This window comes from Schistocerca piceifrons, chromosome 2 (genome assembly GCF_021461385.2).
Source record: "Schistocerca piceifrons isolate TAMUIC-IGC-003096 chromosome 2, iqSchPice1.1, whole genome shotgun sequence".
Lineage (NCBI taxonomy): Eukaryota > Metazoa > Arthropoda > Insecta > Orthoptera > Acrididae > Schistocerca > Schistocerca piceifrons.
The window spans coordinates 1,117,590,328-1,117,734,506 of NC_060139.1; positions in this window are offsets into that span (position 1 = coordinate 1,117,590,328).

A 144,179-nucleotide genomic window follows, 5' to 3' on the forward strand; every position below is an offset into this window, starting at 1 on the left:
TTCATCGTCAATGTGAAGGAGCAAGGGATGGAGTAAGGCTGCAGTAGTGCATCGGAATCTAATACTGATCCCCCAGAAAACGCTCTAAGCAAACCGCAAACAATGGGATGATTTGCTCCTCTGGTACTTGAGTCGGCATTGTGCGTTTTGTGTTTAATCCCGATGCAATTTCTGTGTTTCATCGTCAATGTGAAGGTCCAAGGGATAGAGTTAAGCTGCAGTAGTGCATCGGAATCTCATACTCATCTCCCAGGACACGCTCAAATCAAACCAAGAACAATGAGAAGATCTACGCTTCTTGTACGTAAGTCGGCATTGTGCCTTTTGTATTAAATCCCGACGCAATTTCTTTGTTTCGTCGTCAAAGTGAAGGTCCAAGGGATGGAGCAAAGCTGCAGTAGTGCATCGGAATCTAATACTGTTCTCCCAGGAAACGCTCAAGGCAAACCACAAGCAATGAGAATTTCTACTCTCCTTGTACTTTAGTCGGCATTGTGCCTTTTGTATTAAATCCAGACGCAATATCTGTGTTTCATCGTCAATGTGTAGGTCCAAGGAATAGTGTTAGGCTGTAGTAGTACATCGGAATCTAATACTGATCTACCAGGAAACGCTCAAAGCAAACCACAAACAATGAGAAGATTCTCCCTCCTTGTACTTAAGTTGGCATTGTGCCTTTTGTACTAAATCCTGACGCAATTACTGTGTTTCATCGTCAATGTGAAGGTCCAAGGGATAGAGTAAAGCTGCAGTAGTGCATCGGAATCTAATACTGATCTCCCAGGTAACGCTAAAAGCTAACCACATACGAAGAGAAGATTTACTCTTCTTGTACTTAAGTCATCATCGTGTCTTTTGTATTAAATCCCGACGCTATTTCTGTGTTTCATCGTCAATGTGAAGATCCAACGGATGGAGTAAAGCTGCAGAAATGCATCGGAATTTAAGACTGATCTCGCAGGAAACGCTCAAAGCAAACCGCAAACAATGAGAAGATTTACTCTTCTTGTACTTAAGTCAGCATTGTGCCTTTTGTATTAAATCCCGACGCAATTTCTGTGAGTCTTCGTCAATGTGAACGTCCAAGGAATAGAGTAAAGCTGCGGTAGTGCATCGGAATCTAATACTGATCTCCCAGGAGACGCTAAAACCAAACCACAAACAAAGAGAATATTTACTCCTCTTTTACTTAAGTCGCCATTGTGCATTTTGCATTATATCCCGACGCAATTTCTGTGTTTCATCGTCGATGTTAAGGTCCAAGGGATAGATTAAAGCTACAGTAGTGCATTCGAATCCAGTACTTATCTCCCAGGAAACACTCAAATCAAAGCTCAAACAATGAGAAGTTTTACTCTTCTTGTACTTAGGAAGGCATTGTGCCTTTTGTATTAAATCCCGACACAATTTCTATGTTTCAACGTCAATGGGAGGGTCCAAGGGATAGAGTAAAACTGCAGTAGTGCATGGGAATCTAATATTGATCTCCCAGGAAACGCTCAAAGCAAACTACAAACAATGAGAAGATTTTCTCTCCTCGCACTTTAGTCGGCATTGTGCCATTTGCATTAAATACAGACGCAATTTCTGTGTTTCGTCGTCAATGTGGAGGTCCAAGGTAGAGTGAAGCTGCTGTAGTGCATCGGAATCTAATACTGATCTCCGAGGAAACGCTTAAAGCATACCACAAACAAAAAGTATATTTTCTACTCTTGTACTTAAGTCGGCATTGTGCCTTTTCTATTAAATCCCGACGCGTTTTCTGTGTTTCATCGTCAATGTGAAGCTCCAAAGGTTTGAGTAAATCTGCAGTAGTACATCGGGATCTAGTACTGATCCCCCAGGAGACGCTCAAAATATACCACAAACAATAAGAACATTTCCTTTTCTGGTACTTAAGTCATCATTGTGCCTTTTGTATTAAATCCCGACGCAATTTCTGTGTTTCATCGTCAATGTGTGGGACCAAGCGGTAAAGTTGCAGTAGTGCATCGGAATCTAATACTGATCTCCCAGGAAACGCTCAAACCAAACCTCAAAGAGAATATTTACTCCTCTTGTACTTAAGTCGGCATTGTGCCTTTTGTATTAAATCCCGACGCAATTTCTGTCTTTCATCGACAATGTTAAGGTCCAAGGGATAGATTAAAGCTACAGTAGTGCATTCGAATCCAGTACTGATCTCCCAGGAAACGCTCAAATCAAACCACAAAAAATGAAAGGATTTACTCTTCTTGCACTTAAGTCCCCATTGTGCCTTTTGTATTGAATTCCGACGCAATTTCTGTGTTTCAACGTCAATGTGAAAGTCCAGGGGATAGAGTAAAGTAGCAGTAGTGCATCGAAATCTAATACTGATCTCCCAGGAAACGCTCAAAGCAAACCACAAACAATGAAAAGATTTACTCATCTTGTACTTAAGTCGGCATTGTGGCTTTTGTATTGAAACCCGACGCAATTTCTGGGTTTCATCGTCAATGTGAAGGTCCAAAGGATGAAGTAAAACTGCATTTGTGCTTCGGAACTATTACTGATCTCCCAGGAAACGTACAAAGCAAACCACAAACAATGAGAAGATTTAATCCTCCTGCACTTAAGTCGGCATTGTGCCTTTTGTATTAAATCCCGTCACATTTTCTGTGTTTCATCGAAAATGTAAAGGTCCTAAGGATAGAGTAAAGCTGCAGTAGTGCATCGGAATCTAGTACTGATCCCCCAGGCACCGCTCAAATCTTCTATTACTTAAGTCGGCATTGTGCCTTTTGTATTATATCGCGGCGATATTTCTGTGTTTAATCGTCAATGTGAAGGTCCAAGGGATAGAGTAAAGCAGTAGTAGTGCATCGGAATCTAATTCTGATCTCCCAGGAAACGCTCAAAGCAATCCACAAACAATCAGAAGATTTACCCTTCTTGAACTTATGTCGGCATTGTGCATTTTGTATTAAATCCCGACGCAATTTCTGTGATTAATCGTCAATGAGAAGGTCCAAGGGGTGGAGTACAGCTGCAGAAGTGCATCGGAATCTAATACTGATCTCCCAGGAAATGCTCACAGCAAACCTCAAACACTGAGAAGAATTACTCTTCATGTGCTTAAGTCGGCATTGTGCCTTTTATGTTAAATCCCGACGCAATTTCTGGGTTTCATCGTCAATGTGAAGGTCCAAAGGATGGAGTAAATCTGCATTTGTGATTCGGAACTAATACTGATCATCCAGGAAACGCGCAAAGCAAACCACAAACAATGAGAAGATCTACTCTTCTAGTATTTACGTCGGCAATGTACATTTTTTATTTAATCTCGACGCAATTTCTGTGTTTCATCGTCATTGTGAAGGTCCAAAAGATAGAGTAAAGCTGCAGTAGTGCATCGGAATCTAATACTGATCTCCCAGGAAACGCTCAAAATAAATCACATACAATGAGAAGTTTTACTGTCCTTGTACTTTAGACGGCATTGTGCCATTTGTATTAAATCCTGACACTATTACTGTGTCTCATCGTCAATGAGAAGGTCCAAGGTATAAAGTAAACCTGCAGTAGTGCAATGGAATCTAATACTGATCACCCAGGAATCGCACAAAGCAAACAACAAACAAAGAGGATATTTACTCCTCCTGTACTTAACATGGCATTGTGCCTTTAGTATTAAATCCCGACGCATTTAATGTGTTTCATCGTCATGTGAAGGTCCAAGGCATAGAGTGAAGCTGCTGTAGTGCATCGGAATGTAGTATTGATCTCCCAGGAAATGCTCAAAGCAAACCACAAACAATGAGAAGAGTTACTCTTCTTGTGCTTAAGTCGGCATTGTGCCTTTTGTATTAAATCCCGACGCAATTTCTTGGTTTCATCGATGATGTGAAGGTCCAAAGGATGGAGTAAAACTGCAGTTGCGCTTCGGAACTAATACTGATCTCCCAGGAAACGCACAAAGCAAACCACAAACAATGAGAAGATTTACTCTTCTTGTACTTACGTCGGCAATGTGCCTTTTCTATTTAATCCCGACGCAATTTCTGTGTTTCATCGTCATTGTGAAGGTACTTAGGGATAGAGTAAAGCTGCAGTAGGGCATCGGAATCTAATACTCATATCCCAGGAAACGCTCAATGCAAACCACAAACATTGAGAAGATTTACTCTTAATGTACTTACGTCGGCAATGTGCTTTTTGTATTTAATCCCGACGCAATTTCTGTGTTTCATCGTCAATGAGAGGGTCCAAGGGATAGAGAAAAACTGCAGTAGTGCATCGAAATTTAATACTGATCTCCCAGGAATCTCTCAAAGCAAACCACAAACAATGAGAAGATTTACTCTTCTTGTACTTAAGTTGGCAATGTGCCTCTTGTATTAAATCCCGACGCAATTTCTATCTTTTATCATCAATGTGAAGGTCCTAGGGTTAGATTAAAGCTGCAGTAGTGCATCGGAATCTAATACCGATCTCCCAGGAAACGCTCATAGCAAACCACAAACAATGAGATGATTTACTCATATAGTACTTATGTCGGCATTGTGCCTTTTGTATTATATCGCGGCGATATTTCTGTGTTTCATCGTCAAAGTAAAGGTTCAAGGGATAGAGTACAGCAGCAGTAGTGCATCGGAATCAAATTCAGATCTCCCAGGAAACGCTCAAAGCAATCCACAATCAATGAGAAGAAATACCCTTCTTGAACTTAAGTCCGAATTGTGCATTTTGTAATAATTCCCGACGCAATGTCTGTGATTAATCGTCAATGTGAAAGTCCGAGGGGTAGAGTAAAGCTGCAGAAGTGCATCGGAATCTAATACTCATCTCCCAGGAAACGCTCAAAGCAGACCTGAAACATTAGGAAGATTTACTCTTCTTGTACTTAAGTCGGCATTGTGACTTTTGTATTATATCCCGACGCTATTTCTGCGTTCCATCGTCAATGTGCAGGTCCAAGGGATAGAGTAAAGCTGCAGTAGTGCAACGGAATCTAATACTGATCTCCCCGGAAACGCTCAAACTAACCACGATCAATGAGTAGATTTACCGGTGTTCCACTTAAGATGGCGTTGCACCTTTTGTATTAAATCAGATCGTAATTTCTGTGTTTCATCGTCAATGGGAAGCTCCAAGGAATAGAGTAAAGCTGCAGTGGTGCATCGGAATCTAATACTGATCTCCCCGGAAACGCTCAAAGCAAACCACAAACAATGAGAATATTTACTCTTCTTGTACTTAAGTCGGAATTGTGCCTTTTGAATTACATCCCGACGCAATATCTGGGTTTCATCGTCAATGTGAAGGTCCAAAGGATGGTGTAAAACTGCAGTTGTGCTTCGTAACTAATACTGATCACCGAGGAAATGCACAAAGCAAACCACAAACAATGAGAAGATTTACTCTTCTTGTACTTACGTCGGCAATGTGCCTTTTCTATTTAATCCCAACGCAATTTCTGTGTTTCATCGTCATTGTGAAGGTACTTAGGGATAGAGTAAAGCTGCAATAGGGCATCGGAATCTAATACTCATATCCCAGGAAAGGCTCAAAGCAAACCAGAAACATTGAGAAGATTTTCGCTTCTTGTACTTAAGTCGGCATCGTGCTTTTTGTATTAAATCCCGTCGCAATTTCTGGGTTTCATCGTCAATGTGAAGGTCCAAGTGGTAGCGTAAAGCTGCAGGAGTGTTTCGAAACTAATACTGATCTCCAAGGAAACTCTCAAAGCAAACCACAAACAGTAAGAAGATTTACTCTCCTTGCACTTGAGTCGTCATTGTGCCTTTTGTATTAAATCCGGACACTATTTCTGTGTTTCATCGGAAATGTGAAGGTCCAAGAGATTGAGTAACGCTGCAGTAGTGCATCGGAATCTAATAGTGGTCCCCCAGGTAACGCTCAAAGCAAACCACAAACAGTGAGAAGAATTACTCTTCTTGTACTTAAGTCGGTATTGTGCCTTTTGTATTACTTCCCGACGAAATTTCTGTGTTTCATGGTCACTGTGAAGGACCAATGGATGGAGTTAGGCTGCAGTAGTGCATCGGAACCTAATACTGATCTCCCAGGATACGCACAAAGCAAACCACAAACAATGATAAGATTTATTCTTCTTGTATTTAAGACGGCACTTTGCTTTTTGTATTTTTTCTCGGCGATATTTCTGTGTTTCATCGTCAATGTGGTCCACGGGATAGAGTAAAGCTGCAGTAGTGCATCGGAATCTAATACTCATCTCCCAGGAAATGCTCAAGCAAACCAGAAACATTGAGAAGATTTACTCTTCTTGTACTTAAGTCGGCATTGTGCTTTTTGTATTAAATCCCGACGCAATTTCTGGGTTTCATCGTCAATTTGAAGTTCCATGTGGTAGAGTAATGCTGCAGTAGTGTTTCGAAACTAATACTGATCTCCCAGGAAACTCTCAAAGCATACCACAAACAATAAGATGATTTACTCTCCTTGCACTTGAGTCGTCATTGTGCCTTTTGTTATAAATCTCGACACTATTTCTATGTTTCATCGTAAATGTGAAGGTCCAAGGGATAGAGTAACGCTGCAGTAGTCCATCGGAATCTAATAGTGATCTCCCAGGAAACGCTCAAAGCAAAAGACAAACAGTGAGAAGATTTACTCTTCTTGTACTTAAGCCGGCAATATGATTTTTGTATTAAATCCCGACGCAATTTCTGTGTTTCATCGTCTATGTGAAGGTCCAAGTGGCAGAGTAAAGCTGCAGTTGTGTTTCGGAACTAATACTGATCTCCCAGGAAACTCTCAAAGCAAACCACAAACACTGAGTAGATAACCTCTTCCTGTACTTAAGTCGGCATTGTGCCTTTTGTATTAAAACCCGACGCAATTTCTGTGTTTCATTGTCGATGTGAAGGTCCAAGGGACAGAGTAAAGCTGCAGTAGTGCATCGGAATCTAATACTGATCTCCCAGGAAACGCTCAAAGCAAACCACAAACAATGAGAGGATTTACACTTCCTGTACTGAGGTCGGCATTGTGCCTTTTGTAAAAAATCCCGACGTAATTTCTGTGTTTCATCGTCAATGTGAATGTCCAACCGATGGGGTAAAGCTGCATTACTGGATCGGAATATAATACTGATCCCCCAAGAAACGCTCAATGCAAAACACAAACAATGAGAAGATTTACTCTTTTTGTACTTAAGTCGGCATTGACACTTTTGTATTAAAACCCGACGCAATTTCTGTGTTTCGTCGTCAACGTGAAGGTACAAGGGATAGAGTAAAGCTGCAGTAGTGCTTCGAAATCTAATAGTGATATCCCTGGAAACGCTCAAAGCAACCACAAAAAATTAAAAAATTTAATTTTCTTGTACTTATGTCGGCATTGTGTCTTTGCATTAAATCCCGACGCAATTTCTGTGTATCATCTTCAATGTGAAGTTCCAAGGGATACAGTAACGCTGCAGTAGTGCATCGGAATCCAATACTGATCTCCCAAGAAACGCTCAAAGCAAACCACAAACACTATAAAGATTTACTCTTCTTGCACTTGAGTCGTCATTGTGCATTTTGTATTAAATCCCGACACTATTTCTGAGTTTCATTGCAAATGTGAAGGTCCAAAGGATAGAGTAACGCTGCAGTAGTGCATCGGAATCAAATACTGATCTCTCAGGAAACGCTCAAAGCAAACCACAAACAATGAGAAGATTTACCCTTCTTGTACTTAAGTCGGAATGTGCCTTTTGTATTAAATCCCGACGCAATTTCTGTGTTTCATCGTCAATGTGAAGGTCCAAGGAATAGAGTAAAGCTGCAGTAGAGCATTGGCATCGAATACCGATCTCCCAGGAAACGCTCAAAGCAAACCACATACAATGAGAAGATTTACTCTTCTTGTATTGATGTCGGCATTGTGCCTTTTGTATTATTTCGCGGCGATATTTCTGTGTTTCATCGTCAATGTAAAGGTCCAAGGGATAGAGTAAAGCTGCAGTAGCGCATCGGAATCAAATACTCATCTCCCTGGAAACGCTCAAAACAAAGCAGAAACATTGCGAAGATTTACTCTTCTTGTACTTAAGTCGGCATTGTGCATTTTGTGTTAAATCCCGTCGCAATTTCTGGGTTTCGTCGTCAATGTGAAGGTCCAAGGTGTAGAGTAAACCTGCAATTATGTTTCGGAACTAATACTGATCTCCCAGGAAACTCTCAAAACAAACCACATACACAGAGAAGATTAACTCTTCTTATACTAAGTCGGAATTGTGCCTTTTGTATTAAATCCCGACGCTATTTCTGTGTTTCATCGTCAATGTGAAGGACCAAGGGATAGAGGAAAGCTGCAGTTGTGTGTCGGAATCTAATACTGATCTCCCAGGAAACGCTCAAAGCAAACCACAGTGAATGAGAAGAATTGTTCTTCTTGCACTTAAGTCGGCATTGTGCCCTTTGTAGTAAACCCGCGCAATTTCTGTGTTTCAATGTCGATGTGAAGGACCAAGGGATATGGTAAAGCTGCATTAGTGCATCGGAATCTAATACTGATCTCCCAGGAAACGCTCATAGCAAACCACAAACAATGAGAAGTTCTACTTTTCTTGTACTTAAGTCGGCAGTGTGATTTTTGTATTAAATCCCGACGCGATTTCTGTGTTTTGTCGTCAATGAGATTGTCCAAGGGATAGAGTAAGGCTGCTGTAGTGCAACGGAATCAAATACTGTTCTCCCAGGAAACGCTCAAGACTAACCAAAAGAAATGAGAAGATTTACTCTTCCTGTACTTAAGTCGGCATTGTGCCTTTTGTATTAAATCCCGATGTAATTTCTGTGTTTCATTGTCAATGTCAATGTCCAACAGATAGAGTAAAGCTGCATTAGTGGATCGGTATCTAATACTGATCTCCCAGGAAATGCCTAAAGCAAACCACAAACAATGAGGAGATTTACTCTTCTTGTACTTAAGTCGGCAGTGTGCCTTTTGTATTAAATCCCGACGCAATTTCTGTGTTTTGTCGTCAATGTGAAGGTCCAAGGGATAGAGTAAAGCTGCAGTAGTGCAACGGAATCAAATACTGCTCTCCCAGGAAACGCTCAAAGCTCACCAAAAACAATGAGAAGCTTTCCTCTTCTTGTACTTAAGTCAGCATTGTGCCTTTTGTATTATTTCGCGGCGATATTTCTGTGTTTCATCGTCAATGTGAAGGTCCAAGGGATAGAGTAAAGCTGCAGTAGTGCATCAGAATCTAATACTCATCTCCCAGGAAACGCTCAAAACAAACCAGAAACATTGAGAAGACTTACTCTTCTTGTACTTAAGTCGGCATTGTGCTTTTTGTGTTAAATCCCGACGTAATTTCTGGGTTTCATCGTCAATGTGAAGGTCGAAGTGGTAGGGTAAAGCTGCAGTTGTGTTTCGGAACTAATACTGATCTACCAGGAAACTCTCAAAGCAAACCACAAACACTGAGAAGATTAACTCTTCTTGTTCTTAAGTCGGCATTGTGCCTTTTGTATTATATCCCGACGCTATTTCTGTGTTTCTTCGTCAATGTGAAGGACCAAGGGATAGAGGAAAGCTGCAGTTGTGCGTCGGAATCTAATACTAATCTCCCAGGAAGCGCTCAAAGCAAACCACAATGAATGAGAAGAATTACTCTTCTTGTCCATATGTCGGCATTGTGACTTTTTATTAAAACCCGACGCAATTTCAGTGTTTCATTGTTGATGTGAAGCTCCAAGAGATAGAGTAAAGCTGCAGTAGTGCATCGGAATCTAATACTGATCTCCCAGCAAACGCTCAAAGCAAACCACAAACAATGAGAATATTTGCTCTTCTTGTACTTAAGTCGGCATTGTGCCTTTTGTATTAAATCCCGGCGATATTTCTGTGTTTCATCGTCAATGTGAAGGTCCAAGGATGGAGTAAAGCTGCAGTAGTGCATCGGAATCTAATACTGATCTCCCAGGAAATGCACAAAGCAAACCACAAACAATGAGAAGATTTACTCTTCTTGTACTTACGTCGGCAATGTGCCTTTTCTATTTAATCCCGACGCAATTTCTGTGTTTCATCATCATTGTGAAGGTACTTAGGGATAGAGTAAAGCTGCAGTAGTGCATCGGAATCTAATACTCATATCGCAGGAAACGCTCAAAGCAAACCAGAAACATTGAGAAGATTTACGCTTCTTGTACTTAAGTCGGCATCGTGCTTTTTGTATTAAATCCCGTCGCAATTTCTGGGTTTCATCGTCAATGTGAAGGTCCAAGTGGTGGAGAAAAGCTGCAGTAGTGTTCCGAAACTAATACTGATCTCCCAGGGAACTCTCAAAGCAAACCACAAACAATAAGAAGATTTACTCTCCTTGCACTTGAGTTGTCATTGTGCCTATTGTATTAAATCCCGACACTATTTCTGTGTTTCATCGGAAATGTGAAGGTCCAAGGGATTGAGTAACGCTGCATTAGTGCATCGGAATCTAATAGTGGTCCCCCACGTAACGCTCAAAGCAAACCACAAAGAGTGAGTAGAATTACTCGTCTTGTACGTAAGTCGGCATTGTGCCTTTTGTATTACTTCCCGACGAAATTTCTGTTTTTCATGGTCACTGTGAAGGACCAAGGGATGGAGTTAGGCTGCAGTAGTGCATCGGAACCTAATACTGATCTCCCAGGAAACTCTCAAAGCAAACCACAAACAATAAGAAGATTTACTCTCCTTGCACTTGAGTTGTCATTGTGCCTATTGTATTAAATCACGACACTATTTCTGTGTTTCATCGTCAATGTGGTCCAAGGGGTAGAGTAAAGCTGCAGTAGTGCATCGGAATCTAATACTCATCTCCCAGAAAACGCTCAAGCATACCAGAAACATTGAGAAGATCTACTCTTCTTGTACTTAAGTCGGCATTGTGCCTTTTGTATTAAATCCCGACGGTATATCTGTGTTTCATCGTCAAAGTGAAGGACCAAGGGATAGAGGAAACGTGCAGTTGTGCGTCGGAATCTAATACTGATGTCCCAGGATACGCTCAAGGAAAACCACAAACAATGACAAGATTTACTCTTCTTGTACTTAAGTCGGCAATATGATTTTTGTATTAAATCCCGACGCAATTTCTGTGTTTCATCGCCTATGTGAAGCTCCAATTGGCAGAGTAAAGCTGCAGTAGTGTTTCGGAACTAATACTGATCTCCCAGGAAACTCTCAAAGCAAACCACAAACACTGAGTAGATTAACTCTTCTTGTACTTAAGTCGGCATTGTGCCTTTTGTATTGAAACCCGACGCAATTTCTGTGTTTCATTGTCGATGTGGAGGTCCAAGGGACAGAGTAAAGCTGCAGTAGTGCATCGGAATCTAATACTGATCTCCCAGGAAACGCTCAAAGCAAACCACCAACAATGAGAGGATTTACACTTCCTGTACTGAGGTCGGCATTGTGCCTTTTGTAAAAAATCCCGACGTAATTTCTGTGTTTCATCGTCAATGTGAATGTCCAATGGATGGGTTAAAGCTGCATTAGTGGATCGGAATCTAATACTGATCCCCCAGGAAACGCTCAATGCAAAACACAAACAATGAGAAGATTTACTCTTTTTGTACTTAAGTCGTCATTGAGCCTTTTTTATTAAACCCGACGCAATTTCTATGTTTCATCGTCAACGTGAAAGTACAAGGGATGGAGTAAGGCTGCAGTAGAGCATCGGAATCTAATACTGATCCCCCAGGAAACACTCAAAACAAGTCACAAACAATGAGAAGATTTAACCTTCTTGTACTTAAGTCGGCACGGTGCTTTCCGTATTAAATCCCGACGCAATTTCTGTGGTTCATCGTTAATGTGAAGGTCTAAGGTATACAGTGAGGCTGCAGTAGTGCATCGGAATCTAATACTGATCTCCCAGGAAACGCTCAAAGCAAATTACAAACAATGAGAAGATTTAACCTTCTTGAACTTTAGTCGTGCATCGAAATCTAATAGTGATATCCCAGGAAACGCTCAAAGCAACCACAAAAAAATTAAAAAATTCACTTTTCTTGTACTTATGTCGGCATTGTGTCTTTGCATTAAATCCCGACGCAATTTCTGTGTATTATCTTCAATGTGAAGTTCCAAGGGATACAGTAACGCTGCAGTAGTGCATCGGAATCCAATACTGATCTCCCAAGAAACGCTCAAAGCAAACCACAAACAATATAAAGATTTACTCTTCTTGCACTTGAGTCGTCATTGTGCCTTTTGTATTAAATCCCGAAACTATTTCTGAGTTTCATTGCAAATGTGAAGGTCCAAAGGATAGAGTAACGCTGCAGTAGTGCATCGGTATCTAATAGTGATCTCCAAGGAAGCGCTCAAAGCAAACCACAAACAGTGAGAAGATTAACTCTTCTTGTACTTAAGTCGGCATTGTGCCTTTTGTATTAAATCCCGACGGTATTTCTGTGTTTCATCGTCAAAGTGAAGGACCGAGGGATAGAGGAAACCTGCAGTTGTGCGTCGGAATCTAATACTGATATCCCAGGAAACGCTCAAAGCAAGCCACAAACAATGAGAAGAATTACTCTTCTTGTACTTAAGTCGGCATTGTGCCTTTTGTAATACTTCCCGACGCAATTTCTGTGTTTCGTCGTCAATGTTAAGGATCAGGGGATGGAGTAAGGCTGCAGCTGTGCATCGGAATCTAATACTGATCCCCCAGGAAACGTTCAAAGCAAACCACTAACAATGAGAACATTTACTCTTCTTGTACTTAAGTCGGCATTGTGCCTTTTGTATTAAACCCCGAAGCAATATCTGTTTTTCGTCGTCAATGTGATGGTCCAACGGATAGAGTAAAGCTGCACTAGTGCATCGGAATCTAATACTGATCTCCCAGGAAACGCTCAAAGCAAACCACAGTCAATGAGAAGAATTATTCTTCTTGTACTTAAGTTGGCGTTGTGCCCTTTGTAGTAAACCCGACGCAATTTCTGTGTTTCATTGTCGATGTGAAGGTCCAAGGGATATAGTAAAGCTGCAGTAGTGCATCGGAATCTAATAGTGATCTCCCAGGAAACGCTCAAAGCAAACCACAAACAATGAGAAGTTCTACTTTTCTTGTACTTAAGTCGGCAGTGTGCCTTTTGTATTAAATCCCGACGCGATTTCTGTGTTTTGTCGTCAATGAGAAGGTCCAAGGGATAGAGTAAAGCTGCAGTAGTGCAACGGAATCAAATACTGTTCTCCCAGGAAACGCTCAAAGCTAACCAAAAACAATGACAAGCTCTACTCTTCTACTTAAGTCGGCAATGTGCCTTTTGCATTAAATCCCGACGCAATTTCTGTGTTACATCGTCAATGTGAAGGTCTAAGGGACAGAGTAAAGCTGCAGTAGTGCATCGGAATCTAATAGTGATATCCCAGGAAACGCTCAAAGCAACCACAAACAATTAAAATAATTACTCATCTTGTACTTTAGTCGGCATTGTGTCATTTGCATTAAATCCCCACGCAATTTCTGTGTATCATCGTCAATGTGAAGTTCCAAGAGATACAGTAACACTGCGGTAGTGCATCGGAATCTAATTCTGAACTCCCAAGAAACGCTCAAAGCAAACCACAAACAATAAGAAGATGTACTCTTCTTGCACATGAGTCGTCATTGTGCCTTTTGTATTAAATCCCGACACTATTTCTGTGTTTCATTGTAAATGTGAAGGTCCAAGGGATAGAGTAACGCTGCAGTAGTGCATCGGAATCTTATAATGATCTCCCAGGTAACGCTCAAAGTAAACCGCAAACTGTGAAAAGAATTACTCATCTTGTACTTAAGTCGGCACTGTGCCTTTTGAATTACTTCCCGACGCAATTTCTGTGTTTCATCGTCAGTGTGAAGGTCCAAGGGGTAGAGTAATGATGGGGTAGTGCATCGGAATCTAATACTGATCTCCCAGGAAACGCTCAAAGCAAACCACAAGCAATGAGAAGATTTACTCTTATTGAACTTAGGTCGGCATTGTTCCTTTTGTATTAAATCACGTTGCAATTTCTGTGTTGCGTCGTCAATGTGAAGGTCGAACGGATAGAGTATAGCTGCACTAGCGCATCGGAATCTAATACGGATCTCTAAGGAAACGCTCATAGCATACCACAAACAATGAGAGGATTTGCCCTTCTTGTACTTAAGTCGGCATTGGGCGTTTTGTATTAAATCGCGACGCAAGTTCTGTGTTTTATCGTCAATGTGAAGGTCCGAGGGATAGAGTAAAGCTTCAGTTGTGCATCGGAATCTAATACTCATCTCCCAGGAAACGCTCAAAGCAAACAAGAAACATTGAGAAGATTTACTCTTCTTGTACTAAAGTCGGCATTATGCCTTTTCTATTACATGCCGACGCAATTTCTTTCTTTGTTCGTCAATGTGAAGGACCAAGGGATGGAGTAAGGCTGCAGTAGAGCATCGGAATTTAATACTGATCCCCCAGGAAACGCTCAAAACAAGCCACAAACAATGAGAAGATTTAACCTTCTTGTACTTAAGTCGGCACTGTGCTTTCCGTATTAAATCCCGACGCAATTTCTGTGGTTCATCGTTAATGTGAATGTCTAAGGTATACAGTGAGGCTGCAGTAGAGCATCGGAATTTAATACTGATCTCCCAGGAGTCGCTCAAAGCAAATTACAAACAATGAGAAGATTTAACCTTCTTGTACTTTAGTTGGCATTGTGTCTTCCGTATTAAATCCCAACGCAATTTCTGTGGTTCCTCGTTAATGTGAAGTTCGAAGGGATAGAGTAAAGTGGCAGTAGTGCATCGGAATCTAATACTGATCTCCCAGAATACGCTCACCACAAACCAACAAACAATCAGAAGATTTACTCTTCTTGTACTTAAGTCGGCATTGTGCTTTTTGTATTAAATCCCGACGCCATTTCTGAGTTCCATCGTCAATTTTAAGGTCCAATTGATAGAGTAAATCTGCAGTAGTGCATCGTAACCTAATACTGATCTCGCAGGAAACGCTCTAAGGAAACCAGAAACAATGAGAACATTTACTCTTCTTGCACTTAAGTCAGCATTGTGCCTTTTGTATTAAGTCCCGACACAATATCTGTGTTTCATTATCAATGCGAATGTCAAAGGGATAGAGTAAAGCTGCACTAGTGCCTCGGAATGTAATACTGATCTCACAGGAAACGCTCAAAGCAAACCACAAACAATGAGAAGATTAATTCTTCTTGTACTTAAGTCAGCTTTGTGTCTTTTGCATTAAACCCCGACGCTATTTCTGTGTTTCATCGTAAATGAGAAGGTCCAAGGGATAGAGTAAGGCTGCAGTAGTGCATCGGAATCTAGTACAGATCTCTCAGGATACGCCCAAAGCAAAACACAAACAGTGAGAAGAATTACTCTTCTTGTACTTAATCGGCATTGTGCCATTTGTATTACATCCCGACGCAATTTCTGTGTTTCATCGTCAATGTGAAGGACCAAGGGATGGAGTAAAGCTGCAGTAGTGCATCGGGATCTAATACTGATCCCCCAAGAAACGCTCAAAGCAAACCACAAACAATGCGAAGATATACTCTTCTTATACTTAATTCGGCATTGTGCCTTTTGTATTAAACCCCGACGCAATTTCTGTGTTTCATCGTCAAAGTGATGGTCCTACGGATAGAGTAACGACGCAGTAGTGGATCGTTATCTAATACTGATCGCCCAGGAAACGCTCAAAGCTAACCACAAACAATTAGAAGATTTACACTTCCTTTTCTGAAGTCGGCATTGTGCCTTTTGTATTAAATCCCGACCCAATTTTTGTGTTTCACCATCAATGTGAAGGTCCATGGCATAGAATAAAGCTGCAGTAGTGCATCGGAATCTAATAGCGATAACCCATGAGACGCTCAAACCAAACCAAAAACAATTAGAAGATTTACTCTTCTTGTACTTAAGTCGGAATTGTGTTTTTCGCATTAAATCCCGACGCAATTTCTGTGTTTCATCGTCAAAGTGAAGGTCCAAAGGATTCAGTAACGTTGCAGTATTGCATCGGAATCTAATACTGATCTCCCAGGAAGCGCTCAAAGGAAACCACAAACCATGAGAAGGTTTGATCTTCTTGTACTTAAGGCGGCTTTGTGCCTTTTGTGTTAAATACCGACACTATTTGTGTGTTTCATCGTTAATGTGAAGGTCCAAGGTATAGAGTAAAGCTGCAGAAGTGCTTCGGAATCTAATACTGATCTCACAGGAAACGCTAAAAGCAAACCCCAAACAATGAGAAGATTTAATCTTCTTGTACTTAAGTCGGCTTTGTGCCTTTTGTATTAAATCCCAAAGCAATTTCTGTGTTTTATCGTAAATGTGAAGGCCCAATCGATAGAGTAAAGCTGCAGTAGTGCATCCGAATCTATTACTGATCTCCCAGTAACCAATCAAAACAAACCACAAATAGTGGGAAGAATTACTCTTCTTGTACTTAAGTCGGCATTGTGCCGTTTGTATTACATCCCGACGCAGTTTCTGTGTTTCACCGTCAATGTAAAGACCAATGGATGGAGTAAAGCTGCAGTAGCGAATCGGAATCTAATAGTGATCCCCCAGGAAACGCTCTAAGCAAACCACAAGCAATAAGAATATATACTCCTTTTGTACTTAAGTCGGCATTGTGCCTTTTGTGTTTAATCCCGACGCAATTTATGTGTTTCATCGTCGATGTGGAGGTCCAAGGGATAGATTAAATCTGCAGTAGTGCATCGGAATCTAATACTGATCTCCCAGGAAACGCTCAAAGCAAAGCACAAACAATGCGAAGATATACTCTTTTTGTACTTAATTCGGCATTGTGTCTTTTGTATTAAAACCCGACGATATATCTGTGTTTTATTGTTGATGTGAAAGTACAAGGGATAGAGTAAAGCTGCAGTGGTGGATCGGAATCTGATACTGATCGCAAAGGAAACGCTCGATGCAAACCACAAACAATGAGAAGATTTACACTTCCTGTACTGAAGTCGGCATTGTACCTTTTGTATTATATCCCGACGCCATTTCTGTGTTTCTTCGTCAATGTAAAGGTCCAACGGATAGAGTAAAGCAGCTGTAGTGGATCGTTATCCAAAACTGATCGCCCAGGAAACGCTCAAAGCAAACCACAAACAACGAGAAGATTTACTCTTCTTGAACTTAAGTCTGCATAGATCCTTTTGTATTAAATCCCGTTGCAATTTCTGTGTTTCGTCATCAATGAGAAGGTCGAACGGATAGAGTAAACCTGCAGTAGTGCACCGGAAGCTAATACGGATCACCCAGGAAACGCTCAAAGCAAACAACAAACAATGAGGAGTTTTACTCTTCTTATACTTAAGGCGGCATTGAGCCTTTTGTATTAAGCCCGACGCAAATTCTGTGTTTCATCGACAATTTGAAGATCCAAGGTATAGAGTAATGCTGCAGGAGTGCATCGGAATCTAAATTTGGTATCTGAGGAAACGCTCAAGGCAAACCACAAACAATTAGAAGATTTACTTTTCCTGTACTTAAGTCGGCATTGTGTCTTTTGCATTAAATCCCGACGCAATTTCTGTGTTTCATCGTCAATGTTAAGGTCCAAGGGATAGAGTAAAGCTGCAGTAGTGAATCGGAATGTAATGCTGATCTCCCAGGAATCGCTCAAAGGAAACCATAAACAATGAGAAGATTCTCCCTTCTTGTACTTAAGTCGGCATTGGGAGTTTTGTATTAAATCCCGACGCAAATTCTGTGTTTTATCGTCAATGTGAAGGTCCACGGGATAGAGTAAAGCTGCAGTTGTGCATCGGAATCTAATACTCATCACCCAGGAAACGCTCAAAGCAAACCAGAAACATTGAGAAGATTTACTCTTCTTGTACTTAAGTCGGCATTGTGTCTATCGTATTAAAACCCGACGTAATTTCTGTGTTTTATTGTTGATGTGAAGGTAAAAGGGAAAGAGTAAAGCCGCAATAGTTCATCGGAATCTAATACTGATCATAAAGGAAACGCTCAAAACAAACCACAAACCATGAGAAGATTTACACTTCCTGTACCGAAGTCGGCATCGTGCGTTTTGTAATAAATCCCGACGCAATTTTTGTGTTTCACCATCAATGTGAAGGTCCAACGGATAGAGTAAAGCTGCAGTAGTGGATCGTTATCTAATACTGATCACGCAGGAAACGCTCAAAACAAACCTCAAACAATGAGAAGATTTACACTTCCTGTACTGAAGTCGGCTTTGTGCCTTTTGTATTACATCCCGGTGCAATTTCTGTGATTCTTCGTCAATGTGAAAGACCAACGGATGGAGTAAGGCTGCAGTAGTGCATCGGAATCTAATTCTGATCCACCAGGAAACGCTCAAAGCCAACCACCAACAAATAGAAGTTCTACTCCTCTTGTACTTAAGTCTGCATTGTGCCTTTTTTATATAATCCCGACGCAATTTATGTGTTTCATCTTCAGTGTGAATGTCTAAGGGATAGGGTTAAGCTGCAGTAGTGCATCGGAATCTAATAGTGATCTCCCAGGATACGCCCAAAGCAAACCACAAACAATGAGAAGATTTACTCTTCTTGTACTTAAGTCGGCATTGTGCCTTTTGTATTTAATCCCGACGCAATTTCTGTGTTTCATCGTCAATGTGAAGGTGCAAGGAATAGAGTAAAGCTGCAGTAGAGCATCGGAATCTAATACTGATCTCCCAGAAACGCTCAAAGCAAACCACAAACTATGAGAAGCTTTAATCTTCTTGTACTTAAGTCGGCTTTGTGCCTTTTGTATTAAATCCCGACGCTATTTCTGTGTTTCTTCGTCAATGTGCTGTTCCAAGGGATAGAGTAATGCTGGAGTAGTGCATCGTAATCTAATACTGATCTCCCAGGAAGCGCTCAATGCAAACCACAAACAATGAGAAGGTTTAACCTTCATGTTCTTAAGTCGGCTTTGTACCTTTTGTGTTAAATCCCTGCGCTATTTCTGTGTTTCATCGTAAATGTGTAGGGCCAAGGGATAGAGTAAAGCTGCAGTAGTGCTTCGGAATCTAATACAGATCTCTCAGGAAACGCTCAAAGCAAACCACAAACAGTGAGAAGAATTACTCTTCTTATACTTAAGGCGTCATTGTGCCTCTTATATTAAATCCCAACGCTACATCTGTGTTTCATCGTAAATGTGAAGGTCCAAGGGATAGAGTAAAGCTGCAGTAGTGCATCGGAATCTAATACAGAAATCTCAGGAATCGCTCAAAGCAAACCACAAACAGTGAGAAGAATTACTCTTCCTGTACTTGAGGCAGCATTGTGCATTTGTGTTACATCCCGACGCAATTTCTGTGTTTCTTCGTCAATGTGAAGGACCGAGGGATGGAGTAAGGCGGCAGCAGTGCATCGGAATCTAATTCTGATCCCCCAGGAAACGCTCAAAGCATACCAAAAACAACTACAAGATTTACTCTTCTTGTACTTAAGTCGGCATTGTGTCTTCTGCATTTAATCCCGACGCAATATCTGGGTTTCATCATCAATGTTAAGGGCCAAGGGATACAGTAACGCTGCAGTCGTGCATCGGAATCTAAAACTGATCTCCCAGGAAACGCTCATAGCAAACCACAAACAACAAGAAGATTTACTCTTCGTGCACTTAAGTCGTCACTGTGCCTTTCGTATTATATCCCGGCGATATTTCTGTGTCTCATCGTCAATGTGCAGTTCCAAGGGTTAGAGTAAAGCTGGAGTAGTGCATCGGAATCTAATTCTGATCTCCCAGGAAACGCTCAAACCAAACCACAAACAGTGAGAAGAATGACTCTTCTTGTACTTTAGTCGGCATTATGCCTTTTGGATTACATCCACACGCAGTTTCTGTGTTGCTTCGTCAATGTGAAGGACCAAGGGACGGAGTAAGGCCGAAGTAGTGCATCGGAATCTAATACTGATCCCGCAGGAAACGCTCAAACCTAACCACAAATAATTAGAAGATTTACTCTTCTTGTACTTAAGACGACATTGTGCATTTTGTATTAAATCCCGAGGCAATTTCTGCGTTTCATCGTCAATGTGAAGGTCCAAGGGATAGAGTAAAGCTGCAGTAGTGCATCGGAATCTAATACTGAACTCCCAGAAAACGCTCTAAGCAAACCACAAACAATGAGAATATATACCCTTTTTGTACTTAAGTCGGCATTGTGCTTTTTGTATTTAGTCCCGACTCAATTTATGTGTTTCATCGTCAATGTGGAGGTCCAAGGGATAGATTAAATCTGCAGTAGTGGATCGGAATCTAATACTGATCTCCCAGGAAACGCTCAAAGCAAACCACAAACAATGCGAAGATATACTCTTCTTGTACTTAATTCTTCATTGTGTCTTTTGTATTAAAACCCGACGCAATATCTGTGTTTTATTGTTGGTGTGAATGTACAAGGGATGCAGTAAAGCTGCAGTAGTGCATCGGAATCTAATACGGGTCGCAAAGGAAACGCTCAAACCAAACCACAAACAATGAGAGTATTTACATTCCTGTACTGAAGTCAGCATTGTGCCTTTTGTATTAAATCCCGACCCAATTTCTGTGTTTCATCGTCATCGTGAAGGCTTAATGGATAGAATAAAGCTGCAGTAGTGCATCGGAATCTAATAGCGATAACCCATGAAACGCTCCAAGCAAACCACAAACAATTAGAAGATTTACTCTTCTTGTACTTAAGACGGCATTGTGCCTTTAGTATTAAATCCCGACGCAATTTCTGTGTTTCATCGTCAATGAGACCGTCCAAGGGATATATTAAAGCAGCAGTAGTGCATCCGCTACTAGTACAGATCTCCCACGAAACGCTCAAAGCAAACCACAAACAGTGAGATGATTTACCCTTCTTGTACTTAAGTCGGCATTGTGCCTTTTGTATTAAATCCCAACGCAATTTATCTGTTTCATCCACTATGTGAAAGACCAAATGATAGAGGGGGCTGCAGTAGTGCATCGGAATCTAATAGCGATCTCCCAGGAAACAGTCAAAGACAACCAAAAACAATGAGAAGATTTACTCTCCTTGTAATTAAATCGGCATTGTGCATTATTAATAAATCCCGACACAATTTTTGTGTTTTATCGTCAATGTGAGGGTGAAAGGGATAGAGCAAAGCTGCAGTAATGCAACGGAATCTAATACTGATCTCCTAGGAAACGCTCAAAGCAAACCACAAACAATCAGAAGATTTACCCTTCTTGTACTAAATTCGGCATTGTGCCTTTTGTATTAAATCCCGACACAATTTCTGTGGTTCGTCGATAATGTGAAGTTCCAAAGGATTGAGTAAAGCTGCAGTAGTGCACCGGAATCTAATACTGATCTCTATGGAAACGCTCAAAGCAAACCAGAAACAATGAGAAGGTTTCCCTAGCTTGTACTTAAGTCGGCATTGTGCCTTTTCTATTAAATCCCGACGCAATGTCTGTGTTTCATCGTTAATGTGATGGTCCAAGTGATAGAGTAAAGCTGCAGTAGTGCATCTGAATCTAATACTGATCTCCCAGGAAACGCTCAAACAAACAACAAACAATGAGAAGATTTACACTTCTTGTACTTAAGTCGGTATTGTGCTTTTTGTATTGAATCCCGGCGCAATTTCTGTGTTTCATCGTCAATGTGAAGGTCCAAGGGATAGAGTATAGCTGCAGTAGTGGATCGGAATCTGATACTGATCTCCCAGGAAACCCCCAAAGCAAACCACAAACAATGAGAAGATTTACTAACCTTGTACTTAAGTAGGCATTGTGCCTTTTGTTTAAAATCCCTACGCAATTACTGTGTTCCATCGTCAATTTGAAGTTTAAAGGGATGGAGTAAAGTTGCAGTAGTGCATTGGAATCTAATACGGATCTCCCAGGAAACGCTCAAACAAATCACAAACAATGAGAAGATTGAACCTTCTTGTACTTAAGTCGACATTGTGCCCTTTGTCTTAAATCCCGACGCCATTTCGGTGTTTCATCGACAATGTGAACGTCCAAGAGCTAGAGTAAACTTGCAGTAGTGCATCGGAATCGAACACTGATCTCCAAGGAAACGATCAAAGCAAACAACAGGCAATGAGAAGATTTAGTCTTCTTGTACTTAAGTCGGCATTGTGCCATTAGTATTAAATCCAGACGCAATTTCTGTGTTTCATCGACAATGTGAAGGTCCAAGGAAAGGGTAAAGCTGCAGTAGTGCATCGAAATCTAATACTGATCTCACAGGAAACGCTTAAATGAAACCACAAAGAAAGAGATTTTTTTCTCCTCGTGTGCTTAAGTCGGCATTGTGCCTTCTGTATTAATTCCCGACGCATTTTCTGTGTTTCATCGTCAATGTGAAGGTCCAAGTGATAGAGTAAGCCTGCAGTAGTGCATAGGAAACTAATACTGAACTCCCAGGAAACACTCAAATCATACCACACCCAATGAGAAAATTTACTCTACTTGTACTTAAGTCAGCATTGTGCCTTTTGTATTAAATGCCAACGCAATTTCTGTGTTTCTTCGTCAATGTGAGGGTCCAAGGGACAGAGTGAAGATGCAGTAGTGCACCGGAATCTAATAATTATCACCCAGGAAACGCTCAAACAAACCACAAACAGTGAGAAGATTTAACCATCTTGTACTTAAGTCGGCATTGTGCCTTTTGATTTAAATCCAGACGCAATTTCTGTGTTTCATCGTTAATGTGAACGTCCAAGGGATGGAGTAAAGCTGCAGTAGTGCATCGGATCTGGTACTGATCCCCCCGGAAACGCACAAAGCAAACCACAAACAAAAGGAACATTTACTCTTCTTGTACTTAAGTCTGCATTGTGCCTTTTGTATCAAATCCCGACGCAATTTCTGTGGTTTATCGTCAATGTGAAGGTGAAAGGGATAGAGTATAACTGCAGTAGTGCATCGATATCTAGTAGTGATCCCTAAGGAAACGAACAAAGCAAACCACAAACAACGAGAAGATTTACTCTTCTTCTACTTAAGTCGGCATTGTGCGTTTTGTATTAAATCCCGACGCTATTTCAGTGTTTCATCGTCAATGTGAAGGTCCAAGGGATAGAGTAAAGCTGTGGTAGTGCATCGGAATCTAATACTGATCCCCCAGGAGACGCTCAAAGCAAACCACAAACAATGAGAAGATGTACTCTTCTAGTACTTATGTCGGCATTGTGCCTCTTGTATTAAATCCCGACGCCATTTCTGTGTTTCATCATAAATGTGAAGGTCCAAGTGATGGAGTAAAGCAGCGGTAGTGCATCTGAATCTAAGACTGATCTCCCAGGAAACGCTCAAATCAAACCACAAACGGTGAGAGGATTTACTCTTCTTGTACTTAAGTTGGCATTGTGCCTTTTGTATCAAATCCCGACGCAATTTCAGTGTTTGATCGTCAATGTGAATGTCCAAGGGATGGAGTAAAGCTGCAGTAGTGCATCGGAATCGAATACTGATCTCCCAGGAAACGCTCCAAGCAAACCACAAACAAAGAGAATATTTACTCTTCTTGTACATAAGTCGGCATTGTGCCTTTTGTATTGTATCCCGACACAATTTCTGTTTTTCATCGTCAATGTTAAGATCCTAGGGATAGGGCAAAGCTGCAGTATTGCAACGGAATCAAATACTGATCACACAGGAAACGCTCCAAGATAACCAAAAACAATGAGAAGATTTACTCTTCTTGTACTTAAGTCGGCGTTGTGCCTTTCGTATTATATCCTGGCGATATTTCTGTGTTTCATCGTGAATGTGAAGGTCCGAGGGATAGAGTAAGGCTGCAGTAGTGCATCGGAATCAAATACTGATCTCCCAGGAAACGCCCAAAGCAAACCACAAACAATGAGAAGATTTACTCTTCTTGTACGTAAGTCCGCATAGTGCCTTTTGTATTAAATCCCAATGCAATATCTGTGTCTCCTCGTAAATGTGAAGGTCCAAGGGATGGAGTAACGCTGCAGCAGTGCTTCGGGATCTCATACTAATTTCCCAGGAAACGCTCAAAGCAAACCGCAAACAATGAGAAGATTTCTTGTACTTAAGTCGGCATTATGCCATCTGTATTAAATCCCGACGCACTTTTAGTGTTTTATCGCCAATGTGAAGGTGAAAGGGATATAGTAAAGCTGCAGTAGTGCATCGGCATCTAATACTGATCTCCCACGAAACGCTCAAGGCAAACCACAAACAAGGAGAAGATTTACTCTTCTAGTACTTAAGTCGGCATTTTGCCTTTTGTTTTAAACCCCGACGCTATTTCTGTGTTTCATCGTCAATGTGAAGGTCCAAGAGATAGAGTAAAGCTGCAGTAGTGCATCGGAATCTAATACTGTTCTCCCAGGAAAAGCTCTAATAAACCACGAACAATGAGAAGGTTTAACCTTCTTGTACTTAAGTCGGCATTGTGCCTTTTGTATTAAATCCAGACGCAATTTCAGTGTTTTATCGTCAATGTGAAGGTGAAAGGGATAGAGTATAACTGCAGTACTGCATCGGGATCTAGTAGTGATCCGCCAGGAAACGCTCAAAGCAAACCACTAACAGTGAGAAGATTTACTCTTCTTGTACTCATGTCGGCATTGTGCCTTTTGCATTAAATCCCGACGCAATTTATGTGTATCATCGTCAATGTGAAGGTCCAAGGGATAGAGTAAAGCTGCAGTAGTGCATCGGAATCTAATACTGATCTCCCAGGACACGCTCAAAGCAAACCACAAACAATGAGAAGATTTACTCTTCTTGTACTTAAGTTGGCATTGTGCCTTTCCTATTAAATCCCGATGCAATTTCTGTGGTTCATCGTTAATGTGAAGTTCCAAGGGATAGAGTAAAGCTGCAGTAGGGCATCGGAATGAAGTACTGATATCAAAGGAAACGCTCAAAGCAAACCACAAACAATGAGAAGATTTAACCTTCTTGTACTTAAGTTCGCATTGGGCCTTTTGTATTAAATCCCGACGTCATTTCTGTGTTCCAACGTCAATGTGAAGGTCCAAGGGAAAGAGTAAAGCTGCAGTAGTGCATCGGAATGTTATACTGATATTCCAGGAACGCACAAAGCAAACAACAAACAATGAGAAGAATTACTCTTCTTGTACTTAAGTAGGCATTATGCCTTTAGTATTAAATCCCGACGCCATTTCTGCGTTCCATCGCCAATGTGAAGCTCCAAGGGATTGAGTAAAGCAGCGTTAGTGCATCGGAATGTAACACAGATCTCCCAGGAAACGCTCAAAGCAAACCAGTAACAAAGAGAATATTTACTCTTCTTGTACGTATGTCGGTATTGTGCTTTTTCTACTAAATCCCGACGCATTTTCTGTGTTTCACCGTCAATGTAACGGTCCAAGGGATAGAGGAAAGCTGCAGTAGTGGATCGGACTCTACTACTGTTTACCCAGGAACGCTCAAAGCAAACCACACACAATGAGAAGATTTAATCTTCTTGTACTTAAGTCGGCATTGTGCCTTTTGTATTGAATCGCAACGTCATTTCTGTGTTTCATCGTCAATGTGAAGGTCCAAGAGATAGAGTAAAGCTGCAGTAGTGCATCGGAATCTAATACTGTTCTCCCAGGAAAAGCTCAAATAAACCACAAACAATGAGAAGATTTAACCTTCTTGTACTTAAGTCGGCATTGTGCCTTTTGTATTAATTCCCGACGCAATTTCTGTGTTTTATCGTCAATGTGAAGGTGAAAGGGATAGGGTATAACTACAGTAGTGCATCGGGATCAAGTAGTGATACCCCAGGAAACGCTCAAAGCAAACCACAAACAATGAGAAGATTTACTCTTCTTGTACTTAGGTCGGCATTGTGCCTTTTGTATTAAATCCCAATGCAATTTCTGTGTTTCATCGTCATTGTGAAGGTCCAATGAATAGAGTAAAGCTGCAGTAGTGCATCGGAATTTAATACTGATCTCCCAGGATAAGCTCAAAGCAAACCACAAGCGATGAGAAGATTTTCTCTTTTTTTACTTTAGTCGGCATTGTGCCTTTTGTATTAAATCCCGACGCTATTTCTGTGTTTCATTGTCAGTGTCAAAGTCCAAGGTATAGAGTTAAGCTGGAGTAGTGCATCGGAACCTAAGACTTATATCCCAGGAAACGCCCAAAGAACCTCAAGCAGTGAGAAGACTTACTCTTCTTGTACTTATGTCGGTATTGTGCCTTTTGTATTAAATCCCGACGCAATATCTGTGTTTCATCGTCAATGTTAAGGCCCAAGGGATTCAGTAAAGCTGCAGTAGTGCATCGGAATCTAGTACTGATTCCCCAGGAAAGCTCAAAGCAAACAACAAACAATGAGATGATTAACTCTTCTTCTATTTAAGTCGGCATTGTGCCTTTTGTATTATATCACAACGCAATTTATGCGTTTCATCCTCAATGTGAGGGTCCAAGGGATAGAGTAAAGCTGCAGTAGTGCATCGGAATCTAATACTGATCTCCCAGGAAACGCTCAAAGCAAACCACAAACAATGAGAAGATTTACTCTTCTTGTACTCAAGTTGGCAATGTGCCTTTTGTATTAAATCCCGAGGCAATATCTGTGTTTCATCGACAATGTGAAAGTCCAAGGTATAGAGTAAACTTTCAGTAGTGCATCGGAATCTGATACAGATCTATCAGGAAACGCTCAAAGCAAACCACAAACAATCTGAAGATTTACCCTTCTTGTACCTAATTTGGCATTGTGCCTTTCGTATTAAATCTCGACAAAATTTCTGTGGTTCATCGTTAATGTGAAGTTCCAAGGGATAGAGTGAAGCTGCAGTAGTGCATCGGAATCTAATACTCATCTCCCTAGAAACGCTCAAAGCAAACCTCAAACAATGAGAAATTTCCCCTGCTTGTACTTAAGTCGGCATTGTGCCTTTTGTATTAAATCCCGACGCAATGTCTGTGTTTCATCGTCAATGAAAAGGTCCAAGGGATAGAGTAAAGCTGCAGTAGTGCATCGGAATCTACACTGATGTCCCAGAAAACGCTCAAAGCAAACAACAAATAATGTGATGGTTTACTCATCTCGTACTTAAGTCGGCATTGGGCTTTTTGTATTGAATCCCGGCGCAATTTCTGTGTTTCATCGTCAATGTGAAGGTCCAAAGGATAGAGTAAAGCTGCAGTGGTGACTTTTAATCTAATGCTGATCCCTCAGGAAACTCCCAAAGCAAACCACAAACAATGAGAAATTTATCCTTCTTGTACTTAAGTCGGCATTGTGCCCTTTGTCTTAAATCCCGACGCTATTTCGGTATTTTATCGACAACGTGAAAGTCCAAGGGATAGAGTAAACTTGCAGTAGTGCATCGGAATCGAACACTGATCTCCAAGGAAACGCTCAAAGCAAACCACAGACACTGAGAAGATTTAGTCTTCTTGTACTTAAGTCGGCTTTGTGAAATTAGTATTAAATCCCGACGCAATTTCTGTGTGTCATCGTCAATGAGAAGGTCCAATGGATAGATTAAAGCAGCAGTGGTGCACCCGAATCTAGTACTGTTCTCTCACGAAACGCCCAAAGCAAATCACAAACAATGAGAAGATGTACTCTCCTTGTCCTTATGTCGGCATTGTGCCTTTTGTATTAAATCCAGACGCAATTTCTGTCTTTCATCGTCAATGTGAAGGTCCAAGGAAAGGGTAAAGCTGCAGTAGTGCATCGAAATCTAATACTGATCTCCCAAGAAACGCTCAAATCAAACCACAAGGAAAGAGATTTTTTTCTCCTCGTGTACTTAAGTCGGCATTGTGTCTTCTGTATTAAATCCCGACGCATTTTCTGTGTTTCATCGTCAATGTGAAGGTCCAAGGGATAGAGTAAACCTGCAGTTGTGCATCGGAATCTAGTACTGAGCCCCCTGGAAACGCTCAAAGCAAACCAAATACATTGAGAACATTTACTCCTCTTGTACTTAAGTCGGCATTGTGCCTTTTGTATTAAATCCCGACGCAATTTCAGTGTTCTTCGTCAATGTGAAGGTCCAAGGGATAGAGTAAAGCTGCATTAGTGGATCGGACTCTAATACTGATATCCCAAGAAATGCTCAAAGCAAACCTCAAACAACGAGAATATTTACTCTCCTTGTACTTAAGGTGGCATTGGGCGTTTTGTGTTAAATCCCGACGCAATTTCTGTGTTTCATCGTCTATATCAAGTTCCAAGGGATAGAGTAAAGCTGCAGCATTGCATCGGAATCTAATACGGATCTCCCAGGAATAGCACAAAGCAAACCACAATGATGCAGAATATTTACTCCTCTTGTACTTAGGTCAGCATTGTGCATTTTGTATTAAATCCCGACGCATTAACTGTGTTTCATCATCAATGCGAAGGTCCAAGGGATAGCGTAAAGCTGCAGTAGTGCATAGGAAACTAATACTGAACTCCCAGGAAACACTCAAAGCAAACCAGAAACAATGAGAAGATTTACTCTTCTTGTACACAAGTCGGCATTGTGCCTTTTGTATTAAATCGCGACGCATTTTCTGTGATTCATCGACAGTGTGAATGTCCAAGGGATCGAGTAAAGCTGCAGTAGTGCATCGGAATCTAACGCTGATCTCCCTGGAAACGCTCAAAGCGAACCACAAACAATGAGAGGATTGTCACTTCTTGTACTAAAGTCGGCATTGTGCTTTTGTATTAAATCGTGACGCAATTTCTGTGTTTCATCGTCAATGTGAAGATCAAAGGGATAGAGTAAAGCTGCAGTAGTGCATCGGAATCTAATACTGATCTTCCAGGAAACGCTCAAAGCAAACCAGAAACAATGAGAAGATCTACTCTTCTTGTACTTAAGTCGGCTTTGTGCCTTTTGTATTAAATCCCGATGCCATTTGTGTTCCATCGTCAATGTTAAGGTCCAAGGGATAGAGTAAAGCTGCAGTAGTGCATCGGAATCTAATACTGATCTCCCAGGAAACGCTTAAAGCAAACAACAAACAGTGAGAAGATTTACACGTCTTGCACTTATGTCGGCATTGTGTCTTTTGTATTGAATCCAGACGTAATATCTGTGTTTCATCGACTATGTGAGACCCCAAGAGTTAGAGTCAAGCTGCAGTAGTTCATCGAAATCAAATAGTGATCTCCCAGGAAACGCTCAAAGGAAATCACAAACAATGAGAATAGTTACTCTTCTTGTACTGAAGCCGGAATTGGGCCTTTTGTATTAAATACCGACTCTATTTCTGAGTTCCATCGTCAATGTGAAGGTGCAAGGGATAGAGTAAAGCTGCAGTAGTGCATCAGAATCTAATACGTATCTCCCAGGAAACGCTCAAAGCAAACCTCAAACAATGTGAAGATTTACTAAATTTGTTATTAAGTTGGCATTGTGCTTTTGCTTTATATCCCGACGCTATTTCTGAGTTTCATCGACAATGTGAAGAGCCAAGGGATAGAGTAAAGCTGCAGTAGTGCATCTTAATCTAAGACTGATCTCCCAGGAAACGCTCAAAGCAAACCACAAACGTTGAGTAGAATTAACCTTCTTGTACTTAAGTCGGCATTGTGCTTTTCGTATAAAATCCCGACGCAATTTCTGTGTATCATCGTCAATGTGAAGGTCCAAGGGATAGAGTAAAGCTGCAGTAGTGCATCGGAATCAAATAGTGATCTCCCAGGAAACGCTCAAAGGAAATCACAAACAATGAGAATAGTTACTCTTCTTGTACTGAAGCCGGAATTGGGCTTTTGTATTAAATACCGACTCTATTTCTGAATTCCATCGTCAATGTGAAGGTGCAAGGGATAGAGTAAAGCTGCAGTAGTGCATCAGAATCTAATACGGATCTCCCAGGAAACGCTCAAAGCAAACCTCAAACAATGTGAAGATTTACTAAATTTGTTATTAAGTTGGCAATGTGCTTTTGCTTTATATCCCGACGCTATTTCTGAGTTTCATCGACAATGTGAAGAGCCAAGGGATAGAGTAAAGCTGCAGTAGTGCATCTTTGATCTCCCAGGAAACGCTCAAAGCAAACCACAAACGTTGAGTAGAATTAACCTTCTTGTACTTAAGTCGGCATTGTACCTTTCGTATAAAATCCCGACGCAATTTCTGTGTTTCATCGTCAATGTGAAGGTCCAAGGGATAGAGTAAAGCTGCAGTAGTGCATCGGAATCTAATACCGATCTCCCATGAAATGCTCAAAGCAAGCCACAAACAATGAGAAGATTTAACCTCCTTGTACTTAAGTCGGCATTGTGCCTTATGTATTTAATCCCGACGCAATTTCTGTGTTTCATCGACAATGTGAAAGTCCAAGGGATAAAGTTGCAGTAGTGCATCGGAATCTAACACTGATCTCCCAGGAAACGGTCAAAGAAAACCACAGACAATGAGAAGATTTATCCTCCCGTACTTAAGTCGGCATTGTGGCTTTAGTATTAAATCCCGACGCAATTTCTGTGTGTCATCGTCAATGAGAAGGTCCAAGGGATAGATTAAAGCAGTAGTAGTGCACCCGAATCTAGTACTGATCTCCCACGAAACGCTCAAAGCAAACCACAAACAATGAGAAGATTTACTCTCCTTGTACATAAGTTGGCATTGTGCCTTTCGTATTAAATCCCGACGCAGGTTCTGTGTTTCATCGTCAATGTGAAAGTCCAAGGAAAGGGTAAAGCTGCTGTAGTGCATCGAAATCTAATACTGATCTCCCAGGAAACGCTCAAATCAAACGACAAACAATGAGAAGATTTACTCTTCTTGTAGTAAAGTCGGCATTGTGCTTTTTGTATTATATCCCGACTCAATTTATGTCATTTTTCGTCAATGTGAAGGTCCAAGGGATGGAGTAAAGCTGCAGTAGTGCATCGGAATCTAGTACTGAGCCCCCTGGAAACGCTCAAAGCAAACCACATACAATGAGACGATTTTCTCTTCTTGTAGTAAAGTCGGCATTGTGCTTTTTGTATTATATCCCGACGCAATTTATGTCATTTTTCGTCAATGTGAAGGTCCAAGGGATGGAGTAAAGCTGCAGTAGTGCATCGGAATCTAATACTGATTTCCCAGGAAACGCTCAAAGCAAACCACAAGCAATGAGATGATTTATTCTGTTTATACTTAAGGTGGCATTATGCCTTTTGTATTAAATCGGGACGCAATTTCTGTGTTTCATCGTCAATGTGAAGGTCCGAGCGATAGAGTAAAGCTGCAGTAGTGCATCGGAATCTAATACTGATCTCCCACGACATGCTCAAAGCAAACCACAAACGATGAGAAGATTTACTCTCCTTGTTCTTAAGTCGGCATTGTGTATTTTGTATTAGATCCCGACGCAATTTCTGTGTTTTATCGTCAATGTGAAGGTGAAAGGGATAGAAGAAAGCTGCAGTAGTGCTTCAGAATATAATACCTATCTCCCAGGAAACGCTCAAAGCAAACCACAAACAATGAGATGATTTAACCTTCTTGTACTTAATTTGGCATTGTGCCTTTCGTATTAAATCCCGACGCAATTTCTGTGGTTCATCGTTAATGTGAAGCTCCAAGGGATAGAGAAAACCGGCAGTACTGCATTAGAATCTAATACTGATCTCCCTGCACACGCTCAAAGCAAACCACAAACAATGAAAAGATTTCCCCTGCCTGTACTTAAGTCGGCATAATGCCGACGCAATGTCTGTGTTTCATCGTCAATGTGAAGGTCCAAGGGATACCGTAAAGCTGCAGTAGTGCATCGGAATGTAATACTGATATCCCAGGAATCGCACAAAGCAAACCACAAACAATGAGAAGATTTACTCTTCTTGTACTCAAGTTGGCATTGTGCCTTTTGTATTACATCCCGACGCAATTTCTGTGTTTCATCGTCAATGAGAAGATCCAAGGGATAGATTAAAGCAGTAGTAGTGCATCTGAATCTAGTACTGATCTCCAACGAAACGCTCAATGCAAACTACAAACAATGTGAAGATATACTCATCTTGTACTTAAGACGGCATTATGCGTTTTGTATTAAATCCCGATTCAATTTCAGTGATTCAGTGTCAATGTGAAGGTCCAAGGGATGGAGTAAAGCTGAAGTAGTGCTTCGGAATCTAATACTGATCCCAAAGGAAACACTCATGGCAAACCACAAACAAAGAAATTATTTTCTCCTCTTGTACTTAAGTCGGCATTCTGCCTTCTGCATTACATCCCGACGCTTTTTCTGTGTTTCGTCGTCAATGTGAAGGTCCAAAGGATAGAGTAAACCTGCAGTTGTGCATCGGAATCTAGTACTGAACCCCCAGGAAACGGTCAAAGGAAACCACAAACAATGAGAACATTTACTCTTCTTGTACTTAACTAGCATTGTGCCTTTTGTATTAAATCCCGACGCAATTTCTGTGTTTCTTCGTCATCGTGAAGGTCCAAGGAATAGAGTAAAGCTGCATTAGTGGATCGGAATCTAATACTGATCTCCCAAGAAACGCTTAAAACAAACCACAAACAATGAGAAGATTTACTCTCCTTGTACTTAAGTTGGCATTGAGCCTTTTCTATTAAATTCCGACGCATTTTCTGTGTTTCATCGTCAATGTGAAGGTCCAAGGGATAGAGTAAACCTGAAGTTGTGCATCGGAATCTAGTACTGAGCCACCTGGAAACGCTCAAAGCAAACCACATACAATGAGAACATTTACTCCTCTTGTACTTAAGTCGGCATTGTGCCTTTTGTATTAAATGCAGACGCAATATCTGTGTTTCATCGTCTATGTGAAGGTCCGAGGGATAGCGGAAAGCTGCAGTACTGCATAGGTAACTAATACTGAACTCCCAGGAAACACTCAAAGCAAACCACAAGCAATGAGAAGATTTACACTTCTTGTACACAAGTCCGCATTGTGCCTTTGAATTAAATCAAGACGCAATTTCTGTCATTCATCAACAATGTGAAAGACCAAGGGATAGAGTCAAGCTGCAGTGTTGCATCGGAATCTAACACTGATCTCCCTGGAAACGCTCAAAGCAAACCACAAACAATGAGAAGATTGACACTTCTCGTACTAAAGTCGGCAATGTGCATTTGTATTAAATCGTGACGCAATTTCTGTGTTTCATCGTCAATGTGAAGATCAAAGGGATAGAGTAAAGCTGCAGTAGTGCATCGGAATCAAATAGTGATCTCTAAGGAAACTCTCAAAGAAAATCACAAACAATGAGAATAGTTACTCTTCTTGTACTTAAGCCGGAATTGGGCCTTTTGTATTAAATACCGACTCTATTTCTGAGTTCCATCGTCAATGTGAAGGTGCAAGGAATACAGTAAAGCTGCAGTAGTGCATCAGAATCTAATACGGATCTCCCAGGAAACGCTCAAAGCAAACCACAAACAGTGAGAAGATTTAACCTTCTTGTACTTAAGTCGGCATTGTGCTTTTTGTATTAAATCCCGACGCCATTTCTGTGTTTCATCGCCAATGTGAGGGTCCAAGTGATAGAGTAATGCTGCAGTAGTGCATCGGAATGTAATATTGATATCCCAGGAATCGCACAAAGCAAACCACAAACAATGAGAGGATTTACTCTTCTTGTACTCATGTTGGCATTGTGCCTTTTGTATTTAATCCCGACGCAATTTCTGTGTTTCATCGACAATGTGAAAGTCCAAGGGATAGATTAAAGTTGCAGTACTACATCGGAATCTAACACTGATCTCCCAGGAAACGCTCAAAGCAAACCACAGACAATGAGAAGATTGACTCCTCCTGTACTTAAGTCGGCATTGTGGCATTAGTATTAAATCCCGACGCAATTTCTGAGTGTCATCGTCAATGAGAAGGTATAAGGGATAGATTAAAGCAGTAGTAGTGCATCCGAATCTAGTACTGATCTCCCACGAAACGCTCAAAGCAAACCACAAACAATGAGAAGATGTACTCTTCTTGTACTTAAGACGGCATTGGGCGTTTTGTACTAAATCCCGACGCAATTTCTGTGTTTCATTGTCAATGTTTAGGTCCAAGGGATAGAGTAAAGCTGCAGTAGTTCATCGGAATCTAATACTGATCTCCGAGGAAACGCTCAAAGCAAACCAAAAGGAAAGAGAATTTTTACTCCTCTTGTACTTATGTCGGCATTGTGCATATAGTATTAAATCCCGACGCATTATCTGTGTTTCATCACCACCGTGAAGGTCCAAGTGATAGAGTAAAGCTGCAGTAGTGCATCGAAACCTAATACTGATACCCAGGAAACGCTCAAAGCAAACCACAAACGATGAGATGATTTACTCTTCTTGTACTTAATTCGGCATTTTGCCTTTTGTGTTAACTCCCGACACTATTTCTGTGTTTCATCGACAATGTGAAGGTCCAAGGGATAGAGTAAAGCTGCAGTAGTGCATCTTAATCTAAGACTGATCACCCAGGAAATGCTCAAAGCAAACCACAAACAGTGAGAAGATTTACTCCTCTTGAACTTAAGTCGCCATTGTGCATTTTGTATGAAATCCCGACGCAATTTCTATGTTTCATCGTCAATGTGAAGTTCCAAGGGATAGCGTAATGCTGCAGTAGTGCATCAGAATCTAGTACTGATCTCCCAGCAAACGCTCAAAGCAAACCACAAACGTTGAGTAGAGATAACCTTCTTGTACTTAAGTCGGCATTGTGCCTTTCGTATTAAATCCCGACGCAATATCTGTGTTTCATCGTCAATGTGAAGGTCCAAGGGATAGAGTAAAGCTGCAGTAGTGCATCGGAATCTAGTACTAATCTCACAGGGAACGCTCAAAGCAAACCACAAACAGTGAGAAGATTTACTCTTCTTGTACATATGTCGGCATTGTGTCTTTTGTATTAAATCCCGACGCAATTTCTGTGGATCATCGACTATGTGAGACTCCAATGGATAGAGCTAAGCTGCAGTAGTGCATCAGAGCCAATACTGAACTCCCAGGGAACGTTCAAACAAACCACAAACAATTAGAAGATTTAACCTTCTTCTACTTAAGTCGGCTTTGTGCAATTTGTATTAAATCCCGACGCAATTTCTGTGTTTCATCGTCAATGTGAAGATCCAAGGGATAGCGTAATGCTGCAGTAGTGCATCAGAATCTAGTACTGATCTCCCAGGAAACGCTCAAAGCAAACCACAAACGTTGAGTAGAATTAACCTTCTTGTACTTAAGTCGGCATTGTGCCTTTCGCATTAAATCCCGACGCAATTTCCGTGTTTCATCGTCAATGTGAAGGTCCAAGGGATAGAGTAAACCTGCAGTTGTACATCGGAATGTAGTACTGATCCCCCAGGAAACGCTCAAAGGAAACCACAAACAATGAGAACATTCACTCTTCTTGTACTTAAGTTGCATTGTGCCATTTGTATTAAATCCCGAAGCAATTCTGTGTTTCTTCGTCAATGTGAAGGTCCAAGGGATAGAGTAAAGGTGAATTAGTGGATCGGAATTTAATACTGATCTCCCAAGAAACGCTCAAAATAAACCACAAACAACGAGAAGATTTACTCTTCTTGTACTTAAGTTGGCATTGTGCTATTTGTATTAATTCCCGACGCAATTTCTGTGTTTCTTCGTCAATGTGAAGGTCCAAGGGATAGAGTAAGGCTGCAGTAGTGCATCGGAATCTAATACTGATCTCCCTGGAAACGCTCAAAGCAAACCAAAAGCAATGAGAAGATTCATTCTTCTTGTACTTAAGTTGACATTACGCCTTTTGCAGTAAATCCCGACGCAATTTCTGTGATTCATCGTCAATGTGAAGGTCCAAGGGATAGAGTAAAGCTGCAGTAGTGCATCGGAATCTAGCACTGATCCTCCACTAAACGCTCAAAGCAAACCACAAACAATGAGAAGATTTACTCTTCTTGTACTTAAGTCGGCATTGTGCCTTTTGTATTAAATTCCGACGCAATTTCTGTGTTTCATCGTCAATGTGAAGGTCCAAGGGATAGAGTAAAGCTGCAGTAGTGCTTCGGAATCTAATACTGATCTCCCAGGAAACCCTCAACGCAAACATCAAACGTTGAGATTAATTAACCTTCTTGTACTTAAGTCGGCATTGTGCGTTTCGTATTAAATCCCGAAGCAATTTCTGTGTTTCAACGTCAATGTGAAGGTCCCAGGAATAGAGTAAAGCTGCAGTAGTGGATCGGAATCTACTACTGAACTCTCAGGAAACGCTCAAAGCAAACCTCAAACAATTTGAAGTTTTAGTCTTCTTGTACTCAAGTCGGCATTGTGCCTTTTGTATTAAATCGCGACGCAATTTCTGTGATTCATCAACAGTGTGAAAGTCCAAGGGATAGAGTAAAGCTGCAGTAGTGCATCAGAATCTAAAACTGATCACCCGGGAAACGCTCAAAGCAAACCACAAACAATAAGAAGATTTACACTTCTTGTACTAATGTCGACATTGTGCTATTTGTATTAATTACCGACGCAACTACTGTGTTTCGTCGTCAATGTGAAGGACCAAGGGATAGAGTAAAGCTGCAGTAGAGCATCGGAATCTCATACTGATCTCCCTGGAAACGCTCAAAGCAAACCAAAAGCAATGAGAAGATTTATTCTACTTGTACTTAAGTTGGCACAACGCCTTTTGCCGTAAATCCCGACGCAATTTCTGTGTTTCATCGTCAATGTGAAGGTCCAGGGGATAGAGTAAAGCTGCAGTAGTGCATCGTAACCTAATACTGAGCTCCCAGGAAACGCTCGAATGAAACCACAAACAATGAGAAGATTCACTCTACTTGTACTTTAGCCGGCATTGTGCCTTTTGTATTAAATCCGGACGGAGTTTCTGTGTTTCATCGTCAATGTGAAAATCCAAGGGATAGAGTAAAGCTTCAGTAGTGCATCGAAATCTAGTACTGATCTCCCAGGAGACGCTTAAAGCAAGCCACAAGCAGTGAGAAGATTTACTCTTCTTGTACTTAAGCCGGCATTGTGCATTTTGTATTAAATTTTGACGCAATATCTGTGTTTCAACGTCAATGTGAAGGTCCAAGGGATAGAGTAAACCTGCAGTAGTGCATCGGAATCTAAAACTGATCTCCCAGGAAACGCTCAATGCAAACCATAAAACAAAGAGAATATTTATTCTTCTTGTACTTAAGTCGGGATTGTGCCTTTTCTATTAAACCCCGACGCATTTCCTGTGTTTCATCGTCAATGTAAAGGTCCTAGCGGTAGAGTAAAGCTGCAGTAGTTCATCGGAATATAGTTCTGGTTCCCTAGGAATGCTCAAAGGCAACCACAAGCAATGAGAAGATTTACTCGTACTTAAGTCGGCATTGTGCCTTTTGTATTAAATCCCGACGCAATTTCTGTGTTTCATCTTCTATGTGCAAGTTCAAGGGATAGAGTAAAGCTGCAGTAGTGCATCGGAATCTAATACTGATATCCCAGGAAACGCTCAAACAAACCACAAACAATGAGAAGATTTACCGTCTTGTACTTAAGTCGCCATTGTGCCTTTTGTATTAAATCCCGACGCAATTTCTCTGATTCATCGTCAATGTTAAAGTCCAAGGGATAGAGTAAAGCTGCAGTAGTGCATCGGAATATAATACTGATATCCAAGGAAACGCTCAAAGCAAACCACAAACAATGGGAAGATTTACTCTTCTTGTGCTTATGTCGGCATTGTGACTTTTGTATTAAATCCCGAAGCAAATTCTGTGTTTTATCGTCAATGTGAAGGTGAAAGGGATAGAGTAAATCTGAAGTAGTGCATCGGATTCTAATACTAATCTCCAAGGAAACGCTCAAAGCAAACCACAAACAAAGAGAATTTATACTCTTCTTGTACTTAAGTCGGTATTGTGCAATTTCTATTAAATCCCGAAGCAATTGCTGTGTTTCATCGTCAATTTAAAGGTCCAAGGGATAGAGTAAAGCTGCAGTAGTGCATCGGAATCTAGTACTGATTCCCCGGGAACGCTCAAAGCAAACCACAAAAATGAGAAGATTTACTCTTCTTGTATTTAAGTCGGCATTGTGCCTTTTGTATTAAATTCCAACGCAATATCTGTGTTTCATCGTCAATGTGAAGGTCCAAGGGATAGAGTAAAGCTGCTGTAGTGCATCGGAATCTGCTGCTGATCTCACAGGAAACGCTTAAAGCAAACCACAATCAGTGAGAAGATTTAACCATCTTGTACTTAAGTAGGCATTGTGCATTTTATATTAAAACCCGACGCAATATCAGTGTTTCATCATCAATGTGACGGTCCAAGGGATAGAGTAAAGCTGCAGTAGTGCATCGGAATCTAATACTGATCTCCCAGGAAACGCTCTAAGGAAGCCATAAACAATGAGAAAATTTACTCTTCTTGTACTTAAGTCGGCATTGTGCCTTTTGTATTAAATCCCGACGCAATTTCTGTGTTTTGTCGTCAATATGAAGATCCAAGGGATAAAGCTGCAGTAGTGCAACGGAATCTAATACTGATCTCCCAGGAAACGCTCAAAGGAAACCCTAATCAAAGAGAAGATTTACTCTTCTAGTACTTAAGTCGGCGTTGGGCCTTTTGTACTAAATCCCGACGCCAATTCTGTGTTTTATCGTTAATGTGATGGTGAAAGGGATAGAGTAAAGCTGCAGTAGTGCATCGGAATCTGATACTAATCTCCCAGGAAACGCTCAAAGCAAACCACAAACAACACGATGACTTACTCATCTTGTACTTAGGTCGGCATTGTGCCTTTTGTATTAAATCCCGACGCAATTTCTGTGATTTATCGTCAATGTGAAGGTGAAAGGGGTAATGTAAATCTGCAGTAGTGCTTTGGAATCTAATACTGATTTTCCAGGAAACGCTCAAAGCAAACCACAAACAACATGAAGATTTACCCTTCTTGTACTTAAGTCGGCATTGTGCCTTTTGTATTAAATCCCAGCGCAATTTCTGAGTTTCATCGTCGATGTGAAGTTCCAAGGAATAGAGTGAAGCTGCAGTAGTGCGTCGCAATCTAGTACTGATTCCCCAGGAACGCTCCAAGCCAACCACAAACAATGAGAAGATTAACTCTACTTGTACTTAAGTCGGTATTGTGCCTTTTGTATTAAATCCCGACGCAATTTCAATGTTTCATCGTCAATGTGAAGATAAAAGGGATAGAGTAAAGCTGCAGTAATGCATATGAATCTAATACTGATCATCCAGGAAACGCTCAAAGCAAACCAGAAACAATGAGAAGATCTGCCCTTCTTGTACTTAAGTCAGTTTTGTGCCTTTTGAATTAAATCCTGATGCCATTTCTGTGTTCCATCGTCAATGTGAAGGTCCAAGGGATAGAGTAAAGCGGCAGTAGTGCATCGGAATCTAATACTGATCTCCCAGGAAACGCTTAAAGCAAACCACAATCAGTGAGAAGATTTACTCTTCTTGTACTTAAGTCGGCATTGTGTCTTTCTATTAAATCCCGACGCGATTTCTGTGTTTCATCTACTAGGTGAGCATCCAAGGGATAGAGTAAAGCTGCAGTAGTGCATCGGAAAATTAACAGTGACCTCCCAGGAAGGGCTCATAGCAAACCACAAACAATGAGAGAATTTACTCATCTTGCAGTTAAGTCGGCATTGTGCCTTTGTATTAAACACCGTCGCTATTTCTGAGATCCATCGTCAATGTGAAGGTCCAAGGGATAGAGAAAGCTGCAGTAGTGCATCGAAATCTACTACTGATCTCCCAGGATCGCTCAAAGAAAACCACAAGCAAAGAGAATATTTCCTCTTCTTGTACGTAAGTCGGTATTGTGCCTTTTCTCTTAAATCCCGACGCATTCTCTGTGTTTCATCCTGAATGTAAAGGTCCAAGGGATAGAGTAAAGCTCCAGTAGTGCATCGGAATCAAGTACCGATTCCCCAGCAACGCTCAAAGCCAACCACAAACAATGAGAAGATTTACTCTACTTATACTTAAAATTGCATTGTGCCTTTTGTATTAAATCCTGACGCAATTTCTGTGTTTCATCGTCTATGTGAACGTCCAAGGGATAGAGGAAAGCTGCAGTAGTGGATCGGAATCTAATACTGATCTCCCAGGAAACGCTCAAACAATCCTCAAACAATGAGAAGATTTACCTTCTTGTACTTAAGTCTGCATTGTGCCTTTTGTATTAAATCCCGACGCAATTTCTGTGTTTCATTGTCAATATGAATGTGAAAGGGAAAGAGTACAGCTGCAGTAGTGCATCGGAATCTAATACTATTCTCCCAGGAAACGCTCAAAGCAAACCACAAACAAAGAGAATATTTACTCTTCTTGTAGTTAAGTCGGTATTGTGCCATATCTATTAAATCCCGACGCATTTTCTGTGTTACATCGTCAATGTAAAGGTCCAAGGGATAGAGTAAAGCTGCAGTAGTGCATCGGAATCTAATACCGTTCTCCCAGGAAACGCTCAAAGGAAACCATAATCAATGAGAAGATTTACTCTTCTTGTACTTAAGTTGCCATTGTGCATTTTGTATTAAATCAAAATGCAATATCTCTGTATCATCGTCAATGTGATGGTGAAAGGGATAGAGTAAAGCTGCAGTAGTGCATCGGAATCTGATACTAATCTCCCAGGAAACGCTCAAAGCAAACCACAACCAACATGATGATTTACTCAACTTGTACTTAAGTCGGCATTGTGCATTTTGTATTAAAACCCGACGCTATTTCTGTGGTTCATCGTCAATGTGAAGGTCCAAGAGGTAGAGTAAAGCTGCAATAGTGCATCGGAATCTAATACTGATAAACTAGGAAACGCTCAAAGCAAACCACAAACAATGAGAAAATTTACTCTTCTTGTACTTAAGTCCGTATTGTGCCTTTGGTATTAAATCCCGACGCAATTTCTGTGTTTCATCGTCAATGCGAAGGTCCAAGGTATGGAGTAAAGCTGCAGTAGTGCATCGGTATCTAATACTGATCTCCCAGGAAACGCTCAAAGAAACCATATGTCGGCATTGTGCCTTTTGTTTATATCCCGACGCAGTTTCTGTGTTTTATCGTCAATGTGAAGGTGAAAGGGATAGAGTGAAGCTGCAGTAGTGCATCGGATTCTAATAGTGATCTCCCAGGAAACGCTCAAAACAAACCACAAACAAAGAGAATATTTACTCTTCTTGTACATAAGTCGGTATTGTGCCATTTCTATTAAACCCCGACGCATTTTCTGTGTTTCATCGTCAATGTAATGGTCCAAGGGATAGAGTAAAGCTGCAGTAGTGCATCGGAATCTAGTACTGATTCCACAGGAACGCTCCAAGCAAACCACAAACAATGAGAAGATTTACTCTTCTTGTACTTAAGTCGGCATTGTGCATTTCTTATTAAATCCCAACCCAGTATCTGTGTTTCATCGTCAATGTGAAGGTCCAAACGATAGAGAAAAGCTGCAGTAGTGCATCTGAATCTAGTACTATTCTCCCAGGAAACGCTCAAAGCAATCCACAAACAATGAGAAAATTTAACCCTCTTGTACTTAAGTTGGCATTGTGCCTTTCGTTTTAAATCGCGACGAAATTTCTGTGATTCATCGTCAATGTGGAGGTCCAAGGGATAGAGTAAAGCTGCAGTAGTGCATCGGAATCCAGTACTGATTCCCCAGGAACGCTCAAAGCCAACCACAAACAATCTGAAGATTAACTCTACTTGTACTTAAGTCGCCATTGTGCTTTTGTATTAAATCCCGACGCAGTTTCTGAGTTTCATCGTCGATGTGAAGTTCCAAGGAATGGAGTGAAGCTGCAGCACTGCGTCGCAATCTAGTACTGATTACCCAGGAACGCTCCAAGCCAACCACAAACAATGAGAAGATTTACTCTACTTGTACTTAAGTCGGCATTGTGCTTTTTGTATTAAATCCCGACGCAATTTCTGTGTTTCATCGTCAATGTGAAGATCCAAGGGATAGAGTAAAGCTGCAGTAGTGCATCGGAATCTAATACTGATTTTCCATGAAACGCTCAAAGCAAACCAGAAACAATGAGAAGATATGCCCTTCTTGTACTTAAGTCGGCATTGTGCCTTTTGAATTAAATCCCGATGCCATTTCTGTGTTCCATCGTCAATGTGAAGGTCCAAGGGATAGAGTAAAGCTGCAGTAGCGCATCGGAATCTAATTCTGATCTCCCAGGAAACTCTTTAAGCAAACCACAATCAGTGAGAAGATTTACTCTTCTTGTACTTAAGTCTGCATTGTGTCTTTTGTATTAATTCCCGGGGCAATTTCTGTGTTTCATCTACTATGTGAGACTACAAGGGATAGAGGAAAGCTGCAGTAGTGCATCGGAAAATTAATAGTGACCTCCCAGGAAAGGCTCATAGCAAACCACAAACAATGAGGGAATTTGCTCGTCTTGTAGTTAAGTCGGCATTGTGCCTTTGTATTTAATACCGGCGCTATTTCTGAGATCCATCGTCAATGTGAAGGTCCAAGGAATAGAGTACAGTTGCAGTAGTGCATCGAAATCTAGTACTGATCTCCCAGGAAACGCTCAAAGCAAACCACAAACTATGAGAAGATTTCCTCTTCTTGTATTTAAGTCAGCATTGTGCCTTTTGTATAACGTCCCGACGCAATATCTGTGTTTCATCGTCAATGCGAAGGTCCAAGGGATAGAGTAAAGCTGCAGTAGTGCATCGGAATCTAATGCTGATCTCCCGGAAACGCTCAATGGAAACCATAATGAATGAGAAGTGGTACGCTTGTGAAGGTCCAAGGGATAGAGAAAAGCTGCAGTAGTGCATCTGAATCTAGTACTAATCTCCCAGGAAACGCTCAAAGCAATCCACAAACTATGAGAAAATTTAACCTTCTTGTACTTAAGTTGGCATTGTGCCTTTCGTATTAAATCGCGACGCAATTTCTGTGATTCATCGTCAATGTGAAGGTCCAAGGGATAGAGTAAAGCAGCAGTAGTGCATCGGAATCCAGTACTGATTCCCCAGGAACGCTCAAAGCCAACCACAAAGAATGGGAAGATTAACTCTACTTGAACTTAAGTCGACATTGTGTTTTTGTATTAAATCCCGACGCAGTTTCTGTGATTCATCGTCAATGTGAAGGTCCAAGGGATAGAGTAAAGCAGCAGTAGTGCATCGGAATCCAGTACTGATTCCCCAGGAACGCTCAAAGCCAACCACAAAGAATGGGAAGATTAACTCTACTTGAACTTAAGTCGACATTGTGTTTTTGTATTAAATCCCGACGCAGTTTCTGTGTTTGATCGTCTATGTGAAGGTCCAAGGGATGGAGTAAAACTACAGTAGTGCATCGAAATCTAATACTAATCTCCCGGGAAACGCTCAAAGCAAACCACAAACAAAGAGAATATTTACTCTTCCTGTACTTAATTCAGTATTGTGCCATTTCTATTAAATCCCGACGCATTTTCTGTATAGAGTAAAGCTGCAGTAGTGCATCGGAATCTAGTACTGATTCCCCAAGAACGCTCAAAGCCAACCACAAACAATGAGAAGATTTAATCTACTTGTACTTAAGTCGGCATTGTGCCGTTTGTACTAAATAACGGCTCAATTTCTGTGTTTCATGGCCTATGTGAAGGTCCAAGGGTTAGAGTAAAGCTGCAGTAGTGCATCGGAATCTAATACTGATCTATCAGAAAACGTTCAAACAAACCTCAAACAACGAGAAAAATTACCTTCTTGTACTTAAGTCGGCATTGTGCCTTTTGTATTATATCCCGACGCAATTTCTGTGTTTCATCGACTATGTGAGACTCCAAGAAGTAGAGTAAAGCTGCAGTAGTGCATCGTAATCTAATACTGATTTCCCAGGAAACGCTCAAACAAACCACAAACAATGAGAAGATTTGCCTTCTTGTACTTACGTCGGCATTGTGCTTTTTGTATTAAATCCCGACGCAATTTCTGTGTTTCATCGTCAATGTGGAGGTCAAAGGTATAGAGTAAAGCTGCAGTAGTGCATCGGAATCTAATACTGATATCCCAGGAAACGCTCAAAGCAAACCACAAACAATGAGAAGGTTTACTCCACTTGTACTTAAGTCGGCATTGTGCCTTTTGTATTAAATCGCGACGCAATTTCTGTGTTTTATCGTCAATCTGAAGGTGAAAGGGATAGAGTAAAGCTGCAGTAGTGCACCGGAATCTAATACTAATCTCCCAAGAAACGCTCAAAGCAAACCACAAAAAAGATAATATTTGCCCTTCTTGTACTTAAGTCGGTATTGTGCCATTTATATTAAATGCCGACGCATTTTCTGTGTTTCATTGTCATTGTAAAGGTCCAAGGGATAGAGTGAAACTGCAGTAGTGCATCGGAAACATTACTGACACCCCAGGAACGCTCAAAGCAAACCACAAACAATGAGAAGATTTACTCTTCTTGTACTTAAGTCGGCATTGTGATTTTGTATTAAATCCCAATGCAATATCTGTGTTTCTTCGTCAATGTGAAGGTGCAAGGGATAGAGTAAGGCTGCAGTAGTGAATCGGAACCTACTGCTGATCTACAAGGAAACTCTCAAAACAAACCACAAACAATGAGAAGATTTGACCATCTTGTACTTAAGTAGGCATTGTGCATTTTGTATTAAATCCCGACGCAAATTCTGTGTTTCATCGTCGATGTGAAGTTCGAAGGGATAGAGTAAAGCTGCAGTAGTGCATCGGAATCTAAAACTGATCACACGGGAAACGCCCAAAGCAAACCACAAACAATAAGAAGATTTACACTTCTTGTACTAATGTCGACATTGTGCTATTTGCATTAATTACCGACGCAACTACTGTGTTTCGTCGTCAATGTGAAGGACCAAGGGATAGAGTAAAGCTGCAGTAGAGCATCGGAATCTAATACTGATCTCCCTGGAAACGCTCAAAGCAAACCAAAAGCAATGAGAAGATTTATTCTTCTTGTACTTAAGTCGGCACAACGCCTTTTGCAGTAAATCCCGACGCAATTTCTGTGTTTCATCGTCAATGTGAAGGTCCAGGGGATAGAGTAAAGCTGCAGTAGTGCATCGTAACCTAATACTGAGCTCCCAGGAAACGCTCGAATGAAACCACAAACAATGAGAAGATTCACTCTACTTGTACTTTAGCCGGCATTGTGCCTTTTGTATTAAATCCCGACGGAATTTCTGTGTTTCATCGTCAATGTGAAAATCCAAGGGATAGAGTAAAGCTTCAGTAGTGCATCGAAATCTAGTACTGATCTCCCAGGAGACGCTTAAAGCAAGCCACAAGCAGTGAGAAGATTTACTCTTCTTGTACTGAAGCCGGCATTGTGCATTTTGTATTAAATTTTGACGCAATATCTGTGTTTCAACGTCAATGTGAAGGTCCAAGGGATAGAGTAAACCTGCAGTAGTGCATCGGAATCTAATACTGATCTCCCAGGAAACGCTCAATGCAAACCATAAAACAAAGAGAATATTTATTCTTCTTGTACTTAAGTCGGAATTGTGCCTTTTCGATTATATCCCGACGCATTTTCTGTGTTTCATCGTCAATGTAAAGGTCCTATTGTCAGAGCAAAGCTGCTGTAGTGCATCGGCATATAGTTCTGTTTCCTTAGAAATGCTCAAAGCCAACCACAAACAATGACAAGATTTAGTCGCACTTAAGTCGGCATTGTGCCTTTTGTATTAAATCCCGACGCAATTTCTGTGTTTCATCTTCTATGTGCAGGTCCAAGGGATAGAGTAAAGCTGCAGTAGTGGATCGGAATCTAATACAAATCTCCCAGGAAACGCTCAAAGCAATCCACAAACAACATGAAGATTTACCTTCTTGTACTTAAGTCGGCTTGTGCCTTTTCTATTAAACCCCGACGCATTTCCTGTGTTTCATCGCCAATGTAAAGGTCCTAGCGGTAGAGTAAAGCTGCAGTAGTTCATCGGAATATAGTTCTGGTTCCCTAGGAATGCTCAAAGGCAACCACAAACAATGAGAAGATTTACTCGTACTTAAGTCGGCATTGTGCCTTTTGTATTAAATCCCGACGCAATTTCTGTGTTTCATCTTCTATGTGCAAGTTCAAGGGATAGAGTAAAGCTGCAGTAGTGCATCGGAATCTAATACTGATCTCCCAGGAAACGCTCAAACAAACCACAAACAATGAGAAGATTTACCGTCTTGTACTTAAGTCGCCATTGTGCCTTTTGTATTAAATCCCGACGCAATTTCTCTGATTCTTCGTCAATGTGAAAGTCCAAGGGATAGAGTAAAGCTGCAGTAGTGCAACGGAATCTAATACTGATCTCCCAGGAAACGCTCAAAGGAAACCCTAATCAAAGAGAAGATTTACTCTTCTAGTACTTAAGTCGGCGTTGGGCCTTTTGTACTAAATCCCGACGCCAATTCTGTGTTTTATCGTCAATGTGATGGTGAAAGGGATAGAGTAAAGCTGCAGTAGTGCATCGGAATCTGATACTAATCTCCCAGGAAACGCTCAAAGCAAACCACAAACAACACGATGATTTACTCATCTTGTACTTAGGTTGGCATTGTGCCTTTTGTATTAAATCCCGACGCAATTTCTGTGATTTATCGTCAATGTGAAGGTGAAAGGGGTAATGTAAATCTGCAGTAGTGCTTTGGAATCTAATACTGATTTTCCAGGAAACGCTCAAAGCAAACCACAAACAACATGAAGATTTACCCTTCTTGTACTTAAGTCGGCATTGTGCCTTTTGTATTAAATCCCAGCGCAATTTCTGAGTTTCATCGTCGATGTGAAGTTCCAAGGAATAGAGTGAAGCTGCAGTAGTGCGTCGCAATCTAGTACTGATTCCCCAGGAACGCTCCAAGCCAACCACAAACAATGAGAAGATTAACTCTACTTGTACTTAAGTCGGCATTGTGCCTTTTGTATTAAATCCCGACGCAATTTCAATGTTTCATCGTCAATGTGAAGATAAAAGGGATAGAGTAAAGCTGCAGTAATGCATATGAATCTAATACTGATCTTCCAGGAAACGCTCAAAGCAAACCAGAAACAATGAGAAGATCTGCCCTTCTTGTACTTAAGTCAGTTTTGTGCCTTTTGAATTAAATCCCGATGCCATTTCTGTGTTCCATCGTCAATGTGAAGGTCCAAGGGATAGAGTAAAGCGGCAGTAGTGCATCGGAATCTAATACTGATCTCCCAAGAAACGCTTAAAGCAAACCACAATCAGTGAGAAGATTTACTCTTCTTGTACTTAAGTCGGCATTGTGTCTTTCTATTAAATCCCGACGCGATTTCTGTGTTTCATCTACTATGTGAGCCTCCAAGGGATAGAGTAAAGCTGCAGTAGTGCATCGGAAAATTAACAGTGACCTCCCATGAAAGGCTCATAGCAAACCACAAACAATGACAGAATTTACTCGTCTTGCAGTTAAGTCGGCATTGTGCCTTTGTATTAAACACCGTCGCTATTTCTGAGATCCATCGTCAATGTGAAGGTCCAAGGGATAGAGAAAGCTGCAGTAGTGCATCGAAATCTAGTACTGATCTCCCAGGATCGCTCAAAGAAAACCACAAGCAAAGAGAATATTTCCTCTTCTTGTACATAAGTCGGTATTGTGCCTTTTCTCTTAAATCCCGACGCATTCTCTGTGTTTCATCGTCAATGTAAAGGTCCAAGGGATAGAGTAAAGCTCCAGTAGTGCATCGGAATCAAGTACCGATTCCCCAGCAACGCTCAAAGCCAACCACAAACAATGAGAAGATTTACTCTACTTATACTTAAAATTGCATTGTGCCTTTTGTATTAAATCCTGACGCAATTTCTGTGTTTCGTCGTCTATGTGAAGGTCCAAGGGATAGAGGAAAGCTGCAGTAGTGGATCGGGATCTAATACTGATCTCCCAGGAAACGCTCAAACAATCCTCAAACAATGAGAAGATTTACCTTCTTGTACTTAAGTCTGCATTGTGCCTTTTGTATTAAATCCCGACGCAATTTCTGTGTTTCATTGTCAATATGAATGTGAAAGGGAAAGAGTACAGCTGCAGTAGTGCATCGGAATCTAATACTATTCTCCCAGGAAACGCTCAAAGCAAACCACAAACAAAGAGAATATTTACTCTTCTTGTAGTTAAGTCGGTATTGTGCCATATCTATTAAATCCCGACGCATTTTCTGTGTTACATCGTCAATGTAAAGGTCCAAGGGATAGAGTAAAGCTGCAGTAGTGCATCGGAATCTAATACCGTTCTCCCAGGAAACGCTCAAAGGAAACCATAATCAATGAGAAGATTTACTCTTCTTGTACTTAAGTTGCCATTGTGCATTTTGTATTAAATCAAAACGCAATATCTGTGTATCATCGTCAATGTGATGGTGAAAGGGATACAGTAAAGCTGCAGTAGTGCATCGGAATCTGATACTAATCTCCCAGGAAACGCTCAAAGCAAACCACAACCAACATGATGATTTACTCAACTTGTACTTAAGTCGGCATTGTGCATTTTGTATTAAATCCCGACGCTATTTCTGTGATTCATCGTCAATGTGAAGGTCCAAGAGGTAGAGTAAAGCTGCAATAGTGCATCGGAATCTAATACTGATAAACTAGGAAACGCTCAAAGCAAACCACAAACAATGAGAAAATTTACTCTTCTTGTACTTAAGTCCGTATTGTGCCTTTGGTATTAAATCCCGACGCAATTTCTGTGTTTCATCGTCAATGCGAAGGTCCAAGGTATGGAGTAAAGCTGCAGTAGTGCATCGGTATCTAATACTGATCTCCCAGGAAACGCTCAAAGAAACCATATGTCGGCATTGTGCCTTTTGTTTATATCCCGACGCAGTTTCTGTGTTTTATCGTCAATGTGAAGGTGAAAGGGATAGAGTGAAGCTGCAGTAGTGCATCGGATTCTAATAGTGATCTCCCAGGAAACGCTCAAAACAAACCACAAACAAAGAGAATATTTACTCTTCTTGTACTTAAGTCGGCATTGTGCATTTCTTATTAAATCCCAACCCAGTATCTGTGTTTCATCGTCAATGTGAAGGTCCAAACGATAGAGAAAAGCTGCAGTAGTGCATCTGAATCTAGTACTATTCTCCCAGGAAACGCTCAAAGCAATCCACAAACAATGAGAAAATTTAACCCTCTTGTACTTAAGTTGGCATTGTGCCTTTCGTTTTAAATCGCGACGCAATTTCTGTGATTCATCGTCAATGTGGAGGTCCAAGGGATAGAGTAAAGCTGCAGTAGTGCATCGGAATCCAGTACTGATTCCCCAGGAACGCTCAAAGCCAACCACAAACAATCTGAAGATTAACTCAACTTGTACTTAAGTCGGTATTGTGCTTTTGTATTAAATCCCGATGCAGCTTCTGTGTTTCATCGTCTATGTGAAGGTCCAAGGGATGGAGTAAGCTGCAGTAGTGCATCGGAATCTAGTACGGATCTCCCAGGAAACGATCAAAGGAAACCATAATCAATGAGAAGATTTACTCATCTTGTACTTAGGTCGGCATTGTGCCTTTTGTATTAAATCCCGACGCAAATTCTGTGATTTATCGTCAATGTGAAGGTGAAAGGGGTAATCTAAAGCTGCAGTAGTGCATCGGAATCGAATACTAATCTTCCAGGAAACGCTCAAATCAAATCACAAACAACATGAAGATTTACTCTTCTTGTACTTAAGTCAGCATTGTGTCTTTAGAATTAAATCCCAGCACAATTTCTGAGTTTCATCGTCGATGTGAAGTTCCAAGGAATGGAGTGAAGCTGCAGCAGTGCGTCGCAATCTAGTACTGATTACCCAGGAACACTCCAAGCCAACCACAAACAATGAGAAGATTTACTCTACTTGTACTTAAGTCGGCATTGTGCTTTTTGTATTAAATCCCGACGCAATTTCTGTGTTTCATCGTCAATGTGAAGATCCAAGGGATAGAGTAAAGCTGCAGTAGTGCATCGGAATCTAATACTGATTTTCCATGAAACGCTCAAAGCAAACCAGAAACAATGAGAAGATATGCCCTTCTTGTACTTAAGTCGGCATTGTGCCTTTTGAATTAAATCCCGATGCCATTTCTGTGTTCCATCGTCAATGTGAAGTTCCAAGGGATAGAGTAAAGCTGCAGTAGCGCATCGGAATCTAATTCTGATCTCCCAGGAAACTCTTTAAGCAAACCACAATCAGTGAGAAGATTTACTCTTCTTGTACTTAAGTCTGCATTGTGTCTTTTGTATTAATTCCCGGGGCAATTTCTGTGTTTCATCTACTATGTGAGACTACAAGGGATAGAGGACAGCTGCAGTAGTGCATCGTAAAATTAATAGTGACCTCCCAGGAAAGGCTCATAGCAAACCACAAACAATGAGGGAATTTGCTCGTCTTGTAGTTAAGTCGGCATTGTGCCTTTGTATTAAATACCGGCGCTATTTCTGAGATCCATCGTCAATGTGAAGGTCCAAGGAATAGAGTACAGTTGCAGTAGTGCATCGAAATCTAGTACTGATCTCCCAGGAAACGCTCAAAGCAATCCACAAACTATGAGAAAATTTAACCTTCTTGTACTTAAGTTGGCATTGTGCCTTTCGTATTAAATCGCGACGCAATTTCTGTGATTCATCGTCAATGTGAAGGTCCAAGGGATAGAGTAAAGCAGCAGTAGTGCATCGGAATCCAGTACTGATTCCCCAGGAACGCTCAAAGCCAACCACAAAGAATGGGAAGATTAACTCTACTTGAACTTAAGTCGACATTGTGTTTTTGTATTAAATCCCGACGCAGTTTCTGTGATTTATCGTCAATGTGAAGGTCCAAGGGATAGAGTAAAGCAGCAGTAGTGCATCGGAATCCAGTACTGATTCCCCAGGAACGCTCAAAGCCAACCACAAAGAATGGGAAGATTAACTCTACTTGAACTTAAGTCGACATTGTGTTTTTGTATTAAATCCCGACGCAGTTTCTGTGTTTGATCGTCTATGTGAAGGTCCAAGGGATGGAGTAAAACTACAGTAGTGCATCGAAATCTAATACTAATCTCCCGGGAAACGCTCAAAGCAAACCACAAACAAAGAGAACATTTACTCTTCCTGTACTTAATTCAGTATTGTGCCATTTCTATTAAATCCCGACGCATTTTCTGTGTTTCATCGTCAATTTAAAGGTCCAAGGCATAGAGTAAAGCTGCAGTAGTGCATCGGAATCTAGTACTGATTCCCCAAGAACGCTCAAAGCCAACCACAAACAATGAGAAGATTTAATCTACTTGTACTTAAGTCGGCATTGTGCCGTTTGTACTAAATAACGACTCAATTTCTGTGTTTCATGGCCTATGTGAAGGTCCAAGGGTTAGAGTAAAGCTGCAGTAGTGCATCGGAATCTAATACTGATCTATCAGAAAACGTTCAAACAAACCTCAAACAACGAGAAAGATTACCTTCTTGTACATAAGTCGGCATTGTGCCTTTTGTATTAAATCCCGACGCAATTTCTGTGTTTCATCGACTATGTGAGACTCCAAGAAGTAGAGTAAAGCTGCAGTAGTGCATCGTAATCTAATACTGATTTCCCAGGAAACGCTCAAACAAACCACAAACAATGAGAAGATTTGCCTTCTTGTACTTACGTCGGCATTGTGCTTTTTGTATTAAATCCCGACGCAATTTCTGTGTTTCATCGTCAATGTGAAGGTCAAAGGTATAGAGTAAAGCTGCAGTAGTGCATCGGAATCTAATACTGATATCCCAGGAAACGCTCAAAGCAAACCACAAACAATGAGAAGGTTTACTCCACTTGTACTTAAGTCGGCATTGTGCCTTTTGTATTAAATCGCGACGCAATTTCTGTGTTTTATCGTCAATGTGAAGGTGAAAGGGATAGAGTAAAGCTGCAGTAGTGCACCGGAATCTAATACTAATCTCCCAAGAAACGCTCAAAGCAAACCACAAAAAAGATAATATTTGCCCTTCTTGTACTTAAGTCGGTATTGTGCCATTTATATTAAATGCCGACGCATTTTCTGTGTTTCATTGTCATTGTAACGGTCCAAGGGATAGAGTGAAGCTGCAGTAGTGCATCGGAAACATTACTGACACCCCAGGAACGCTCAAAGCAAACCACAAACAATGAGAAGATTTACTCTTCTTGTACTTAAGTCGGCATTGTGATTTTGTATTAAATCCCAATGCAATATCTGTGTTTCTTCGTCAATGTGAAGGTCCAAGGGATAGAGTAAGGCTGCAGTAGTGAATCGGAACCTACTGCTGATCTACAAGGAAACTCTCAAAACAAACCACAAACAATGAGAAGATTTAACCATCTTGTACTTAAGTAGGCATTGTGCATTTTGTATTAAATCCCGACGCAAATTCTGTGTTTCATCGTCGATGTGAAGTTCGAAGGGATAGAGTAAAGCTGCAGTAGTGCATCGGAATCTAGTACTGATTCCCCAAGAACGCTCAAAGCCAACCACAAACAATGAGAAGATTTACTCTACTTGTACTTAAGTCGGCATAGTGCTTTTTGTATTAAATCCCGACTTAATTACTGTGTTTCATCGCCTATGTGAAGGTCCAAGGGATAGAGCAAATCTGCAGTAGTGCATAGGAATCTAATACTGATCTCCCAGGAAAAGCTCAAACAAACCTCAAAGAATGAGAACATTTACCTTCTTGTACTTAAGTCGGCATTGTGCCCTTTGTAATAAATCCCGATGAAATTTCTTTGTTCCATCGTCAATGTGAAGGTCCAGGGGATTGAGTAAAGCTGCAGTAGTGCATCGGAATCTAATACTGATTCATCAGGAACGCTCAAAGTCAACCACAAAGAATGAGAAGATTTACTCTACTTGTACTTAAGTCGACATTGTGCCTTTTGTATTAAATACCGACGCAATTTCTGTGTTTCATCGTCTATGTGAAGGTCCAAGGGATAGAGTAAAGCTGCAGTAGTAGATCGGAATCTAATACTGATCTCCCAGGAAACGCTCAAACAAACCACAAACAACGAGGAGATTTACCTTCTTGTCCTTAAATCGGCACTGAGCCTTTTGTATTAAATCCCGACGCAATTTCTGTGATTCATCGTCAATGTGAAGGTCAAAGGGATAGTGTAAAACTGCATTGGTGCGTCGGATTCTAATACTGATATCCCAAGAAACGCTCAAAGCAAACCACGAACAATGTGAAGATCTACTCTAGTTGTACTTATGTCGGCATTGTGCCTTTTGTTTTAAATCCCGACGTAAGTTCTGTGTTTTATCGTCAATGCGAAGGTGAAAGGTATAAAGAAAAGCTGCAGTAGTGCATCGGAAACTAATTGTGATCTCCCAGGAAACGCTCAAAGGAAACCACAAACAATGAGAACATTTACCCCACCTGTACCTATGTTGGCATTGTGCCTATTGTATTAAATCCCGACGCAATTTCTGTGGTTCATCGTTAATGTGAATTTTCAAGGTATAGATTAGAGCTACACTAGTGCATCAGATTCTAATACTGATATCCCAGGAAACGCTCGAACAAACCACAAACAGTGAGAAGATTTACCATCTTGTACTTATGTCGGCATTGTGCCTTTTGTGTTTAATCCCGACGGATATTCTGTGTTTCATCGTCAATGCGATGGTCCAAGGGATGCAGTAAAGCTGCAGTAGTGAATCGGAATATAATACTGATATCCCAGGAAAAGCTCAAAGCAAACCACAAACAATGGAAAGATTAACTCTACTTGAACTTAAGTCGACATTGTGTTTTTGTATTAGATCCCAACGCAGTTTCTGTGTTTGATCGTCTATGTGAAGGTGAAAGGAATAGAGTAAAACTACAGTAGTACATCGGAATCTAATACTAATCTCCCGGGAAACGCTCAAAGCAAACCACAAACAAAGAGAATATTTACTCTTCCTGTACTTAAGTCGGAATTGTGCCATTTCTATTAAATCCCGACGCATTTTCTGTGTTTCATCGTCAATGTAAAGGTCCAAGGCATAGAGTAAAGCTGCAGTAGTGCATCGGAATCTCGTTCTGATTCCCCAAGAACGCTCAAAGCCAACCACAAACAATGAGAAGATTTAATCTACTTGTACTTAAGTCGGCATTGTGCCGTTTGTATTAAATAACGACTCAATTTCTGTGTTTCATGGCCTATGTGAAGGTCCAAGGGTTAGAGTAGAGCTGCAGTAGTGCATCGGAATCTAATACTGATCTATCAGGAAACGCTCAAACAAACCTCAAACAATGAGAAAATTTACCTTCTTGTACTTAAGTCGGCATTGTGCCTTTTGTATTAAATCCCGACGCAATTTCTGTGTTTCATCGACTATGTGAGACTCCAAGAAGTAGAGTAAAGCTGCAGTAGTGCATCGGGAACTAATTGTGATCTCCCAGGTAACGCTCAAAGCAAACCACAAACAATGTGAAGATTTACTCCACTTGTACCTATGTCGGCATTGTGCATATTGTATTAAATCCCGACGCAATTTCTGTGTTTCATCGTCTATGTAAAGGACCAAGGGATAGAGTAAACCTGCAGTAGTGCATCGGAATCTAATACTGATTTCCCAGGAAACGCTCAAACAAACCACAAACAATGAGAAGATTTACCTTCTTGTACTTAAGTCGGCATTGTGCATTTTGTATTAAATCCCGACACAAATTGTGTGTTTTATCGTCGATGGGAAGTTCGAAGGGATAGAGTAAAGCTACAGTAGTGCATCGGAATCTAGTACTGATTCCCCAAGAACGCTCAAAGCGAACCACATACAATGAGAAGATTTACTCTACTTGTACTTAAGTCAGCATAGTGCTTTGTGTATTAAATCCCGACTCAATTTCTGTGTTTCATCGCCTATGTGAAGGTCCAAGGAATAGAGCAAATCTGCAGTAGTGCATCGGAATCTAATACTGATCTCCCAGGAAAAGCTCAAACAAACCTCAAAGAATGAGAACATTTACCTTCTTGTACTTAAGTCGGCATTGTGCCCTTTGTAATAAATCCCGATGAAATTTCTTTGTTCCATCGTCAATGTGAAGGTCCAGGGGATTGAGTAAAGCTGCAGTAGTGCATCGGAATCTAATACTGATTCATCAGGAACGCTCAAAGTCAACCACAAAGAATGAGAAGATTTACTCTACTTGTACTTAAGTCGACATTGTGCCTTTTGTATTAAATACCGACGCAATTTCTGTGTTTCATCGTCTATGTGAAGGTCCAAGGGATAGAGTAAAGCTGCAGTAGTAGATCGGAATCTAATACTGATCTCCCAGGAAACGCTCAAACAAACCACAAACAACGAGGAGATTTACCTTCTTGTCCTTAAATCGGCACTGAGCCTTTTGTATTAAATCCCGACGCAATTTCTGTGATTCATCGTCAATGTGAAGGTCAAAGGGATAGTGTAAAACTGCATCGGTGCGTCGGATTCTAATACTGATATCCCAAGAAACGCTCAAAGCAAACCACGAACAATGTGAAGATTTACTCTCCTTGTACTTATGTCGGCATTGTGCCTTTTGTTTTAAATCCCGACGTAAGTTCTGTGTTTTATCGTCAATGCAAAGGTGAAAGGTATAGAGAAAAGCTGCAGTAGTGCATCGGAAACTAATTGTGATCTCCCAGGAAACGCTCAAAGGAAACCACAAACAATGAGAACATTTACCCCACCTGTACCTATGTTGGCATTGTGCCTATTGTATTAAATCCCGACGCAATTTCTGTGGTTCATCGTTAATGTGAATTTTCAAGGTATAGATTAGAGCTACACTAGTGCATCAGATTCTAATACTGATATCCCAGGAAACGCTCGAACAAACCACAAACAGTGAGAAGATTTACCATCTTGTACTTATGTCGGCATTGTGCCTTTTGTGTTTAATCCCGACGGATATTCTGTGTTTCATCGTCAATGCGACGGTCCAAGGGATGCAGTAAAGCTGCAGTAGTGAATCGGAATATAATACTGATATCCCAGGAAAAGCTCACAGCAAACCACAAACAATGGAAAGATTAACTCTACTTGAACTTAAGTCGACATTGTGTTTTTGTATTAGATCCCAACGCAGTTTCTGTGTTTGATCGTCTATGTGAAGGTGAAAGGAATAGAGTAAAACTACAGTAGTACATCGGAATCTAATACTAATCTCCCGGGAAACGCTCAAAGCAAACCACAAACAAAGAGAATATTTACTCTTCCTGTACTTAAGTCGGTATTGTGCCATTTCTATTAAATCCCGACGCATTTTCTGTGTTTCATCGTCAATGTAAAGGTCCAAGGCATAGAGTAAACCTGCAGTAGTGCATCGGAATCTAATACTGATTTCCCAGGAAACGCTCAAACAAACCACAAACAATGAGAAGATTTACCTTCTTGTACTTAAGTCGGCATTGTGCATTTTGTATTAAATCCCGACACAAATTGTGTGTTTTATCGTCGATGGGAAGTTCGAAGGGATAGAGTAAAGCTGCAGTAGTGCATCGGAATCTAGTACTGATTCCCCAAGAACGCTCAAAGCGAACCACATACAATGAGAAGATTTACTCTACTTGTACTTAAGTCAGCATAGTGCTTTGTGTATTAAATCCCGACTCAATTTCTGTGTTTCATCGCCTATGTGAAGGTCCAAGGAATAGAGCAAATCTGCAGTAGTGCATCGGAATCTAATACTGATCTCCCAGGAAAAGCTCAAACAAACCTCAAAGAATGAGAACATTTACCTTCTTGTACATAAGTCGGCATTGTGCCCTTTCTAATGAATCCCGATGCCATTTGTGTGTTCCATCGTCAATGTGAAGGTCCAGGGGGTTGAGTAAAGCTGCAGTAGTGCATCGGAATCTAGTACTGATTCCCCAAGAACACTCAAAGCCAACCACAAACAATGAGAAGATTTCCTCTACTTGTACTTAAGTCGGCATTGTGCCTTTTGTATTAAATACCGACGCAATTTCTGTGTTTCATCGTCTATGTGAAGGGCCAAGGGATAGAGTATAGCTGCAGTAGTGGATCGGAATCTAATACAGATCTCCCAGGAAATGCTCAAACAAACCACAAACAATGAATAGATTTACCTTCTTGTACTTAAGTCGCCATTGTGCCTTTTGTATTAAATCCCGACGCAATTTCTGTGATTCATCGTAAATGTGAAGGTCCAAGGGATAGTGTAAAACTGCATTGGTGCATCGGATTCTAATACTGATATCCCAAGAAACGCTCAAAGCAAACCACGAACAATGAGAAGATTTACTCTCCTTGTACTTATGTCGGCATTGTGCCTTTTGTTTTAAATCCCGACGTAAGTTCTGTGTTTTATCGTCAATGTGAAGGTGAAAGGTATAGAGTAAAGCTGCAGTAGTGCATCGGAAACTAATTGTGATCTCCCAGGAAACGCTCAAAGCAAACCACAAACAATGAGAACATTTACCCTACCTGTACGTATGTTGGCATTGTGCCTATTGTATTAAATCTCGACGCAATTTTTGTGGTTCATCGTTAATGTGAATTTTCAAGGTATAGAGTAGAGCTACACTCGTGCATCAGATTCTAATACTGATCCCCCAGGAAACGCTCAAACAAACCACAAACAATGAGAAGATTTACCATCTTGTACTTATGTCGGCATTGTGCCTTTTGTATTTAATCCCGACGGATATTCTGTGTTTCATCGTCAATGTGAAGGTCCAAGGGATGCAGTAAAGCTGCAGTAGTGAATCGGAATTTAATACTGATATACCAGGAAACGCTCAAAGCAAACCACAAACAATGAGAAGATTTACTCTTCTTGTACTTAAGTCGGCATTGTGCCTTTCGTATTAATTCAAGACGCAATTTTTTTGTGTTTTATCGTCAATGTGAAGGTGAAAGGAATAGAGTAAAACTACAGTAGTGCATCGGTATCTAATACTAATCTCCCAGGATACGCCCAAAGCAAACCACAAACAAAGAGAATATTTACTCTTCCTGCACTTAAGTCGGTATTGTGCCATTTCTATTAAATCCCGACGCATTTTCTGTGTTTCATCGTCGATTTAAAGGTCCAAGGAATGGAGTAAAGCTGCAGTAGTGCATCGGAATCTACTGCTGATGTCCCAGGAAACGCTCAAACAAACCACAAACAATGAGAAGATTTAACCATCCTGTACTTAAGTCGGCATTGTGCCATTTGTATTAAATCCCGGCGCAATTTATGTGTTTCATCGTCGATGTGATGTTCCAAGGGATAAAGAAAAGCTGTAGTAGTGCATCGCAAGCTAATACTGATCTCCCAGGAAACGCTCAAAGCAAACCAAAAACAATGAGAAGATCTACTCTTCTTGTACTTAAGTCGCCATTGTGCCTTTTGTATTAAATCCCGATGCCACTTCTTTGTTCCATCGTCAATGTGAAGGTCCAAGGGTTAGAGTAAAGCTGCAGTAGTGCATCGGAATCTAATACTGATCTCCCAGGAAATGCTCAAACATACCACAAACAATGAGAAGATTTACCTTCTTGTACTTACGCCGGAGTTTTTTGTGCCTTTTGTATTTAATCCCGACGCAATTTCCGTGTTTCATCGTCAATGTGAAGGTACAAGGGATAGAGTAAAGCTGCAGTTGTGCATCGGAATCTAATTCTGATAAACCCAGGAAACGCTCATAGCAAACCACAAACAATGAGAAGATTTACTCTTCTTGTACTTAAGTCGGCATTGTGCCTTTTGTATTAAATCCCGACGCAATTTCTGTGTTTTATCGTCAATGTGAAGGTGAAAGGGATAGAGTAAAGCTGCAGTAGTGCATCGGAATCTAATACTAATCTCCCAGGTAACGCTCAAAGCAAACCACAAATAAAGAGAATATTAACTCCTCTTGTACTTAAGTCGGTATTGTGCCATTTCTATTAAATCCCGACGCATTTTATGTGTTTCATCCTCAATGTTAAGGTCCAAGGGATAGAGTAATGCTGCAGTAGGGCATCGAAATCTAGTACTGTTCCCCAGGAATCCTCAAAGCAAACCACAAACAATGAGAAGATTTACTCTTCTTGCACTTAAGTCGGCATTGTGCCTTTTGTATTAAATCCCAACGCAATATCTGTGTTTCATCGTCAATGTGAAGGTCCAAGGGATAGAGTAAATCTGCAGTAGTGAATCGGAATGTAATGCTGATCTCCCAGGAAACGCTCAAACAAACCATAAGCAATGAGAATATTTACTCTTCTTGTACTTAAGTCGGCATAGTGCCTTTTGTATTAAATTCCGGTGCAATTTCTGTGTTTCATCGTCAATGTGAAGGTCCAAGGGATAGAGTAAAGCTGCAGTAGATCATCGGAATCGAGTACTATTCCCCAGGAACGCTCAAAGGCAACCTCAAACAATGAGAAGATGAAGTCTAATTGTACTTAAGTCAGCATTGTGCCTTTTGTATTAAAGTCCGACGCAATTTCTGTGTTTCATCGTCTATGTGAAGGTCCAAGGGGTGGGGTAAAGCTGCAGTAGGGCATCGGAATATAATACTGATCTCCCAGGAAACGTTCAGACATACCACAAACAATGAGAAGATTCACTCTTCTTGTACTTAAGTCGGCATTGTACCATTCGTATTAATTCCCGACCCAATTTCGTAGTTTCATCGTTAATGTGAAGGTCCAAGGGATAGAGTAAAGCTACAGTAGTGCATCGGAATCTAATACTGATCTCCCAGGAAACGCTCAAATCTGACCAAAAACAATGATTCGATTTACCCTTCTGGCTCTTGGGCCGGCATTGTGCCTTTTGTATTTAATACCGACGCAATTTCTCTGTTTCATCGTCAATTTGAAGGTCCAAGGGATAGTGTAAAGCAGCAGTAGTGCTTTGGATCCTAAGACAGATCTTCCAGGAAATGCTCTAAGAAAACCACATACAATGAGAAGATTTACTCTTCATGTACTTAAGACGGAATTGTGCCTTTTGTATTATATCCCGACGCAATTTCTGTGTCTCATCGTCAATGTGAAGGTCCAAGGGATAGAGTAAAGCTGCAGTAGTGCATCGGAACCTAATACTGGTCTCTCAGGAAACGCTCAAAGCTAATCAAAAACAATGAGGAGATTTACGCTTCTTGTTCTTAAGTCGGCATTGTGCCTTTTGTATGAAATCCCGACGCAATTTCTGTGTTCCATCGTCAATTTGACGGTAGATGGGATAGTGTAAAGCTGCAGTAGTGTATCTAAATATATCACCGATCTCCCAGGAAACGCTCAAAGCAAACCACAAACTATGAGAAGATATGCTCTTCTTGCACTTAAGTCGGCATTGTGCCTTTTGTATTAGATCAGGACAGTATTTCTGTGTCTCATCGTCAATGTGAAGGTCCAAGGGATAGATTAAAGCTAGAGTAGTGTATCGGAATCTAATACTAATCTACCAGGATACGCTCAAAGCAGACCAGAAACATTGAGAAGATTTGCTCTTCTTGTACTTAACTCGGCATTCTGCCTTTTGTATTAAATCCCGACGCAATTTCTGTGTTTCATCGTCAATGTAAAGGTCCAGGGATAGAGTAAAGCTGCAGTAGTGCATCGTAATCCAATACTGATTTCCCAGGAATCACTCAAAGCAAAATGCAAACAATGAGAAGATTTACCCTTCTTGTACTTAAGTCGCCATTGTGCCTTTGTATTAAAGCCCGAGGATATTTCTGTGCTTCATCGTCAATGTGGAGGTCCAAGGGATAGAGTAAAGCTACAGTAGTGCATCGGAATCTAATACTGATCTTCCAGGATACGCTCGAAGTAAACAACAAACAATGAGAAGATTTACTCCTCTTGTACTTAAGGCGGCATTGTGCCTTTTGTATTAAATGCCGACACAATTTCTGTGTTTCATCGTCAATGTGAAGGTCCAAGAGATAGAGTAAAGCTGCAGTAGAACATCGGAATCTAATACAGATCACCCAGGAGACGATCAAAGCAAAATACAAACAATGAGTAGTTTAACTCTTCTTGTACTTATGTCAACATTGTGCCTTTTGAATTAAGTCCAGACACAATATCTGTATTTCGTCGTCAATGTCAAGGACCAAGGGGAACAGTAAAGCCGCAGCAGTGCAACAGAGTGTAATACTTATCTGCCAGGAATCGCTCAAAGCAAAACACAAGCAATGAGAAGATTTACTCTTCTTGTACTTAAGTCGCCATTGTGCCTTTTGTATTATATCCCTGCGATATTTCTGTGTTTCTTCGTCAATGTGAAGGTCCAAGGATAGATTAAAGCTGCAGTAGTGCATCGGAATCTAATACTGATCTCCCAAGAAACGCTCAAATCTGACAAAAACAATGAGAACATTTACTCTTCTGGCTCTAGAGTCGGCATTGTGCCTTTTGTATTAAATACCGACGCAATTTCACTGTTTCATCGTCAATTTGAAGGTCCAAGGTATAGAGTATAGCAGCACTAGTGCTTCGGAACCTAATACCGATCTTCCAGGAAACGCTCTAAGCAAACCACAAACAATGAGAAGATTTACTCTTCATGTACTTAAGACGGAATTGTGCCTTTTGTATTATATCCCGACGCAATTTCTGTGTCTCATCGTCAATGTGAAGGTCCAAGGGATAGAGTAAAGCTGCAGTAGTGGAGCGGATTCTAATACTGAAATCCCAGGAAACGCTCAAAGCAAACCACAAGCAAAGAGAAGATTTACTCTTCTTGTACTTAAGTCGGCATTGTGCCATTAGTAGTAAATCCCGACGCAATATCTGTGTTTCATCGTCATTGTGAATGTCCAAGGTGTAGAGTAAAGCTGCAGTGGTGCTTCGGAATCCAATACTGATCTCCTAGGAAACGCTCAAAGGAAACCACAAACAATGAGAAGATTCACTCTTCTTGTAATTAAGTCGGCATTGTGCCATTCGTATTTTGTCCCGACCCAATTTCGAAGTTTCATCGTTAATGTGAAGGTCCAAGGAAAGAGTAAAGCTGCAGTAGTGCATCGGAATTTAATACTTATCTCCCAGGAAACGCTCAAAGCAAACCACAAACAATGAGAAGATTTACTGTTCTTGTACTTAAGTCGGCATTGTGCCTTTTGTATTAAATCCCGACGCAATTTCTGTGTTCCATCGTCAATTTGACGGTCGATGGGATAGTGTAAAGCTGCAGTAGTGTATCTAAATATATCACTGATCTCCCAGGAAACGCTCAAAGCAAACCACAAACTATGAGAAGATATACTCTTCTTGTACTTAAGTCGGCATTGTGCCTTTTGTATTAAATCCCGACGCAATTTCTGTGTTTCATCGTCAATGTGAAGATCCAAGGGATAGACGAGTGCTGCAGTAGTGCATCGGAATCTAATACTGATCTATCAGGAAACGCTCGAAGCAAACGAAAAACTTAGAGAAGATTTACTCTTCCTGTACTTAACTCGGCATTGTGCATTTTGTATTAAATCGCGACCCAATTTTTGTGTTTCATTGTCATTATGTAGGTCCAAGGGATAGAGTAGAGATGCAGTAGTGCATCAGAATCTAATCGTGATATACCATGAAACGCTCAAAGCAAACCACAAAGAATGAGAACATTTTACTTTACTTGCACTTAAGTCAGCATTGTTCCTTTTGTATTAAATCCCGACAATATTTCTGTGTTTCATCGTCAATGTGAAGGTCCTAGGGATTGAGTAAAGCAGGAGCAGTGCATCGGAATCTGATACTGATCTACCAGGAATCGCTCAAAGCAAACGACAAACAGTGAGAAGAATTAATGTTCTTGTACTTATGTCGGCATTGTGCCTTTTGTATTAAATCCCGACGCTATTTCTGTGTTTCGTCGTCAATGTGAAGGTCCAAGGGATAGAGTAAAGCTGCAGTAGTGCATCGGAATATAATACTGATCTCCCAGGAAACACTCAAAGCAAACCTTTAACAGTGAGAAACATTGCTTTTCTTGTACATAAGTCGGCATTGGTAACTTTCTATTAATTCCCGACGCAATTTCTGTGTTTCATCGGCAATGTGAATGACCAAGGGATGGAGTAAGGTTGCAGTAGTGCTTCGGAATCTAATACTGATCCCCCAGGACAGGCACAAAGAAAGCCACAAACAATGAGAAGAAATACTCCTCTTGTACTTAAGTCGTCTTTGTGCCTTTTGTATTAAATCCCGACGCAATTTCTGTGTTTCATCGTCAATGTGAAGGTCCAAGGGATACAGTAAAGCTGCAGTGGTGCATCGGAAGCTAATACAGATTTTCCAGGAAACGCTCAAAGGAAATTACAATCAATGAGAAGATTTACTCTTCTTGTACTTACGTCGGCTTTATGCCTTTTGTATTAAATCCCGATGCATTTTCTGTGTTTCATTGTCAATGTGTAGGTCCAAGGGATAGGGTAGAGCTGTAGTGGTGCATCAGAATCTAATAGTGATATCCCATGAAACGCTCAAAGACAACCACAAACAATTAGAAGATCTACTCTTCTGGTACTTAAGTCAGCATTGAGTCTTTTGCATTAAATCGCGACACAATTTCTGTGTTTCACCGTCTATGTGAAGGTCCAAGAGATACAGTAACGCTGCAGTAGTGCATCGGAATCTAATACTGATCTCCCAGAAAACGCTCAAAGCAAGCAACACCCAATGAGTATATTTACTTTTCTTGCACTTAAGTCGGCATTGTGCCTTTTGCATTAGATCCCGACAGTATTTCTGTGTCTCATCGTCAATGTGAAGGTCCAAGGGATAGAGTAAAGCTGGAGTAGTGTATCGGAATCTAATTCTAATCTACCAGGATACGCTCAAAGCAAACCACAAACAATGAGAAGATTTACTCTTCTTATACTTAAGTCGGCACTGTGCCTTTGGAATTAAGTCCCGACGCAATTTCTGTGTTTCATTGTCGATGTGAAGGTCCAAGGGATAGAGTAAAGCTGCGGTAGCGCATCGGATTCTAATACTGATCTCCCAGGAAACGCTCAAAGCAAACCACCAACAGTGAGAAGCATTTCTTTTCTTGTACTTATGTCGGCATTGGTACCTTTGTATTAAATCCCGATGCAATTTCTGTGTTTCATCGGCAATGTGAAGGACCAAGGGATGGAGTAAGGTTGCAGTAGTACTACGGAATCTAATACTGATCCCCCAGGACACGCACAAAGAAAACCACAATCAATAAGAGGAAATACTCCTATTGTACTTAAGTCGTCTTTGTGTCATTTGTATTAAATCCCGACGCAATTTCTGTGTTTCATAGACAATGTGAAGGTCCAAGGGATTGGGAAAAGCTGCAGTGGTGCATCGAAAGCTAATACTCATTTTCCAGGATACGCTCAAAGCAAACCACAAACAATAAGAAGATTTACTCCTCTTGTACTTAAATCGGCATTGTGCCTTTTGTATTAAATACCGACACAATTTCTGTGTTTCACCGTCAATTTGACGGTCCAAGGGATAGAGTAAAGCTGCAGTAGTGCATCGGAATGTAATACCGATCTCCCAGGAAACGTTCAAAGCAAACCACAAAAAATGAGAAGATTTGCACTTCTTGCACTTAAGTCGGAATTGTGCTTTTGTATTATATACCGATGCAATTTCTGTGTTTCATTGTCAATGTGAAGGTCCAAGGGATAGAGTATAGTTGCAGTAGTGCATCGGCTTCTAATACTGATATCCCAGGAAACGCTCAAAGCAAACCACAAGCAATGAGATGATTTACTCTTCTTGTACTTAAGTTGGCTTTGTGCCATTTGTAGTAAATCCCGACGCATTATCTATGTTTCATCGTCAATATGAAAGTCCAAGAGATAGGGTAAAGCTGCTGTAGTGCACTGGAATAAAACAAAAGGCACAATGCCGACTTAAGTACAAGAAGAGTAAATCTTCTCATTGTTTGTAGCTTCCTTCGAGCGTTTCCTGATAGATCAGTATTAGATTCCGATGCACTAGTGCAGCTTTCCTCTATTCCTTGGATCTTCACATTGACGATGAAACACAGAAATAGCGTCGCGATTTAATACAAAAGGCACAATGCCGACTTAAGTACAAGAAGAGTAAATCTTCGCACTGTTTGTGGTTTGCTTTGAGCGTTTACTGGGAGTTGAGTATTAGATTCCGATGCATTACTGCAGCTGTACTCTATCAATTGGACCTTCACATTGACAATGGAACACCGAAAATGCGGCGGGATTTAATACAAAAGGCACAATGCCGAATTAGTACAAGAAGAGTAAATCTTCTCACTGTTGTTGGTTAGCTTTGAGCGTTTCCTGGGATTTCAGTATTAGAATCCGATGCACTACTGCAGCTTTACTCTATCCCTTGGACCTTCACATTGACGATGAAACACAGAAATTGCGTCGGGATATAATACAAAAGGCACAATTCCGTTTTAAGTACAATAAGAGTAAATCTTCTCAATGTTTTTGGTTTGCTTTGAGCTTTTCCTGGGAGATCGGGATTAGATTCCGATGCACTTCTGCAGCTTTACTCTATCCCTCGGACCGTAAATTGACGATGAAACACAGAAATTACGTCGGTATTTAATACAAAGAGCACAATGCCGACTTAAGTACAAAAAGAGTAAATCATCTCATTGTTTTTGGTTAGCTTTGAGCGTTTCCTGGGAGATTAGTATCAGATTCCGATGCACTACTACAGCTTTACTCTTTCACTTGGAACTTCACATTGACGATGAAACACAGAAATTGCCACGGGATTTAATACAAAAGGCACAAAGCTGACTTAAGTACAAGAAGAGTAAATCTTCTCATTGTTTGTGGTTTGCTTTGAGCGTTTCCTGTGGGGCCAGTATTAGATTCCGTTGCACTACTGCAGCTTTACTCTATCCCTTGGACATTCACATTGACGATGAAACACAGAAATTGCGTCGGGATATAATACAAAAGGCACAATTCCGTTTTAAGTACAATAAGAGTAAATCTTCTCATTGTTTTTGGTTTGCTTTGATCGTTTTCTGGGAATCAGTATTAGATTCCGATGCACTACAGCAGCTTAACCCTATCCCTTGGACTTTCATATTGACGGTGAAACACAGATATTGCGTCGGGATTTACTACATATGGTACAATGCCAACTTAAGCACAAGAAGAGTAAATCTTCTCAATGCTTATGGTTTGCTTTGAGCGTTTCCTGTCAGTTCAGTATTACATACCGTTGCACTGCTGCAGCTTTACTGTACCCCTTGGACCTTCAAGTTGACGATGAAACACAGATATTGCGTCTGGACTTAATACAGAAGGCGCAATGCCGACATAAGTACAAGAAGATTAAATCTCCTCATTGCTTGTAATTTCCTTTGAGCGTTTTCTGGAAAATCTGTATTAGCTTCCGATGCACCACTGCAGCTTTACACTATCCCTTGGACCTTCACATTGTTTGTGGTTTGCTTAGAGCGTTTCCTGGAAGATCAGTATTGGATTCCGATGCACTACAGCTGCTTTACTTTATTACTCGGACCTCCACATTGACGATGAATCTTTGGAAATTGGGTCGAGAATTAATACAAATAGCCCAATGCCGATTTAAGTACAAGAAGAGTGAATCTTCTCATTGTTTGTAGTTTGCTTTTAGCGTTTCCTGGGAGATCAGTTTTACTTTCCGAAGCACCACTGCAGCTTTACTCTATACCTTGGACCTTCACACTGACGATGAAACACAGATATTGCGTCGAAATTTACTACAAATGGCACAATGCCGTCTTAGGTACAAGAAGAGTAAATCTTCTCATTGCTTGTGGTTTGCTTTGAGCGTTTCCTGGGATTTCAGTATTAGAATCCGATGCACTACTGCAGCTTCACTCTATCCCTTGGATCTTCACATTGATGATGAAACACAGAAATTGTGTCGGGATATAATACAAAAGGCACAATTCCGTTTTAAGTACAAGAAAAGTAAATCTACTCATTGTTTTTGGTTACCTTTGAGCGTTTCCTGGGAGATCAGTATTAGATTCCGATGCACTACTGTAGCTTTACTCTATACCTTGGACCTTCACATTGACGATGAAACACAGAAATTGTCTCGGGATTAAATACAAAAAGGCACAATGCCGACTTAAGTACAACAAGAGTAAATCTTCTCATTGTTTGTGGTTTGCTTTGAGCGTTTCCTGGGGGATCAGTATAACTTTACGATGTACTACTGCAGCTTTATTATATCCCTTGGACATCCACATTGACGGTGAAACACAGATATTGCGTCGGGATCTAATACAAAAGGCACAATGACGACTCAATAACGAGAGGAGTAAATCTTCTCATTGTTTTCCGTCAGATTTGAGCGTTTCCTGGGAAATCAGTAATTGATTCCGATGCACTACTGTAGCTTTACTCTATACCTTGGACCTCCACATTGACGATGAAACACAGAAATTGCCTCGGATTAAATACAAAAAGGCACAATGCCGACTTAAGTACAAGAAGAGAAAATCTTCTCATTGTTGGTGGCTTGCTTTGAGCGTTTCCTGTGGATCAGTATTAGATTCCGATGTACTACAGCAGCTTTACCCTATCGCTTGGACTTTCATATTGACGATGAAACACAGATATTGCGTCGGGATTTACTACAAAAGGTACAATGCCAACTTAAGTACAAGAAGAGTAAATCTTCTCATTGCTTGTGGTTTGCTTTGAGCGTTTCCTGGCAGACGATGAAATTCAGAAAATGCGTCAGCATTTGCCACAAAAGTCACAATGCCGACTTAAGTACAGGAAGAGTGATTCTTCTCATTTTTTGTGGCTTTGCAATTTCTGTGTTTCATCAGCAATGTGAAGGACCAAGGGATGGAGTAAGGTTGCAGTAGTGCTACGGAATCTAACACTGATCCCCCAGGACAAGCACAAAGAAAACCACAATCAATGAGAAGAAATACTCCTATTGTACTTAAGTCGTCTTTGTGCTTTTTGTATTAAATCCCGACGCAATTTCTGTGTTTCATAGACAATGTGAAGGTCCAAGGGATAGGGAAAAGCTGCAGTGGTGCATCGAAAGCTAATAATCATTTTCCAGGATACGCTCAAAGCAAGCCACAAACAATAAGAAGATTTACTCCTCTTAAACTTAAATCGGCATTGTGCCTTTTGTATTAAATACCGACACAATTTCTGTGTTTCATCGTCAATTTGACGGTCCAAGGGATAGATTAAAGCTGCAGTAGTGCATCGGAATCTAATACTGGTCTATCAGGAAACGCTCGAAGCAAGCCAAATACAATGAGAAGATTTACCCCTCTTGTCGGCATTGTGCTTTTTGTATTAAATCCGGACGCAATTTCTATGTTTCATTGTCAATGTGAAGGTCAAAGGAATAGAGTAAAGCTGCTGTAGCGCATCAGAATCTAATATTGATCTCCCAGGAAACGCTCAAAGCAAACCACTAACAGTGAGAAGCAATACTTTTCTTGTACTTAAGTCGGCATTGGTCCCTAAGTATTAAATCCCGACGCAATTTCTGTGTTTCATCGTCAATGTGAAGGTCCAAGGGATAAAGTAATGCTGCAGTAGTGTTTCGGAATCAAATACTGATCTATCAGGAAACGCTCGAAGAAAACCACAAACAATAAGAAGATTTACTCTTCTTGTACTTAAGTCCGTATTGTGCCTTTTGTATTAAATCCCGTCGCAATTTCTGTGTTTCATCGTCAATGTGAAGGTCGAAGGTATACAGTAAAACTGCAATAGTGCATCGGAATCTAATTCTGATCTCCCAGGAAACGCTCAAAGCAAACCATAAACAATGAGAAGATTAACTCTTCTTGTACTTATGTTGGCATTGCGCTTTTGTATTAAGTCCAGACGCAATATCTGTGTTTCCTCGACAATGTGCAGGTCCAAGGTGTACAGTGAAGCTGCAGCACTGCAACGGAATGTAATGCTGATCTGCCAGTAAGCGCTCTAGGCAAACCACAAGCAAGGAGAATATTTACTCTTCTTGTACTTAAGTTGGCATTGTGCCTTTTGTAGTTAATCCCGAGGCAATTTCTGTGTTTCATAGTCAATGTGAATGTCCAAGTGATAGAGTAATGCTGCAATAGCGCTTCGGAATCTAATACCGATCTCCCAGGAAACGCTCAAAGCAAACAACAAACAATGAGAAGATTTTCTCTTCTCGTACTTAAGGCGGCATTGTGCCTCTTGTATTATATCCAGGCAATATTTCTGTGTTTCATCGTCAATGTGAAGGTTTAAGGAATAGAGTAAAGCTATAGTGGTGCATCGGAAGCTAATACTGATTTTAGAGGAAACGCTCAAAGGAATCCACAAACAATGAGAAGATTTACTCTTCTTGTACTTAAGTCGGTATTGTGCGTTTTGTATTAAATACCGACGCAATCTCTCTTTTTCGTCGTCACTGTGAAGACCCAAGGGACAGAGTAATGCTGCAGTAGTGTCTCGGAATCTGATACTGATCTATCAGGAAACGCTGGAAGCAAACCACAAACAATAAGAAGATTTACTCTTCTTGTACTTAAGTCGCCATTGTGCCTTATGTTTTATATCCCGGCGATATTTCTGTGTTTCATCGTCAATGTGAAGGTCCAAGGGATAGAAAAAAGCTGCAGTAGTGCATTGGAATCCAAGCCTGATCTCCCAGGAAACGCTCAAAGCAAACCACAAACAATGAGAAGATTCACTCATCTTGTACTTAAGTCGGCATTGCGCCTTTTGATTTAAATCCCGACGCTATTTGTGTGTTTCTTCATCAGTGTGAAGGTCCAAGGGACGGAGTAAAGCTGCACTAGTTAAATGGACTCTAATACTGATCTCCCAGGCAACGCTCAAAGCAAACCAGAAACAATGAAATGATCTACTCTTCTTGTACTTAAGTCGACATTGTGCATTTTGTATTAAATCTCGAGGCAATTTCTGTGTTTCATCGTCAATGTGAAGGTCCAAGGAATAGAGTAAAGCTACAGCAGTGCATCTGAATCTAATACTGATCTCCCAGGAAACGCTCAAATCTGACCAAAGACAATGAGAAGATTTACTCTTCTGGTTCTTGAGTCGGCATTGTGCCTTTTGTATTAAATACCGACGCAATTTCTCTGTTTCATCGTCAATTTGAAGGTCCAAGTGATAGAGTAGAGCAGCAGTAGTGCATCGGAACCTAATACCGATCTTAAAGGAAACGCTCAAAGCAAACCACAAACAATTAGGAGATTTACTCTTCTGGTACTTAAGTCGGCATTGTGCTTTTCGCATTAAATCGCGACGCAATTTCTGTGTTTCATCGGCTGTGTGAAGGTCCAAGAGATACAGTAACGCTGCAGTAGTGCATCAGAATCTAATACTGATCTCCCAGGAAACGCTCAAAGCAAACAACAAACAATGAGAACATTTACTTTTCTTGCACTTAAGTCGCCATTGTGCCTTTTGTATAATTTCCCGGCGATACTTCTGTGTTTCATCGTCAATGTGAAGGTCCAAGGGATAGAGTAAAGCTGCAGTAGTGCATCGGAATCTAACACTGATCTCCCAGGAAAAGCTCAAAGCAAATCACGAACAATGAGAAGATTTACTATTCTTGTACTTACGTCGGCATTATGCCTTTTGTAACAAATCCCGACGCAATTTCTGTGTTTCATCGGCAGTGTGAAGGTCAAGGGATTGAGTAAAGTTGCAGTGGTGCATCGGAATCTATTATGGATCTCCCAGGAAACGCTCAAAGCAAACCAGAAACAAATGGAAGATTTACTCTACTTGTACTTAAGTCGGCATTGTGTTTTTTGTATTAAATACCGATGCCATTTCTGTTTTTCATCGTCAATGTGAAGGTCGAAGGGATAGAGTAAAGCTGCAGTACTGCATCGGAATCTAATACCGATCTCCAAGGAAAAGCTCAAAGCAAACCACAAACAATGAGAAGATTTATTCTTCTCGTAGGCATTGTGCCTCCTGTATTATATCCAGGTGATATTTCTGTGTTTCAACGTCGTTGTGAAGGTCCTAGGGATGGTATAAAGCTGCAGTAGTGCGTCGGAAAGTAATACTGATCTCCCAGGAAACGCTCAAAGCAAACCACAAACATGAGGAGATTTACTCTTCTTGTACTTAAGTCAGCATTGTGCCTTTAGTATTGTAACCCGGCGTTTTTTCTGTGTTTCATCATCAATGTGATAGTCTAAGGATAGATTAAAGCTGCAGTAGTGCATCGGAATCTAACACTGATCTCCTAGGAAACGCACAAAGCAAACCACGACCAATGAGAAGATTAACCATTCTTGTACTTAAGTCGGCATTGTGCCTTTTGTAATAAATCCCGACGCAATTTCTGTGTTTCATCGGCAATGTGAGGGTCCAAGAGATAGAGTAAGGCTGCAGTAGTGCATCGGAATCTAATTCTGATCTCCCGGGAAACGCTCGAAGCAAACCACAAATAATGAGAAGATTAACTCTTCTTGCACTTATGTCGGCATTTCGCCTTTTTTATTAAGTCCAGACGCTATATCTGTGTTTCATCGTCAATGTGAAGGTCCAAGGTGTACAGTAAAGCTGCAGCAGTGCAACGGATTGTAATACTGATCTGCCAGGAAACGTTCAAGGCAAACCACAAACAATTAAGCGATTTACTCTTCTTGTACTTATGTCGGCATTGCGCCTTCTGTATTGAGTCCAGACACAATATCTGTGTTTCATCGTCAACGTGAAGGTCCAAGGGATAGAGTAAAGCTGCAGTAGTGCATCGGAATCTAATACTGGCCCCACAGGAAACGCTCAAAGCAAACCACAAACAATGAGAAGATTTTCTCTTCTTGTACTTAAGTCGGCATTGTGCCTTTTTGTATTTAATCCCGAGACAATTTCTTTGTTTCATCGTCAATGTGAAGGTCCAAGGTATAGAGTAAAGCTACAGTAGTGCATCGGAATCCATTACTGATTTCCCAGGAAACGCTCAAATCGCACCAAAAGCAATGAGAAAATTTACTCAACTGGTTCATGAGTCGGCATTGTGCCTTTTGTATTAAATCCCGACGCAATATCTGTGTTTCACCGTCAATGTGAATGTCCAAGGGATAGTATAAAGCTGCATTAGTGCATCGGAAAATTATACTGATCTCCCAGGAAACGCTCAAAGCAAACCACAAACAATGAGAAGATTTACTCTTCTTGTTCTTAAGTCGGCTTTGTGCCTTTTGTATTAAATCCCGTGGCAATTTCTGTGTTTCATCGTCAATGTGAAAGTCGAAGGGATAGAGTAAAGCTGCAGCAGTGCTTCGGATTCTAATACTGAAATCCCAGGAAACGCTCAAAGCAAACCACAAGCAATGAGAAGATTTACTCTTCTTGTACTTAAGTCGGCATTGTGCCATTTGTAGTATATTTCGACGCAATATCTGTGTTTCATCGTCGTTGTGAAGGTCCAAGGTATAGAGTAAAGCTGCAGTGGTGCTACGGAATGTAATACTGATCTCCCAGGAAACGCTCAAAGCAAACCACAGACAATGAGAAGATTTACTGTTCCTATACTTAAGTCGGCATTGTGCCTTTTGTATTACATCCCGACGCAATTTCTTTGTTTCATCGTCAATGTGAATGACCTATGGATAGAATAAAGCTGCAGTAGTGCATCGGAATCTAATACCGATCCTCCTGGAATCGCTCAAAGCAAACCAGAAACATTGAGAAGATTTACTCTTCTTGTACTTAATTCGGCATTGTGCTTTTTTTATTAAATCGCGCCGCAATTTCTGTGTTTCATCGTCAATGTGAAGGTCCAAGGGATAGAGTGAAGCTGCAGTAGTGCATCGGAATCTAATACTGATTTCCCTGGAACACTCAAAGCAAACCACAAACAATGAGTAGATTTACTCTTCTTTTTCTTATGACGGCATTGTGCCTTTTGTATTAGAGCCCGAAGCAATTTCCGTTTTTCATCGTCAATGTGAAGGTCCAAGGCATGGAGGAAAGCTGCAGTAGTGCATCGGAATCTAATACTGAACTCCCTGCAAACGCTCAAAGCTAACCAAAAACAGTGAGAAGATTTACTCTTCTTGTACTTAAGTCGGCATTGTGCCTTTTGTATTAAATCCCGCCGCATTTTCGGTGTTTCATTGTCAATGTCAAGGTCCAATTGATAGAGTACAGCTGCAGTAATGTATCGGAATCTAATACTCAACTCCCAGTAAACGCTCAAAGCAAACCACAAACAGTGAGAAGATTTACTCTTCTTGTACTTAAGTCGGCATTGTGCCTTTTGTATTAAATCCCGACGCTATTTCTGTGTTTCATCGTCAATGTGAAATTCCAAGGAATAGAGGAAAGCTGCACTAGTGCATCGGAATCTAATACTGGTCTATCAGGAAACGCTCGAAGCAAGCCACAAACAATGAGAAGATTTACTCCTCTTGTCGGCATTGTGCCCTTTGTATTAAATCCGGACGCAATTTCTCTGTTTCATTGTCAATGTGAAGGTCAAAGGGATAGAGTAAAGCTGCTGTAGCGCATCGGAATCTAATATTGATCTCCCAGGAAACGCTCAAAGCAAACCACTAACAGTGAGAAGCATTACTTTTCTTGTACTTAAGTCGGCATTGGTACCTAAGTATTAAATCCCGACGCAATTTCTGTGTTTCATCGTCAATGTGAAGGTCCAAGGGATAGAGTAAAGCTGCAATGGTGCATCGGAATCTAATTCTGATCTCCCAGGAAACGCTGAAAGCAAACCACAAACAATGAGAAGATTAACTCTTCCTGTACTTATGTTGGAATTGCGCCTTTTGTATTAAGTCCAGACGCAATATCTGTGTTTCCTCGTCAATGTGCAGGTCCAAGGTGTACAGTGAAGCTGCAGCACTGCAACGGAATGTAATGCTGATTTGCCAGTAAGCGCTCAAAGCAAACCACAGGCAAGGAGAATATTTACTCTTCTTGTACTTATGTTGGCATTGTGCCTTTTGTAGTAAATCCTGAGGCAATTTCTGTGTTTCATAGTCAATGTGAATGTCCAAGTGATAGAGTAAAGCTGCAGTAGTGCAACGGAATCTAATACTGATCTCCAGGAAACGCTCAAAACTGACCAAAAACAATGAGAAGATTTACTCCTCTTGCACTTAAGACAGCATTGTGCTTTTGTATTATATCCCGGGGATATTTCTTTGTTTCATCGTCAATGTGAATGTCCAAGGTATAGAGAAAAGCTGCAGTAGTGCATTGGAATCCAAGCCCTATCTCCCAGGAAACGCTCAAAGCAAACCACAAACAATGAGAAGATTCACTCTTCTTGTACTTAAGTCGGCATTGCGCCTTTTGATTTAAATCCCGACGCTATTTGTGTGTTTCTTCATCAATGTGAAGGTCCGAGGGATAGAGTAAAGCGGCAGTGGTGCAACGGAAGCTGATACTGATTTTCCAGGAAACGCTCAAAGAAAACCACAAACAATGAGAAGATTTTCTCTTCTTGTACTTAAGTCGATATTGTGCCTTTTGTATTAAATACCGACGCAATCTCCCTTTTTCGTCGTCACTGTGAAGACCCAAGGGACAGAGTAATGCTGCAGTAGTGTTTCGGAATCTGATACTGATCTATCAGGAAACGCTGGAAGCAAACCTCAAACAATAAGAAGATTTACTCTTCTTGTACTTAAGTCGCCATTGTGCCTTATGTTTTATATCCCGGCGATATTTCTGTGTTTCATCGTCAATGTCAAGGTCTAAGGGATAGAGAAAAAGCTGCAGTAGTGCATTGGAAACCAAGCCTGATCTCCCAGGAAACGCTCAAAGCAAACCACAAACAATGAGAAGATTCACTCTTCTTGTACTTAAGTCGGCATTGTGCCTTTTGATTTAAATCCCGACGCTATTTGTGTGTTTCTTCATCAGTGTGAAGGTCCAAGGGACGGAGTAAAGCTGCAGTAGTTAATCGGACTCTAATACTGATCTCCCAGGCAACGCTCAAAGCAAACCAGAAACAATGAAATGATCTACTCTTCTTGTACTTAAGTCGGCATTGTGCCATTTGTAGTAAATCCCGACGCAATATCTCTGTTTCATCGTCATTGTGAAGGTCCAAGGTATAGAGTAAACCTGCAGAGGTGCTTCGGAATCTAATACTGATCTCCCAGGAAACGCTCAAAGCAAACCACAAACAATGAGAAGACTTCCTCTTCTTGTCTTAAGTTGGAATTGTGCCTTTTGTATTAAATCCCGAGGCAATTTCTGTGTTTCATCGTCAATGTGAAGGTCCAAGTCATAGAGTAGAGCAGCAGTAGTGCATCGGAACCTAATACCGATCTTCCAGGAAACGCTCAGAGCAAACCACAAACAATTAGAAGATTTACTCTTCTGGAACTTAAGTCGGCATTGTGCGTTTCGCATTAAATCGCGACGCAATTTCTGTGTTTCATCGGCTGTGTGAAGGTCCAAGAGATACAGTAACGCTGCAGTAGTGCATCAGAATCTAATACTGATCTCCCAGGAAACGCTCAAAGCAAACAACAAACAATGAGAACATTTACTTTTCTTGCACTTAAGTCGCCATTGTGCCTTTTGTATAATTTCCCGTCGATATTTCTGTGTTTCATCGTCAATGTGAAGGTCTAAGGATAGATTAAAGCTGCAGTAGTGAATCGGAATCTAACACTGATCTCCTAGGAAACGCACAAAGCAAACCACGAACAATGAGAAGATTAACCATTCTTGTACTTAAGTCGGCATTGTGCCTTTTGTAATAAATCCCGTAGCAATTTCTGTGTTTCATCGGCAATGTGAATGTCCAAGAGATAGAGTAAAGCTGCAGTGGTGCATCGGCATCTATTACCGATCTCCCAGGAAAAGCTCAAAACAAACCAGAAACAAATGGAAGATTTACTCTTCTTGTACTTAAGTCGGCATTGTGCTTTCTGTATTAAATACCGACGCCATTTCTGTTTTTCATCGTCAATGTGAAGGTCTAAGGGATAGAGTAAAGCTGCAGTAGTGCATCGGAATCTATTTCTAATCTCCCAGGAAACGCTCAAAGCAAACCACAAATAATGAGAACATTAACACTTCTTGCACTTATGTCGGCAATTCGCCTTTTTTATTAAGTCCAGACGCAATATCTGTGTTTCATCGTCAATGTGAAGGTTCAAGGTGTACAGTAAAGCTGCAGCAGTGCAACGGAATGTAATACTGATCTGCCAGGAAACGTTCAAAGCAAACCACAAGCAATGAGAAGATTTACTCTTCTTGTACTTAAGTTGGCATTGTGCCTTTTGTAGTAAATCCCGACGCAAAATCTGTGTTTCATCGTCAATGTGTAGATCCAAGGGATAGAGTAAAGCTGCTGTAGTGCATCGGAATCTATTACTGTCTCCCAGGAAACGCTCAAAGAAAACCACAAACAACGAGAAGTATTACTCTTCTAGTACTTAAGTCGGCATTGTGACTTTTGTATTAAATCCTGACGCAATTTCTGAGTTTCATCGTCAATGTGAAGGTCCATGGGATAGTGTAAAGCTGCAGTAGTGCATCCGAATCTAATACCGATCTCCCAGGAAATGCTGAAAGCAAACAACAAACAATGAGAAGATTTACTCTTCATATACTTATATCGGCATTGTGCTTTTTGTATTAAATCCCATGGCAATTTCTGTGTTTCATCATCAATGTGAACGTCCAAGTCATAAAGTAAAGCTGCAGTAGTGCATCGGAATCTAATACTGATCTCCCAGGAAAGCCTCAAAACTGACCAAAAACAATGAGAAAATTTACTCATCTTGTGCTTAAGTCGGCATTGTGCCTTTTGTATTAAATACCGTCGCAATTTCTGTGTTTCATCATCAATTTGAAGGTCCAAGCAACTGAGTAAAGCTGCAACAGTGCATCTGAATCAACTACCGATCTTCCAGGAAACGCTCAAAGCAAACCCCAAACAATGAGAAGATTTACTCTGCTTGTACTTAAGTCAGCATTGTGCCATTTGTATTATATCCTGGGGAAATTTCGGTGTTTCATTGTCAATCTGAAGGTCCAAGGATAGAGTAAAGCTGCATTAGTGCATCGGAATCTAATACTGATCTCCCAGGAAACGCACAAAGCAATCCACAAACAACGAGAAGATTTACTCCTCTTTACTTTAGTCGGCATTCTGCCTTTTGTATTAAATCCCGGCCAATTTCTTTGTTTCATCGTCAATGTGAATGTCCAAGGAATAGAGTAAAGCTGCAGTAGTGCATCGGAATCTAATACCGATCTCCTAGGAAAAGCTCAAAGCATACCACAATGAGAAGATTTACTCTTCTCGTACTTAAATCGGCATTGTGCCTTCTGTATTATATCCCAGCGATATTTCTCTGTTTCATCATCAATGTGAAGGTCGAAGGATAGAGTAACGCAGCAGTAGTGCATCTGAATCTAACAGTGATCTCCCAGGAAACGCTCAAAGCAAACCACAAACAATGAGAAGATTTACTCTTCTTGTACTTAAGTCAGCATTGTGCCTTTTGTATTACATCCCGGGGATATTTCTTTGTTTCATCGTCAATGAGAATGTCCAGCGGATAGAGTAAAGCTGCAGTAGTGCATCGGAATCTAATACTCATCTCCCAGGAAACGCTCAAAGCAAACCAGAAACATTGAGAAGATTTACTCTTCTTGTACTTAAGACGGCATTGTGCCTTTTGTATTAAATCCCGACGCAATTTCTGTGTTTCACCGTCAATGTGAAGGTCCAAGGGCTAGTATAAAGCTGCAGTAGTGCGTCGCAAAATAATACTGATCTCCGAGGAAACGCTCAAAGCAAACAACAAACAATGAGAAGATTTACTCTTCTTGTACATAAGTCTGCATTGTGCATTTTGTATTATATCCCGGCGTTAATTCTGTGTTTCATCATCAATGTGAAGGTCCAAGGCATAGAGAAAAGCTGCAGTAGTATATCTGGATCTAATAGTGATATCCCAGGAAACGCTCAAAGCAAACCACAAACAATGAGAAGATTTAATCTTCTTGTACTTAAGTCAGCATTGTGCCTTTTGTATTATATCCCGGGGATATTTCTTAGTTTCATCGTCAATGTGAATGTCCAAGGGATAGAGTAATGCTGCAGTAGCGCATCGGAATCTAATACCAAACTCCCAGGAAACGCTCAAAGCAAACAACAAGCAATTAGAAGATGTTCTCTTCTCGTACTTAAGGCGGCATTGTGCCTCTTGTATTATATCCAGGCAATATTTCTGTGTTTCATCGTCAATGTGAAGGTTTAAGGAATAGAGTAAAGCTGCAGTGGTGCATCGGAAACTAATACTGATTTTCCGGGAAACGCTCACAGGAATCCACAAACAATGAGAAGAATTACTCTTCCTGTACTTAATTCGGCTTTATGCCTTTTGTATTAAATCCCGAGGCAATTTCTGTGTTTCATCGTCAATGTGAAGGTCCGAGGGATAGAGTAAGGCTGCAGTGGTGCATCGGAAGCTGATACTGATTTTCCAGGAAACGCTCAAAGCAAACCACAAACAATGAGAAGATTTACTCTTCTTGTACTTAAGTCGGTATTGTGCCTTTTGTATTAAATACCGACGCAATCTCTCTTTTTCGTCGTCACTGTGAAGACCCAAGGGACAGAGTAATGCTGCAGTAGTGTTTCGGAATCTGATACTGATCTATCAGGAAACGCTGGAAGCCAACCACAAACAATAAGAAGATTTACTCTTCTTATACTTAAGTAGGCATTGTGCCTTATGTTTTATATCCCGGCGATATTTCTGTGTTTCATCGTCAATGTGAAGGTCCATGGGATAGAGAAAAGCTGCAGTAGTGCATTGGAATCTAAGCCTGATCTCCCAGGAAACGCTCAAAGCAAACCACAAACAATGAGAAGATTTACTCTTCTTGTACTTAAGTTGGCATTGTGCCTTTTGTATTAAATCCCGAGGCAATTTCTGTGTTCCATCGTCAATGTGAAGTTCCAAGGAATAGAGTAAAGCTACAGCAGTGCATCTGAATCTAATACTGATCACCCAGGAAACGCTCAAATCTGACCAAAGACAATGAGAAGATTTACTCTTCTGGTTCTTGAGTCGGCATTGTGCCTTTTGTATTAAATACCGACGCAAATTCACTGTTTCATCGTCAATTTGAAGGTCCAAGTGATAGAGTAGTGCAGCAGTAGTGCATCGGAACCTAATACCGATCTTCCAGGTAACGCTCAAAGCAAACCACTAACAATTAGAAGATTTATTCTTCTGGTACTTAGGTCGGCATTGTGCTTTTCGCATTAAATCGCGACGCAATTTCTGTGTTTCATCGGCTGTGTGAAGGTCCAAGAGATACAGTAACACCGCAGTAGTGCATCAGAATCTAATACTGATCTCCCAGGAAACGCTCAAAGCAAACAACAAACAATGAGAACATTTACTTTTCTTGCACTTAAGTCGCCATTGTGCCTTTTGTATTAAATCCCGACTGTATTTCTGTGTTTCATCGTCAATGTGAAGGTCTGACGGATAGAGTAAAGCTGGAGTAGTGCATCGGAATCTAATACTGGTCTACGAGGAAACGCTCATAGTAAACCACAAACAATGAGAGGATTTTATCTTCTTGTACTTAAGTCGGCATTGTGCCTTTTGTATTAAATCCCGACGCTATTTCTGTGTTTCGTCGTCAATGCGAAGGTCGAAGGGATAGAGTAAAGCTGCTGTAGTGCACCGGAATCTAATACCGATCTATAAGGTAACGCTCGAACAAGCCACAAACAATGAGAAGATTTACTCTTCTTGTACTTAAGTCGGCATTGTGTCTTTTGTATTAAATCCCGACGCAATTTCTGTGTTTCATTGACAATGTGAAGGTCCAAGGGATATAGTAGAGTTGCAGTAGTGAATCGGAATCTAATACTGATCTCCCAGGATACGCTTAAAGCATACCACAAACAATGATAAGATTTACTCTTCTTGTACGTAAGTCGGCAATATGCCTTTTGTATTAAATCCCGACGCAATTTCTGTGATTCATCGTCAATGTGAAGGTCCAAGAGATAGAGTAGAGTTGCAGTAGTGCATCGGAATCAAATACTGATCTCCCAGGAAATGCTCAAAACAATCCACAAACAATGAGAAGATTTTCTATTCTTCTACTTAAATCGGTATTGTTCCTTTTGTATTAAATACCGCCGCAATCTCACTGTTTCATCGACAATGTGAAGGCCCAAGAGATAGAGTAAAGCTGCAGTAGTGCATCGGAATCTAATACTGAACTCCAAGGAAACGCTCCAAGCAAACCACAAACAAAGGGAGGATTTTCTCTTCTTGTACTTAAGTCGGCATTGTGCTTTTTGTATTAAATAAAGACGTAATTTCTGTGTTTAATCGTCAATTTGAAGGTCCAAGGGATAGAGTAAAGCTGCAGTAGTGCATCGGATCTAATACTGATATCCCAATAAATGCTCAAAGCACACCACAAACAATGAGAAGATATACTCTTCTTGTACTTAAGTCGGCATTGTGCCTTTTGTATTATTTCCCGGCGATATTTCTGAGTTTTATCGTCAATGTGAAGGTCCAAGGGATGGAGTAAAGCTGCAGTAGTGCTTCGGAACTAATAGTGATCTCCCAGGAAACGCTCAAAGCAAACCACAAACAATGAGAAGATTTACTCATCTTGTACTTAAGTCGGCATTTTGCATTTTATATTTACTCCCGACGCAATTTCTGTGATTCATCGTCAATGTGAAGGTCGAAGGGATAGAGTAAATCTGCAGTAGTGCATCGCAATTTAATACTGATCTCCCGGGAAACGCTCAAAACAAACCACAAATAATGAGATTTACTCCTGTTCTACTTAAGTCGGCAATGTGCCTCTTTTATTAAATCCCGACGCAATTTCTGTGTTTCATCGTCAATGTGACGGTCCAAGGTATAGAGTAAAGCTGGAGTAGTGCAACGGAATCTAATACTGATCTCCCTGGAAACGCTCAAAGCAAACCACAAACAATGAACTTTACTCTCCTTGTACTTAATCCGGCATTGTGCATTTTTTATTAAATCCCGACGCAATTTCTGTGTTACATCGTCAATGTGAAGGTCAAAGGTATAGAGTAAAGCTGCAGCAGTGAATCGGAATGTAATACTGTTCTCCCAGGAAACAATCAAAGCATACCACAAACAACGAGAAGATTTACTCTTCTTGTACTTAAGTCGGCATTGTGTCTTTTGTATTAAATCCTGACGCAATTTCTGTGTTTCTTTGTCAATGTGAAGGTCCAAGGGTTAGAGTAGAGTTGCAGTAGTGCATCGGAATCTAATACTGATCTTTCAGGAAACGCTCAAAGCATACCACAAACAATGAGAAAATTAACTCTTCTTTTACATAAGTCGGCATTGAGCATTTTGTATTAAATCGCGACGCAATTTTAGTGTTTCATCGTCAATGTGTAGGTCCAAGAGATAGAGGAAAGCAGGAGTAGTGCATCGGAATCTAATACTGATCTACCAGGAAACGCTCAAAGCAAACCAAAAACAATAAGAAGATTAATTCTTCTTGGACTAATGTCGGCATATTGCCATTTGTATGAAACCCCTACGCAATTTTTTTTGTCGTCAATGTGAGGGTCAAAGTGATAGAGTAGAGCTGCAGTAGTGCATCATAATCTAATACTGATCTCCCAGGAAACGCTCAAAGCTAACCACGAACATTGAGAAGATTTACTCTTGTTGTACTTAAGTCGTCATTGTGCCTTTTGTATTAAATCTCGCCGCAATTGCTGTTTTTCATCGTCAATGTCATGTTCCAAGGGATGGTGTAAAGCTGCAGAAGTGCATCGGAATCTAATACTGATCTCCCAGGAAACGCTCAAAGCTAACCACGAACATTGAGAAGATTTACTCTTGTTGTACTTAAGTCGGCATTTTGTCTTTTGTATTAAGTCCCGACGCAATTTCTGTGTTTCATTGTCAATGTGAAGGTCCAAGGGATAGAGTAGGAATGCAGTAGTGCATCGGAATCTAATACTGATCTCCCAGGAAATGCTCAAAACAAACCACAAACAATGAGAAGATATACTCTTCTTGTACTTAAGTCGGCATTGTGCCTTTGTATTATTTCCCGGCGATATTTCTGTGTTTTATCGTCAATGTGAACGTCGAAGGGATGGAGTAACGCTGCAGTAGTGCTTCGGAACTAATACTGATCTCCCAGGAAGAGCTCAAAACGAACCACAAACAATGAGAAGATTTACTCATCTTGTACTTAAGTCGGCGTTTTGCATTTTGTATTAACTCCCGACGCAATGTTTGTGACTCATCGTCAATGTGAAGGTCCAAGGTATAGAGTAAAGCTGCAGTAGTGCATCGGAATCCAATACTGATCTCCCAGGATGCGCTCAGAGCAAATCACAAATAATGAGAAGATTTAGTCTTGAAGTACTTAAGCCGTTATTGTGCCTTTTGTACTCAATACCAACGCAATATGCCTCTTTCATCGTCATTGTGAAGGCGCATGGGATAGAGTAAAGCAGCAGTAGTTTATCGGAATCTAATACTGATCTCCCAGGAAACGCTCGAAGCAAACCACAAACAGTGAGAATATTTACTCTTCTTGTACTTAAGTCGGCAATATGCCTTTTGTATTAAATCCCGACGCAATTTCTGTGTTTCATCGACAATGTGAAGTCCCAAGGGATAGAGTAAAGCTGTAATAGTGCAACGGAATCTAATACTGATCTCCCAGGAAACGCTCAAAGCAAACCACAAACAATGAGCTTTAGTCTCCTTGTACTTAAACCAGCATTGTGCATTTTTTATTAAATCCCGACGCAATTTCTGTGTTACATCGTCAATGTGAAGGTAAAAGGTATAGAGTAGAGCTGCAGCAGTGAATCGCATTGTAATACTGCTCTCCCAGGAAACAATCAAAGCATACCACAAACAACAAGAAGATTTACTCTTCTTGTACTTAAGTCGGCATTGTGTCTTTTGTATTAAATCCCGACGCAATTTCTGTGTTTCATTGTCAATGTGAAGGTCCAAGGGATAGAGTAAAGCTGCAGTAGTGCATAGGAATCTAATACTGATCTCCCAGGAAACGATCAAGGCAAACCAAAAACAATAAGAAGATTTACTCTTCTTGGACTTATGTCGGCATTTTGCCATTTGTATGAAACCCCTACGCAATTTTTGTTTTTTGTCGTCAATGTGAGGGTCAAAGTGATAGAGTAGAGCTGCAGTAGTGCATCATAATCTAATACTGATCTCACAGGAAACGCTCAAAGCAAAACACAAACAATGAGTAGACTTTTTCTTCGTGTACTTAAGTCGGCAGTGTGCCTTTTGTATTAAATCCCGACGCAATATCTGTGTTGCATCGTCAATGTGAAGGTCCTTGGGATGGAGTAAAGCTGCATTAGTGCATCGGGATCTAATACTGTCCTCCGGGGTAAGGCTCAAAGCAAACTACAAAGAATGAGAAGATTTACTCTTCTTGTACTTATGTCGGCATTGTGCCTTTTGTATTAAATCCCGAAGCAATATCTGTGTTTCATCGTCAATGTCAAGGTCCAAGGGATAGGGTAACGCTGCAGTAGTGCATCGGAATTTAATACTGATCTCCCAGGAAACGCTCAAAGCAAACCAAAAACAATGAGAAGATTTACTCTTCCTGTACTGAAATCGCATTGTGCCTTTTCTATTAAATCCCGACACAATATCTGTGTTTCATCGTCTAGGTGAAGGTAAAACGGATAGAGTGAAGCTGCAGTTGTGCATCGTAATCTAAAACTGGCCCCACAGGAAACCCTCAGAGCAAACCACAAACAATGAGAAGATTTTCTCTTCTTGTACTTAAGTCGGCATTGTGCCTTTTGTATTAAACCCCGACGCATTATCTGAGATTCATCGTCAATGTCAAGGTCCAAGGGATAGAGTAAAGCTGCAGTAGTGCAACGGAGTCTAATGTTGATCTTGCAGGAAACGCTCATACAAACCACGAACAATGAGAAGATTTACTTTTCTTCGACTTAAGTTGTCGTTGTGACTTTTGTATTAATTCCCGACGCAATTTCTGTGTTTCATCGTCAATGTGAAGGTACAAGGGATAGAGGAAAGCAGCAGTAGTGCTTCGGAACTAATACTGAACTCCCAGTCTCCCAAGAAATGCTCACAGCAAACCACAAACAATGAGATGATATACTCTACTTGTACTTAGGTCTGCATTGTGCCTTTTGTACTAATCCCGACGCCATATATGTGTTTCATCGTCAATGTGTAGGTCCAAGGGATAGAGTAAAGCTGCAGTAGTGCATCGGAATCTAATACTGATCTCTGGGGAAAGGCTCAAAGCAAACTACAAAGAATGAGAAGACTTACTCTTCTTGTACTTATGTCGGCATTGTGCCTTTTGTATTAAATCCCGAAGCAATATCTGTATTTCATCCTCAATGTGAGGGTCCAAGGGATAGTATAAGGCTGCAGTAGTGCATCGGAATCTGATACTGATCTCCCGGGAAATGCTCAATGCAAACTACAAAGAATGAGAAGATTTACTCTTCTTGTACTTATGTCGGGATTGTGCCTTTCGTATTAAATCCCGACGCAATTTCTCTGTTTCATTGTCAATGTGAAGGTCCAAGGGATAGAGTAGAGTTGCAGTAATGCATCGGAATCTAATACTGATCTCCCAGGAAACGCTTAAAGCTAACCACGAGCATTGAGAAGATTTACTCTTGTTGTACTTAAGTCGGCATTTTGTCTTTTGTATTAAGTCCCGACGCAATTTCTGTGTTTCATTGTCAATGTGAAGGTCCAAGGGATAGAGTAGGATTGCAGTAGTGCATCGGAATCTAATACTGATCTCCCAGGAAATGCTCAATGCAAACCACACACAATGAGATGATTTTCTATTCTTGTTCTTAAGTCGGTATTGTGCATTTTGTATTAAATACCGACGCAATCTCACTGTTTCATCGTCAATGTGAACGCCCAAGGGATAGAGTAAAGCTGCAGTAGTGCATCGGATCTAATACTGATCTCCCAGTAAATGCTCAAAACAAACCACAAACAATGAGAAGATATACTCTTCTTGTACTTAAGTCGGCATTGTGCCTTTTGTATTATTTCCCGGCGATATTTCTGTGTTTTATCGTCAATGTGAAAGTCCAAGGGATGGAGTAAAGCTGCAGTAGTGCTTCGGAACTAATACTGATCTCCCAGCAAGCGCTCAAAACGAACCTCAAACAATGAGAAGATTTACTCATCTTGTACTTAAGTCGGCATTTTGCATTTTATATGAACTCCCGACGCAATGTCTGTGACTCATCGTCAATGTGAAGGTCCAAGGTACAGAGTAAAGCTGCAGTAGTGCATCGGAATCTAATACTGATCTCCCAGGATGCGCTCAGAGCAAATCACAAATAATGAGAAAATTTACTCTTGAAGTACTTCAGCCGTTATTGTGCATTTTGTACTCAATACCAACGCAAAATGCCTCTTTCATCGTCATTGTGAAGGCGCATGGGATAGAGACAAGCAGCAGTAGTGCATCGGAATCTAATACTGATCTCCCAGGAAACGCTCGAAGCAAACCACAAACAGTGAGAATATTTACTCTTCTTGTACTTAAGTCGGCAATATGCCTTTTGTATTAAATCCCGACGCAATTTCTGTGTTTCATCGACAATGTGAAGTCCCAGGGGATAGAGTAAAGCTGTAGTAGTGCAACGGAATCTAATACTGATCTCCCAAGAAACGCTCAAAGCAAACCACAAACAATGAGCTTTACTCTCCTTGTACTTAAACCAGCATTGTGCATTTTTTATTAAATCCCGACGCAATTTCTGTGTTACATCGTCAATGTGAAGGTAAAAGGTATAGAGTAAAGCTGCAGCAGTGAATCGGAATGTAATACTGTTCTCCCAGGATACTATCAAAGCATACCACAAACAACAAGAAGATTTACTCTTCTTGTACTTAAGTCGGCATTGAGTCTTTTGTATTAAATCCCGACGCAATTTCTGTGTATCATCGCCAATGTGAAGTCCCAAGGGATTGAGTAAAGCTGTAGTAGTGCAACGGAATCTAATACTGATTTCCCAGGAAACGCTCAAAGCAAACCACAAACAATGAGCTTTACTCTCCTTGTACTTAAACCTGCATTGTGCATTTTTTGTTAAATCCTGATGCAATTTCTGAGTTTCATCGTCAATGTGAAGGTCCAACGGATAGGGCAAAGCTGCAGTAATGAATCGGAATCTAATACCCAACTCCCAGGAAACGCTCAAAGAAAACCACAAACAGTGAGAAGATTTACTCTTCTTGTACTTACGTCGGTATTGTACCTTTTGTATTAAATCCCAACGCTATTTCTGTGTTTCATCGTCAAGGTGAAGGTCCAAGGGATAGAGTAAAGCTGCAGTGGTGCATGGGAATCTAATACTGATTTCCCAGGAAACGCTCAAAGGAAACCACAAACAACGAGAAGAATTACTCTTCTTGTACTTAAGTCGGCATTATGCCTTTTGTATTAAATCCCGACGCAAATTCTGTTATACGTCGTCAATGTGAAGGTCCAAGGAATGTAGTAAAGCTGCAGTAGTGCATCGGAATCTAATACTGATCTCCCTGGATACGCTCAAACAAACCACGAACAATGAGAAGATTGTCTCTTCTTCTACTTAAGTTGGCGTTGTGCCTCTTGTATTAACTCCCGACGTAATTTCTGTACTTCATCGTCAATGAGAAGGTCCGAGGAATAGAGTAAAGCCGCTGTAGAGCTTTGGAACTAATACTGGTCTCCCAGGAAACGCTCAAAGCAAACCACAAACAATGAGAAGATTTACTCTTCTTGTACTTATGTCGGCATTGTGTATTTTATATTAAATCCCGATGCAATATCTGTGATTCATCGTCAATGTGAAGGTCCAGGGGATAGAGTATTCTGCAATAGTGTATCGGAATCTAATACTGATCTGTCTGGAAACGCTCAAAGCAAACCACAAACAATTAGATTTATTCTTCTTGTATTTAAGTCGGCAATGTGCCTTTTGTATTAAATCCCGATGCAATTTCTGTGTTTCATCGTCAATGTGAAGGTCCAAGGGATAGAGTAAAGCTGCAGTAGTGCATCGAAATCTAATACTGAACTCCAAGGAAACGCTCGAAGGAAACCACAAACAATGGGTAGATTTTCTCTTCTTGTACTTAAGTCGACATTGTGCTTTTTGTATTAAATACCGACGCAATTCCTTTGTTCCATCGTCTATTTGAAGGTCCAGTGGATAGAGTAAAGCTGCAGTAGTGCATCGGATCTAATGCTGATCTCCCAGGAAATGCTCAAAGCAAACCACAAACAATGAGAATATATACTCTTCTTGTACTTAAGTCGGCATTGTGCCTTTTGTATTATATCCCGGCGATATTTCTGTGTTTCATCGTCGATGTGAAGGTCCAAGGGATGGAGTAAAGCTGCAGTAGTGCTTCGGAACTAATACTGATCTCCCAGGAAACGCTCAAAGCAAACCACAAGCATTGAGAAGTTTTACTCATCTTGTACTTAAGTCGGCATGTTGCATTTTATATTAACTCCAGACGCAATTTCTATGATTCATCGTCAATGTGAAGGTCCAAAGGATGGAGTAAGGATGCAGTAGCGCATCAGGAACTAATACTGATTTCCCTGGAAATGCTCCAAGCAAACCAGATCAATGAGAAGACTATCTCGTCTTGTACTAAAGTCGGCATTGTGCATTTTATATTAACTCCAGACGCAATTTCTGTGATTCATCGTCAATGTGAAACTCCAAGGGATAGAGAAAATCTGCAGTAGTGCATCGGAATCTATTACTGATCTCCCAGGAAACACTCAAAACAAACCACAAACAATGAGATTTACTCTTTTACTACTTAAGTTTGCATTGTGCCTTTTGTATTAATTCCCGACGTAATTTCTGTGTTTCTTCGTCAATGTGAAAGTCCAAGGGTTAGAGTAAAACTGCAGTAGTGCTTCGGAACTAATACTGATCTCCCAATCGCCCACGAAACGCCACAGCAAACCACAAACAATGAGAAGATTTACTCTTTTTGTACTTACGTCTCCATTGTGCCTTTTCTATTAAGTCCCGGCGCAAATTCTGTGTTTCATCGTCAATGTGAAGGCCCAAGGGATAGAGCAAAGCTGCAGCAGTGCATCGGAATGTAGTACTGATCTCCCAGGAAACGCTCGAGCCAACAACAAACAATGAGAAGATTTACTCTTCTTGTACATAAGTCGGCATTGTGCCTTTTGTAGTAAATAACGACGCCATATCTGTGTTTCATCGTCAGTGTGAAGGTCCCAGGGATACAGTAAAGCTGCAGTAGTATATCGGAATCTAATACTGATCTCACAGGAAACGCTCAAAGCAAACAATTTCTGTATTTCATCGTCAATGTGTAGGTCCAAGGGATTGAGTAAAGCAGCGGTAGCGAATTGGAATCTAATACCGATTTCACAGGAAACGCTGAAAGCAAACCAAAAACTATAAGAAGATATACTCTTCTTTTACTTAAGACGGCATTGTGACTTTTGTAGTAAATCCCGACGCAATAACTGTGTTTCATTGTCAATGTGAATGTGCAAGGGATACAGTAAAGCTGCAGAAGTGCTTCGGAATGTAATAGTGATCTCCCAGGAAACGCTCAAAGTAAACCGAAAACATTAAGAAGATTTAATCTTCTTGTACTTAAGTCACATTTTACTCTTTGTGTTAAACCCCTACGCAACTTCTGTTTGTCATCGTCAATATGAAGGTCCTTGGGATAGAGTAAAGCTGCAGTAGTGCATCGGAATCTAATACTGAGCTCCCAGGAAACGCTCGAAGCAAACCACAAACAGTGAGAATATTTACTCTTGTTGTTCTTTAGTTGGCAATATGCCTTTTGTATTAAATCCCGACGCAATTTCTGTGTTTCATCGACAATGTGAAGTCCCAAAGGATAGAGTAAAGCTGGAGTAGTGCAACGGAATCTAATACTGATCTCCCACGAAACGCTCAAAGCTAACCACAAACATTGAGAAGATTTGCTCTTGTTGTACTTAAGTCGTCATTGTGCCTTTTCTATTAAATCTCGACGCAATTTCTGTTTTTCATCGTCAATGTGATGTTCCAAGGGATGGTGTAAAGCTGCAGAAGTGCATCGGAATCTAATACTGATCTCCCAGGAAACGCTCAAAGCAAAACACAAACAATGAGGAGACTTTTTCTTCGTGTACTTAAGTCGGCATTGTGCCTTTTGTATTAAATCGTGACGCAATTTCTGTGTTGCATCGTCAATGTGAATGTCCTTGGGATGGAGTAAAGCTGCAGTAGTGCATCGGAATCTAATACTGATCTCCGACGAAATGCTCAAAGCAAACCAAAAACAATGAGTAAATTTACTCTTCTTGTACATAAGTTGGCATTGTGCCTTATGTATTAATTCCCGACGCAATTTCTGTGATTCATCGACAATGTGAAGTTCCAAGGGATAGAGTAAAGCTGCAGTAGTGCATCGGATTGTGATACTGATCTCCCAGGATATGCTCAAAGCAAAACCACAAACAATGAGAACATTTACTATTCTTGTACTTAAGTCGGTATTGTGCCTTTTGTATTCAATACCGACGCAATCTCTCTGTTTCATCGTCAATGTGAAGGCCCAAGGTATAGGCTAAGGCCGCAGTAGTGCATCGGAATCTAATACTGAACTCCCAGGAATCGCTCGAACCAAACCACCTACAATGAGAAGATTTACTCTTCCTGTACTTAAGCCGGCATTGTGCCTTTTGTATTAAATCCCGTCGCAATATCTGTGTTTCATCGTCAATGTGAAGGTCCAAGGGATAGAGTAAAGCTGCAGTAGTGCATCGGGATCTATTACTGATCTCCCAGGAAAAGCTCAAAGCAAACGACAAACAATGAGAAGATTTTCTCTCCTTATACTGGAGTCGCCATTGCGCCTTATGTATTAACTCCCGACGCGATTTCTGTGTTTCATCGACAACGTGAGGTTACTAGGGATAGAGTAAAGCTGCAGTGGTGGACCGGATAGTAATACTGTTCTCCCAGGAAATGTTCAAAGCAAACCGCAAACAATGAGAGGAATTACTATTCTTGTACTTAAGTCGGTATTGTGCCTTTTGTATTAAATACCAACGCAATCTCTCTGTTTCATCGTCAATGTGAAGGCCCAAGTGATAGAGTGAAGCTGCAGTACTGCATCGGAATCTAATACTGAACTCCAAGGAAACGCTCTAAGCAAACCACAAACAATGGGAAGATTTACTCTTCTTGTACTTAAATCGGCATCGTGCTTTTTGTATTAAGTACCGACGCGATTTCTGTGTTTCATCGTCAATGTGAAGGTCCAAGAGATAGAGTAAAGCTGCAGTGGTGCATCGGAATCTATTACTGATCTCCCATGATATGCTCAAAGCAAACCAGAAACAATGAGAAGACTTTCTCGTCTTGTACTAAAGTCGGCATTGTGAATTTTGTATTGATTCCCGACGCACTTTCTGTGTTTCATCGTCAATGTGAAGGTCCAAGGGATGGAGTAAAGCTGCAGTAGTGCAATTGAATCTAATACTGATCTCCTAGGAAACGCTCAAAGAAACCTCAAAGAATGAAAAGATTTACTCTTCTTCCACTTAAGTTGGCTTTGTGCCATTTGTATTAAATCCCGACGCAATTTCTGTGTTTCATAGTCAATGTGAAGGACCAAGGCACAGAGTAAAGCTGCAGTAGTTAATCGGAATCTAATACTGATATCCCAGGAAACGTACAAATCAAACCAGAAACAATGAGAAGATTTACTCTTCTTGTACTTTAGTCGGCTTTGTGCCTGTTGAATTAAATCCCGATGCCATTTCTGTTTTTCATCGTCAATGTGAAGGTCCAAGGGATAGAGTAAAGCTGCAGTAGTGCATCGGAATCTAATACTGATCTTCCAGGAAACGCTCAAAGCAAACCAAAAACAATGAGTAAATTTACTCTTCTTGCACTTAAGTCGGCATTGTGATTTTATGTATTAAATCCTGACGCGATTTCTGTGATTCATCGACAATGTGAAGTTCCAACGGATAGAGTAAAGCTGCCGTAGTGCATCGGAATGTAATACTGATCTCCCAGGATATGCTCAAAGCAAACCACAAACAATGAGAACATTTACTATTCTTGTACTGAAGTCGGTATTCTGCCTTTTGTATTCAATATCGACGCAATCTCTCTGTTTCATCGTCAATGTGAAGGCCCAAGGGATAGAGTAAAGCTGCAGTAGTGCATCGGAATCCAATACTGAACTCCAAGGACACGCTCGAAGCAACCCACAAACTATGAGAAGATTTACTCTTCTTGTACTTAAGTCAGCATTGTGCCTTTTGTATTAAATCCCGACGCAATTTCTGTGTTTCATCGTCAATGTGACAATGAGAAGATTTACTCTTCTTGTACTTAAGTCGGCACTGTGCTTTTTTTATTAAATACCGACGCAATCTCTGTGTTAGATCGTCAATTTGAAGTCCAAGGGAGAGAGTAAAGCAGCAGTAGTGCTTTGGATCTAATACTGATATATCAGGAAACGCTCAAAGCAAACCACAAACAATGAGAAGATTTACTCACCTTGTACTTGAGTCGGCATTGTGCCTTATGTATTAAATCCCGACGCGATTTCTGTGTTTCATCGACAATGTAAAGTTCCAAGGGATAGAGTAAAGCTGCAGTAGTGCACCGGATAGTAATACTGATCTCCCAGGAAATGCTCAAAGCAAACCACAAACAATGAGAAGATTTACTATTCTTGTACTTATGTCGGTATTGTGCCTTTTGTATTGAATACCGACGCAATCTCTCTGTTTCATCGTCAATGTGAAGGCCCAAGGGATAGAGTAAAGCTGCAGTAGTGCATCGGAATCCAATACTGAACTCCAAGGAAACGCTCGAAGCAAACCACAAACAATGGGAAGATTTTCTCTTCTTGTACTTAAGTCGGCATTGTGCTTTTTGTATTAAATACCGACGCAATTTCTGTGTTTCATCGTCAATTTGAAAGTCCAACGGATAGAGTAAAGCTGCAGTAGTGCATCGGAATCTAATACTGATCTCCCTGGAAATGCTCGAAGCAAACCACAAACAATAAGATTTACTCTTCTTGTATTTAAGTCGGCAATGTGCCTTTTGTATTAAATCCCGACGCAATTTCTGTGTTTCATCGTCAATGTGAAGGTCCAAGGTACAGAGTAAAGCTGCAGTAGTGCATCGGAATCTAATACTGATCTCCCAGGATGCGCTCAGAGCAAATCACAAATAATGAGAAGATTTACTCTTGAAGTACTTCAGCCGTTATTGTGCATTTTGTACTCAATACCAACGCAAAATGCCTCTTTCATCGTCATTGTGAAGGCGCATGGGATAGAGACAAGCAGCAGTAGTGCATCGGAATCTAATACTGATCTCCCAGGAAACGCTCGAAGCAAACCACAAACAGTGAGAATATTTACTCTTCTTGTACTTAAGTCGGCAATATGCCTTTTGTATTAAATCCCGACGCAATTTCTGTGTTTCATCGACAATGTGAAGTCCCAAGGGATAGAGTAAAGCTGTAGTAGTGCAACGGAATCTAATACTGATCTCCCAAGAAACGCTCAAAGCAAACCACAAACAATGAGCTTTACTCTCCTTGTACTTAAACCAGCATTGTGCATTTTTTATTAAATCCCGACGCAATTTCTGTGTTACATCGTCAATGTGAAGGTAAAAGGTATAGAGTAAAGCTGCAGCAGTGAATCGGAATGTAATACTGTTCTCCCAGGAAACAACCAAAGCATACCACAAACAACAAGAAGATCTACTCTTCTTGTACTTAAGTCGGCATTGAGTCTTTTGTATTAAATCCCGACGCAATTTCTGTGTATCATCGACAATGTGAAGTCCCAAGGGATTGAGTAAAGCTGTAGTAGTGCAACGGAATCTAATACTGATTTCCCAGGAAACGCTCAAAGCAAACCACAAACAATGAGCTTTACTCTCCTTGTACTTAAACCTGCATTGTGCATTTTTTGTTAAATCCCGATGCAATTTCTGAGTTTCATCGTCAATGTGAAGGTCCAACGGATAGGGCAAAGCTGCAGTAATGAATCGGAATCTAATACCCAACTCCCAGGAAACGCTCAAAGAAAACCACAAACAGTGAGAAGATTTACTCTTCTTGTACTTACGTCGGTATTGTACCTTTTGTATTAAATCCCGATGCAATATCTGTGATTCATCGTCAATGTGAAGGTCCAGGGGATAGAGTATTCTGCAATAGTGTATCGGAATCTAATACTGATCTCTCTGGAAACGCTCAAAGCAAACCACAAACAATAAGATTTACTCTTCTTGTATTTAAGTCGGCAATGTGCCTTTTGTATTAAATCCCGATGCAATTTCTGTGTTTCATCGTCAATGAGAAGGTCCAAGGGATAGAGTAAAGCTGCAGTAGTGCATCGAAATCTAATACTGAACTCCAAGGAAACGCTCGAAGGAAACCACAAACAATGGGTAGATTTTCTCTTCTTGTACTTAAGTCGACATTGTGCTTTTTGTATTAAATACCGACGCAATTCCTTTGTTCCATCGTCTATTTGAAGGTCCAGTAGATAGAGTAAAGCTGCAGTAGTGCATCGGATCTAATACTGATCTCCCAGGAAATGCTCAAAGCAAACCACAAACAATGAGAATATATACTCTTCTTGTACTTAACTCGGCATTGTGCCTTTTGTATTATATCCCGGCGATATTTCTGTGTTTCATCGTCGATGTGAAGGTCCAAGGGATAGAGTAAAGCTGCAGTAGTGCTTCGGAACTAATACTGATCTCCCAGGAAACGCTCAAAGCAAACCACAAACATTGAGAAGTTTTACTCATCTTGTACTTAAGTCGGCATGTTGCATTTTATATTAACTCCAGACGCAATTTCTATGATTCATCGTCAATGTGAAGGTCCAAAGGATGGAGTAAGGATGCAGTAGCGCATCAGGAACTAATACTGATTTCCCTGGAAATGCTCCAAGCAAACCAGATCAATGAGAAGACTATCTCGTCTTGTACTAAAGTCGGCATTGTGCATTTTATATTAACTCCAGACGCAATTTCTGTGGTTCATCGTCAATGTGAAGCTCCAAGGGATAGAGAAAAACTGCAGTAGTGCATCGGAATCTATTACTGATCTCCCAGGAAACACTCAAAACAAACCTCAAACAATGAGATTTACTCTTTTACTACTTAAGGTTGCATTGTGCCTTTTGTATTAATTCCCGACGTAATTTCTGTGTTTCTTCGTCAATGTGAAAGTCCAAGGGTTAGAGTAAAACTGCAGTAGTGCTTCGGAACTAATACTGATTTCCCAATCGCCCACGAAACGCCACAGCAAACCACAAACAATGAGAAGATTTACTCTTTTTGTACTTACGTCTCCATTGTGCCTTTTCTATTAAGTCCCGGCGCAAATTCTGTGTTTCATCGTCAATGTGAAGGCCCAAGCGATAGAGCAAAGCTGCAGCAGTGCATCGGAATGTAGTACTGATCTCCCAGGAAACGCTCGAGCCAACAACAAACAATGAGAAGATTTACTCTTCTTGTACATAAGTCGGCATTGTGCCTTTTGTAGTAAATAACGACGCCATATCTGTGGTTCATCGTCAGTGTGAAGGTCCCAGGAATACAGTAAAGCTGCAGTAGTGCATCGGAATCTAATACTGATCTCACAGGAAACGCTCAAAGCAAACAATTTCTTTGTTTCATCGTCAATGTGTATGTCCAAGGGATTGAGTAAAGCAGCGGTAGTGAATTGGAATCTAATACCGATTTCACAGGAAACGCTGAAAGCAAACCAAAAACTATAAGAAGATATACTCTTCTTTTACTTAAGACGGCATTGTGCCTTTTGTAGTAAATCCCGACGCAATAACTGTTTTTCATCGTCAATGTGAATGTGCAAGGGATACAGTAAAGCTGCAGAAGTGCTTCGGAATGTAATAGTGATCTCCCAGGAAACGCTCAAAGTAAACCAAAAACATTAAGGAGATTTAATCTTCTTCTACTTAAGTCACATTTTACTCTTTGTGTTAAACCCCTACGCAACTTCTGTTTGTCATCGTCAATATGAAGGTCCTTGGGATAGAGTAAAGCTGCAGTAGTGCATCGGAATCTAACACTGATCTCCCAGGAAACGCTCAAAGCAAACAACGAACAATGAGAAGATTTCCTATTCTTGTACTTCAGTCGGCTTTGTGCCTTTTGTATTAAATCCCGACGCAATTTCTGTGTAGCATCGTCAATGTGAAGGTCCAAGGGATAGAGTAAAGCTGCAGTAGTGCATTGGAATCTAATACTGATCTTCCAGGAAACGCTCAAAGCAAACCAAAAACAATGAGTAAATTTACTCTTCTTGCACTTAAGTCGGCATTGTGATTTTATGTATTAAATCCCGACGCGATTTCTGTGATTCATCGACAATGTGAACTTCCAACGGATAGAGTAAAGCTGCCGTAGTGCATCGGAATGTAATACTGATCTCCCAGGATAAGCCCAAAGCAAACCACAAACAATGAGAACATTTACTATTCTTGTACTGAATTCGGTATTCTGCCTTTTGTATTCAATATCGACGCAATCTCTCTGTTTCATCGTCAATATGAAGGCCCAAGGGATAGAGTAAAGCTGCAGTAGTGCATCGGAATCCAATACTGAACTCCAAGGAAACGCTCGAAGCAACCCACAAACTATGAGAACATTTACTCTTCTTGTACTTAAGTCAGCATTGTGCCTTTTGTATTAAATCCCGACGCAATTTCTGTGTTTCATCGTCAATGTGACAATGAGAAGATTTACTCTTCTTGTACTTAAGTCGGCACTGTGCTTTTTTTATTAAATACCAACGCAATCTCTGTGTTAGATCGTCAATTTGAAGTCCAAGGGAGAGAGTGAAGCAGCAGTAGTGCTTCGGATCTAATACTGATATATCAGGAAACGCTCAAAGCAAGCCACAAACAATGAGAAGATTTACTCACCTTGTACTTGAGTCGGCATTGTGCCTTATGTATTAAATCCCGACGCGATTTCTGTGTTTCATCGACAATGTAAAGTTCCAAGGGATAGAGTAAAGCTGCAGTAGTGCACCGGATAGTAATACTGATCTCCCAGGAAATGCTCAAAGCAAACAACAAACAATGAGAAGATTTACTATTCTTGTACTTATGTCGGTATTGTGCCTTTTGTATTGAATACCGACTCAATCTCTCTGTTTCATCGTCAATGTGAAGGCCCAAGGGATAGAGTAAAGCTGCAGTAGTGCATTGGAATCCAATACTGAACTCCAAGGAAACGCTCGAAGCAAACCACAAACAATGGGAAGATTTTCTCTTCTTGTACTTAAGTCGGTATTGTGCTTTTTGTATTAAATACCGACGCAATTTCTGTGTTTCATCGTCAATGTGAAGGTCCAAGGGATGGAGTAAAGCTGCAGTAGTTAATCGGAATCTAATACTGATCTCCCAGGAAACGCTCAAATCAAACCAGAATCAATGAGAACATTTACTCTTCTTGTACTTAAGTCGGCTTTGTGCCTGTTGAATTAAATCCCGACGCCATTTCTGTTTTTCATCTTCTATGTGAAGGTCCAAGGGATAGAGTAAAGCTGCAGTAGTGCATCGGAATCTATTACTGATCTCCCAATAAACGCTCAAATCAAACCAAAAACAATGAGAAGATTTACTCTTCTTGTACTTAAGTCGGCAGTGTGCTTTTTGTATTAAATACCGACGCAATCTCTCTGTTTCATCGTCAATGTGAAGGCCCAAGGGATAGAGTAAAGCTGCAGTAGTGCATCGAAATCTAATACTGATCTCCCAGGAAATGCTCAAAGCAAACCACAAACAATGAGAATATATACTCTTCTAGTATTTAAGTCGGCATTGTGCCTTTTGTATTACATCCCGGCGATATTTCTGTGATTCATCGTCAATGGGAAGGTCCAAGGGATAGAGGAAAGCTGCAGTAGTGCATCGGATCTAATACTGATCTCCCAGGAAATGCTCAAAGCAAACCACAAACAATGAGAATATATACTCTTCTTGTACTTAAGTCGGCATTGTGCCTTTTGTATTATATCCCGGCGATATTTCTGTGTTTCATCGTCAATGGGAAGTTCCAAGGGGTAGAGTAAAGCTGCAGTAGTGCTTCGGAACTAATACTGATCTCCCAGGAAACGCTCAAAGCAAACCACAAACAATGAGAAGTTTTACTCATCTTGTACTTAAGTCGGCATGTTGCGTTTTATATTAACTCCAGACGCAATTTCTGTGATTCATCGTCAAAGTGAAGGTCCAAGGGATAGAGAAAATCTGCAGCAGTGCATCGGAATCTAATACTGATCTCACAGGAAACGCTCAAAACAAACCACAAACAATGAGATTTACTCTTGTTGTACTTAAGTCGGCAAAGTGCCTTTTGTATTAAATCCCGACGCAATGTCTGTGTTTCATCGTCTATGTGAAGGTCCAAGGGATAGTGTAAGGCTGCAGTAGTGCATCGGCAACTAATTCTGATCTCCCTGGAAACGCTCAAAGCAAACCACAAACAATAAGATTTACTCTTCTTGTATTTAAGTCGGCAATGTGCCTTTTGTATTAAATCCCGACGCAATTTCTGTGTTTCATCGTCAATGTGAAGGTCCAAGGGATAGAGTATAGCTGCAGTAGTGCATCGGAATCGAATACTGATCTCCCAGGATACGCTCACAGCGAACCAGAAACAATATGAATATTTTCTCTTCTTGTACTGATATCGTCATTGTGCCTTCTGTATTAAATCCCGACGCAATATCTGTATTTCATTGTGAATGTGAAGGTCCAAGAGATAGAGTGAAGCGGCAGTGGTGCATCGGAACCTAATACTCATCTCCCAGGAAACGCTCAAAGCGAACCAGTAACAATAAGAAGATTTTCTCTTCTTGGACTGAAATCGTCGTTGTGCCTTCTGTATTAAATCCCGACGCAATGTCTGTGTTTCATCGTCAATGTGAAGTTCCAAGGGATGGAGTAAGGCTGCAGTAGTGCATCGGGAACTAATACTGATTTCCCTGGAAATGCTCCAAGCAAACCAGATCAATGAGAAGACTTTCTCGTCTTGTACTTAAGTCGGCATTGTGCATTTTATATTAACTCCAGACGCAATTTCTGTGATTCATCGTCAATGTGAAGGTCCAAGGGATAGAGAAAATCTGCAGTAGTGCATCGGAATCTATTACTGATCTCCCAGGAAACACTCAAAACAAACCACAAACAATGAGATTTACTGCTTTACTACTTAAGTTTGCGTTGTGCCTCTTGTATTAATTCCCGACGTAATATCTGTGTTTCTTCGTCAATGTGAAAGTCCAAGGGATAAAGTACAACTGCAGTAGTGCTTCGGAACTAATACTGATCTCCCACTCGCCGAAGAAACGCCACTGCAAACCACAAACAATGATAAGCTTTACTCTTTTTGTACTTAAGCCTGCATTGTGCCTTTTCTATTAAGTCCCGGCGCAAATTCTGTGTTTCATCGACAATGTGAAGGTCCAAGGGATAGAGCAAAGCTGCAGCAGTGCATCGGAATGTAGTACTGATCTCCCAGGAAACGCTCGAGCCAACAACAAACAATGAGAAGATTTACTCTACTTGTACATAAGTCGGCATAGTGCCTTTTGTAGTAAATAACGACGCTATATCTGTGTTTCATTGTCAGTGTGAAGGTCCCAGGGATAGAGTATAGCTGCAGTAGTGCATCGGAATCTATATTCTGATCTCACAGGAAACGCTCAAAGCAAACAATTTCTGTGTTTCATTGTCAATGTGTAGGTCCAAGGGATTGAGTAAAGCAGCGGTAGTGAATCGGAATCTAATACCGATCTCACAGGAAACGCTGAAAGCAAACCAAAACTATAAGAAGATATACTCTTCTTGTACTTAAGACGGCATTGTGCCTTTTGTAGCAAATTCCGACGCAATAACTGTGTTTCATAGTCAATTTGAAGGTCCAAGGGATACAGTAAAGCTGCAGTAGTTCATCGGAATCTAATACTGATCTCACAGGAAACGCTCAAAGCTACCCAAAAACAATAAGAAGATTTACTCTTCTTTTACTTAAGTCGGAATTTTGTCTTTTGTATTAAACCCCTACACTATTTCTGTGTTTCATCGACAATGTGAAGGTCCAAGGGATAAGGTAAGGCTGCAGTAGTTCATCGGAATCTAATACTGATCTCCCAGGAAACTCTCAAAGCAAACCACGGACAGTGAGAAGATTTACTCTTCTTACACTTAAAACGGCATTGTGCTTTTGTATTAAATCCCGACGCAATTTCTGTGTTTCATCGTCAATGTGAATGTGCAAGGGATAGAGGAAAGATGCAGAAGTGCTTCGGAATGTAATAGTGATCTCCCAGGAAACGCTCAAAGTAAACCAAAAAAATTAAGAAGATTTAATCTTCTTGTACTTAAGTCAACATTTTACTCTTTGTATTAAACCCCTACGCAACTTCTGTTTGTCATCGTCAATATGAAGGTCCAGGGGATAGAGTATAGCTGCAGTAGTGCATTGGAATCTAACACTGTTCTCCCAGGAAACGCTCAAAGCAAACAACGAACAATGAGAAGATTTCCTATTCTTGTACTTCAGTCGGCTTTGTGCCTTTTGTATTAAATCCCGACGCAATTTCTGTGTAGCATCGTCAATGTAAAGGTCCAAGGCATAGGGTAAAGTTGCAGTAGTGCATCGGAATCTTATATTGATCTCCCAGGGAACGCTCAAGCAAACCACGAAGAACGAGAAGATTTACTCATCTTCTACTTAAGTTGGCGTTGTGCCGTATGTATTAAATCCCGACGCAATTTCTGTGTTTCATCGTCAATGTGAAGGTCCAAGTGATAGAGTAAAGCTGCACTAGTGCTTCGGAAGTTTTACTGATCTCCCATGAAACGCTTAAAGCAGACAACAAACAATGAGAAGATATACTCTTCTTGTACTTAAGTCGGCATTATGCCTTTTGTATCAAATACCGACGCAATTTCTGTGTTTCATCGTCAATGTGAAGGTCCAAGGGATAGAGTAAAGCTGCTGCAGTGAATCGGGATGTAATACAGATCTCCCAGGAAACGCTCAAAGCAAACCACAAACAATGAGAAGATTTACTCTTCTTGTACTTCAGTCGGCATTGTGTCTTTTGTAGTAAATCCCGACGCAATTTCTGTGTTTCATCGTCAATGTGATGTTCCAAGGGATGGTGTAAAACTGTAGAAGTTCATCGGAATCTAATACTGATCTCCCAGGAAACGCTCAAAGCAAAACACAAACAATGAGTAGATTTTCGCTTCGTGTACTTAAGTCGGCTTTGTGCCTTTTGTATTAAATCCCGACGCAATTTCTGTGCTGCATCGTCAATGTGAAGGTCCATGGGATGAAGTAAAGCTGCTTTAGTGCGTCGGAATCTAATACTGATCTCCCGGGAAAGGCTCAAAGCAATCTTCAAAGAATGAGAAGATTTACTCTTCTTGTACTTATGTCGGCAGTGTGCCTTTTGTATTAAATCACGAAGCAATATCTGTGTTTCATCGTCAATGTCAAGGTCCAAGGGATAGGGTAACGATGCAGTAGTACATCGGAATTTAATACTGATCTCCCAGGAAACGCTCAAAGCAAACCAAAAACAATGAGAAGATTTACTCTTCCTGTACTGAAGTCGCATTGTGCCTTTTCTAAAAAATCCCGACACAATATCTGTGTTTCATCGTCAAGGTGATGGTAAAACGGATAGAGTAAAGCTGCAGTAGTGCATCGGAATCCAAATCTGGCCCCACAGGAAACGCTCAGAGCAAAATACAAACTATGAGAAGATTTTCTCTTCTTGTACTTCAGTCAGCATTGTGCCTTTTGTATTAAACCCCGACGCAAAATCTGTGTTTCATCGTTAATGTCAAGGTCCAAGGGATAGAGTAAAGCTGCAGTAGTGCAACTGAATCTAATACTGATCTTGCAGGAAATCCTCATACAGACCACGAACAATGAGAAGATTTACTTTTCTTCTACTTGAGTTGGCGTTGTGCCTTTTGTATTAATTCCCGACGAAATTTCTGTGTTTCATCGTCAATGTGAAGGTACAAGGGATAGAGTATAGCCGCAGTAGTGCATCGGAATCTAATACTGATCTCCCAGTAAACGCTCAAAGCAAGCCACGAACAATGAGAAGATTGATATTTCTTGTACTTAGGTCGGCATTTTGCCTTTTGTATTAAATCCCGACGCAATTTCTGTGTTTCATCGTCAATGTGAAGGTCCAAGGGATAGAGTAAAGCTGCAGTAGTGCATCGGAATATAATATTGATCTCCCAGGAAACGCTCAAAGCAATCCACGAACTATGAGAAGGTTTACTCTTCCTGTACTGATGTCGGCATTGGGCTTTTTGTATTAAATCCCGACGCAATTTCTGTGTTTCATCGTCAGAGTGAAGGTAAAACGGATAGAGTAAAGCTGCAGTAGTGCAACGGAATCTAATACTGACTCAACAGGAAACGCTCAAAACAAACCACAAACAATGAGAAGATTTACTCTTCTTGTACTTAAGTCGGCTTTGGGCATTTTGTATTAAACCACGACGCAATTTCTGTGTTTCATCGTCAATGTGAAGGTCCAAGGGATGGAGTAAAGCTGCAGTAGTGCATCGGAATCTAATAGTGATATCCCAGGATACGCTCAAAACAAACCACAAACAATGAGAAGATTTACTCTTCTTGTACTTAAGTCGGCATTGTGCCTTTTGCATTAAATCCCGAAGTAATTTCTGTGTTTCATCGTCAATGTTAAGGTCGAAGGGATAGAGTAATACTGCAGTAATGCTTCGGAACTAATACTGATCTCCCAGGAAACGCTCACAGCGAACCAGAAACAATAAGAAGATTTTCTCTTCTTGGACTGAAATCGTCATTGTGCCTTCTGTAATAAATCCCGGCGCAATGTCTGTGTTTCATCGTCATTGTGAAGGTCCAAGGGATGGAGTAAGGCTGCAGAAGTGCATCGGGAACTAATACTGATCTCCCTGGAAATGCTCCAAGCAAACCAGAACAATGAGAAGACTTTCTCGTCTTGTACTAAAGTCGGCATTGTGCATTTTGTATTAATTCCCGACGTACTTTCTGTGTTTCATCGTCAATGTGAAGGTCCAAGGGATGGAGAAAAGCTGCAGTAGTGCATCTAAATCTAATACTGATCTCCTAGGAAACGCTCAAAGAAACCACAAACAATGAAAAGATTTACTCTTCTTCCACTTAAGTCGGCTTTGTGCCATTTGTATTAAATCCCGATGCAATATCTGTGTTTCATGGTCAATGTGGAGGTCCAAGGTATAGAGTAAAGCCGCAGTAGTGCATAGGAATCTAATACTGAACTCCCAAATAACGCTCGAAGCTAACCACAAACAATGAGAAGATTTACTCTTCTTGTACTTAAGTCGGCACTGTGCTTTTTGTATTAAATACCGACGCAATTTCTGTGTTTCATCGTCAATTTGAAGGTCCAAGGGAAAGAGTAAAGCTGCAGTAGTGCATCGGATCTAATACTGATATATCAGGAAACGCTCAAGGCAAACCACAAACAATGGGAAGATTTACTCTCCTTGTACTTTAGTCGGCATTGTGCCTTATGTATTAAATCCCGACGCGATTTCTGTGTTTGATCGTCAAAGTGAAGGCCCAAGGGATAGAGTAAAGCTGCAGTAGTGCATCGGATCTAATACTAATCTCCCAGGTAATGCTGAAAGCAAACCACAAACAATGAGAAGATATACACTTCTTGTACTTAAGTCGGCATTGTGCCTTATGTATTATATCCCGGCGATATTTCTGTGTTTCATCGTCAATGTGAAGATCCAAGGGATAGAGTAAAGCTGCAGTAGTGCTTCGGAACTAATACTGATCTCCCAATCGCCCAGGAAACGCACACAGCAAACCACAAACAATGAGAAGATTTACTCTTTTTGTACATAAGTCTGCATTGTGCCTTTTCTATTAAGTCCCGGCCCAATTTCTGTGTTTCGTCGTCAATGTGAAGGTCCAAGGGATAGAGGAAAGCTGCAGCAGTGCATCGGAATGTAGTACTGATCTCCCAGAAAACGCTCGAGCAAACAACAAACAATGAGAAGATTTACTCTTCTTGTACATAAGTCGGCATTGTGCCTCTTGTAGTAAATAACGACGCCATATCTGTGTTTCATTGTCAATGTGAAGGTCCCAGGGATAGATTATAGCTGCAGTAGTGGATCGGAATCTAATACTGATCTTACAGGAAACGCTCAAAGCAAACAATTTCTGTGTTTCATCGTCAATGTGTAGGTCCAAGGGATTGAGTAAAGCAGCGGTAGTGAAACGGAATCTAATAAGGATCTCACAGGAAACGCTGAAAACAAACCAAAAACTGTAAGAAGATACACTCTTCTTCTACTTAAGACGGCATTGTGCCTTTTGTAGTAAATCCCGACGCAATAACTGTGTTTCATCGTCAATGTGAAGGTCCAAGGCATACAGTAAAGCTGCAGTAGTGCATCGGAATGTAATACTGATCTCCCAGCAAACGCTCAAAGCAAACCACAAACAATGAGAAGATTTACTCTTCTTGTACTTAAGTCGGCATTATGCCTTTTGTATGCAGGTCCAACACATAGAGAAAAGCTGCAGTAGTGCGTCGGAATCTAATACTGATCTCCCAGGATACGCTCAAAGCAAACCACAAACCATGTGTAGATTTACACTTCTTGTATTTTAGTCGGGATTTGTTACAAAAGGCACTTTAGTATTAATTCCCGACGCAATATCTGTGTTTCATCGTCAATGTGAAGGTCCACGGGACAGAGTAACGCTGCAGTAGTGCATCGGAATCTAATACTGATCTCCCAGGAAACTCTCAAAGCAAACCACAAACAATGAGAAGATTTACTCTTCTTGTACTTAAGTCGGCATTTTGCCTTTTGTATTAAATCCCGACGCAATATCTGTGTTTCATCGTCAATGTGAAGGTCCAAGGGATAGAGTAACGCTGCAGTAGTGCATCGGAATCTAATACTGATCTCCCAGAAAACGCTCAAAGCAAACCAAAAGCAATGAGAAGATTTACTCCTCTTGTACTTAAGTCGGCATTGTACCTTTTGTATTAAATCCCTACGCAATTTATGTGTTTCATCGACAATGTGAAGGTCCAAGTGATAGAGTAAAGCTGCAGTAGAGCATCGGAATGTAATACTGATCTCCCAGCAAACGCTCAAAGCAAACCACAAACAATGAGAAGATTTACTCTTCTTGTACTTAAGTCAGCATTATGCCTTTTGTGTGAAATCCCGACGCAATTTCTGTGTTTGATCGTCAAAGTGAAGATCCAAAGCATAGAGTAAAGCTGCATTAGTGCATCGGAATCTGATACTGATCACCCAGGGATCGCTCCAAGCAAACCACAATGAATGTGAAGATTTATTCCTCTTGTACTGAAGTCGGCATTGTGCATTTTGTCTTAAATCCCGACGCAATTTCTGTATTTCACCGTCTATGTGATGGTCCAAAGGGTACAGTAAAGCTGCATGAGTGCATCGGAATCTAATACTGATATCCCAGGAAACGTTCAAACCAAACCACAAACAATGAGAAGATTCACTATTCTTGTACTATTGTTGGCATAGTGCATATATTATTTAATCCCGTAGAAATTTCTGTGTTTCGTCGTCAATGTGAAGGTCCAAGGGATAGAGTAAAGCTGCAGTAGTGCATCGAAATGTAATACTGATATCCCAGGAAACACTCAAAGCAAACCATAAACAATGAGAGGATTTACTCTTCTTGTACGTAAGTCGGCATTGTGCCATTTGAATTAAACCCTTACGCAATTCTGTGTTTCATCGTCAATGTGAATATGCAAGGGATAGAGTAAAGCTGCAATAGTGCATCGGAATCTAATACTGATCACCCAGGAATCGATCAAAGCAAACCACAAACAATGTGAAGATTTAATCCTCTAGAACTAATGTCCGCATTGTGCCTTTTGTATTAAATCCCGTCGCAATTTCTGTGTTTCATCGTCTATGTGAAGGTCGAACGGATAGAGTAAAGCTGCAGTAGTGCATTGGAATATAATACTGATCTCCCAGGAAAAGCTCAAAGCAAACCACAAACAATGCGAAGATTTACACTTCTTGTACTTCAGACGGCATTATGCCTTTTGTATTAATGCCCGACCCAATTTCTGTGTTTCATCGTCAATGTGAAGGTCCAAGGCATACAGTAAAGCTGCAGTAGTGCATCGCAATCTAATACTGATCTCCCAGGTAACGCTCATAAACACACCACAAACAATGAGACGATTTACTCCTCTTGTACTTAAGTCGGCATTGTGCCTATCGTATTAAATTCCGACGCAATTTCTGAGTTTCATAGTTAATCTGAAGGACCAAGGGGTAGAGTAAATCTGCAGTACTGCATTGGAATCTGATACTGATCTCCCAGGAAACGCTCAAAGCAAACCACAAACATTGAGAAGACATCTCTTCCTGTGCTTAAGTCGGCATTGTGCCTTTTGTATCAAATCCCGACGCAATTTCTGTGTTTCATCATCAATGTGAAGGTGCAAGGGATAGAGTAAAGCTGCAGTAGTGCATCGGAATCTTATTCTGATCTCCCACGTAACGCTCAAAAACACACCACAAACAATGAGTGTGCTCCCTGCCGCCGTTGGATAAGCAGCTGAGCAGCAAGTCGTATACTCCTAGCTCACTCATTTGTTACATAGTTTAATTCTTAATTTCTTTGCGTGTTTTTGGTACTTGCATTGTTTAATTCATAAATTTCGGGCGTATTATAGTATTTGAGAGTGTAGCATCGCGTTTTAGTACCTGAATAGTGTAATTTCGCTTAGTCTCCTTCCGCCGCCGAGCAGTGTCAGCAGTGCGCAAGTAGCAGCATTACTGCATTTACTAGGCAATCTTGTATTTTAATAACCGTTTAAATTTTGTCGATTTGTTTGCGCTCTCTGTAAATTAGTTAAGACGTTCTTTGCAAAACAGTTTTTAGCATGGATAGGGACTGCAACTGCTGTGTTCGGATGCAGGCTGAGTTGGCATCCCTTCGCTCCCAGCTACAGGCAGTGTTGACTTCGGTCACACAGCTTGAGGCTGTTGCCAATGGGCATCACTGTGGGGGTCCGGATGGGGGTTTGTTGGGGACGGCCAGCTCGTCCCACGCATCCCCCGATCGGACTATGACTGTGGCTGCCCGGGATACTGCCCACATTGAGGCTGATCCCTCACCTGTGGTAGAGTGGGAGGTCGTTTCAAGGTGTGGCAGGGGGCGAAAGACATTCCGGAGGACTGAACGGAAAGCCTCTCCAGTTTGTCTGACGAACCGGTTTCAGGCTCTGTCTCAGGCTGATACTGATCTTCGGCCTGACACGGCTGCTTGTCCTGTTCCAGAGGTTGCCCCTCAGTCTGCAAGATCCGGGCAGTTACACAGGGTGGGCTTACTGGTAGTTGGGAGCTCCAACGTCAGGCGCGTAATGGGGCCCCTTAGGGAAATGGCAGCAAGAGAGGGGAAGAAAACCAATGTGCACTCCGTGTGCATACCGGGGGGAGTCATTCCAGATGTGGAAAGGGTCCTTCCGGATGCCATGAAGGGTACAGGGTGCACCCATCTGCAGGTGGTCGCTCATGTCGGCACCAATGATGTGTGTCGCTATGGATCAGAGGAAATCCTCTCTGGCTTCCGGCGGCTATCTGATTTGGTGAAGACTGCCAGTCTCGCTAGCGGGATGAAAGCAGAGCTCACCATCTGCAGCATCGTCGACAGGACTGACTGCGGACCTTTGGTACAGAGCCGAGTTGAGGGTCTGAATCAGAGGCTGAGACGGTTCTGCGACCGTGTGGGCTGCAGATTCCTCGACTTGCGCCATAGGGTGGTGGGGTTTCGGGTTCCGCTGGATAGATCAGGAGTCCACTACACGCAACAAGCGGCTACACGGGTAGCAGGGGTTGTGTGGCGTGGGCTGGGCGGTTTTTTAGGTTAGATGGCCTTGGGCAAGTACAGAAAGGGCAACAGCCTCAGCGGGTGCGGGGCAAAGTCAGGACATGCGGGACCAAGCAGCAATCGGTGTTGTAATTGTCAACTGTCGAAGCTGCGTTGGTAAAGTACCGGAACTTCAAGCGCTGATAGAAAGCACCGAAGCTGAAATCGTTATAGGTACAGAAAGCTGGCTTAAGCCAGAGATAAATTCTGCCGAAATTTTTACAAAGGTACAGACGGTGTTTAGAAAGGATAGATTGCATGCAACCGGTGGTGGAGTGTTCGTCGCTGTTAGTAGTAGTTTATCCTGTAGTGAAGTAGAAGTGGATAGTTCCTGTGAATTATTATGGGTGGAGGTTACACTAAACAACCGAAATAGGTTAATAATTGGTTCCTTTTACCGACCTCCCGACTCAGCAGCATTAGTGGCAGAACAACTGAGAGAAAATTTGGAATACATTTCACATAAATTTTCTCAGCATGTTATAGTCTTAGGTGGAGATTTCAATTTACCAGATATAGACTGGGACACTCAGATGTTAAGGACGGGTGGTAGGGACAGAGCATCGAGTGACGTTATACTGAGTGCACTATCCGAAAATTACCTCGAGCAATTAAACAGAGAACCGACTCGTGGAAATAACATCTTGGACCTACTGATAACAAACAGACCCGAACTTTTCGACTCTGTATGTACAGAACAGGGAATCAGTGATCATAAGGCCGTTGCAGCATCCCTGAATATGGAAGTTAATAGGAATATAAAAAAAGGGAGGAAGGTTTATCTGTTTAGCAAGAATAATTCAAGGCGGATTTCAGACTACCTAACAGATCAAAACGAAAATTTCTGTTCCGACACTGACAATGTTGAGTGTTTATGGAAAAAGTTCAAGGCAATCGTAAAATGCGTTTTAGACAGGTACGTGCCGAGTAAAACTTTGAGGGACGGGAAAAACCCACCGTGGTACAACAACAAAGTTAGGAAACTACTGCGAAAGCAAAGAGAGTTCCACTCCAAGTTTAAACGCAGCCAAAACCTCTCAGACAAACAGAAGCTAAACGATTTCAAAGTTAGCGTAAGGAGGGCTATGCGTGAAGCGTTCATTGAATTCGAAAGTAAAATTCTATGTACCGACTTGACAGAAAATCCTAGGAAGTTCTGGTCTTACGTTAAATCAGTAAGTGGCTCGAAACAGCATATCCGGATACTACGGGATGATGATGGCATTGAAACAGAGGATGACTCGCGTAAAGCTGAAATACTAAACACCTTCTTCCAAAGCTGTTTCACAGAGGAAGACCGCACTGCAGTTCCTTCTCTAAATCCTCGCACAAACGAAAAAATGGCTGACATCGAAATAAGTGTCCAAGGAATAGAAAAGCAACTGGAATCACTCAATAGAGGAAAGTCCACTGGACCTGACGGGATACCAATTCGATTCTACACAGAGTACGCGAAAGAACTTGCCCCCTTCTAACAGCCGTGTACCGCAAGTCTCTAGAGGAACGGAGGGTTCCAAACGATTGGAAAAGAGCGCAAATAGTCCCAGTCTTCAAGAAGGGTCGTCGTGCAGATGCGCAAAACTATAGACCTATATCTCTTACGTCGATCTCTTGTAGAATTTTAGAACATGTTTTTTGCTCGCGTATCATGTCATTTCTGGAAACCCAGAATCTACTATGTAGGAATCAACATGGATTCCGGAAACAGCGATCGTGTGAGACCCAACTCGCCTTATTTGTTCATGAGACCCAGAAAATATTAGATACAGGCTCCCAGGTAGATGCTATTTTTCTTGACTTCCGGAAGGCGTTCGATACAGTTCCGCACTGTCGCCTGATAAACAAAGTAAGAGCCTACGGAATATCAGACCAGCTGTGTGGCTGGATTGAAGAGTTTTTAGCAAACAGAACACAGCATGTTGTTATCAATGGAGAGACGTCTACAGACGTTAAAGTAACCTCTGGCGTGCCACAGGGGAGTGTTATGGGACCATTGCTTTTCACAATATATGTAAATGACTTAGTAGATAGTGTCGGAAGTTCCATGTGGCTTTTCGCGGATGATGCTGTAGTATACAGAGAAGTTGCAGCATTAGAAAATTGTAGCGAAATGCAGGAAGATCTGCAGCGGATAGGCACTTGGTGCAGGGAGTGGCAACTGACCCTTAACATAGACAAATGTAATGTATTGCGAATACATAGAAAGAAGGATCCTTTATTGTATGATTATATGATAGCGGAACAAACACTGGTAGCAGTTACTTCTGTAAAATATCTGGGAGTATGCGTGCGGAACGATTTGAAATGGATTGATCATATAAAATTAATTGTTGGTAAGGCGGGTACCAGGTTGAGATTCATTGGGAGAGTGCTTAGAAAATGTAGTCCATCAACAAAGGAGGTGGCTTACAAAACACTCGTTCGACCTATACTTGAGTATTGCTCATCAGTGTGGGATCCGTACCAGATCGGTCTGACGGAGGAGATAGAGAAGATCCAAAGAAGAGCGGCGCGTTTCGTCACAGGGTTATTTGGTAACCGTGATAGCGTTACGGAGATGTTTAATAAACTCAAGTGGCAGACTCTGCAAGAGAGGTGCTCTGCATCGCGGTGTAGCTTCCTCGCCAGGTTTCGAAAGGGTCCGTTTCTGGATGAGGTATCGAATATATTGCTTCCCCCTACTTATACCTCCCGAAGAGATCACGAATGTAAAATTAGAGAGATTAGAGCACGCACGGAGGCTTTCAGACAGTCGTTTTTCCCGCGAACCATACGCGACTGGAACACGAGAGGGAGGTAATGACAGTGGCACGCAAAGTGCCCTCCGCCACACACCGTTGGGTGGCTTGCGGAGTATCAATGTAGATGTAGATGTAGATTTACTCTTCTTGTACTATAGTCGCCATTGTGCCTTTTGAATTAAATCCCGACGCAATATCTGTGTTTTATCGTCAATGCTAAGGGACAAGGAACAGGGTAAAGCTGCAGTTGTGCATTGGAATCTAATATTGCTCTCCCAGGAAGCGCTCAAAGCAAACCACAAACATGGGAAGATTTACTCTACTTGTACTTAAGTCGGCTTTGTGCCTACCGTATTAAATACCGACGCAAGTTCTGTGTTTCATCGTCAATGTCAAGTTCCAAGGAATAGAGTAACGCTGCATTAGTGGATCGGAATCTAACACTGATCACCCAGGAAACGCTCAAAGCAAACCACAAACAGTATGAAGTTTTACTCCTCTTGTAATGAAGTCGGCATTGTGCCTTTTGTATTAAATCTAGACGCAATTTCAGTATTTCATCGTCAATGTGAAGGTCCAAGAGATAGAGTAAAGCTGCTGTAGTGCATCGAAATCTAATACTGATCTCCCAGGTAACACTCAAATCAAACCTCAAACAATGGAGAAGAATTACTTTTCTTGTACTTTTCGGCATTGTGCCTTTTGTATTAAATCCCGATGCAATTTCTGTGTTTCTCGTAAATGTGCAGGAACAACACATAGAGAAAAGCTGCAGTAGTGCATCGGAATCTAATACTGATCTCCCAGGAAACGCTCAAAGCAAACCACAAACCATGTGTAGATTTACACTTCTTGTATTTTAGTCGGGATTTAATACAAAAGGCTCTTTAGTATTAAATCCCGATGCAATGTCTGTGTTTCATCGTCAATGTGAAGGTCCAAGGGATAGAGTAAAGCTGCAGTAGTGCATCGGAATCTAATACTGATCTCCCAGGAAACTCTCAAAGCAAACCACAAACAATGAGAAGATTTACTCATCTTGTACCTAAGTCGGCATTGTGATTTTTGTATTAAATCCGGACGCAATTTCTGAGTTTCATCGTCAAAGTGAAGGTCCAAGGGTTAGAGTAACGCTGCATTAGTGCATCGGAATCTAATACTGATCACCCAGGAAACGCTCAAAGCAAACCAAAAACAATGTAAAGTTTTACTCCACTTGTACTGAAGTCGGCATTGTGCCTTTTGTCTTAACTCCCGACGCAATTTCTGTATTTCATCGTCAATGTGATGGTCCAAGGGGTACAGTAAAGCTGCAGTAGTGCATCAGAATCTAATACTGATTTCACAGGAAACGTTCAAAGCAAACCACAAACAATGAGAAGATTCGCTCTTCTTGTACTTAAGTCCGCATTGTGCAAATTTTATTTAATCCCGACGAAATTTCTGTGTTTCATCGTCAATGAGAAGGCCAAGGGATATGGTAAAGCTGCAGTACTGCATCTGAATCTAATACTGATCTCACAGGTAACGCTCAAATCAAACCACAAACAATGAGAAGATTTACCTTTATGGGAATTAAGTCGGCATTGTGCCTTTTGTATTAAACCCCGATGCAATTTCTGTGTTTCATCGTAAATGTGAAGGTCCAACAGATAGAGTAAAGCTTCAGTAGTGCATCGGAATCTAATACTGATCTGCCAGGAAACGCTCAAAGCAAACCACAAACAATGAGGAGATTTACACTTCTTGTACTTCAGACGGCATTATGCCTTTTTTATTAAATTACGACGCAATATCTGTGATTCATCGTCAATGTGAAGGTCCAAGGGATAGAGTAATGCTGCAGTAGAGCATCGGAAAATAATACTGTTCATGCAGGGAACTCTAAACGCAAACCACTGACAATGACAAGATTTACTCATCTTGTACCCATGCCTGCATTGTGCCTTTTCTATTAATTACCGACGCAATTTCTGTGTTTCATGGTCAATGTGAAGGTCCTAGGTATAGAGTAAAGCTGCAATAGTGCATCGGAATCTAATACTGATCTCTCAGGAAACGTTCAAAGCAAACCACAAACAATGAGAAGATTCACTCTTCTTGTACTTAAGTCGGCATTGTGCATATTTTATTTAATCCCGACGAAATTACTGTGTTTCATCGTCAATGTGAAGGTCCAAGGGATAGAGTAAACCTGCAGTAGTGCATCGGAATCTAATACTGATCTCCCAGGTAACGCTCAAATCAAACCACAAACAATGAGAAGATTTACTTTTCTTGTACTTAAATCGGCACTGTGCCTTTTGTATTAAACCCCTATGATATTTCTGTATACAAACAAAGAGAAGATTTACACTTCTTGTACTTAAGTTGGCATTATGCCTTTTGTATTAAATCCCGACGCAATTTCTATGTTTCATCGTCAATGTGAATTTCCAATGGATAGAGTAAGGCTGCAGTAGTGCATCGGAATCTAATACTGATCTCCCAGGCAACGCTCAAAGCAGACCACAAACTATGAGTAGATATAATCTTCTTGTACTTAAGACGGCATTGTGCCTTTTGTATTAAATCCCGACGCAACTTCTGAGTTTCATCTTCAATGCGAAGGTCAAAGGATAGAGTAAAGCTACAGTAGTGCATCGGAATCTAATACTGATCTCCCAGGAAACGCTCAAAGCAATCCACAAACAATGAGAAGATTGACTCTTCTTGTACTTAAGGCGGCATTGTGCCTTTTGTATTTATTCCCGACGCAACTTCTGAGTTTCATCGTCAATGCGAAGGTCAAAGGGATGGAGTAAAGCTGCAGTAGTGCATCGGAATGTAATACTGATCACCCAGCAAACGCTCAAAGCAGACCACAAACAATGAGAAGATTAACTCCTCTTGTACTTAAGCCGGCATTATGCCTTTTGTAGTAAACCCCGACTCAATTTCTGTGTTTCATCGTCAATGTGAAGGTCCAAGACATAGAGTAAAACTGCTGTAGTGCATCGGACAATAATACTGATCTCCCAGGAAACGGTCAAAGCAAAGCACAAACATTGAGAAGATTTACTCTCCTCGTACTTAAGTCGGCATTGCGCCTTTTGTATTAAAACCTGACGAAATTTCTGTGTTTCATCGTGAATGTGAAGGTCCAAGGGATAGAGTAAAGCTGCATTAGTGGATCGGAATCTAATACTGATCACCCAGGAATCGCTCAAAGCAAACCACAAACAATGTGAAGATGTACTCCCCTTGTACTGAAGTCAGCATTGTGCTTTTTGTATTAAATCTAGACGCAATTTCTGTATTTCATCGTCAATGTGAAGGTCCAAGAGATAGAGTAAAGCTGTTGTAGTGCATCGGAATCTAATACTGATCTCGCAGGTAACGCTCAAATCAAACCTAAAACAATGAGAAGAATTACTTTTCTTGTACTTTTCGACATTGTGCCTTTTGTATTACACCCCATTGCAGTTTCTGTGTTTCATCGTAAATGTGAAGGTCCAACAGATTGAGTAAAGCTGCAGTAGTGCATTGATATCTAATACTGGTCTCCCAGGAAACGCTCAAAGCAAACCACAAACAATGAGGAGATTTACACTTCTTGTACTTCAGACGGCATTATGCCTTTTATATTACATTCCGACGCAATATCTGTGATTCATCGTCAATGTGAAGTTCCAAGGGATAGAGTAAAGCTGCAGTAGTGCATCGGAAAATAATACTGTTCATGCAGGGAACTCTAAACGCAAACCACTGACAATGAGAAGATTTACTCATCTTGTACCCATGCCTGCATTGTGCCTTTTCTATTAATTACCGACGCAATTTCAGTGTTTAATCGTCAATGTGAAGCTCCAACAGATAGAGTAAAGCTGCAGTAGTGCATCGGAATCTAATACTGATCTCTCAGGAAACGTTCAAAGCAAACCACAAACAATGAGAATATTTACTCTTCTTGTACTTAAGTCGGCATTGTGCCTTTTGTATTATATCCCGACGAAATTTCTGTGTTTCATCGTTAATGTGAACATCAAAGAGATAAAGTAACGCTGCAGTAATGTATCGGAATCTAATACTGATCTCCCAGGAAACGCTCAAAGCAAACCAAAAACAATGAGAAGATTTACTCCCCTTGTACCTAAGTCGGCATTGTACCGTTTGTATTAAATCCCGACGCAATTTATGTGTTTCATCGACAATGTGAAGGTCCAAGTGATAGTGTAAAGCTGCAGTAGTTTATCGGAATGTAATACTGATCTCCCAGCAATCGCTCAAAGCAAGCCACAAACAATGAGGAGATTTATTCTTCTGATACTTAAGTCGGCATTATGCCTTTTTTATTAACTCCCGACGCAATTTCTGTGTTTCATCGTCAAAGTGAAGGTCCAAGGGATAAGGTAACGCTGCATTAGTGCATCGGAATCTAATACTGATCGCCCAGGAAACGCTCAAAGCAAACCACAAACAATGTGAAGTTTTACTCCTCTTGTACTGAAGTCGGCATTGTGCCTTTTGTCTTAAATCCCGACGCAATTTCTGTATTTCATCGTCAACGTGATGGTCCAAGGGATACAGTAAGTCTGCAGTAGTGCATCGGAATCTAATACTGATTTCCCAGGAAACGTTCAAAGCAAACCACAAACAATGAGAAGATTCACTCTTCTTGTACTTAAGACGGCATTGTGCATATTTTATTTAATCCCGACGAAATTACTGTGTTTCATCGTCAATGTGAAGGTCCAAGGGATAGAGTAGGGCTGCAGTTGTGCATCGGAATCTAATACTGATCTCCCAGGCAACGCTCAAAGCAGACCACAAACTATGAGTAGATATACTCTTCTTGTACTTAAGACGGCATTGTGCCTTTTGTATTAAATCCCGACGCAACTTCTGAGTTTCATCTTGAATGCGAAGGTCAAAGGATAGAGTAAAGCTGCAGTAGTGCATCGGAATCTAATACTGATCGCCCAGGAAACGCTCAAAGCAATCCACAAACAATGAGAAGATTGACTCTTCTTGTACTTAAAGCGGCATTGTGCCTTTTGTATTTAATCCCGACGCAACTTCTGAGTTTCATCGTCAATGCGAAGGTCATAGGGATGGAGTAAAGCTGCAGTAGTGCATCGGAATCTAATACTGATCTCCCAGGAAACCCTCAAAGCCAGCCACAAACAATGAGAAGATTAACTCTTCTTGTACTTAAGTCGGCATTGTGCCTTTTGTATTAAATCCCGACGCAATTTCTTTGTTTCATCGTCAATGTGAAGTTCCAAGGGATAGAGTAAAGCTGTAGTAGTGCATCGGAATCGAATACTGATCTCCCAGGATACGCTTAAAGCAAACCACAAACAATTAGAAGAGTGACTCTTCTTGTACTCAAGTCGGCATTGTGGCTTTTGTATTAAATTCCGACGGATATGCTGTGTTTCATCGTCAATGTGAAAGTCCAAGGGATGGAGTAAAGCTGCAGTAGTGCATCGGAAACTAATACTGATCTCCCAGGTAACGCTCAAAGCAAACCACAAACAACGAGAAGATTTACTCTTCTTATACTTAAGTCGGCATTGTGCCTTTTGTATTGACACCTGACGCTATTTCTGTGTTTCATCGTCAATGTGAACGCCAAAGGGATAGAGTAAAGTTGCAGTAGTGCATCGGAATCTAATACTGATCACCCAGGAAACGCTGAAAACAAACCACAAACAATGAGAAGATTTACTCCTCTTGTACTAAAGTCGGCATTGTGCCTTTCGTATTAAATCCCGAAGCAATTTCTGTGTTTCATCGTCAATGTGAAGGTCCAAGGAAAAGAGAAAAGCTGCAGTAGTGCATCGGAATCAAATACTGATCTATCTGGTAACGCTCCTAGCAAACCACAAACAATGAGAGGATTTTATCTTCCTGTACTGAAGTCGGTATTGTGCCTTTTGTATTAAATCCCGACGCAAATTCTGTGTTTCATCGTCAATGTGAAGCCTGAAGGGACAGACTATAGCTGCAGTAGTGCATCGGAATCTAATACTGATCTCCCAGGCAACGCTCAAAGCAGACCACAAACAATGAGAAGATTTACTCCTCTTGTACTTAAGTCGGCATTGTGCTTTTTGTATAAAATCCCGACGCAATTTCTGTATTTCATCGTCAGTGTGAAAGGCCAAGGGATAGAGTAAAGCTGCAGTAGTGCATCGGAATGTAATACTGATCACCCAGCAAACGCTCAAAGCAGACCACAAACAATGAGAAGATTAACTCCTGTTGTACTTAAGTCGGCATTATGCCTTTTGTATTAAATCCCGACTCAATTTCTGTGTTTCATCGTCAATGTGAAGGTCCAAGACATAGAGTAAAACTGCTGTAGTGCATCGGACAATAATACTGATCTCCCAGGAAACGCTCAAAGCAAAGCACAAACATTGAGAAGATTTACTCTCCTTGTACTTCAGTCGGCATTGCGCCTTTTGTATTAAAACCTGACGGAATTTCTGTGTTTCGTCGTGAATGTGAAGGTCCAAGGGATACAGTAAAGCTGCATTAGTGGATCGGAATCTAATACTGATCACCCAGGATTCGCTCAAAGCAAACCACAAACAATGTGAAGATGTACTCCCCTTGTACCGAAGTCGGCATTGTGCCTTTTGTATTAAATCTAGACGCAATTTCTGTATTTCATCGTCAATGTGAAGGTCCAAGAGATAGAGTAAAGCTGCTATAGTGCATCGGAATCTAATACTGATCTCCCAGGTAACGCTCAAATCAAACCTCAAACAATGTGAAGAATTACTTTTCTTGTACTTTTCGGCATTGTGCCTTTTGTATTACACCCCATTGCAATTTCTGTGTTTCATCGTAAATGTGAAGGTCCAACAGATAAAGCTGCAGTAGTGCATTGATATCTAATACTGGTCTCCCAGGAAACGCTCAAAGCAAACGACAAACAATGAGGAGATTTACACTTCTTGTACTTCAGACGGCATAATGCCTTTTTTATTAAATTCCGACGCAATATCTGTGATTCATCGTCAATGTGAAGGTCCAAGGGATAGAGTAAAGCTGCAGTAGTGCATCGGAATCTAATACTGATCATGCAGGGAACTCTAAACGCAAACCACTGACAGTGAGAAGATTTACTCATCTAGAACCCATGCCTGCATTGTGCCTTTTCTATTAATTACCGACGCAATTTCAGTGTTTCATCGTCAATGTGAAGCTCCAACAGATAGAGTAAAGCTGCAGTAGTGCATCGGAAGCTAATCCTGATCTCCCAGGAAACTCTCAAAACAAACCACAAACAATGAGAAGATTTACTCATCTTGTACCTAAGTCGGCATTGTGCCTTTTGTATTAAATGCGGACGCAATATCTGTGTTTCACCGTCAATGTGAAGGTCCTAGGTATAGAGTAAAGCTGCGGTAGTGCATCGGAATCTAATACTGATCTCTCAGGAAACGTTCAAAGCAATCCACAAACAATGAGAAAATTTACTCTTCTTGTACTAAAGTCGGCATTGTGCCTTTTGTATTATATCCCGACGAAATTTCTGTGTTTCATCGTTAATGTGAACGTCAAAGGGATAAAGTAACGCTGCAGTATTGTATCGGAATCTAATACTTATCTCCCAGGAAACGCTCAAAGCAAACCAAAAACAATGAGAAGATTTACTCCCCTTGTACCTAAGTCGGCATTGTACCGTTTGTATTCAATCCCGACGCAATTTATGTGTTTCATCGACAATGTGAAGGTCCAAGTGATTGAGTAAAGCTGCAGTAGTTTATCGGAATGTAATACTGATCTCCCAGCAATCGCACAAAGCAAGCCTCAATCAATGAGGAGATTTATTCTTCTGGTACTTAAGTCGGCATTGTGCCTTTTGTCTTAAATCCCGACGCAATTTCTGTATTTCATCGTCAATGTGATGGTCCAAGGGATACAGTAAAGCTGCAGTATTGCATCGAAATCTAATACTGATTTCCCAGGAAACGTTCAAAGTAAAATACAAACAATGAGAAGATTCACTCTTCTTGTACTTAAGTCGGCATTGTGCATATTTTATATAATCCCGACGAAATTACTGTGTTTCATCGTCAATGTGAAGGGCCAAGGGATAGAGTAAACCTGCAGTAGTGCATCGGAAATTAATACTGATCTCCCAGGTAATGCTCAAATCAAACCACAAACAATGAGAAGATTTACTTTTCATGTACTTAAGTCGGCATTGTGCCTTTTGTATTAAACCCCTATGCAATTTCTGTGTACAGACAATGAGAAGATTTACACTTCTTGTACTTAACTTGGCATTATGCCTTTTGTATACAATCCCGACGCAATTTCTATGTTTCATCGTCAATGTGAATTTCCAATGGATAGAGTAAGGCTGCAGTAGTGCTTCGGATTCTAATACTGTTCTCCCAGACAACGCTCAAAGCAGACCACAAACAATGAGAAGATATACTCTTCTTGTACTTAAGACGGAGTTGTGCCTTTTGTCTTAAATCCCGACGCCATTTCTGAGTTTCATCGTCAATGCGAAGGTCAAAGGATAGAGTAAAGCTGCAGTAGTGAATCGGAATCTAATACTGATCTCCCAGGAAACGCTCAAATCAATTCACAAACAATGAGAAGATTGACTCTTCTTGTACTCAAATCGGCATTCTGCCTTTTGTATTTAATCCCGACGCAATATCTGTGTTTCGTCGTCAATGTGAAAGTCCAAGGGATGGAGTAAAGCTGCAGTAGTGCATCGGAAACTAATACTGATCTCCCAGGTAACGCTCAAATCAAACCACAAACAACGAGAAGATTTACTCTTCTTATACTTAAATCGGCATTGTGCCTTTTGTATTGAAACCTGACGCTATTTCTGTGTTGCATCGTCAATGTGAACGCCAAAGGGATAGAGTAAAGCTGCAGTCGTGCATCGGAATCTAATACTGATCACCCAGGAAACGCTGAAAGCAAACCACAAACAATGAGAAGATTTACTCCTCTTGTACTAAAGTCGGCATTGTGCCTTTCGTATAAAATCCCGAAGCAATTTCTGTGTTTCATCGTCAATGTGAAGGTCAAAGGAAAAGAGAAAAGCTGCAGTAGTGCATCGGAATCAAATACTGATCTACCAGGAAACGTTCCTAGCAAACCACAAACAATGAGAGAATTTTATCTTCCTGTACTGAAGTTATTATTGTGCCTTTTGTATTAAATCCCGACGCAATTTCTGTGTTTGATCGCCAATGAGAAGGTCCTAGGAATAGAGTAAATCTGCAGTAGTGCATCGGAATGTAATACTGATCTCACAAGAAACTTTCAAAGCAAACCACAAACAATGAGAAGCTTTACTCCTCTTGTACTTAAGTCGGCATTCTGCATTTTTTATTAAATCCCAACGCAATTTCTGTGTTTCATTGTCAATGTGAAGGACTAGGAATGGAGTAAAGCTGCAGTAGTGTTCGGAATCTAATACTAATCTCCCAGGAACGCTCAAAGCAATTCAAAAACAATGAAAAGATTTACTCCTCTTGTACTTAAGTCGGCATTGTGCCTTTTGTATAAAATCCCGACGCAATTTCTGTATTTCATCGTCAGCGTGAAAGGCCAAGGGATAGAGTAAAGCTGCAGTAGTGCGTGGGAATGTAATACTGATCACCCAGCAAACGCTCAAAGCAGACCACAAACAATGAGAAGATTAACTCTTCTTGTACTTCAGACGGCATTATGCCTTTTTTATTTAATTACGACGCAATATCTGTGATTCATCGTCAATGTGAAGGTCCAAGGGATAGAGCAAAGCTGCAGTAGTGCATTGGAAACTAATACTGATCCCGCAGAGAACTCTCAAAGCAAACCACTAACAATGTGAAGATATACTCATCTTGTACCCATGTCTGCATTGTGCCTTTTCTATTAATTACCGACGCAATTTCTGTGTTTCATCGTCAATGTGAAGCTCCAACAGATAGAGTAAAGCTGCAGTAGTGCATCGGAAGCTATTACTGATCTCCCAGGAAACTCTCAAAGTAAACCACAAACAATGAGAAGATTTTCTCATCTTGTACCTAAGTCGGCTTTGTGCCTTTTGTATTAAATCCGGACGCAATTTCTGTGTTTCATGGTCAATGTGAAGGTCCTAGGGATAGAGTAAAGCTGCAGTAGTGCATCGGAATCTAATACTGATCTCTCAGGAAACGCACAAAGCCAACCACAAACAATGAGAATATTTACTCTTCGTGTACTTAAGTCGGCATTGTGCTTTTTGTATTAAATCCCGACGAAATTTCTGTGTTTCTTCGTCAATGTGATGGTCCAAGGGATACAGTAAAGCTGCAGTAGTGCATCTGAATCTATTTGTGATTTCCCAGGAAATGTTCAAAGCAAACCACAAACAATGAGAAGATTCACTCTTCTTGTACTTAATTCGGCATTGTGCATATTTTATTTAATCCCGACGAAATTACGGTGTTTCATCGTCAATGTGAAGGTCCAAGGGATAGAGTAAACATGCAGTAGTGCATCGGAATCTAATACTGATCTCCCTGGTAACGCTCAAATCAAACCACAAACAATGAGAAGATTTACTTTTCTTGTACTTAAGTTGGCATTGTGTCTTTTGTATTAAACCCCTATGCAATTTCTGTGTTTCATCGTAAATGTAAAGGTCCAACCGATAGAGTAAAGCTGCAGTAGTGCATCGGAATCTAATACTGATCTGCCAGGAAACGCTAAAAGCAAATACGAACAATGAAAAGATTTACACTTCTTGTATTTAAGTTGGCATTATGCCTTTTGTATTAAATCCCGACGCAATTTCTATGTTTCATCGTCAATGAGAATTTCCAATGGATAGAGTAAAGCTGCAGTGGTGCATCGGAATCTAATACTGATCTCCCAGGCAACGCTCAAAGCAAACCACAAACAATGAGAAGATATACTCTTCTTGTACTTAAGTCGGCATTGTGCCTTCTGTAATAAATCCCGACGCTATTTCTGTGTTTCATCGTCAATGTGAAGGTCAAGGGGATACAGTGAAGCTGCAGTAGTGCATCGGATTCAAATACCGATCTAGCAGTAAACACTCTAAGCAAACCACAAACAATGAGAAGATAGACTCTTCTTGTACATAAGTAGGCATTGTGCCTTTTTTAAAAAATCCCGACGCAAAAAACTGAGTTTCGTCGTCAATGCAAAGATCAAAGGACAGAGTAAAGCTGCAGTAGTGCATCGGAATCTAATACTGATCTCACAGGAAACGCTCAAAGCAAACCACAAACTATGACAATATTTACCCTTCTTGTACTTATGTAGGCATTGTGCCTTTTTTATTAACTCCCGACACCATTTCTGAGTTTCATCGTCAATGCGAAGGTCAAGGGGATAGAGTGAAGCTGCAGTAGTGCATCGGAAACTAATAATGATCTCCCAGGAAACGCTCTAAGCAAAAGCACAAACAATGAGGAGATTTACTCTTCTTGTACTTAAGTCGGCTTGTGCATTTTGTAGTATATCCCGACGCAATTTCTGCGCTTCGTCGTCAATGTGAAGGTCCAAGGAATAGATAAAAGCTGCAAACGTGCATCGGAATCTAATACCGATCACCCAGGTAACACTCAAAGCAAACCAAAAACAATGGGGAGATTTACTCTTCTTGTCCTTAAGTCGGCATTGTGCCTTTTGTATTAAACCCCAACGCATTTTCTGTGTTTCATCGTCAATGTGAAGGTCCAAGGGATTACGTAAAGCTGCATTAGTGCATCGGAATCTAATACTGATCTCCCAGGTAACGCTCAAAGCAAACAACAAACAATGAGAAGATTTACTCTTCTTGTACTTGAGTCGGCATTGTGCCTTTTGTATTAAATCCCGACTTAATTTCTGTGTTTGATCGTCAGTGATAAGGTCCAAGGTATAGAGTAAAGCAGTAGTAGTGCATCGGAATCTAATACTGATCTCGCAGGAAGCGATCAAAACAAACCACAAACAATGAGAAAATTTACTCTTCTAGTACTTAACTCGGCATTGTGCGTTTTGTATTAAATCCCGACGCAATTTCTGTGTTTCATCGTCAATGTGACGGACCAAGGGATAGAGTAAAGCTGCAGTAGTGCATCTGAATCTAATACTGATCTCCCAGGAAACGCTCAAAGCAAATCACAAACAATGAGGAGATTTATTCTTAGTGTACTTAAGTCGGCATTGTGCTTTTTGTATTAAATCCCGACGCAATTTCTGTGTTTCATCATAAATTTGAATGTGCATGGTATAGAGAAAAGCTGCAGTAGTGCATCGGACTCTAATACTGATTTCCCAGGAAACGCTCAAAGCAATCCACAAACAATGAGAAGATTGACTCTTCTTGTACTCAAGACGGCGTTCTGCCTTTTGTATTTACTCCCGACGCAATATCAGTGTTTCGTCGTCATTGTGAAGGCCCACGGCTTAGGGTAAAGCAGCATTTGTGCAACGGAATCTAATACAGGTCTCAAAGGAAACGCTCAAAGCAAACCACAAACAATGGGAAGATTGACTATTCTTGTACTCAAGTCGGCATTGTGCCTTTTGCATGAAATCCCGACGCAATTTCTGTGTTTCATCGTCAATGAGAAATTCCATGGGATAGAGTAATGCTGCAGTAGTGCATCGGAAGCTAATAATGATCTCCCTGGTAACTCTCAAAGCAAACCACAAACAACGAGAGGATTGACTCTCCTTGTACTTAGGTCGGCATTGTGCGTTTTGTATTAAATCCCGACGTAATAGCTGTATTTCATCGTCAATGTGAAAGTCCAGGGGATAGAGTAAAGCTGCAGTATTGTTCGGAATCTAATACTGATCTCCCAGGAATCGCTCAAAGCAAAAGCACAAACAACGAGGAGATTGACTCTTCTTGTACTAAAGTCGGCATTCTGCCTTTTGTATTTAATCCCGACACAATATCTGTATTTCGTCGTCAATGTGAAGGTCCAAGGCATAGAGGAAAGCAGCAGTTGTGCATCGGAATCGAATACTGATCACCCAGGAAACGCTCAAAGCAAACCACAAACAATTAGAAGATTGAATCTTCCTGTACTGAAGTCGGGATTGTGCCTTTTGTATTAAATCACGACGCAATTTCTGTGTTTCATCGCCAATGTGAAGGTCCAAGGGATAGAGTAAATCTGCAGTAGTGCATCGGAATCTAACACTGATCTCACATGAAACGTTCAAAGCAAACCACAACAATAAGAAGATTTAATCTTCTTGTACTTAAGTCATCATTCTGCATTTTTTCTTAAATCCCAACGCAATTTCTGTGTTTCATCGTCAATGTGAAGGTTTAGTGTTAGAGTAAAGCTGCAGTAGTGTTCGGAATCTGATACTGATCTCCCAGGTAACGCTCAAAGCAAACCAAAATCAATAAGAAGATTTACTGTTCTAGTACTTAAGTCGGCATTGTGCCTTTTGTATTAAATCCCGACGCAATTTCTGTGTTTCATCGTCAATGCGAAGGTCAAAGGATGGGGTAAAGCTGCAGTAGTGCATCGGAATCTAACACTGATCTCCCAGGAAACGCACTAAGCAAAAACACAAACAGTGAGGAGATTTTTTCTGCTTGTACTTAAGTCGGCATTGTGCCTTTTGTATATAATCCCGACGCAATTTCTGCGTTTCATCGTCAATGTGAAGGTCCACGGGATAGCGTAAAGCTGCAGTAGTGCATCGGAATATAATACCGATCTCCCAGGAAACACACAAAGCAAACCACAAACAATGAGAAGATTCTCTCATCTTGTACTTAAGTAGGCATTGTGCCTTTTTTAATAACTCCCGAAGCAAATTCTGAGCTTCATCGTCAATGCGAATGTCAAAGGGATAGAATAAAGCTGCAGTAGTGCATCGGAATCTAATACTGATCTCACAAGAAACGTTCAAAGCAAACCACAAACAATGAGAAGATTTACACTTTTTGTACTTAAGTCATCGTTCTGCGTTTTTTATTAAATTCCAACGCAATTTCTGTGTTTCATCGTCAATGTGAAGGTCTAAGGGATAGAGTAACGCTGCATGAGTGCACAGGAATCAAATACTGATCTCCCAGGAAATGGTCAAAGCAAACCACAAACAACGAGAAGATTGACTCTTCTTGTACTTAGGTTGGCATTGTGCCTTCTGTATTAAATCCCGACGCCATTGCTGTGATACATCGGCAATGTGAAAGTCCAAGGTATAGGGTAAAGCGGCAGAGTGCATCGGAATCTAATAATTATCTCCCAGGAAACGCTCAAAGCAAACCACAATCAGTGAGAATATTTACTCTTCTTGTACTTATGACAGCAGTTTGCCTCATGTATTAAATCCCGAACCAATGTCTGTGGTTCATCGTCAATGTGAAAGTCCAAGGGATAGAGTAATGCTGCAGTAGTGTTCGGAATCTAATACTGATCTCCCAGGTAACGCTCAAAGCAAATCAAATACAATAAGAAGATTTTCTGTTCTTGTACTTAAGTCGGCATTGTGCCTTTTGGCGTAAATCCCGACGCAATTTTTGTGTTCCGACGTCAATGCGAAGGTTAAAGGATGGGGTAAAGCTGCAGTAGTGCATCGGAATATAATACTGATCTCCTAGGAAACGCTCAAGGCAAAACCACAAACAGTGAGGAGATTTCGTCTTCTTGTACTTAAGTCGGCATTGTGGCTTTTGTATTAAATCCCGACGCAATTTCTGCGTTTCATCGTCAATGTGAAGATCCAAGGGATAACGTAAAGCTGCAGTAGTGCATCGGAATATAATACCGATCTCCCAGGAAACACACAAAGCAAACCACAAACAATGAGAAGACTCTCTCATCCTGTACTTAAGTAGGCATTGTGCCTTTTTTAATATCTCCCGACGCAAATTCTGAGTTTCATCATCAATGTGAAGGTCCAAGGGATAGAGTAAAGCTGCAATAGAGCATCGGAATCTAATACCGATCTCCCAGGAAACACTCAAAGCAAACCACAAACAATGAGAAGATTCTCTCTTCTTGTCCTTAAGTGGGCATTGTGCATATTTGATTAAACCCCGACGCAATTTCTTATTTTCATCGTCAATGCGAATGTCAAAGGGATAGAGTAAAGCTGCAGTAGTGCATCGGAATCTAATACTGATCTCCCAGGAAACGCTCAAAGCAAACCACAAAAAACGAGAACATTGTCTCTTCTTGTACTTCGGTCGACATTGTGCGTTTTGTATTAAATCCCGACGCAATAGCTGTGTTTCGTCGTCAATGTGAAAGTCCAGGAGATAGATTAAAACTGCAGTATTGTTCGGAATCTAATACTGATCTCCCAGAAATCGCTCAAAGCAAAAGCACAAACAATGAGGAGATTGACTCTTCTTGTACTCAAGTCGGCATTCTGCCTTTGGATTTAATCCCGACGCAATATCTGTGTTTCGTCGTCAATGTGAAGGTCCAAGGGATAGAGTAAAGCTGCAGTAGTGCATCGGAATCTAGTGCCGATCTCCCAGGAAACTATCACAGCAAACCACAAACTATGGGAAGTTTCTCTCATCTCGTACTTAAGTAGGCATTGTGCCTTTTATATTAAACCCCGACGCCATTTCTGTGTTTCATCGTCAATGTGAAATTCCATGGGATAGGGTAAAGGTGCAGTAGTGCATCGGAAGCTAATAATGATCTCCCAGGTATCGCTCAAGGCAAACCACAAACAACGAGAAGTTTTTCTCCTCTTGTACTTTAGTCGGCATTGTGCATTTGTATTAAAATGACGTAATTTCTGTGTCTCATCGTCAATGTGAACGTCAAAGGGATAGAGTAAAGCTGCAGTAGTGCATCGGAATCTAATACTGATCACCCAGGAAGCGCTGAAAGCAAACCACAAACAATGTGAAGATTTACTCCCCATGTTCTGAAGTCGGCATTGTTACTTTCGTATTAAATCCCGAAGCAATTTCTGTGTTTCATCGTCAATGTGAAGGTCCAAGGAATTGAGTATAGCTGTAGTATTTCATCGGAATCTAATCCTGATCTCACAAGAAACGTTCAAAGCAAACCACAAGCAATGAGAAGAAGTACACTTCTTGTACTTAAGTCATCTTTCTGCGTTTTTTATTAAATTCCAACGCAATATCTGTGATTCATCGTCATCGTGAAGGTCCAAGGGATAGAGTAATGCTGCAGTAGTGCATCGGAATATAATACTGTCTCCCAGGAAACGCTCAGAGCAAACCAAAAAAACGAGAGGATTGACTCTTCTTGTACTTAGGTCGGCATTGTGCGTTTGGTATTAAATCCCGACGGAATAGCTGTGTTTCATCGTCAATGTGAAAGTCCAGGGGATAGAGTAAAGCTGCAGTTTGTTCGGAATGCAATACTGATCTCCCAGGAATCGCTCAAAGCAAAAGCACAAACAACGAGGAGTTTGACTCTTCTTGTACTCAAGTCGGCATTCTGCCTTTTGTATTTAATCCCGACACAATATCTGTATTTCGTCGTCAATGTGAAGGTCCAAGGCATAGAGGGAAGCAGCAGTTGTGCATCGGAATCGAATACTGATCACCCAGGAAACGCTCAAAGCAAACCACAAACAATTAGAAGATTGACTCTTCCTGTACTCACGTCGGGATTGTGCCTTTTGTATTAAATCCCGACGCAATTTCTGTGTTTCATCGTCAATGTGAAGGACCAAGGGATAGAGAAAATCTGCAGTAGTGCATGGGAATCTAACACTGATCTCACATGAAACGTTCAAAGCAAACCACAACAATAAGAAGATTTAATCTTCTTGTACTTAAGTCATCATTCTGCGTTTTTTATTATATCCCAACGCAATTCCTGTTTTTCATCGTCAATGTGAAGGTTCAAGTGATAGCGTAATGCTGCAGTAGTGTTCGGAATCTAATACTGATCTCCCAGGTAACGCTCAAAGCAAACCACACACAATAAGAAGATTTAATTTTCTTGTTCTTAAGTCGTCAATGTGCCTTTTTTTTCAAATCCAGACGCAATTGCTGTGTTCCATCGTCAATGTGAAGGTCCAAGGGATAGAGTAATGCTGCAGTAGTGTTCGGAATCTAATACTAATCTCCCAGGAATCGCTCAAAGCAAAAGCACAAACAATGAGGAGATTGACTCTTCTTGTACTCAAGTCGGTATTCTGCCTTTTGTATTAAATCCCGACTCAATATCTGTGTTTCGTCGTCAATGTGAAGGTTCAAGGCATATAGGAAAGTAGCAGTTGTGCATCGGAATCGAATACTGATCACACAGGAAACGCTCAAAGCAAACCACAAACAATTAGAAGATTGACTCTTCCTGTACTCAAGTCGGGATTGTGCATTTTGTATTAAATCCCGACGCAATATCTGTGTTTCATCGTCAATGTGAAGGTCCAAGGGATAGAGTAAAGCTGCTGTAGTGCATCGGAATCTAATACCGATCTCCCAGGAAACACTCACAGCAAACCACAAACTATGAGAAGATTCTCTCATCTTGTACTTAAGTCGGCATTGTGCCTTTTTTATTAAACCACGACGCAAATTCTGATTTTCATTGCCAATGCGGAGGTCAAAGGAATAGAGTAAAGCTGCAGTAGTGCATCTGAATCTAATACCGATCACCCAGGAAACGCTGGAAGCAAACCACAAACAATGAGAAGATTCACTCCTCTTGCACTGAAATCGGCATTGTAACTTTCGTATTAAATCCCGAAGCAATTTCTGTGTTTCATCGTCAATGTGAAGGTCCAAAGAATTGAGTAAAGCTGCAGTAGTGCATCGGAATCTAATCCTGATCTCAAAAGAAACGTTCAAAGCAAACCACAAACAATGAGAAGAATTACACTTCTTGTACTTAAGTCATCTTTCTGCGTTTTTTATTAAATTCCAACGCAATTTCTGTGTTTCATCGTCAATGTGAAGGTCCAAGGGATAGAGTAATGCTGCAGTAGTGCATCGGAATCTAATACTGATCTCCCAGGAAACGCTCAAAGCAAACCACAAACAATTAGAAGATTGAATCTTCCTGTACTGAAGTCGGGATTGTGCCTTTTGTATTAAATCCCGACGCAATTTCTGTGTTTCATCGCCAATGTGAAGGTCCTAGGGATAGAGTAAAGCTGCAGTAGTGCATCGGAATCTAATACTGATCTCTCAGGAAACGCTCAAAGCCAACCACAAACAATGAGAATATTTACTCTTCGTGTACTTAAGTCGGCATTGTGCTTTTTGTATTAAATACCGACGAAATTTCTGTGTTTCATCGTCAATGTGATGGTCCAAGGGATACAGTAAAGCTGCAGTAGTGCATCTGAATCTATTTCTGATTTCCCAGGAAGTGTTCAAAGCAAACCACAAACAATGAGAAGATTCACTCTTCTTGTACTTAAGTCGGCATTGTGCATATTTTATTTCATCCCGACGAAATTACGGTGTTTCATCGTCAATGTGAAGGTCCAAGGGATAGAGTAAACCTGCAGTAGTGCATCGGAATCTAATACTGATCTGCCAGGAAACGCTAAAAGCAAATACGAACAATGAAAAGATTTACACTTCTTGTATTTAAGTTGGCATTATGCCTTTTGTATTAAATCCCGACGCAATTTCTATGTTTCATCGTCAATGTGAATTTCCAATGGATAGAGTAAAGCTGCAGTGGTGCATCGGAATCTAATACTGATCTCCCAGGCAACGCTCAAAGCAAACCACAAACAATGAGAAGATATACTCTTCTTGTACTTAAGTCGGCATTGTGCCTTCTGTAATAAATCCCGACGCTATTTCTGTGTTTCATCGTCGATGTGAAGGTCAAGGGGATACAGTGAAGCTGCAGTAGTGCATCGGATTCAAATACCGATCTAGCAGTAAACACTCTAAGCAAACCACAAACAATGAGAAGATAGACTCTTCTTGTACATAAGTAGGCATTGTGCCTTTTTTAAAAAATCCCGACGCAAAAAACTGAGTTTCGTTGTCAATGCGAAGATCAAAGGATAGAGTAAAGCTGCAGTAGTGCATCGGAATCTAATACTGATCTCACAGGAAACGCTCAAAGCAAACCACAAACAATGACAATATTTACCCTTCTTGTACTTATGTAGGCATTGTGCCTTTTTTATTAACTCCCGACACCATTTCTGAGTTTCATCGTCAATGCGAAGGTCAAGGGGATAGAGTGAAGCTGCAGTAGTGCATCGGAAACTAATAATGATCTCCCAGGAAACGCTCTAAGCAAAAGCACAAACAATGAGCAGATTTACTCTTCTTGTACTTAAGTCGGCTTGTGCATTTTGTAGTAAATCCCGACGCAATTTCTGCGCTTCGTCGTCAATGTGAAGGTCCAAGGAATAGATAAAAGCTGCAAACGTGCATCGGAATCTAATACCGATCACCCAGGTAACACTCAAAGCAAACCAAAAACAATGGGGAGATTTACTCTTCTTGTCCTTAAGTCGGCATTGTGCCTTTTGTATTAAACCCCAACGCATTTTCTGTGTTTCATCGTCAATGTGAAGGTCCAAGGGATTACGTAAAGCTGCATTAGTGCATCGGAATCTAATACTGATCTCCCAGGTAACGCTCAAAGCAAACAACAAACAATGAGAAGATTTACTCTTCTTGTACTTGAGTCGGCATTGTGCCTTTTGTATTAAATCCCGACTTAATTTCTGTGTTTGATCGTCAGTGATAAGGTCCAAGGTATAGAGTAAAGCAGTAGTAGTGCATCGGAATCTGATACTGATCTCGCAGGAAGCAATCAAAACAAACCACAAACAATGAGAAAATTTACTCTTCTAGTACTTAAGTCGGCATTGTGCGTTTTGTATTAAATCCCGACGCAATTTCTGTGTTTCATCGTCAATGTGACGGACCAAGGGATAGAGTAAAGCTGCAGTAGTGCATCTGAATCTAATACTGATCTCCCAGGAAACGCGTAAAGCAAATCACAAACAATGAGGAGATTTATTCTTAGTGTGCTTAAGTCGGCATTGTGCATTTTGTATTAAATCCCGACGCAATTTCTGTGTTTCATCGTAAATGTGAATGTGCATGGTATAGAGTAAAGCTGCAGTAGTGCATCGGACTCTAATACTGATTTCCCAGGAAACGCTCAAAGCAATCCACAAACAATGAGAAGATTGACTCTTCTTGTACTCAAGACGGCGTTCTGCCTTTTGTATTAAGTCCCGACGCAATATCAGTGTTTCGTCGTCATTGTGAAGGCCCACGGCTTAGGGTAAAGCAGCATTTGTGTAACGGAATCTAATACAGATCTCAAAGCAAACGCTGAAAGCAAACCACAAACAATGGGAAGATTGACTATTCTTGTACTCAAGTCGGCATTGTGCCTTTTGCATGAAATCCCGACGCAATTTCTGTGTTTCAACGTCAATGAGAAATTCCATGGGATAGAGTAAAGCTGCAGTAGTGCATCGGATGCTAATAATGATCTCCCTGGTAACTCTCAAAGCAAACCACAAACAACGAGAAGTTTTTCTCCTCTTGTACTTTAGTCGGCATTGTGCATTTGTATTAAAACCTGACGCAATTTCTGTGTTTCATCGTCAATGTGAACGTCAAAGGGATAGAGTAAAGCTGCAGTAGTGCATCGGAATCTAATACTGATCACGCAGGAAGCGCTGAAAGCAAACCTCAAACAATGAGAAGATTTACTCCTCATGCTCTAAAGTCGGCATTGTGACTTTCGTATTAAATCCCGAAGCAATTTTTGTGTTTCATCGTCAATGTGAAGGTCCAAGGAATTGAGTATAGCTGCAGTAGTGCATCGGAATCTAATCCTGATCTCAAAAGAAACGTTCAAAGCAAACCACAAACAATGAGAAGAATTACACTTCTTGTACTTAAGTCATCTTTCTGCGTTTCTTATTAAATTCCAACGCAATTTCTGTGTTTCATCGTCAATGTGAAGGTCGAAGGGATAGAGTAATGCTGCAGTAGTGCATCGGAATCTAATACTGATCTCCCAGGAAACGCTCAAAGCAAACCACAAAAAACGAGAGGATTGACTCTCCTTGCACTTAGGTCGGCATTGTGCGTTTTGTATTAAATACCGACGCAATAGCTGTGTTTCATCGTCAATGTGAAAGTCCAGGGGATAGAGTAAAGCTGCAGTATTGTTCGGAATCTAATACTGATCTCTCAGGAATCGCTCAAAGCAAAAGCACAAACTACGAGGAGATTGACTCTTCTTGTACTCAACTCGGCATACTGCCTTTTGTATTTAATCCCGACACAATATCTGTATTTCGTCGTCAATGTGAAGGTCCAAGGCATAGAGGAAAGCAGCAGTTGTGCATCGGAATCGAATACTGATCACCCAGGAAACGCTCAAAGCAAACCACAAACAATTAGAAGATTGAATCTTCCTGTACTGAAGTCGGGATTGTGCCTTTTGTATTAAATCACGACGCAATTTCTGTGTTTCATCGCCAATGTGAAGGTCCTAGGGATAGAGTAAAGCTGCAGTAGTGCATCGGAATCTAAAACTGATCTCTCAGGAAACGCTCAAAGCCAACCACAAACAATGAGAATATTTACTCTTCGTGTACTTAAGTCGGCATTGTGCTTTTTGTATTAAATACCGACGAAATTTCTGTGTTTCATCGTCAATGTGATGTAGTGCATCTGAATCTATTTCTGAGTTCCCAGGAAATGTTCAAAGCAAACCACAAACAATGGGAAGATTCACTCTTCTTGTACTTAAGTCGGCATTGTGCATATTTTATTTAATCCCGACGAAATTACGGTGTTTCATCGTCAATGTGAAGGTCCAAGGGATAGAGTAAACCTGCAGTAGTGCATCGGAATCGAATACTGATCTCCCAGGTAACGCTCAAATCAAACCACAAACAATGAGAAGATTTACTTTTCTTGTACTTAAGTTGGCATTGTGCCTTTTGTATTAAACCCCTATGCAATTTCTGTGTTTCATCGTAAATGTAAAGGTCCAACCGATAGAGTAAAGCTGCAGTAGTGCATCGGAATCTAATACTGATCTGCCAGGAAACGCTAAAAGCAAATACGAACAATGAAAAGATTTACACTTCTTGTATTTAAGTTGGCATTATGCCTTTTGTATTAAATCCCGACGCAATTTCTATGTTTCATCGTAAATGTGAATTTCCAATGGATAGAGTAAAGCTGCAGTGGTGCATCGGAATCTAATATTGATCTCCCAGGCAACGCTCAAAGCAAACCACAAACAATGAGAAGATATACTCTTCTTCTACTTAAGTCGGCATTGTGCCTTCTGTAATAAATCCCGACGCTATTTCAGTGTTTCATCGTCAATGTGAAGGTCAAGCGGATACAGTGAAGCTGCAGTAGTGCATCGGATTCAAATACCGATCTAGCAGTAAACACTATAAGCAAACCACAAACAATGAGAAGATAGACTCTTCTTGTACATAAGTAGGCATTGTGCCTTTTTTAAAAAATCCCGACGCAAAAAACTGAGTTTCGTCGTCAATGCGAAGATCAAAGGATAGAGTAAAGCTGCAGTAGTACATCGGAATCTAATACTGATCTCACAGGAAACGCTCAAAGCAAACCACAATCAATGACAATATTTACCCTTCTTGTACTTATGTAGGCATTGTGCCTTTTTTATTAACTCCCGACACCATTTCTGAGTTTCATCGTCAATGCGAAAATCAAGGGGATAGAGTGAAGCTGCAGTAGTGCATCGGAAACTAATAATGATCTCCCAGGAAACGCTCTAAGCAAAAGCACAAACAATGAGGAGATTTACTCTTCTTGTACTTAAGTCGGCTTGTGCATTTTGTAGTAAATCCCGACGCAATTTCTGCGCTTCGTCGTCAATGTGAAGGTCCAAGGAATAGATAAAAGCTGCAAACGTGCATCGGAATCTAATACCGATCACCCAGGTAACACTCAAAGCAAGCCAAAAACAATGGGGAGATTTACTCTTCTTGTCCTTAAGTCGGCATTGTGCCTTTTGTATTAAACCCCAACGCATTTTCTGTGTTTCATCGTCAATGTGAAGGTCCAAGGGATTACGTAAAGCTGCATTAGTGCATCGGAATCTAATACTGATCTCCCAGGTAACGCTCAAAGCAAACAACAAACAATGAGAAGATTTACTCTTCTTGTACTTGAGTCGGCATTGTGCCTTTTGTATTAAATCCCGACTTAATTTCTGTGTTTGATCGTCAGTGATAAGGTCCAAGGTATAGAGTAAAGCAGTAGTAGTGCATCGGAATCTAATACTGATCTCGCAGGAAGCGATCAAAGCAAAGCACAAACAATGAGAAAATTTACTCTTCTAGTACTTAAGTCGGCATTGTGCGTTTTGTATTAAATCCCGACGCAATTTCTGTGTTTCATCGTCAATGTGACGGACCAAGGGATAGAGTAAAGCTGCAGTAGTGCATCAGAATCTAATACTGATCTCACAGGAAACGCTCAAAGCAAATCACAAACAATGAGGAGATTTATTCTTAGTGTACTTAAGTCGGCATTGTGCATTTTGTATTAAATCCCGACGCAATTTCTGTGTTTCATCGTAAATGTGAATGTGCATGGTATAGAGTAAAGCTGCAGTAGTGCATCGGACTCTAATACTGATTTCCCAGGAAACGCTCAAAGCAATCCACAAACAATGAGAAGATTGACTCTTCTTGTACTCAAGACGGCGTTCTGCCTTTTGTATTTAGTCCCGACGCAATATCAGTGTTTCGTCGTCATTGTGAAGGCCCACGGCTTAGGGTAAAGCAGCATTTGTGCAACGGAATCTAATACAGATCTCAATGGAAACGCTCAAAGCAAACCACAAACAATGGGAAGATTGACTATTCTTGTACTCAAGTCGGCATTGTGCCTTTTGCATGAAATCCCGACGCAATTTCTGTGTTTCATCGTCAATGAGAAATTCCATGGGATAGAGTAAAGCTGCAGTAGTGCATCGGAAGCTAATAATGATCTCCCTGGTAACTCTCAAAGCAAACCACAAACAACAAGAAGTTTTTCTCCTCTTGTACTTTAGTCGGCATTGTGCATTTGTATTAAAACCTGACGCAATTTCTGTGTTTCATCGTCAATGTGAAAGTCAAAGGGATAGAGTAAAGCTGCAGTAGTGCATCGGAATCTAATACTGATCACGCAGGAAGCGCTGAAAGCAAACCACAAACAATGAGAAGATTTACTCCTCATGCTCTAAAGTCGGCATTGTGACTTTCGTATTAAATCCCGAAGCAATTTTTGTGTTTCATCGTCAATGTGAAGGTCCAAGGAATTGAGTATAGCTGCAGTAGTGCATCGGAATCTAATCCTGATCTCACAAGAAACGTTCAAAGCAAACCACAAGCAATGAGAAGAAGTACACTTCTTGTACTTAAGTCATCTTTCTGCGTTTTTTATTAAATTCCAACGCAATATCTGTGATTCATCGTCAATGTGAAGGTCCAAGGGATAGAGTAATGCTGCAGTAGTGCATCGGAATCTAATACTGTCTCCCAGGAAACGCTCAAAGCAAACCAAAAAAACGAGAGGATTGACTCTTCTTGTACTTAGGTCGGCAATGTGCGTTTGGTATTAAATCCCGACGGAATAGCTGTGTTTCATCGTCAATGTGAAAGTCCAGGGGATTGAGTAAAGTTGCAGTTTGTTCGGAATGCAATACTGATCTCCCAGGAATCGCTCAAAGCAAAAGCACGAACAACGAGGAGATTGACTCTTCTTGTACTCAAGTCGGCATTCTGCCTTTTGTATTTAATCCCGACACAATATCTGTATTTCGTCGTCAATGTGAAGGTCCAAGGCATAGAGGGAAGCAGCAGTTGTGCATCGGAATCGAATACTGATCACCCAGGAAACGCTCAAAGCAAACCACAAACAATTAGAAGATTGACTCTTCCTGTACTCAAGTCGGGATTGTGCCTTTTGTATTAAATCCCGACGCAATTTCTGTGTTTCATCGTCAATGTGAAGGACCAAGGGATAGAGAAAATCTGCAGTAGTGCATGGGAATCTAACACTGATCTCACATGAAACGTTCAAAGCAAACCACAACAATAAGAAGATTTAATCTTCTTGTACTTAAGTCATCATTCTGCGTTTTTTATTACATCCCAACGCAATTCCTGTTTTTCATCGTCAATGTGAAGGTTCAAGTGATAGCGTAATGCTGCAGTAGTGTTCGGAATCTAATACTGATCTCCCAGGTAACGCTCAAAGCAAACCACACACAATAAGAAGATTTAATTTTCTTGTTCTTAAGTCGTCAATGTGCCTTTTTTTTCAAATCCAGACGCAATTGCTGTGTTTCATCGTCAATGTGAAGGTCCAAGGGATAGAGTAATGCTGCAGTAGTGTTCGGAATCTAATACTAATCTCCCAGGAATCGCTCAAAGCAAAAGCACAAACAATGAGGAGATTGACTCTTCTTGTACTCAATTCGGTATTCTGCCTTTTGTATTAAATCCCGACTCAATATCTGTGTTTCGTCGTCAATGTGAAGGTTCAAGGCATATAGGAAAGTAGCAGTTGTGCATCGGAATCGAATACTGATCACACAGGAAACGCTCAAAGCAAACCACAAACAATTAGAAGATTGACTCTTCCTGTACTCAAGTCGGGATTGTGCATTTTGTATTAAATCCCGACGCAATATCTGTGTTTCATCGTCAATGTGAAGGTCCAAGGGATAGAGTAAAGCTGCTGTAGTGCATCGGAATCTAATACCGATCTCCCAGGAAACACTCACAGCAAACCACAAACTATGAGAAGATTCTCTCATCTTGTACTTAAGTCGGCATTGTGCCTTTTTTATTAAACCACGACGCAAATTCTGATTTTCATTGCCAATGCGGAGGTCAAAGGAATAGAGTAAAGCTGCAGTAGTGCATCTGAATCTAATACCGATCACCCAGGAAACGCTGGAAGCAAACCACAAACAATGAGAAGATTCACTCCTCTTGCACCGAATTCGGCATTGTAATTTTCGTATTAAATCCCGAAGCAATTTCTGTGTTTCATCGTCAATGTGAAGGTCCAAAGAATTTAGTAAAGCTGCAGTAGTGCATCGGAATCTAATCCTGATCTCAAAAGAAACGTTCAAAGCAAACCACAAACAATGAGAAGAATTACACTTCTTGTACTTAAGTCATCTTTCTGCGTTTTTTATTAAATTCCAACGCAATTTCTGTGTTTCATCGTCAATGTGAAGGTCCAAGGGATAGAGTAATGCTGCAGTAGTGCATCGGAATCTAATACTGATCTCCCAGGAAACGCTCAAAACAAACCACAAACAATTAGAAGATTGAATCTTCCTGTACTGAAGTCGGGATTGTGCGTTTTGTATTAAATCCCGACGCAATTTCTGTGTTTCATCGCCAATGTGAAGGTCCTAGGGATAGAGTAAAGCTGCAGTAGTGCATCGGAATCTAATACTGATCTCTCAGGAAACGCTCAAAGCCAACCACAAACAATGAGAATATTTACTCTTCGTGTACTTAAGTCGGCATTGTGCTTTTTGTATTAAATACCGACGAAATTTCTGTGTTTCATCGTCAATGTGATGGTCCAAGGGATACAGTAAAGCTGCAGTAGTGCATCTGAATCTATTTCTGATTTCCCAGGAAGTGTTCAAAGCAAACCACAAACAATGAGAAGATTCACTCTTCTTGTACTTAAGTCGGCATTGTGCATATTTTATTTCATCCCGACGAAATTACGGTGTTTCATCGTCAATGTGAAGGTCCAAGGGATAGAGTAAACCTGCAGTAGTGCATCGGAATCTAATACTGATCTGCCAGGAAACGCTAAAAGCAAATACGAACAATGAAAAGATTTACACTTCTTGTATTTAAGTTGGCATTATGCCTTTTGTATTAAATCCCGACGCAATTTCTATGTTTCATCGTCAATGTGAATTTCCAATGGATAGAGTAAAGCTGCAGTGGTGCATCGGAATCTAATACTGATCTCCCAGGCAACGCTCAAAGCAAACCACAAACAATGAGAAGATATACTCTTCTTGTACTTAAGTCGGCATTGTGCCTTCTGTAATAAATCCCGACGCTATTTCTGTGTTTCATCGTCGATGTGAAGGTCAAGGGGATACAGTGAAGCTGCAGTAGTGCATCGGATTCAAATACCGATCTAGCAGTAAACACTCTAAGCAAACCACAAACAATGAGAAGATAGACTCTTCTTGTACATAAGTAGGCATTGTGCCTTTTTTAAAAAATCCCGACGCAAAAAACTGAGTTTCGTCGTCAATGCGAAGATCAAAGGATAGAGTAAAGCTGCAGTAGTGCATCGGAATCTAATACTGATCTCACAGGAAACGCTCAAAGCAAACCACAAACAATGACAATATTTACCCTTCTTGTACTTATGTAGGCATTGTGCCTTTTTTATTAACTCCCGACACCATTTCTGAGTTTCATCGTCAATGCGAAGGTCAAGGGGATAGAGTGAAGCTGCAGTAGTGCATCGGAAACTAATAATGATCTCCCAGGAAACGCTGTAAGCAAAAGCACAAACAATGAGGAGATTTACTCTTCTTGTACTTAAGTCGGCTTGTGCATTTTGTAGTAAATCCCGACGAAATTTCTGCGCTTCGTCGTCAATGTGAAGGTCCAAGGAATAGATAAAAGCTGCAAACGTGCATCGGAATCTAATACCGATCACCCAGGTGACACCCAAAGCAAACCAAAAACAATGGGGAGATTTACTCTTCTTGTCCTTAAGTCGGCATTGTGCCTTTTGTATTAAACCCCAACGCATTTTCTGTGTTTCATCGTCAATGTGAAGGTCCAAGGGATTACGTAAAGCTGCATTAGTGCATCGGAATCTAATACTGATCTCCCAGGTAACGCTCAAAGCAAACAACAAACAATGAGAAGATTTACTCTTCTTGTACTTGAGTCGGCATTGTGCCTTTTGTATTAAATCCCGACTTAATTTCTGTGTTTGATCGTCAGTGATAAGGTCCAAGGTATAGAGTAAAGCTGTAGTAGTGCATCGGAATCTAATACTGATCTCGCAGGAAGCAATCAAAACAAACCACAAACAATGAGAAAATTTACTCTTCTAGTACTTAAGTCGGCATTGTGCGTTTTGTATTAAATCCCGACGCAATTTCTGTGTTTCATCGTCAATGTGACGGACCAAGGGATAGAGTAAAGCTGCAGTAGTGCATCTGAATCTAATACTGATCTCCCAGGAAACGCTCAAAGCAAATCACAAACAATGAGGAGATTTATTCTTAGTGTACTTAAGTCGGCATTGTGCATTTTGTATTAAATCCCGACGCAATTTCTGTGTTTCATCGTAAATGTGAATGTGCATGGTATAGAGTAAAGCTGCAGTAGTGCATCGGACTCTAATACTGATTTCCCAGGAAACGCTCAAAGCAATCCACAAACAATGAGAAGATTGACTCTTCTTGTACTCAAGACGGCGTTCTGCCTTTTGTATTTAGTCCCGACGCAATATCAGTGTTTCGTCGTCATTGTGAAGGCCCACAGCTTAGGGTAAAGCAGCATTTGTGCAACGGAATCTAATACAGATCTCAAAGCAAACGCTGAAAGCAAACCACAAACAATGGGAAGATTGACTATTCTTGTACTCAAGTCGGCATTGTGCCTTTTGCGTGAAATCCCGACGCAATTTCTGTGTTTCATCGTCAATGAGAAATTCCATGGGATAGAGTAAAGCTGCAGTATTGTTCGGAATCTAATACTGATCTCTCAGGAATCGCTCAAAGCAAAAGCACTAACAACGAGGAGATTGACTCTTCTTGTACTCAACTCGGCATTCTGCCTTTTGTATTTAATTCCGACACAATATCTGTATTTCGTCGTCAATGTGAAGGTCCAAGGCATAGAGGAAAGCAGCAGTTGTGCATCGGAATCGAATACTGATCACCCAGGAAACGCTCAAAGCAAACCACAAACAATTAGAAGATTGAATCTTCCTGTACTGAAGTCGGGATTGTGCCTTTTGTATTAAATCCCGACGCAATTTCTGTGTTTCATCGCCAATGTGAAGGTCCTAGGGATAGAGTAAAGCTGCAGTAGTGCATCGGAATCTAAAACTGATCTCTCAGGAAACGCTCAAAGCCAACCACAAACAATGAGAATATTTACTCTTCGTGTACTTAAGTCGGCATTGTGCTTTTTGTATTAAATACCGACGAAATTTCTGTGTTTCATCGTCAATGTGATGTAGTGCATCTGAATCTATTTCTGATTTCCCAGGAAATGTTCAAAGCAAACCACAAACAATGAGAAGATTCACTCTTCTTGTACTTATGTCGGCATTGTGCATATTTTATTTAATCCCGACGAAATTACGGTGTTTCATCGTCAATGTGAAGGTCCAAGGGATAGAGTAAACCTGCAGTAGTGCATCGGAATCGAATACTGATCTCCCAGGTAACGCTCAAATCAAACCACAAACAATGAGAAGATTTACTTTTCTTGTACTTAAGTTGGCATTGTGCCTTTTGTATTAAACCCCTATGCAATTTCTGTGTTTCATCGTAAATGTAAAGGTCCAACTGATAGAGTAAAGCTGCAGTAGTGCATCGGAATCTAATACTGATCTGCCAGGAAACGCTAAAAGCAAATACGAACAATGAAAAGATTTACACTTCTTGTATTTAAGTTGGCATTATGCCTTTTGTACTAAATCCCGACGCAATTTCTATGTTTCATCGTCAATGTGAATTTCCAATGGATAGAGTAAAGCTGCAGTGGTGCATCGGAATCTAATATTGATCTCCCAGGCAACGCTCAAAGCAAACCACAAACAATGAGAAGATATACTCTTCTTGTACTTATGTCGGCATTGTGCCTTCTGTAATAAATCCCGACGCTATTTCAGTGTTTCATCGTCAATGTGAAGGTCAAGGGGATACAGTGAAGCTGCAGTAGTGCATCGGATTCAAATACCGATCTAGCAGTAAACACTATAAGCAAACCACAAACAATGAGAAGATAGACTCTTCTTGTACATAAGTAGGCATTGTGCCTTTTTTAAAAAATCCCGACGCAAAAAACTGAGTTTCGTCGTCAATGCGAAGATCAAAGGATAGAGTAAAGCTGCAGTAGTGCATCGGAATCTAATACTGATCTCACAGGAAACGCTCAAAGCAAACCACAAACAATGACAATATTTACCCTTCTTGTACTTATGTAGGCATTGTGCCTTTTTTATTAACTCCCGACACCATTTCTGAGTTTCATCGTCAATGCGAAGGTCAAGGGGATAGAGTGAAGCTGCAGTAGTGCATCGGAAACTAATAATGATCTCCCAGGAAACGCTGTAAGCAAAAGCACAAACAATGAGGAGATTTACTCTTCTTGTACTTAAGTCGGCTTGTGCATTTTGTAGTAAATCCCGACGAAATTTCTGCGCTTCGTCGTCAATGTGAAGGTCCAAGGAATAGATAAAAGCTGCAAACGTGCATCGGAATCTAATACCGATCACCCAGGTGACACCCAAAGCAAACCAAAAACAATGGGGAGATTTACTCTTCTTGTCCTTAAGTCGGCATTGTGCCTTTTGTATTAAACCCCAACGCATTTTCTGTGTTTCATCGTCAATGTGAAGGTCCAAGGGATTACGTAAAGCTGCATTAGTGCATCGGAATCTAATACTGATCTCCCAGGTAACGCTCAAAGCAAACAACAAACAATGAGAAGATTTACTCTTCTTGTACTTGAGTCGGCATTGTGCCTTTTGTATTAAATCCCGACTTAATTTCTGTGTTTGATCGTCAGTGATAAGGTCCAAGGTATAGAGTAAAGCTGTAGTAGTGCATCGGAATCTAATACTGATCTCGCAGGAAGCAATCAAAACAAACCACAAACAATGAGAAAATTTACTCTTCTAGTACTTAAGTCGGCATTGTGCGTTTTGTATTAAATCCCGACGCAATTTCTGTGTTTCATCGTCAATGTGACGGACCAAGGGATAGAGTAAAGCTGCAGTAGTGCATCTGAATCTAATACTGATCTCCCAGGAAACGCTCAAAGCAAATCACAAACAATGAGGAGATTTATTCTTAGTGTACTTAAGTCGGCATTGTGCATTTTGTATTAAATCCCGACGCAATTTCTGTGTTTCATCGTAAATGTGAATGTGCATGGTATAGAGTAAAGCTGCAGTAGTGCATCGGACTCTAATACTGATTTCCCAGGAAACGCTCAAAGCAATCCACAAACAATGAGAAGATTGACTCTTCTTGTACTCAAGACGGCGTTCTGCCTTTTGTATTTAGTCCCGACGCAATATCAGTGTTTCGTCGTCATTGTGAAGGCCCACAGCTTAGGGTAAAGCAGCATTTGTGCAACGGAATCTAATACAGATCTCAAAGCAAACGCTGAAAGCAAACCACAAACAATGGGAAGATTGACTATTCTTGTACTCAAGTCGGCATTGTGCCTTTTGCGTGAAATCCCGACGCAATTTCTGTGTTTCATCGTCAATGAGAAATTCCATGGGATAGAGTAAAGCTGCAGTATTGTTCGGAATCTAATACTGATCTCTCAGGAATCGCTCAAAGCAAAAGCACTAACAACGAGGAGATTGACTCTTCTTGTACTCAACTCGGCATTCTGCCTTTTGTATTTAATTCCGACACAATATCTGTATTTCGTCGTCAATGTGAAGGTCCAAGGCATAGAGGAAAGCAGCAGTTGTGCATCGGAATCGAATACTGATCACCCAGGAAACGCTCAAAGCAAACCACAAACAATTAGAAGATTGAATCTTCCTGTACTGAAGTCGGGATTGTGCCTTTTGTATTAAATCCCGACGCAATTTCTGTGTTTCATCGCCAATGTGAAGGTCCTAGGGATAGAGTAAAGCTGCAGTAGTGCATCGGAATCTAAAACTGATCTCTCAGGAAACGCTCAAAGCCAACCACAAACAATGAGAATATTTACTCTTCGTGTACTTAAGTCGGCATTGTGCTTTTTGTATTAAATACCGACGAAATTTCTGTGTTTCATCGTCAATGTGATGTAGTGCATCTGAATCTATTTCTGATTTCCCAGGAAATGTTCAAAGCAAACCACAAACAATGAGAAGATTCACTCTTCTTGTACTTATGTCGGCATTGTGCATATTTTATTTAATCCCGACGAAATTACGGTGTTTCATCGTCAATGTGAAGGTCCAAGGGATAGAGTAAACCTGCAGTAGTGCATCGGAATCGAATACTGATCTCCCAGGTAACGCTCAAATCAAACCACAAACAATGAGAAGATTTACTTTTCTTGTACTTAAGTTGGCATTGTGCCTTTTGTATTAAACCCCTATGCAATTTCTGTGTTTCATCGTAAATGTAAAGGTCCAACTGATAGAGTAAAGCTGCAGTAGTGCATCGGAATCTAATACTGATCTGCCAGGAAACGCTAAAAGCAAATACGAACAATGAAAAGATTTACACTTCTTGTATTTAAGTTGGCATTATGCCTTTTGTACTAAATCCCGACGCAATTTCTATGTTTCATCGTCAATGTGAATTTCCAATGGATAGAGTAAAGCTGCAGTGGTGCATCGGAATCTAATATTGATCTCCCAGGCAACGCTCAAAGCAAACCACAAACAATGAGAAGATATACTCTTCTTGTACTTATGTCGGCATTGTGCCTTCTGTAATAAATCCCGACGCTATTTCAGTGTTTCATCGTCAATGTGAAGGTCAAGGGGATACAGTGAAGCTGCAGTAGTGCATCGGATTCAAATACCGATCTAGCAGTAAACACTATAAGCAAACCACAAACAATGAGAAGATAGACTCTTCTTGTACATAAGTAGGCATTGTGCCTTTTTTAAAAAATCCCGACGCAAAAAACTGAGTTTCGTCGTCAATGCGAAGATCAAAGGATAGAGTAAAGCTGCAGTAGTGCATCGGAATCTAATACTGATCTCACAGGAAACGCTCAAAGCAAACCACAAACAATGACAATATTTACCCTTCTTGTACTTATGTAGGCATTGTGCCATTTTTATTATCTCCCGACACCATTTCTGAGTTTCATCGTCAATGCGAAAATCAAGGGGATAGAGTGAAGCTGCAGTAGTCCATCGGAAACTAATAATGATCTCCCAGGAAACGCTCTAAGCAAAAGCACAAACAATGAGGAGATTTACTCTTCTTGTACTTAAGTCGGCTTGTGTATTTTGTAGTAAATCCCGACTTAATTTCTGCGCTTCGTCGTCAATGTGAAGGTCCAAGGAATAGATAAAAGCTGCAAACGTGCATCGGAATCTAATACCGATCACCCAGGTAACACTCAAAGCAAACCAAAAACAATGGGGAGATTTACTCTTCTTGTCCTTAAGTCGGCATTGTGCCTTTTGTATTAAACCCCAACGCATTTTCTGTGTTTCATCGTCAATGTGAAGGTCCAAGGGATTACGTAAAGCTGCATTAGTGCATCGGAATCTAATACTGATCTCCCAGGTAACGCTCAAAGCAAACAACAAACAATGAGAAGATTTACTCTTCTTGTACTTGAGTCGGCATTGTGCCTTTTGTATTAAATCCCGACTTAATTTCTGTGTTTGATCGTCAGTGATAAGGTCCAAGGTATAGAGTAAAGCAGTAGTAGTGCATCGGAATCTAATACTGATCTCGCAGGAAGCGATCAAAGCAAACCACAAACAATGAGAAAATTTACTCTTCTAGTACTTAAGTCGGCATTGTGCGTTTTGTATTAAATCCCGACGCAATTTCTGTGTTTCATCGTCAATGTGACGGACCAAGGGATAGAGTAAAGCTGCAGTAGTGCATCTGATCTAATACTGATCTCACAGGAAACGCTCAAAGCAAATCACAAACAATGAGGAGATTTATTCTTAGTGTACTTAAGTCGGCATTGTGCATTTTGTATTAAATCCCGACGCAATTTCTGTGTTTCATCGTAAATGTGAATGTGCATGGTATAGAGTAAAGCTGCAGTAGTGCATCGGACTCTAATACTGATTTCCCAGGAAACGCTCAAAGCAATCCACAAACAATGAGAAGATTGACTCTTCTCGTACTCAAGACGGCGTTCTGCCTTTTGTATTTAGTCCCGACGCAATATCAGTGTTTCGTCGTCATTGTGAAGGCCCACGGCTTAGGGTAAAGCAGCATTTGTGCAACGGAGTCTAATACAGATCTCAATGGAAACGCTCAAAGCAAACCACAAACAATGGGAAGATTGACTATTCTTGTACTCAAGTCGGCATTGTGCCTTTTGCATGAAATCCCGACGCAATTTCTGTGTTTCATCGTCAATGAGAAATTCCATGGGATAGAGTAAAGCTGCAGTAGTGCATCGGAAGCTAATAATGATCTCCCTGGTAACTCTCAAAGCAAACCACAAACAACGAGAAGTTTTTCTCCTCTTGTACTTTAGTCGGCATTGTGCATTTGTATTAAAACCTGACGCAATTTCTGTGTTTCATCGTCAATGTGAAAGTCAAAGGGATAGAGTAAAGCTGCAGTAGTGCATCGGAATCTAATACTGATCACGCAGGCAGCGCTGAAAGCAAACCACAAACAATGAGAAGATTTACTCCTCATGCTCTAAAGTCGGCA